The sequence below is a fragment of the Zootoca vivipara genome, chromosome 13 (genome assembly GCF_963506605.1).
Source record: "Zootoca vivipara chromosome 13, rZooViv1.1, whole genome shotgun sequence".
NCBI classification, from domain to species: domain Eukaryota; kingdom Metazoa; phylum Chordata; class Lepidosauria; order Squamata; family Lacertidae; genus Zootoca; species Zootoca vivipara.
Window position 1 is genome coordinate 44,036,038 of NC_083288.1, and position 121,896 is coordinate 44,157,933.

Genomic DNA, 121,896 nt, shown 5'->3' on the forward strand with positions numbered 1-121,896 from the left:
AGTTTTCCCTTTTCTCGCGAGGAAGCCTATTCAGCATAAGGGAATTTCCCTTTAAAAAAGGGAGAACTTGGCAGCTATGTCCCAACAGGATATCAAAAACACAACAAAACATCAAACATTAAAAACTTCCCTAAACAGGGCTGCCTTCAGATGTCTTCTGAAAGTCAGGTAGTTGTTTATTTCTTTGACATCTGATGAGAGGGCATTCCCCAAGGCAGGCGCCACCACCGAGAAGGCCCTCTGCCTGGTTCCCTGTCACTTTACGCAGTGAGGCAACCGCCAGAAGACCCTCGGACCCCGGGCAGAATGATGGGGGCGGAGACACTCCTTCAGGTATACTGGGCCAAGGCCATTTAGGGCTTTAAAGGTCAGCACCAACACTTTGAATTGTGTTCGGAAACATACTGGGAGCCAATGTAGGTATTTCAGGACCAGAGTTATATGGTCTCTGCGGCTGCTCCCAGTCACCAGTCTAGCTGCCACATTCTGGATTAGTTGGCAGTTTCTGGGTCGTAGCCCCACGTAGAGCGCATTGCAGTAGCCCAAGCGGGAGATAACTAGAGCATGCACCGCTCTGGCAAGACAGTTTGCGGGCAGGTAGGGTCTCAGCCGGCGTAACAGATGTAGCTGGTAGACAGCTGCCCTGGACACAGAATCGACCTATGCCTCCATGGGCAGCTGCGAGTCCAAAATGACTCCCAGGCTGCGCACCTGGTCCTTCAGCTCGAACCCAGAGGGGGAAAGGGAGGAAGGCACAAGTCCCTCTACCCACCCCACGAAAAGTGCTCTCACCTCTTTTCCTGGGACAAATGGGTCTTACACGAACTGAACAGGCACCCTCCTCCAATTATCACAAGCAGCGAGGCGCTCCAGCCCAGGTAGAGGGCAGGTCCAATTTCATACCTGCACATTGGAAACCATCCCAAAGGAATCTTGGTTAAAATCCTTTCGTCACATTTTGTTATCCAAAAGGAATCCAGGTTGCAAAAGCAAACATGGGGGGTGGGGGGGCATGTTTGCAAAAAACATGGCATGCCAGTGATGGTGCAGTTGGACTCCCAATCCCATCAGCCCCCCGCAGGCAGCAAAGCCAATGGTCAGGGATGTTGGGAGTTGTAGTCCAACACCATCTGGAGGGCCACAGGCTCCCTGTCCCTGTGTTGAGGTCAACTAAACTACGTAGATAATAAAACTCTTTACCCTTGACTCTTAAGACACTTAAGACTGCAAAAGCAGTCAAGGGCGTGTCCTGTAAAACAAGGGTCAGGAACTGCAGGCCCAGGGTCTTTCAGGCATAGCTGCCAAGTTATCCCTTTTTTTAAAGGGATTTTCCCTTATGCTGAATAGGCTTCCTCGTGAGAAAAGGGAAAACTTGGCAGCTATGCTTTCAGGACCCCGTCCTCTCTAATTGGCCCATGAGACTCTCCCCAGGCCACACCCCCTCCCTGGTCCTGCGAGGCACCCTAAATGTTTTTGCCTGGGTGAAATGCGTCCTTGAAGTTTCCTAGTGCTAGCACTAATTTATTTAAGTATTTTATATTACAGTAAAGTCATTGTAAAGAAAGACCCAGTCTTTAAGACAGCCTAGAAAGAAGCACTTCCTCTCTTCCCCTATTTCATTGTTGTTCAGGGTCCTTTGATCTGACACCCCACCCCCACCCCTCCTGCCCCTTGGCAGACTTACTTTGTGCCGACGAAGAGGGGGTTAAAGAAATCCCGAGTGATATTGAAGGCATACCAGGAGATGGTCACCATCCCACAGATACCTGAACAAGGAGAAAAAGAAAGGTTGTTTAGGACAGGACAAAGCCCTGGCACATCTCTGCGTACTAAAGAGTGACGCTTTTGGTAGCTCAAGCAGACTGTCAACAATCGCCAGTAGAGGAGGACAAGACTTACTTAGGAAAGAACCAGGGGTTAAATGCGGCCCTTAAGATTCTTCAGTCTGGCCCTTGCTCTGCACCCTTCCTTGAATGTTTTTGCAAGGCTGGAATGTGTCCCTGAACTGTGATGATGCCCAGATGGAGAGGTGTGTGTGTGTGTGTGTGTGTGTGTGTGTGTGTGTGTGTCCGTGTGTGTAGAAATTTATGGTGTTTGTGTGGCTGGGCATATGGTCCCCACAACATTGTTTATTAAGGAGACGAGACCCTCAAGCTGAGAAAGGTTCCTCCCCCAGTTTTATTAAATCTCCCGATGTGGCAGGAGATAAAATAATGACAACCTTCCCTGCTTGTTCTTTGTCTCCTATGCCACTGGGAGACCCCAAGCGGGGGGGGGGAGGGACCACTTTCAGATGGAGGGCCAGGTTCTCATCTGTGGGACCTTCCAAGAGACACATGACAATGTCAGGTGGAGCCAGAGGGGGGAAATGGGCATGAGCAGCTGGTGTCAATTTTGCATCTAGCTTTCTACAGTTAGCTAGTTCCTTCACACACCCCTCTGTGAACACAGCACTTCTTTTACCTCTTAGAGCAGCAATTTTAGGGAGAAAAGTTTGTAGGGTTGGTAGTTAAAATGCTTCTGAGGAGCAGACTCTTATGACAGAAGCGTTGGTTTTAATAAATAGTTTAGCTGTGTAATGCATTTTATTCTGTTTTATGTATTTTGTGTGTGTGTGTGTGTGTTTGCAATGGCTTCTGCTACACAAATAAATAATATTTGTACATAATGTTCACACCCTCCCCTTTCTTATTCTCCATCCAAGCAAGCGAGAGGCCTTGTCAGAGTTCAAGGACCCATTGCGGCCAAGCAAAAACACTCTGGGAAGGATATGTAAGTGTCAGGGACTGGGCAAAGGAGGAATGGTGGAGACTGCCTCCCCATCCTGGCCCTTCCGGGGAGGAGGAAGAAGAAGACAGTATAGATTTACAGCAGGGGTTTGAGGGACGTCACAGCTCAGAGGCAGATGGGGAGGAAAGCTGGGGAATCATGGGAGAGCCAGGCTGACATGTTGTTATTAGAAAGCATTCCAGACCCTCCATCGCCCAGAACCTGGCAAGCCTTAAGAGTAGGAGAGCAAAGAGCTCAAAGACAGAGGGCACGTGATAGCAGCACCCATAGAGGAGACAATGAGAATGACGAATGAGGAAGTTGGAGAGATTCATTCAGACAATGCAATTATCCAAGAGGCTGGGTTCTCTGTGAAGATTGAAATCAAAAAGGATGGTAAAAAAACTATTCCTTGTCTTTATACTTTCCTTGGCAACCAACCAGGAGCCACTGACAGTAAGTAGGGCTGCTAAGTGGGTGTGGCCTGGGGAGAGGGGTGTGTCCAGGGGGCAGAATCCCCAGTGCCAGATAAGAGAGGTTCCCCACTCCAACCAAAAGGCTTATGAACCACCTCCAGCTTTGAATCCAGGAACATTGTTCAGCAAGTAATTTCCGTCTTGGTCAACAGTCATGAGGCTCCCTCTTTTCGCTCCACTTACCAGCCAAGATGAACATGCAGCCCGCGAGAGCCGCCATCTTTGCCTTCACATTGGGGTTCCCCTCTGCCACCTTGGTGCACTGCAGACCCAACATGCCGCACAGGACCCCCAAGAAGCCCAGCACCAACGCAGTGATCATGAGGGCTCGGGACGCCTGCAGGTAAGCTGGAGAGGAATAGCGAAAAAGTGGTCAGTGTTGACCCAGGCAGAACTTTCCAACACAATCCTGAAATTTGGGTTAGAGTTTCCCAACTCAGGGGCTGCCACAGAGAACGCACACTCCAGGACCAAGGCCACCATCCGATCTTCTGAGGGTGGTGGAACAAATGAGAAGGTCACAGAATCAGAGATTTGGAAGGGACCGCAGAGTCATCAAGTCCAACCCCCTGTAATGCAGGAATCTTTTGCCCAACGTGGGGCTCGAACCCACAACCCTGAGATTGAAAGCCTCGTGCTCCTCCGATCTTAGGGTCTGTAGGGAAGGAGGTAGTCTCTCAGGTTATTGGGGGCGTGAGTCATTTAGGGCTTTAAACCCTAATGTGAGCACCTTGAATTGGGCCTCACAATTCCTGAAAGTGCAGCTATTTAAAACAGGAATGAGTTCTAAACATGCAAGCCCTAAACACAGTAATCTGGCTGCTGCCCTTTGGAGCAACTGAAGAGCTCTTCAAAGGCGGACCCACGCAGAGCGCATTGCAATAATCCAATCTGGAAGTTACCAGAGTGTGGAGTTCAGTGGCCAAGTCATCTTAGTCCAAAAGGGGCCATCTCCCCACCTCCTGGATGTGAGAATTCGGGTCGCCTAACACCTCTGTCTGTTTGGGATTCAGCATCAGTTTACTGACCCACATCATCACCACCTCCAAGTATCGGTCTAGCTGAGTTTGCAAGTATAAAATCAATTATAAAAATCCATACGTAAATAAAATACGCAATAAAGCAATTCCTTCGGAACACGGGAAAACATCGGTAATTGAAATTTGTAACACAAAAACATGGCAAAACAATCTCGTTATATTTTTCTCCTGCCTCCCCCCACCTCCTGGGCATGGTATTAGTCTCGAGTAGCTTTTGGAGTAAAGCAAAGGTGTCATTTGAAGAGTTTTCCACACCTGTGGGTCTGCCCAGTAGTCTCTCTCTCTCTCTCTCTCTCTCTCTCTCTCTCACACACACACACACACACACACACACACACACACACACTCACACACACACACACACTATACGCACACTGAGGGCTATTGACAAATAAGCAGTGAAACTGAGCTGTGCATGCCAAAACCACAAATCCCTTTACCTTTTCTTTGGGGTGTGTGGGGGGTGACTGTTTGAACCCTGTTGATAACGCTTCCCACAAGCAAATAAGCCAAATCAATGGCTCTTTAAAATGCCATTTTTAACCATTTGACCTTCCGCATATCACTTTTTTGTGTGCGTGTTTTTAAGGTACACAGAGATAGAGGCTGGGTGCGTGAAGTTGTTGCACTGCACTACTGTTTCGTTTTGCTCCATGGTTTAATTACCATTGATCTTCTTGCTTTTTGAATCCTGCCTTTCTTCCATCAGGGAAACGAAGGTGATTTCCCTGTGCGTTTCCTGGGCACAGACTAGACCCAGATTTCAAACAAGGTTTCAAACAAAGTGGACGCTTGATGTCCTCTCAGACCACCACCTAGAGCAGAACTTGGAAAGTTCCTTTTTAAAAAGAACAAACTCAGGTTTATCCAAAAGGAACTAAAGTTCACAGTTTAAGAAGGCAAACATGGACGTAGCCGGGGGGGGGGGAGGCAGCTGCCTCCCCCTCCCCGAAATCAAGTAAATAAATAAAAATACTTAACTAAAAGTAGAAATCGAGGAAGAAACATCATTGATAGAATAATTGCCACACACAAGCAGAACAAAGAGAGAGTTTAAATGCTTCACCTGTAAATCATTTAATGTGTTAATGTGGATGGAAGTAGTTTAAACTGCAGTTGCGGCATAAGGGTTTGTTATTCTGACTGGAGTGTAATGGAAATTTATAAGATTTTGGAATGCAGAAATATAGTAAATCATCAAATCATCAACTCTAGCACGTGGGGGGCACCTAAATTGTATAATTTGGCTTTTGAATGATCAGCATTATTAATGGTATTATAATTTGGCAATGTTAAAATGAGCCTTTTATTGGATTATTGTAATTGAAAATTAATTTAAAAAAATATTTTCAAGAAAAGACAGAAAAACTAAAAGTAGAAATCGTACAAAGATTTTGACAGCTTTTTCTGAGCCCTCGGGTTCAAAAGAAAGTAATTGGAAACAACTGCTGCTGAGACATTTCATTCTGAATCTGCCAGACAGAACTAGACAGGGGGGGCCACAGGAGGGTGTCCCCCCCCCCCGCCCCGCACAACATAAATCCTGGCTACTAAGCCCATGAAGGCAATGGCTTTTAAAAATGTGGGCAATAATTTGCAGCAGACAAGTTCCCCAGGAACAACACAGACTCTCCCTGGTAAGAAAGGAACAGCTAGAGCATGCAGATTCCACTAGCCAAACTGATTTGACACTGAATCCTTGTCCAGCAATGTCACACATCTCACTCTCTCGCTATAGGAGATCTGCACACCTCTTCCCCCAGCACAGTTTCGGCTTCAATTCCAGATCTTTGCTGAAGGGTGGTAGGGGAGGGAGACCGATTGTGCCAGAGGAGGTGTGTCTCAGAGAATAAACAGAGAAGTAAGAAACAGGTTCTGCCATTCCCCGCTCACATCCTTTTTGGCCCAGACTATCCTGTCTGCCGATCTGAAGACAGCTCTGTGGTCATCAGTCCTGCCTCAGTTCATTGTCCAGGTGTTGAAATCTCTTTCTTCCCACCTCCACCCACCCTTCTTTCCTGTGGCAAACATGCTGACTCACACATAGGCCAAGTACCAATGGCTCTCGCAGCTCAATAAACTCCGACTGAGCTGAAGAGGGAAGCCAGACTTTTCATTTGCCCCTCTGTGAATGTTGCAGTGCCGTTCTCCATCCCAGTAATGTGTACAAAATGCACCAGGGTGATGTGTTCATGAAAAAAGGCATGTTGTATTCGTGAAAATAGCACGCAAAAAAAAAATCGTTTATTATTAGTGGAAAGTGCTGGCAAAAATGTATATACAGTGGTACCTTGGTTCTCAAATGCTGAAAACCTGGAAGTAAGCGTTCCGGTTTTCGAATGTTTTTTGGAAGCCAAATATCCGATGCAACTGTCAGCTTTTGTTTCCAGAGCACCTGCACCACCAATCAGAAGTTGCACCTTGGTTTTCAAACATTTTGGAAGTCAAAATTTGGCGCTTTTGTTTTTGCTATTTATTTTGCATTTTTGTTTCTGAGGCTTTTTCAGTTAATTTGTTTCTGTGACTGTGTGGAACCCAGTTCAACTACTGATTGATTGATTGATTGTGTGACTGCAGAAATGGATAAAAGCCCCCCCCCCCAATCCAAACAATGGCTATCATCAATGCAGGTAAGAGGGGGAAAATTTATCATCTACAATACTGCCTTCTTTATTTTATAGTACAATACATTGATTATTGCTTTTATTTTATGGATCAATAGTCTCGTTAGATAGTAAAATTCATGTTAAATTGCTGTTTTAGGGGTTGTTTTTTTACAGTCTGGAATGGATTAATCTGTTTTGCATTACTTTCTATGGGAAAGCACACCTTGGTTTTGGAACAGACTTCCGAAATGGAACAAGTTTGAGAACCAAGGTAATATAAAGGTAAAGGTAAAGGGACCACTGACCATTAGGTCCAGTCGCGGACAACTCTGGGGTTGCAGTGCTCATCTCGCTTTACTGGCCGAGGGAGCCGGCATACAGCTTCCGGGTCATGTTGCCAGCATGACTAAGCCGCTTCTGGCGAACCAGAGCAGCGCATGGAAACACTGTTTACTTTCCCGCCAGAGAGGTACCTATTTATCTACTTGCACTTTGACATGCTTTTGAACTGCTAGGTTGGCAGGAGCAGGGACTGGAATGGACTTCTGGAATGGATCAAGTTTGAGAACCATGTTACTATAGTAGTAGGCAAAACCGCCTACAAAAATGTGTATATTGGGGGGGGGGGGTAATCACTGGTGATTTTTTTCATGAGACCTTTTTTTTAAAATAAAAGTTGGATTGAATTTAAATGTACTGTACTTATTTGTTCGCAGAGCTAAAAATTGCTAACTGATGTCAAAATGTAGAGAGCTGAACTTGAAGACTGGAAAAATGAAACATTAGGAGAGAACAAAATTGACAGATTAGCTGTTCCCTAGCGAGGAGGATGAGAGATAGGTGTGTCGCACTGCCTGTCTTGCACTCCCTAAAAACTGTCCTGCTGTCCTCATGTGCCCTGAAGGATGCTGTCCTCTTGCCAGTGATGAACCAATATTCAGGTACCAGGCTACTCATCATCTTTATGTGACATGGAGGATGTTGGAGGCAGGAGGAGGACCATCTTGTCCTTTGCCCAAGGCAGCAAAATGTCTTCGGCTGAACCTGTTCCTGCTCATGACGGGTGATTGATGACCCGGCAGGAATGGATCCCAGGAGAAGGAGGGACTTCAAAGCCTCCTCCAATTGATTGTCCCCTCCCAATGACCTGCACATAAAAGATGGGAAGGGAAATCTGATCCCACTTGAATTTAGAGGTGTAGCTACCTAATTCACACTTTCAAAAAGAAAAAGCGAACCAAAACACAGCCGTGAGCCATCCTTCAAAATTCACACTTCTGTGAGTTTGGCATTGCTGTTCTTCAGCTTGGCAGTATGTACAAAAATGCAAACACCAGAGTGAAGTGTACACGAGAATTCATTTATAAGTGAAAACAACCTATTCAAATGTATTTGTGAGCCTAACATATACAAATGCATTCTGCTAGGGAGAATTGCTTTGCAAAAACGACAGATTTATTATTATTATTATTATTATTATTATTAGGTACATTAAGCAAAATTGCATGCAAAAAAAGTGTTAGGATAAATTGACACTAAGAATGCTAGTGAATTTTCATAAATTCTTTAAAAATAAATAAACAAACAAATCACAAGCTGGTGTGAATAACTGATTTATTACTACTACTACTACTACTACTACATTTAGACCCTGTCTTTTCCCAAGGAGCTCAGAGTGGTGCAACAGGTCTCCTCCTCTCCACTCTATCATTTACAACAACCCTGTAAGGTAGTTTGAGAGTGAGTGACTGGCTTAAGGTCGCCCAGCCGCAACACTACACTGGCTCTCAGTGTTAAGATTAGAAAAAACAAAAAACGAGATGCTGAGAAAAAGCAGCGTGGTCAGATTCTTCTATCGCTACCCACACAGGATCATCTACTACTGAGAGGGGGCAAAATCGCTTTTATATATTAGTAAAGCACAACAAAGCTGTGCCTGTTGAAACGCTCCTCTTCATGATGCAAGCCAGCCAGCCATGCCCTTTCTTAAACCACTCCATTCCATCCCTCTCTCCTTACTGTCCGTCAGCATTCTGCGGCCACCAGGTTTGCTCGGTTCTTATTGGGCAGAAGCTCTTTTTGGAGGCGGGGAGTTCTCTCCGTTAGTCCCGCCCCCCTCCTAAAGCGTTCTACATATCTGCAAAACTTTAGGGTTCTTCTAAGGCTGCCCGTGATGGATCCCCCCCTTGCGCAGGGAAGTTCCATTTCGGCTACATAACGGACGGCACGGCACTCAAAGCCTGGACATCGGAAACAGAAGGAATGGTCACAGGCAGAGCAATTGAATACACCTACCGTAGCTGACAGCAGCCTGCAGCGGTTTGGAGAGATCACAAGCATCGGTGGCAGTTCGCACATAGTACGCGCCACGCACTGCATCGAGCTACGGTTAAAAGCACAGCTGCGCGAGCAGTTGGCAACCTCGGTTTGCACACAGTCGCCAGCCCCCTTCAGCCACCTGGAAAGGACGCCTTTTGCTTTGTTTTTTTTTCCATGATGTTACCTTCCCCACGTGCCAGCAGATACACAGCTGTTCTGAACGTTTGCAGCTAGCAGAACCATTCTGCAAACAACCTACCAGGATGCAGACTAACACAACAACCCCGTTTGGCGTATGAGGTGACAGTTGCAGCCAAAAGCCAGTTTATTCTCTTGTAACCTATTTTTCCTATCGGAGATCATTTCATTGCTCATCGCTGCCCCCTGCAGGGCCTTAGGAGAAACGCTCACAATCGGCATCTCCCCCCCCCACGCCCTCTAAGACGGAAACGCTTCCCCAAACCCCAGATGTGTAGGGGTGCGGAGAGAGAAAAGCACTCTGCACATGCCCCAGAGCACCACATCAAAATGTCTCACGGTTCAGGACTGTGTTTTGTTTGTTTTTGACACAGAAGTCTGATTCCATCATGGTCAATCGAACAGGTAACGTACCCATATCGCACGCCCCGCCCAACCATAGCTGCCAAGTTATCCCTTTTTTACAGGGATTTTCCCTTATGCTGAATAGGCTTCCTCGCGAGAAAAGGGAAAACTTGGCAGCTATGCGCCCAACAGTGCACAGTTGGGAAAGGGAAAGGGGATGGGGATTACTCTCCCAGATTGTCTCTTCCGCAGAAATTCCACGGGGAAAACTCTTTGTAGCGCTACGTTAGCTCGATGCTGATGGAAGCTACATCTGTTGAATTTCTGCCTGTCGTGCAACTATTCAAGATCCGGGAGCATCTTGGCAGAAAGGTGTAACAGAAGGTTTCAAGCCTGCATCGAGGCCAGATCTAATGGGAAAAGGAGATTGCTCTGCACATGCTCAGAGGAACTTCTGTCATGGCTTTTGCAGGCCCACTGAAAAGGTCCGACTGGCTGTTGGTTATATAAGCTAGCAAAGGGCATGCTGACTTGGCAGTTTATCCCAGGGGTAGAGTTTAAAATTCTGGATCACACTTTCTGGCAGCCTTTCTTCTCTAGATTCACTATACAATATTCAAACTAATAACAAGGCGTCTCTGAGCATGGGTAAAGGACTTAAATATACCCAGCTTTTCCAGAAACGAATGTAAAGGCGAGGCATCCAGCCTGGAGGAAAGGGGTAAAGAGAGGAAGGGCTCTCTTAGGAATTTGCTGCAACAGGTTCAATGAGAAGGGACTCTGCCTGGGTAGGTTTTGCCCAGAAACCCACCTGATGCCTACTAAGAGCTGCCCAGTAGGAAAATAGACTGGAGCCTATGTGTGGGTGGAAGCGGGTAGAAAAGAAACTATTCTGGGATGCCCAAACAGGTACTACAAGGAGCAAATGCAGCTGCCATTCGGAGCCATTCCCATGGCCACTCGGAATCATTCTCCATGGCTACCACCGGCCACCGTGAAAGCTCTTTGTTAAACTAAGGAACTCACTGCCACAGGAGGCAGTGATGTCCACCAACAAGGAGGCTTTAAAAGAGGATTAGACACGAACATGGAGGAGAGGGCTGTCAATGGCTACTAGCCAGGATGGGATGATCTGCCTCCTCTATAGCTGCAGGCCACAAGGCTTCTGAAGGCCAGTCCCTAGAAACCATCGGGGGAAAGAATGCTGTTGTGCTTGAATCCTGCTTGCTGGTTTACCACAGGCATCTGGTTGGCCACTGGGAGAACAGGATGCTGGGCTAGGCAGGCCATTGGCCTGATCCAGCAAGCCAGGCATAGGCAAACTCGGCCCTCCAGATGTTTTGGGACTAAAACTCCCATCATCCCTAGCTAACAGGAGGACCAGTGGTCAGGTATGAGGGGAGTTGTAGTCCCAAAACATCTGGAGGGCCGAGTTTGCCTATGCCTGCAGCAAGCTCTTCTTGTGTTCATATGTCATATAGTGTCATTCCCATGGCCACCTGGTGCCATTCCCATGGGCATTTGCTCTCATTCCCATGGCCACCTGGTGCCATTCCCATGGGCATTCACTGAAATTCCCATGGCCAATTGGTGGCATTCCCATGGCATTCATTGTCATTCCCATGGCCACCTAGTGCCATTCCCATGGGCATTTGCTCTCATTCCCATGGTCACCTAGTGCCATTCCCATGGGCATTCACTGTCATTCCTATGGCCACCTAGTGCCATTCCCATGAGCATTCACTGTCATTCCCATGGCCACCTAGTGCCATTCCCATGAGCATTCACTGTCATTCCTATGGCCACCTAGTGCCATTCCCATGAGCATTCACTGTCATTCCCATGGCCACCTAGTGCCATTCCCATGGGCATTCACTGTCATTCCCATGGCCACCTAGTGCCATTCCCATGAGCATTCACTGTCATTCCCATGGCCACCTAGTGCCATTCCCATGGGCATTCACTGTCATTCCCATGGCCACCTGGTGGCATTCCCATGGCATTCATTGTCATTCCCATGGTCACCTGGTGCCATTCCCATGGGCATTCACTGTCATTCCCATGGCCACCTAGTGCCATTCCCATGGGTATTCACTGTCATTCCCATGGCCACCTAGTGCCATTCCCATGGGCATTCACTGTCATTCCCATGGCCACCTGGTGGCATTCCCATGGCATTCATTGTCATTCCCATGGCCACCTAGTGCCATTCCCATGTGCATTCGCTCTCATTCCCATGGCCAATCCCTTATGCATGGATGCCAACCTGCCTTCCTGTCCTGTGAGATCCGAGGACCCCTCGGCCGCTTCCCCTCCCCTGTCGCTCACCTGGCAGCTCCAGCAGCGACTGGAACTCCCAGCAGTTGTAGACGCCCGTGGAGTCGGTGGCGCAGCTCTGCCACAGGTTCTCGAAGATAGTGGAGGTGGTGATGACGTTGCCGGAGACGGTGGAGACCCTCCAGTAGCTGTTGTAGAGCGTGATCCCCAACATCCCGCAGCCGATGGTCGCCAGGAAAAAACCGACGGTCTCCAGCATCATAGACATGGTGATGGAGAGGAGAAGGAGGAGGACGGCGACGACGGCGACGACGAGAGGAGGATGCCGATGGCAAAGGCAGATTATGGGATGGCGAGAACCGGGAGTGGAGTGGAGGGGTGGGTACTGCTGTGGCAAGCAGGCAGGCAAAAGGGAGAAGCCCCGACGGCGAAGACGCGCTGCTGCAAAAGTGACACCCGTCGACTAGGTTTCGTTTGGACTCCGAAACTGCGCGGGCTGGCAGGTAAAGGCAGAGGTAGCCCCCCCTCCAAGTGACGTCAGAGTCTGGACCAAAGTCCACCCCCCTCTAAGAGGCATGGGGAGGAGGGATCAAGAAGGCAGGTGCTTTGGGGGTAGGAAGAACAGCGGTGTGGGCCATGCGGGGGTGGAGCCGCAGTGAAAGTTTCCCCCTCCCTCCCACACACTTTCTCTCCAGATGTTTGAATGCGCTCGCGGGATGTGCTCGGGCAAGGCTCCCTTTTTTATGTGGGGCGGGAGATATAAGACGCTATGTGTGTGTCACACGCTTGCAGAGGCACCCAAGGACGCCCCCCCCCCGTCTTCTTTGAGGTCCGGGAAAGGCGTGGGAGGGTGATGAAGATCCGGCGCGCGGAGCGGAGCGACCCCTTGACCGCGAAAGTCCCGTTAATATTGGACAGTTCCGCTGCCTATCCTGCTAAATTTAACAACCAGAGAGACGGACATTAGACGGTCCTTTGTTGGTGAGACACTGTGATGAGTGAGTCAACGGTCCTTCGCTCCTGGATCCAAGCAGGATCCGGCCACACGCAGAGTCCGCTGTGCCGGTTGCACAATATATTGGACAATCGAATTGCATCGTATTCCACGGAGCTCCCTCCTTGGCCAGGGCGCGCAGGACTGCGGCACGACGCCATGCATGCTTACTGATAACGCTGAACGCATATTAGAAGTCCTTGGGGCGGGGTTGTTTCCCCAAAGAATTCCCCCTCAAAGAATCCTGGGAATTGTAGATCACGGCCCCCAGATCTGTAGTATTTTTAAGGGTTCTGGGGGCCGTGATCTACAATTCCCAGGATTCTTTGAGGGGGGAGTCATTAAAATCTGGAGTGCATGATCCTCGCACTCCGGTCAAGAGAATGGAGGAGAGATGTTACTACGGTACAAAGGTGACAGTCACGTTTTGCCTCTGGCTCTACCGAATTTTTTTTACCTCTCATCCTGTTCGCCACTGACATGTGTCCCCAGCACGGTTGCACATGTTGCCTCAGGCTGGAAATGGTGACCTGCCCCTGAGATGCAGTAAGACCACGCGACTTACACGCATTTAACATGTGCTCATTCAGCTTTTGACGCTCTTGGCAAAAAAAAAAAAACTAAAACAGTTAAAAGAGGGCAAAAAGAGAGTGGGTGTGTCCAGGAAAAAAGGACTTTGGCAATGAGACCTGCCATTGAACCTAAAGCAGGCATCCCCAAACATCGGCCCTCCAGATGTTTTGTGGTCAGGGGTGATGGGAATTGTAGTCCAAAACTTCTGGAGGGCTGAAGTTTGGGGATGCCTGACCTAAAGTGTTTTCACTATATGTGATTTTGGCTTTCGGTGTGATCCCGGAACATAATCGCTGAATAAGTTGTGGACTTACTGTAGCTGCCTTTGTTCTGATCCAGCAGGACTATTTATTTTATTTTTTAAAATTTGTTTTTATTAAAATATTTTATCGGGGAGCAAAAGTACATACAGCGTCTCTGTTTTCAATTCATAGAATCCTTTCTACAGATCAATTACATTCGATGTGAGATACAGTACTAATGTTATAGACAGTATGAGGTAGGGGGAGAAGAGAGGTAGGGAGAGAGACCAGGGGAGAAAGAAGGGGGGCATAGCCAGGCTTTATGTTAGGGGGGCAGGCTGGATGTTAGGGGAGGCAGAACCTCAGTTAGTTAAGTATTTTTTATTGATTTAAGGAAACAGCTGCCCCCCTCGCCCCCTTTGGCTAAGCCCATGGGGGGATCGTAGAATCTTCGAGTCAGAAGAACCCCAACCCCATAAACTTTCCTTCTTTTACATTGTGTGTGTGTGTGTGTGTATGCAGGGCTTTTGTGTCAGCATCACATGAATAGGCTCTCCATCTCTCCATCCATCCATCTGTCAGTTTTCATTGGCGGTGATAGAGATTGGGGAGCCCACCCGGGCCTGGTCGGTTGCATTGTGTTGACTGCAGTGGGTTTGTTTGAGTGAGAGGGGGGAGAGGTTGTTGGGTCAGATTAGCCATATCGGTTCGTATGCTGTTGGCGGGGTTCTGTTATTGTTGTCTTGTTGGGCTGTGTATGCAATAAAGGGGAGTCACCCTGGAGTGAAGGCATCCTCTTTCGTTTGTCCCCGTGCTAATTTCAACTCAGCAGGGCTCTTTATGAAGTCTTTATCATCTTAACTTTGGCTGGATCGTGGCCCACATTTGCTGTATTGGAATCTCTCTCCCTCCCCACCCCCTCTCATAATAAGCCTGAGCTACACATGTTGTTGGGTTGGGTAACCCTGATGTTCAGAGGCTGTGTGTGTGTGTGTTTGTGTGTGTATGTTACCATCTGCTTCCTAGCTTTCCATCCTGTGTTTGCTTTCCATATGTGCTTCCTAGAACATTTCGCTATATGCCATGTGCTCCCCCCCCCACCTTCCTCCCATTTATTTATTTAAAATGTCAGCTTCCCGGAGTTTGATGTTTTAGAGGCCGGGATCCTGCACCCCATTGAACCATATAATACCAGGATTCCATGGTGCCAACCACAGGGAAGCATCATCAATGGGGTTGTGCCTCCTTGCTCTCCAGGTGCACAATTTGCTGATATCATGCCCCTCCGTACTGGCTGGAAGGCACGGGGTGCTTCTGAGCATGTGCAGAGTGAAATATCCTCTCTGCTAATGCAGGCAGGAACTCTGCTCTGAATCAGAAAGACACATAGGTCCTACAAAACAGATTTCCGACAACAATAAAAGAATTGCATACACTAATTTACATGCATTGATGTATCTGCACTATACATTTAAAGCAATATCCTACTACTTTAAAGAGTCGTGGATTCCCCCCCAAATGATCATGGGAACTGTAGTTTATTGCTTGGTGCTAAGAGTGCTTAGGAGACCATTGATTCAAGTCCCACCTACCTACAAGTAGTTTTTGCTTTCGCTTTGCAGGGCTCCTTTGTGACATGCAATAGTGCTGGGCTTATACTGTACCATCCATGCATCCTTCCGCTCTATTAGTTGTTCTGTGATGCTTCACTGTTCCATCTAGATAGGCACTAATCTGCTGCAGCCCAACGAAAGGGACAAACGCACACACATAAAAACTTGGAGCATTTGTGGCACCTGAAGTTAAAAGGATTTCAGCAGTAAGCTACCAGGCATGCACGGTTGGAAATGAAGCAGGGTGTCCACCCTGCAAAGGTTATTGAAAGCAGGATCATGTATGACAACCCTCATGAGCCCAAATCATAATGAATGCACAATTAAAAAAGGACATCTGGAGGAACCCATCAGGTTATTGAGTGTTCATTCTGATGTGCTTGTGCAAGGTGTTTAGAATGATAAAAGTTGGAAGGGACCATAAGAGTCATCTAGCCCAACCCCTTGAAGTGAAGGAATCTTTTTCTCAATGTGGGGCTCAAACCCACAACCCTGAGATTAAGAGCCTCAGGCTCTACCAACTGAGTCATCTAATTCAACCCAGTTTATACATCTTCCCATTCCTCATTCATTCATTTATTCATTCTTCCCAGGTGGGCAGGGTGATTCCTCCATTGCGGGAGGTTGGACTAGATGAGATCCCTTCCAGTTCTACCATTCTAAGATTCTATGATCCCATACTTTTCAATGCATTTCCCGGTCACTTTCCAAACATCAAACAGTCTGGCGTATTTTCCACTGCTCCCAAGAGCATTTCTTGTGCTAGGCTGGCATAGCCCTTTAATCCACTTTAGACTCATGAACTTAACTGCTGTTGCTGTTTTTGCATTTATATTCCATCTGTCCTCCACGGAGCTCAAGGAGGCGGCGTACTTAGTTCCCCCCCTCCCCAGTTTATCCCCACAACAACCCTGCAAGGGAGATTAGGCTGAGAGAGAGTGGACCTGCCCAAGTTCAGTGAGCTTCTTGGCTGACTAGGGATTTGAGCCCTCTTCTCCCAGATCCTAGCCTGGCCAGTATTGCCACACCAGCTCCCCTAATGCACTTGAATCCCACCTGGAAAATACCGGCAGACTGGAGGTACCCTTGGTGCGTGACAGCAGAGTGGAGATAGGAAAAAGGCATCTTCTGTCATTTCACCTCCACATTTATTTTTTCGGCTGCCTTTGCTAGGCACATGTCCATCTCTCAAGCCCTGAAGATGGGATCGCCTGCCTTTTCAAGTTGGCACCGATCACGCTCTGCAAACACATCATTTCCTGCTGACAATCTACGGGCGGAAGGCTGGATGGCCTCTCGGGATGTGGCAGGTGAACGGTGGGTGCTGATGCCAGACTTCCCCCCAGACATCCGCCTTCTCTGCAGGAGGGCTGGAAGAGCATTGCACAACCTAAAGGGCATTATTAGCAATGTTTATTTTAAGAGAAGAGGAAGAAAGGGCTTGAGGAGGAGGAGGAGGAGGAGGGCCTGGGCAGGAAGTGGGTTTCGAACAATAAGGGAGCTGTTCAAGTGCCACAAGACTTGTATGTTGTCCACGTGTGTGTGCAGTTTCATGTTGTCCCTTAGGAGCACACTGATCACCTTCCTCTGGTTTCACAGTGACCCTGTTCTGGATACAGTCCTATTGGCACTCACCATCTGAGTTTGGTATTAGGACGACTATGAGGCCGAGAGCTGTTAAGACAGCAAGGACAACTTCCCATGGGCTTTTAAGTTTTCTAATATGTAAGTCAATACACAGAGCACAGAGGTTAAATGCATCTCATTCCTGAATGGGGATGGGCAATTCTGTCAGTTTTGGTTTCTCTCCGTTTCTCATTTTTGCAATCTAAGGTTCAGTTCGCCACGTCTGCATATCAGTTTGCTGCTATTTATCATCATCGTCATCATCATAATTTACAAATTTCCCCTAAAATACTGCTTTTGTACAAAGCTTTGTCTAATGCCCGGGGGCCGGATGCGGCCCAATCACCTCAATCCGGCCCACAGATGGTCCAGGAATCAGTGTGTTTTTACATGAGTAGAATGTGCCCTTTTCTTAAAAATGCATCTCTGGGTTATTTGTGGGGGCTGCCTGGTGTTTTTACATGAGTAGAATGTGTGCTTTTATTTAAAATGCATCTCTGGGTTATTTGTGGGGCATAGGAATTTGTTCATTTCCCCCCCGGCCCCAAGCAAGGTCTGAGGGACAGTGGACTGGCCCCCTGTTGAAAAAGTTTGCTGACCCCTGGTCTAATTGACACACTTTTGAATCTCTATTATTGTATGCTTTAGTTGCTGGCTTGTGTCTTTATATGCACACTTTATCCTAGTATATGCATTTTTGTACACATGACTTGGCTGGAGAACTGCACTGCAAGATTCGAGAAAGTGTGGATTTCAAAGGATGGCCTGAGCTTCAGCCTGCATGTTTTCCCACAAAGTAGGAATTAGGTAGGTTCCCCTTTAAAACTGAACTGCATTGAACTCTCTCCCACCCACCCCTTCCTAAAATGCATTTCTGGATACCGTGGAAGCAAAACATTAGCATGCCGCCTGGAGAAGGTTTTCAGAAATTAGGGGTATTTATTTAACTCCTCTGTATATGAGCCCATCTTCATGGTCAGGAGCATGAATAAGGCAAACAGCGGACTCAATGCATTGCATTCATATATAGGAAACAACCTGTTTCATAGAATCATAGAATTGTAGAGTTGGAAAGGGGCCCTGAGGATCATCTAGTCCAACCCTCTGCAATCATTGAAAAATCCGGGATCAGCAGCGCCGCGGCACCGGAAGTCGCTTCTACGCACTTCCGGACATGCGTAGAAGCGACTTCTGGTGCTGCAGACATTTTGGAAATGGGCACAGCGGCATCGGAAGAACATGGCCGCCGGCAGGAGCTCCATAATCTGGGGAAATACGGGGTATTTTGCCATTCGGGACACCTGCGGGAAATGGTAAGAAAATACGGGGGTTTCCCAGGGAAAATGGGGTACTTGGCAGCTATGTCTGCAATATGCAGCTGTCCCATACGGGGATCAAACCTGCAATCTTGGTGTTATCAGCACCATGCTCTAACCAACTGAACTAATGTTGCATCAAATAATTACAACCTGGTGGCTTGTAGATTTCAACAAGTAAGGCCTGCAACAAAATGTTGCAGTACATTCTGACATCCTCCTGCTCAGAGTTTAAGCTACCCAACAATCCATGCATGCCACCCTCCCTCAGGCTATTCTATTCTCCTCCCAGCCATTTTCTTTTCCGAATGCCAGTCAACCTTCCCTTTGGGGGTCTCTCTCTTCAGCACGATACAGCTGCCCAGTCAGCATGAAAGGGGAACTATTTAGGAACTATATGCTCCAACGCCTGTTGTTCTTGTCCATGGAGTTTTCTTGGCAGGGATACTGATGTATGGAAGTGAAAGCTGGACCATAAAGAGGGCTGATTGCCGAAAAATTGATGGTTTTGAATTATGGTGCTGGAGGAGACTCTTGAGAGTCCCATGGACTGCAAGAAGAGCAAACCTATCCATTCTGAAGGAAATCAGCCTTGAGTACTCACTGGAAGGACAGATCCTGAAGCTGAGGCTCCAATACTTTGGCCACCTCATGAGAAGAGAAGACTCCCTGGAAAAGACCCTGATGTTGGGAAAGATGGAGGGCACAAGGAGAAGACGACGAGATGGTTGGAGAATGTTCTCGAAGCTACCAACATGAATTTGACGAAACACTGGGAGGCAGTGGACGACAGGAGTGCCTGGAGTGGTCCGGTCCATGGGGTCACAAAGAGTCAGACACGACTAAATGACTAAACAACAACAGCAACATGCTCCAAAGCTAAGCATTTGGGGACAATGAAAACACAAGGTGCTTCAGTTCCAAGACAACGGAGAGCGAGTTCTGTTGCGTACAATGGAACATCACAGAAGGCACAATTTAAGTCACTCTGAAATGAAATATCAGAGCACTCCAAATCATTTGCCCATGTACACAGAGAGAAAATAGTAGATCTAGCTGAAAGCAAACATGTTGGAGATCTTCGCTGAGTGTTCCAATGCACCCCTAATTATTATTATTCTATCATTATAAGATTACTGTATAATTATATTGTATAATCTCAGGAGGTTATATAATCTAAGGAGGGGCGTGGCTGTGGCTGCCATGAAGGGACCACGTCCTTCTGAATTTTCCCATACACTACTGCCCTAGTTTATGCTGACACATTGTCCCTCAACGACACTCAATGAGTTTTGTGGCTGAGTGGGAATTTGAACCCTAATCTCACAGAGCCTTGTCCAACAATCTAATGACAGCATCCCACTGGCATATATTTTCTTTTGCATCAAAGGAATACTTCCCCCTTCAAAAGGCTGCTTTCTTTGCTTTTTAACATGTTTACTATTGGCAGTGTCGCAATGAAGTTAATGATGGATTGCATTTAATGGCAAAATATCCCAAGGTTAATCAAAAAGAGGACCCAATTTTTCTCTGGTTCTCCTCCCCCTCCCTCCGACACCAGCTCCTGATTCAAGAGGGAAGCAAATGTTGGGAAATGTGCAGGGAAACAAAACTTCAGTGTTCGGAGCAGTTTTGTAAAGTAGGAAAGTTTGAAAAACTGGCTGGATAAACAACAAGACTTTTTATTTCCCCCCAGGTAATAATGCGTTTGATGTTGGCACAGCATGGATTTGGCACATATTACAGGGGAGAAAACTCAGCTAAACATTGTGCGTGCCAACAGTGCCGGATTTACGTATAAGCTAAACAAGCTATAGCTTAGGGCCCCACTCTCTTGGGGGCTCCCAAAAAAATTTAAAGGGGAAAAACCCTGGATGTACATTTCCAAAATATAAGATAAAAAAAACAAATAAAATACAACCTACATACAGCAACAGTGTTTTGTGTTGTGTAGGCTCCTATTAGGTCCATAAATTACCATATAGCATACCGTATATTCAACACAAAAAACAGAGACAATTTGTTGTTGACAAAGCACAGCTGGACAGAAAATGGGCCACATTACCTTCAGTAGTTTAGGGACTCATCAAACCTAAATCCGGCCCTGCGTGCCAGCGTAACCTTTGGGGAAAAGATTTCTTCCAAACCTCTTGAGTAAGCGACTGCTTCACTGGCTGATTCAAAAAGTTGCCAACTGACCGGGGGGGGGCAGGAAGCTGCATTGTGCAGAGCCAGGCCACTGGGTCTATTTTGATCAATCTTCTCTACAGGGGCAGTGACTTTCCAAGGCTTCAGACAGGAGTCCCTCAAACTTGTCTGCACCTGTTCTTTTAACTGGACTTGGGACAAGCAGTACCGCAACCTCAAGTCTGTAGAACAAAACTGCCATTAAAAGCACAGGAGCAGGGTTGGGCAGAAAAAGTTGGCAACCCGTCACAGTTTAGAACATGGCTGTTTCTATTTTAATGCTTTACATTTGTACTTAAAGTTGTTTGCGTGCATCTGGGGGCATGTGCTCTTTAAGCAGGATTTTGGGGCAACACATGACGGGCTCCTCTGTATATAATATCTATACAGCTCTTCTGTCACACAGCTTTCAAAGGCTGTAGCCACGCCTGCCCTTACCTTCCAAGGTATTCCAACTCCTACCGCTGAACTTTTGGGGGTTTTTTAAAGGAAAAAAATGTGCCTGCTTACAGCGTTCTACCCAACCCCTGATTTCTGGTGTTCTGAAGCCAAATACATCAGATAATGGTTTATAGACGTATACACTGTATTTGGTTAATATATAATATCAATACAAGGGCAAAACTTTAAGCCCGTCTGGCTAAATAAACAACAGCAATATTTGGACCGGGGTCTTCCAAGGAACTTGTCTGACATTCTAGCCACTTCCCCACGCTGCCCCTGAAAAAGATTTATCTCTCTCTTCCCAGTGGGTGGTATTCAGCAAGATCAGGACTCCCTACACGCAGACCAAAGGTGTAAATAGGTGAATAAACCATACAGCGGTACCTCGGTTTGCGAACGCAATCCATTCCACCGAGGCGTTCGCTCGCCGAGGCATTCACTCGCCGAAGGCACGCACGTGCTGCGCAGATTGTTTCTGCGCATGCGCGAGCTGTGCAGATCGCTTCTGTGCATCCGAGCACCGCAGAACGCAGATGTAAACACTTCCGGGTCCGCGGCATTCGTAAACGTAGGCGTGCATAAATGGAGGTAGGCGTAAACCGAGGTTCCACTGTATTTCTTAAATCTACAGTAATACCTTTATTGTCATTGTACAACCTGTGTACAATGAAATTAAATGAGTCTCTCCCCCCCCAACACTCAATCTCTTATTGAACAGCACACCACCTCGCAAGTCAATTGTGCTATGTTATTTTCCTTTCAACAGCCTAATGGCCCACGGATAGAAACTATTTTTTTAGCCTGTTGGTACGGCTGATTATACTTCTATATTTCCACCATGTCTCAATTCTCCAAAAGAACACAGACCCTGGGTGAGTGACTGAAACCTCGTGGGCTCTTGCTACCTCTTGGCAGAGAGAGTGGGTGGCACTCAACTTTTGTAACAATATTACTTGTCCTTCAATGGTCCAGGGTGGGTTACAGTTTAAAATCCAGTCTGAAAAACAGTTACAGTCACAGAATAGGGTGGGGTCCTGAAAACACACTGCTCAGGTGTCAAAGGCCAGAGTAAAGAGACGTATCTCTTGATGCCTGAACCTTCCTCAGCACCTGAGGTTGAGGCCCAAGGTTACTCTCACCTGGGTATATGCCCAAAACCTGTTGCTTGGCAACCGCTTGGGATCCGCCGTCAAATGCCCTTCTTGGAGAAGGGATTCCGACAAAGGCTTTCTCTCTGCCCTTGGCGGAAGCAACTAATTATTAACTCTCTAGGCCTTGAGTGACGCAGACATCTTTTCTCACCTGTTGAGTTTTCCAGAAGTCCCCACATACACTCCCTGCAAAGGCAGCAGGAGGATAAACAAAAGGCCCATCCCTCTAATTTCTGTGTTTCTTCTAAAGGACCGTGCGGTGTTACCGTTCGATCACAGTGACTTGGCGTAGCAAAGTCCAGAAGAACTGATGTGACACCCATCTCACAAGGCATTCGATGGCAATAGCTTCCTTATAAAAAAGGAGCAAGACACGGTGTCAGTCAACTCTGTTCCAAGCAGGACCGCCTTTACCCGGGGGTGCAAGGAGTGCAGGGCACCCGGGCGCCAAATTCTGGGGGGGCGCCAGGCACCCGCCGCTGAAGCTGCCAAAGCTCTTAACTATCTACCTGTTATGAAATAATAAATAATTTTGATCAAGCTAGAAAAACAAAATACATATATACCTAGGTATTACCGAAATGTATACCTACTGTTTCACTAAAGGACTTTCGACTCTGTGCGCTCATTTACCAAAGACTGTGCTAGCCATTCACAATGGCGGCATGCATGCAAAATTAGCTTACATCAAAATATTATGTTACATATTGTATTGAGCTGTTATGCGGAAGCGGGGTCAGCGGCACCATTGACATGACTGATGTTTCTCCTAAGTAGGTGCCTAAATAATGCTTATACGTTTAAGTGTGGTGGTGTCGTATACTTAAGTATAAGTGTATTGTAAATAAATGAGCAAATAAAAAAGTTTGTTTCTGTTTCCTCCCTACTTTCGTAAACAGGTGTAAGCTGGTGTCTGATATAAGCATAATAAAAGTTAATTTGGGGGCTAAACTAAATTTGGGGGTGCTGGGCGGATCTTTGCACCCCGGCGGCACATATGCTAAAGACAGCACTGGTTCGAAGACACTGATTTTGAGCTTCCCATGAGATTTCGGGTTGTGGGTTTGCCAAGTGGCTGGAAAGAGATGCTGGGAGGAATAGACACCTGACCAATGCCGGCCAGTCACGACTCTTGGTATTGGAATAGCAGTGCCAATGGCAGCTCGGGGAGGCCCCAGGACGTATATGCTTCTCTGGCGCTGCTCTGACATCGGAGCAGCTAGGCCAATAGCAGCCAGAGTGGGGTGGGGCTCTCATCCCTAGCCGGAGTCCCTGTTACACCAGAGCAATCAGCCTATAAGAGAGAGGGAAGGGGAAATAGAGATATTGTTGAAAACACAGGGAAATTTGACTGCGCTCCTGTGCTACAAGCAGTTACATAAGTGAGGGAAAGCAACTAAAATGAACAGCAAATATTCGCGAGAAATCCTTCCAAGTTGGCAGCAGAACAGAAGAAAGGAAGTGTCTTGTTTCACCCCTCCTATGCTACTTAGAAATTTAATGCCCTTCTAGTATCTGTCCTGATTTCCTGGCTCCTGTTTCAGAGGCCTAATCCAGTGGAGGAGCTGAGCGCTTTCACTACAGTCACAGGCAGAAGCCAGCACCATTCAGCTGGAAAGTTTAGTACCCTGTGAGGCCATTTTTGTCCCCCTCCCCTTGTTCGGGAGCCCTGGCTCTGCAGAAGAGAGCATTTCCTTATTATTTTAAGCTTCTGGTTGACAACTCTTAAACACACAGTGCAAGGGAAAGTGCACAATTTGTGTTTTTCAGCAGAGCTGCTAGACAGGGAGGAAAAGGGAAAGTTTGAGGGTTTAATTGCAAGCCGCTTTGGAGCCCAAAGTGAAGTATAAATAAAGTAAAGCATTTGCTTTATTTTTGTTCTGTTTTGTGTTTGTTCACCCCCAAGAATGGTTAGAATGTTTGGCTGAGCCAAAGGTGAGGATTCAATGCTGGCTGAGCTGGAAATCTGCTGCATCCTAAACTGCCCCCCCCCAGAAAGATCTTGCCATAGGATTCCCTCCTTGGTCTAGTAACTGCACCTGCCATTGATCTCAATGGCTGCCTGGCAATTCCACTGAATTTTCCTTATCTGCCGCATTACCGCTTATCAGTTTTTATAGCACTAACTTGGCAGGATTGCTTTTGTTTTTGTTGCCATTAGTCACCTTGGGGTGAAGGGTGGAGAGAAAGGCAAGATGTGGCTGAATAAACAGATACCTGCATTTTTATTAATTTACATACTTCGCGCAGGTCACATAATCCAGCTTTGCAGTTATTGTGGTTTGGAATTATAGGGTTGGGTCCAGTGTTTTATCAGGTGTGACATACCGTAACGTTAGCTTTAAAGTGGATCGACACACTCAACCTAGTGCAACACTTTAAACAAAAAGGAAAGATGGACACTTTGTGGTTAGGAAAGTGGTGGGAAAATGCACTGCAAAGAATGGGATGGATAAATAATTAACAGGAAGGTGAAGAGTCATCACACGAGCAAATCAGGATAAGCACAGGAGATGCGATCTTTGTTATATAACATCCTCACAGAATAGTTCATTTGGCTAGAGTGTGGTGCTGATAATGCCAAGGTTGCAGGTTTGATCGCCAAATGGAACAGCTGCATATCCATGTATTGATCCTCAGCGTCCCAACTCTACAATTCTATGCTTCTGTGATATCAGCAATTGCATATAGCCTGCATGTGTCGACCACAGCAAACTATGGCAAGTTCTTAAAGAAATGGGAGTTCCTGATCACCTCATCTGTCTCCTGAGAAATCTCTATGTGGGACAAGGAGCTACAGTTAGAACTGGATATGGAACAACTAATTGATTCAAAATTGGGAAAGGAGTACGACAAAGCTGTATATTGTCTCCCTGCTTATTTAACTTATATGCAGAATTTATCATGCGAACGGCTGGACTAGATGGATCCCAAACTAAGATTGGCAGATTAAGATTGCCGGAAGAAATATCAACAACCTCAGTTATGCAGATGATACAACTTTGATGGCAGAAAGTGAGGAGGAATTAAAGAACCTCTTAATGAGGGTGAAAGAGGAGAGCGCAAAATATGGTCTGAAGCTCAACATCAAAAAAATAAGATCATGGCCACTGGTCCCATCACCTCCTGGCAAATAGAAGGGGAAGAAATGGAGGCAGTGAGAGATTTTACTTTATTGGGCTCCATGATCACTGCAGATAGTGACAGCAGTCACGAAAATAAAAGACGCCTGCTTCTTGGGAGAAAAGCGATGACAAACCTTAAAAAGCAGAGACATCACCTTGCCGACAAAGGTCCGTATAGTTAAAGCTATGGTTTTCCCAGTAGTGATGTATGGAAGTGAGAGCTGGACCATAAAGAAGGCTGATCGCCGACGAATTGATGCTTTTGGATTATGGTGCTGGAGGAGACTCTTGAGAGTCCCATGGACTGCTAGAAGATCAAACCTATCCATTCTGAAGGAAATCAGCCCTGAGTGCTCCCTGGAAGGACAGATCGTGAAGCTGAGGCTCCTATACTTTGGCCACCTCATGAGAGGAGAAGACTCCCTGGAAAAGACCCTGATGTTGGGAAAGATGGAGGGCACAAGGAGAAGCAGACGACAGAGGACGAGATGGTTGGACAGTGTTCTCAAAGCCACCAACATGAGTCTGACCAAACTGTGGGAGGCAGTGGACGACAGGAGTGCCTGGAGTGGTCCAGTCCATGGGGTCATGAAGAGTCGGACACGACTAAACACCACCACCATGTATTTATAGCACATTTCCTGCCCCCATAGAATCCTGGGGACTGCAGTTTACCCCTCACAGAGCTACAATCCCAAGCACCCTTAGCAAACTACATTTCCCATGATTCGCAAACGTCTGATGTGGAAACCCAGCCAGATGGGCGAGGTACAAATAATGTTATAGACAGGATAAACCTGTCTATAATTAATAAATGCTAGGATTTTTGTTATTTGCGATATGAAGGGAGGATGCAAGCTGCAAGGGAATTCCTGGGCTAGCTTATGCAAACCAGCTTTCTTAAAGCATGACAGTCTCTGCCGTGTCTTCTGTTCTCTGAACGGGCATAGACCCTGAATGTGCGCCTGTGACCCCATTTGCTCTTGTAACAATCTTATTGTTATTGTGTACACAGCCATAGTTTGACCTCTATGTAAGCTTTGTGCAAGAAAACCCGCATGGGTTGCTTGGAGAAGTCCCAAGTTAGCGGAACGTAGTCTTCATGGACATGACATCAGTGGGACAAGTTCATCATGTTCATGACTTAAGTGTTATTGATTTTGATGGGAACAAAGTGTAACACAAGATCTCTTTGGGCATAGTGATAAAGTGCTAAGCAAACATTGGGGGGGGGACAAGAGCGCTGCCTCTACCACCCCCATTCCCATCACCCTCCAACAGAAGAGTGTCTGTCTCAAGCAGGGAGGGGGGCTTTCTAGACTTGTGGGGAATCCCTGTGTCCATGGGAAAACCCGTTCCTCTTACATTCACCTTAGGGACCAGAGTGACCTGCTGAATTCACCTCTGTTTTTCTTGTGTGTGTGTGTTGAAACTGCACCAATAAATGTCAAAATGCTAAATGGCTTTGCATTGTTCCGGCAGCATGTCGCTCTTCCTGCAAGGACAGAGTTAAATGCTGTCTTTATTCATACCTTCCCCGGTAAAGGAAAGGGGGGGGGGACAGATGCACCACATTGGGAATGTCAGCCCAGCTCACGTAATTTTTTTATTATTATTATTCCTCCTGTTATGTTTGCTCTTTTGTCCCTATATAAGAGGGATGGGATGTTTCGACTTGGCAGCCTCAGATAAACACCATACAATAAGGCCTCTATCTGTGGGGACTGGCTTCCCATCGCGGTGGGCCGCTTACTTCCTTCTTTGTGTCACACGGCTACCGGCAGCCAGCGCGGCCTGTTTTTTTCCACCGCCGAGCAAGCTCCTCTCCCGTTCCCCAAACAGCCTGTGCTCATTTCTCTGGGGTCCTCTTCCCCAAAAGGCCATCCTCCCTGCTCCCCTCGCCCCGTACGGACTTGCACACCCCTCTCTGTGCTGCTCCCTTCCTGTTTTCCAACCTAGCCCTGCATCATTTCTGTTTTGTCTCTCGGCTTCCTCAGAAGAGCCAGGCCGAAGCCATGCCACCCCCTCCTGTTTTGATGCACAATGGGATTCCCCCCCCCCGCCCCATTCCCCTCCATCCACCGCTGAAGGTAATCTCTCTCTGGAGTGCCGTAAATCTATCCACTCTGCCAGTATAAGGTACCAAAGCTGGAAAACATTCTCCCATCCATTGTTCTGCTTGGGCCAAATGGGAATCAGTTGTTGGCCACATTTGTTACATGTTCCTTGTCCGGCAAACACATAGCAGCTTCTCTGGATCAGGGCCACCCTCTCCTAGGACCGTCTGCCAGCAAGATAAGAATTGCTGGAAAGGAGTTGACATTGGTGCCTGAGGATGATGACGCACAGGTTGTCTTCCTTTGGGAAGCTCGGAGCAGCGCAGAACTGCCAACATCAAAAGGCCGCTGTGCAAATCTGTGTTGCGGCCATGCTTTGAATACTGGGCTCAGCGCACCTCTCCTCGAGAAGGATATGGTAGAGCTGGAAATGGCTGGAAGACTCAGGACAGATAAAAGAAAGTACTTAGAAATCCTGGAATCATAGAATTGTAGAGTTGGAAGGGACACCAAGGGTCATCTAGCTCAACCCCCTGCAACGCAGGAACCTTCTTCACACAGCGCATAGTTAGACCATGGAACTCCCTCCCACAAGAGGCAGTGGTGATGACCAACTTCGACAGCTTTTAAAAGGATTGGGCCAGTTCGTGGGGGATATCCATGGCTACTAGCCATGCTTCTGCCTCTAAGGCATACCTGCCAAGTTGCTGTCAGAGAAATAAGGGACCGGGCCGGAAATAGCAGACCGGAAGTAGTGCTGCCGCCATTTTGGAACTGGGCGGAGCATGCTCAGAAGTGACTTTTGATGCTGCTTTGCCCAGTTCCAAAATGGCCGCTGCGCCAGAAGTCGCACTGCAGCTATTTTGGAACTGGGCAGAGCAGCATCAAAAGTCCCTTGTGAGCATGCTCCGCCCAGTTCCAAAATTGCCGCCGTGCCAGAATAAACCGGGGGAAAACAAAAAAATCCGTTTTTTCAGCTAGGAACAGCTGGAAAAACGGGGATTTCCCGGGGGAAACGGGAGACTTGGCAGCTATGGGAGTCGGGGGTCCTGCTTGCAGGTTTCCCTTGGGGGCATCTGGTTGGCCACTGTGAGAACAGGACGCTGGGCCATTGGGCTAAGCCAGCAGGCAATTCTTAAGTTCAGAAAAAGGCAAACAAAAGGATCAAGCGGCTGAACTCTACGAGAAAAAGTTACAATATTTGGAGCTTTATAGAAATCATGCCAGAGGTGTACGCAATTAATCATGGTGGAGAGAAAGCGGATAGGGAGATGTTCTCCTTCTTTCCCATAACACTTCCAGACTGTCGCTATTTTCAGGTGGGATTCAGCCATACACCAGCAAATTCTGGTCGCAATATTATAACTGATTGGGAGGTCTTGAACAACAAACCTGTGTCCCCAAACGATCAGACTTTTGCAATAAGGAAAGCAATGGGGGAAAGTTCACTTGAAAGTGTAGCAGAATGTCGGCTTTTGACCTAACATGATCTAATCTCTCTGCAAACTAACCGCTCATTAAATAGCCACCGTCCTCCAATCAAATCAGGCTGAATGCTCAATAAACAGATTGTCTGAAAGTACCTCCATAATTGAGTGGCAGAATAAGCTACAAGAATATGTGGAAATGGCGCAATTGACCAACAGCTTAAGGGGCAACTCAAGACAAGAATTTGCACAAAAATGGGATAAATACAAGAGATATGTGCAAAAATATACCAGTGGTTTATCATCTATGGCAGCATTTGATAGGCCTTAGATAAAGAAACATATGAGAAATAAGATCAACGGTACAAATTGTTGTAAGAATGTATTAGAGAATATATAAAGAGTAGAGTAATAATGATAGGTACAGTACATTCACTATCACAGGGGTGGCCAACTCCCAAGAGACTGTGATCTACTCACAGAGTTAAAGACTGGCAGTGATCTACCCCCTTTTTGGGCGTTCAGGTCAAAGTTGTTGAGCTTTTTTAGGGAAGGGGGAAGCCCATTTCTTGGATGTTCAGCTCAATTTTTTTGAGCTTCTTTTAGGGAAGGGGGGGGGGCTGAAGAGCCAAAATGTTGAGCTTTTTTTAGGGGAGCCAAAGTTGTTCAGCTTTTTGGGGAGAGCCACTGATCTACCAGTGATCTACCACAGATGTCCAGTGATCTACTGGTACAATCACGATCTACCTGTTGGACGTGCCTGAACTATCAGAATAAAATTATACAACGGGAATTGACAAGAAATCCAAAGTCTTTATGGTATTTTTGGATAATAATCTTTGTTAATAATCACATAAAAAGTAGCATAAATACAGCTGAAGTTTAAGGTTCATAAATAGGTAAGAAAAGATAAGTATATGTTTTGTTTTGTTTTTTGGTGTACAGTGGTGCCTCGCTAGACGAACGCCCTGTAAGACGAATTTTTCACTTAACAAAAGGATTTTTCGAGCGGAGGTTGCCTCGCTAGACGAATTCGTTTTACGAAAATTTCGTCTAGCAAATCGCGGTTTCCCATAGGAATGCATTGAAATTCAATGAATGCGTTCCTATGGGCAAAAAATAAATAAATAAATTCAATGCATTCCTATGGGATTTGCTAGACGAATTTTTCGTTATAAGAATTGACCCGTGAAACGAATTAAATTCGTCTAGCGAGGCACCACTGTATATGATTGGAATTTCAATTTACAATATGTACTACATACTTAATGTAATGTGTTGTAAGACTATTAATAAAGCCTTAAAAATAAATAAATGAAAGTACCTCCATAATAGTGTCATGACAGGCCATGCGCAGACATTGAGGCTGCCGACACAGAATATTTATTCGTAATCACGGGCGGGTCTGACTCAGCCCCATCTGCTCTCCGTCATGGAAGGACTGACTCGGCACCTTGACAGCCTCGAGATGGAATCTGGCTTGGCGTTCGCTCCCTCTCACCCGTCGCTTGGTCACCTAACAGGGCCTGAAACGAAACTTTGGCCCCGAGGGGAGATGGGAGCTGCCTGATAGCAGCCTATTACATAACCCAACAGGGCCTGGGAATCCGAGTCAGGAATGAGATAATGAGTCTGACACTTCTGTGTCACCTATGTAGGTCCAGCACAGAAACCTTGATTACCAAATAGAACGGGAAATGCCCATAAACACACGTACTACATTCAGACCCTGTCTGTTAAGGGCTGAAGTAATTTTGCTAACCTTCCTTTCATTTCCATCCTTTTTATTCTTTACGTGTATTCATTAATTTGGAGGAAAGGTGGCGTAAAGATGTGTGTGTGAGAGAGAGAGAGAGAGAAATGAAAGCAAAAAAAGGAAGGGGGGTCAGTTTTTTGATGGGCCTGAAAACCTATGACCCACGCTACTGCTAAAATCACTGTTCCCTTATTTTTGCTTCATTGAAATTCTTCACACACACACACACACACACACACACACACACACACCTTTTATTCATACTGTAAAACATGCATACCTTCCTCAGCCACTGCTTATGCAAGTTATGTTGTATAAATTGAATTTGCATTTTGCTATTCTGAAAACTAATAAAAATATTTGAAAATGGGGGTGGGGAACGAGAAAAACATCCCCCCCCCTCCAAGGGTTCACTTTGTTTAATCAATATCTTAAATTCCATGTATAAAACATGGTTGCTAGTACTTGCCGCTACTTACCTTTTACTACTGGTAGTAAGCACTACGTACTGTTAATACTGCTAGCAGCCTTAACACTATAGTCTATTTACCATTGCTGATAACTACTGCTAATAGTGGTAAGTAACACTACTGCTGCTTCTCCTGCTCCTGGTTTTTACTTACCTTTTACTACTGGTAGTAAGCACTACGTACTGTTAATACTGCTAGCAGCCTTAACACTATAGTCCAGGCATGTCAAACCTGCGGCCTTCCAGATGTTTTGGCCTACAACTCCCATGATCCCTAGCTAGCAGGACCAGTGGTTGGGGAAGATGGGAATTGTAGTCCAAAACATCTGGAGGGCCACAGGTTTGACATGCCTGCAGTATAGTCTATTTACCATTGCTGATAACTACTGCTAATAGTGGTAAGTAACACTACTGCTGCTTCTCCTGATCCTGGTTTTAAGTGCTGCTGCTACAACTGTTGTAGCAACTACTGCCTCTGCTAGTCCTGCCGTACCTACATCGTTGGAAGGTGTGGGTCATCGGCCCTGCTGGGAACAGAGACGTCGGCAGCAGTTATTTGGGAAAGCCCATGGCAGCAGGACAAAAACAACAGGTGCATGCCTGACCGCCACTGACCTCCTCATCACCTGACAAGAGGTCCATTGTTATCGGCTGAACCAGCTCAGCCGGAACTGTCAGCAGGGACACACACAAGCCACTGGGAAAGTGAGAGGGCAGGGATGGTGTGAGTGGAGGAGGAAATTCCAACACGTGGTGTCAGCATCTGCAATGGTTGGATTTCGCCCGGGCTCTTTTCCCTGCCAAGCTCCATGAGGACTAGAAACTTCAAACCTCCATAAGAATTTTGAGGATGTTGGATTCTAGCTCCCAAGACAGTAGCCAACCCTCCAAGTGTCCCTATTTTCCAAGGACAGTCCTGGATTTACAGAAGCAGTTCCTGTTTCCGATTTGATCCTGTAATGTCCTGCTTTTCCTTAGGACGTCCCAGTACGTTTCCGAGCACAGTTCAAAGTGTTGGTGCTGACCTTTAAAGCCCTAAATGGCCTCAGTGCAGTATACCTGAAGGAGCGTCTCCACCCCCATCGTTCTGCCCGGACACTGAGGTCCAGTACCGAGGGCCTTCTGGCGGTTCCCTCGTTGCGAGAAGCCAAGTTGCAGGGAACCAGGCAGAGGGGCTTCTTGGTAGTGGCGCCTGCCCTGTGGATCGCCCTCCCATCAGATGTCAAAGAGAAAAACAACTACCAGATTTTTAGAAGATATCTGAAGGCAGCCCTGTTTAGGAAGGCTTTTAATGTTTAATAGATTATTTTATTTCATTTTTCTGTTGGAAGCCGCCCAGAGTGGCTGGGGGAACCCAGCCAGATGGGCGGGGTATAAATAATAATTATCATCATTATCATTATTTTTATCAGAGAAATGTTGGAGGGTATGGAGCTATGTGGCCCCTGAGCCAAGGAAATAAGCAACTATGCAACCTTTAGGAGACCTCTGAAGGCAGCCCTATGTAGGGAAGGGTATTTTTAAATGTTTATTATGCTTTTTTATATGTTGGAAGATGCCCAGAGTGGCTGGAGCAACCCAGTCAGATGGGCAGAATATAACAACAACAACAACAACGATGATAATGGAATAGGACGTCCCTATTGTCATCAGAGAAATGTTGGAGGGTATGCACTAGGTGCAGGGCAAGCAACCCCAAGGTCCTTTTGGAGTCATAGACTTGCAGAGCTGGCCCAAACCAGCTCTGTTGGAGGTGAGGAAGTTCATGTTCCGTAAGGCCATCCGTGAAACGGTGAAGATTCCTTCCCTCCCACTCTTGGCAGGCTGGGCAGCTTAACCCACAGGATCAGGTGAAGGGCTGAGCGCCTGGCAAAAGGCCACACAGCTTGGGAACGGGAGCTGCCGGTACCTACCATCTCCCACTGAAGGGGCGTTCCACCAATCAATCAAGCTTTCGGGCAAGAGCATGCAACACATTCCTGAGCTGGTGCCCGAGCCAAGGCCCTGAAGGCAGCCCCAGGGCATAGTCTGAAAGCCCACGGTGCAGGGGCTTTGTGGAAATTAAACAGGAGGTCGGAGGCTGGTTAGTCCTCCTGGAACCCTCTGGGCCTCAAGTTCTGCCTTTCGGTAGCAGAGGGTGGTCCATTAGGGTGGACAAGGCACTGCCCCACCAACCTCTGGGCACCTTCAGCCAGTTCCCACCGACCTGCCTGCAGGCTGGGCCTTCTTGCTTACAACCACTCAGATCACAGGCTCTGCTGATCCCTGGCTCTGGCGCCACCTACTGTCCGCCTCCCTGCCTTCTGGCCTACCAGTCGCAATCAGCACCTGCTTTGCAGGGAGGTCGGGTGAGGCCGCCTCAAAGCAAACTGTTATCCCACACCTCCCGTCGTTCTCCTTATCGCAAAAAAAAAAAAAGCCCCTATCTTTTGGACAAGTGGGTTTGTTGCGCAGGACCTCCTAAACTTTTCTAACCTGAATTTGCCGGAATGCAACTGAATTTGCCGGAATCCACAAGCACACACCCTGCCCCCCAAAACAGCAGAGTCTGGAAGCTCCCCTGGTCTATTATTATTATTATTATTATTAGCATGACCACCCTAATAATGAGCAAGCTGCGACAGGAGGCAGCAGCAGGAAACTAGCCCCTCTGTGAAGAGGGTAGACTCTTACAAAAATACTTACTAGCTGCTTTCCTTTCAATACAGATAAGGAATTAATTGGAAATACCAAGATGTAACAGTCAACAGATTCTTGTTGATTCGCTCAGATTGATGGGAGCTGGGCAGGATGCTGAGTACTGAGTAAACACCCTCTGATTAAGAGCAGGGAAAGTAGTCGGATTTTTTTGGCATTTCTTCCTCCTTCTCCGATCAACAGCTTCCCAAGTGTAACGTTTCACCATTTAGCAAATATGGGCATGCCATGGAGTTTCTGCCTGCAAAGCACATGCTATTCCACTAAGCTACAGCCCTTCCCCTATTTCATTAGCTTATATCATTTTAATTTCTGTAATGATGTACATATATTTTATACACAATTATTTTACTTTAAATAATTTTCTTAAAGCCTAGTTATTTCAGAACTATGGCACATAAAGATAGCTTATTGGATGATGACGTACCACTGCTGCAACCAGACTTAAGGGGTTTAAAGCCCATTAAACGAGGCAGAGCGCCACTGCTCCAAATGGGGCTTCAGGGCCTGCCCTACCATTAGGCAGAATGAGGTGACTGCCTCAGGCAGCTGAGGTAGGGGCTAAAGTGAAAGGAGCTACCGATATGTAGCATAGCCAACACAAACACACAGAGATGCACACCAAAAAGCCACCTCCAGGAGGGGTCAAGGATTCTGTCCCCATCATTAATTGCCAGCCTGCTCAGCTTTTGTAGATGAAAGGAGGGAGCTTTGATAGATGAAACCATATTGGTAAAGGTAAAGGGACCCCTGACTCTGGGGTTGCAGCACTCTCACGTTATTGGCTGAGGGAGCCGGCATACAGCTTCCAGGCAAGCTTACCTTCCCGCTGTAGCGGTACCTATTTATCTACTTGCACTTTGACGTGCTTTCATACTGCTAGGTTGGCAGGAGCTGGGACCGAGCAACGGGAGCTCACCCCATCGCAGGGATTTGAACCGCCGACCTTCTGATCAGCAAGCTCTAGGCTCTGTGGTTTAACCCGCAGTGCCATCAAAAGCATATTGACCTTCACCTCAACCAGCAAAATGCCTCGAGAAACAGCCTTGCTAGGCTGATAGCCATCGTGGCTTCCCAACCCTCAAAAGAGAGACCGTGTGGTAGAGGTATAGCTTCAGGGCGAGCAAAATAAAGTAGCAAGATCTTGCTTCTTAAAATTATACTGCACATACCAGCAACCACTGATAATGCAGAGGAGCTTCAAAACTCTCTCTCTCTCTCTGTGTGTGTGTCCCTCCACAACCTGACACCAAACACAGGAAGGATAGCCCAAGTCAGCTAACCCCATCCTAATGCAAAGCAGATGAACACACTTTAACTGTTTTGATAAGCAGATGGCTTCACTGAAGTCACTATATGTTGGGGTGGGGCGTAATTGGTTCGGGGATCTGAGCCAAGCAAAAGAGATAAGCGCCTGTTACTGTATGTGTTAATGCAGCAGAGCCCAAAAGGCTTGTAGTGCAGGCAAGAGAGGAAGCATGTGACCTGCAATGAATTGTTGATGAGTAAACTGCTGCTATCCTGGACCGTACCTGCTCCATTGGGTCCACATTCCCCACCCCCTCACCCATCAATCAGCATTTCATAGGGCCACTGAGCATGTGCAGTTTTCATTGAGCTGTTCCCACCCCCCAATCAGAGTTCCCTGCAAGGAAGGTTGGTTGTTAAACCCAGTGCTTTTTTCCCCAAGGGGGACGCAGGGGTGCACATACCCCTAAACATTTTGTGAATCTAAGTTTGGCCTTATTGAGGGGCAGTATTCCAATATGAATATGAAAATGAGAGTACCCCTAAACATTTTTTAAAGGGGGGGGGGGAAGCATTGGTTAAACCACTCCGGAAACTGCCGCTCCTAGGAAGGAATGAGGGTTTCCTAACAACTCCCTAACAAACTACAGCTCCCAGAAGTCTTTGGGGGAAGCCATGACCGTTTACAGTGGTACTGCTTACTTGGTTATAGCCGTGGTGCTGATAACAAAGTTGCCGGTTCGATGGGACAGCTGCATATTCCTGCATTGCAGCGGGCTTGGGCTACCGGTAGATCATGGGTAGGCAAGCTAAGGCCCGGCCCATGGACGGTCTGGGAATCAGCATGTTTTTACATTAGTAGAATGTGTCCTTTTATTTAAAACGCATCTCTGGGTTATTTGTGGGGCATAGGAATTCGTTCATTCCCCCCCCCCCCAAAAAAAATAGTCCAGTCCCCCACAAGGTCTGAGGGACAGTGGACCGGCCCCCTGCTGAAAAGGTTTGTTGACCCCTGGGCTAGATGATGCAACCCTACAATTCTACGATTCTGTTTGTTTAGTCGTGTCCGACTCTTCGTGACCCCATGGACCATAGCACGCCAGGCACTCCTGTCTTGCACTGCCTCCTGCAGTTTGGTCAAACTCATGTTCGTAGCTTCGAGAACACTGTCCAACCATCTCGTCCTCTGTCGTCCCCTTCTCCTTGTGCCCTCAATCTTTCCCAACATCAGGGTCTTTTCCAGGGAGTCTTCTCTTCTCATGAGGTGGCCAAAGTATTGGAGCCTCAGCTTCACGATCTGTCCTTCCAGTGAGCACACAGGGCTGATTTCCTTCAGAATGGATAGGTTTGATCTTCTTGCAGTCTATGGGACTCTCAAGAGTCTCCTCCAGCACCATAATTCAAATTCACGATTCTATCATGCTTTAAATGCATGGTGTGAATGTGGCCTTTTAATACAGGCACGTAATACCGGTAGATCACTGGAAGATCACTGCCCTCTCCCCAAAGAAGCTCAACAAGTTTGGCTTCCCTCAAAACAGCTCAACATTTTTTGCCCTGGACCCCTAAAAATGTGGGGTTCCCCCTCCCTAAAAAAAGCTCAACCTGAACCCCCCAAAATGGGCCTTCCTCCTTCCTAACAAAAGCACTGCAGCAGGTCCCAGGGGGTCTTGGCTAACCCTTGGCACCAGCCTGGGGGAGGATAAACAGGGAGGGCAGGCAATTGATTCAATTAGACCAGGCATCCCCAAACTTCGGCCCTCCAGATGTTTTGGACTACAATCCCCATCATCCCTGACCACTGGTCCTGTTAGCTAGGGATCATGGGAGTTGTAGGCCAAAATATCTGGAGGGGCACAGTTTGGGGGTGCCTGAATTAGACCCAATGGACTTTAGGCTTGCTTTTCGTAGGGGAGCAATGAGACCTTGGCAAAGACTTCATGGAAAAGGTGGGTCTGAAGGAGGGGATTTGAAAAGAGGGCAGGCATCCTCAGGAAGTCACTCTTGTGGAGGGTCAGTTACGACTAAACCTGCCCCAACAGTTTTAAACCATTTGTGTGGGTTTCTTTTTGAGGTGGATTAGAAAGTGACCAGCCTTTGAAAGTTGCTCCACTGCCCAACAATCACTGGAACATTCTTCCCCATACCCAACCTAAATCTTTCTTCCTTGCATTTAATCCGATTAGCTGCTGTGATGTAACTTCAGAGAGAGCGATCCGTCTCCGTTCTCATTAAGCAGTCCTTTTAAAATAGGGATGTGTGCAAGATCACGCAAATGCAAGTTAAAGCACCCATTTGACCTGCAGCTTCACCAAAGGCGCCACCTTTAAGCACTGGAAAGAACGGGATACGAAAATAAAACAGTGGCCTAGATTTTCCAAGGACCTGACCCAGAAAAACAGCAGTTTCCTATATACTTGCAACCCTATTCATTCTAAAGCCATTAGATCCATTAACTAAACATGACCAAGTAGTGTACAGAAGTCTGGACCATCAAAAGAAAGTTTCCCTAGATTATGCAACATTAAAAAAAACTCAATGTCAACATGAGATAAGCTAGAAAAACATTTCCAGTATCTAGGAACCATCAATCTCCTTTCCGAAGGAGCTGCAGCCTCTGCTAGCACACCAGTGTTTTCCTCCTCCACATTCAGGAGGTGGAAGCTCTTGCCTGGCTAGAGATCCAGCACTGGCAACAACTTTACCTGGTGAATTTCTGCCTGCTGCACTTAAAAGATGCAGAAAACTCCCTGGGTGGGAAGCAGGGCAAAACACACTCCTCTGGAAGGTGCTATGCATGGATAACCCAACACGGAAGGCCAAGTCTACACAAAGCAAACCAGTCCCCATTGCCAAAAGAAAACTAGAGGCCTGGGCAGGGAAGGGGGGAAACAAAAATAAACGGCCTGGTCCAGTATACCTGAAGGAGCGTCTCCACCCCCACCATTCTACCCGGACACTGAGGTCTAGTGCCGAGGGTCTTCTGGCGGTTCCCTCGCTACGAGAAGCCAAGTTGCAGGGAACCAGGCAGAGGGCCTTCTCGGTAGTGGCACCCACCCTGTGGAATGCCCTCCCACCAGAGGTCAAAGAGAACAATTACCAGACCTTTAGAAGGCATCTCAAGGCAGCCCTATTTAGGGAAGCTTTTAATGTTTGATTTCTGTATTTTAATGTTTTGTTGGAAGCCGCCCAGAGTGGCTGGGGGAACCCGGCCAGATGGGCGGGGTACAAATAATAAATTATTAATTATTATTATTATTATTAGGGAATCAAGTGTTTCCTAGTATGCTGCTGCAGTCTCTCTGCAAGGACAAATGAGCTGGGTAGCTGGCATTTAAATCCTGAGAATATACCATTCCTCAAGCTCTCAACATCCTCAAACATTGCAGTCCCACAACTGGGGACGCAAAGTTGTTGTTGTTTTTTTTAAAAAAAATTTATTAAAGGTTTTCTTGGGTTACAAAAGGAAAGCAGAACAAGATGCTTGGTACCAGCTTGGCTGCAGTTGTTGCTGGAAGGAGGCATTCAAGGAGCCACCCAACTGCCTTAGGGACTCCACTCTGGATTTGTGCAGGGTTTTCTTCTTCCAGATATCCCGCAAGGCAGCAAAGGTTTAGGACCAGAGTTTTCCTTTTCCTAGATGAGCTACCCTCACCTTGTTTAGCTGGCCAGTTGAAGCTGTTCCCAGGGTGGCCGCTGTCACATGCCGACAGCATCTAGGAGCCACAGGTGAGAACTGAGTGGGGGGGAACCAAAGGTGGACAAACTACCCCAGGAGCACAATGTCCGCCCCCCCCTGAAGGTATTATCCCTCCCTTGCCACACCACACACGTCTACCACAACTATTTAAATCACCTTAATTTTGAATTATGGTGCTGGAGGAGACTCTTGAGAGTCCCATGGACTGCAAGAAGATCAAACCTATCCATTCTGAAGGAAATCAGCCCTGAGTGCTCACTGGAAGGGCAAATCGTGAAGCTGAGGCTCCAATACTTTGGCCACCTCATGAGAAGAATCCTTGGAAAAGACCCTGATGTTGGGAAAGATTGAGGGCACTAGGAGAAGGGGATGACAGAGGACGAGATGGTTGGACAGTGTTCTCGAAGCTACCAACATGAGTCTGACCAAACTGCGGGAGGCAGTGCAAAACAGGAGTGCCTGGCGTGCTATGGTCCATGGGGTCACGAAGAGTCGGACATGACTAAACGACTAAACAACAAATTTAAACCCAATCCACTCATTCTGCAGGCTGTCAGAAATGGAGCGCGAGGACTGGAAAGGGACTGTTTCAAGACACAGTGTCCTAGACAGACTGTGGCGCAATGGGACATTCTCAGCTTGCTTCCAAATGCACGTCAGCTGCAGAATGGGAAAGAGGCCCATCGAATCAGGCAATCGCTTTGCTTCCACTTGCTCAGCAACTCTTGTAGCCAGCGGGGTGAGGGGGAACTGCAGTTTGCCAGGCTCAGTCCAAAGGCTACCGTGTAGGCCTCTGCATTCACTAGGTCAAGAGGCATTTGCCAGGATGCTGGCACACAACATCTCCATGCACAGCAGCCAGGTTCCAGCTGTTCCACAATGTGAAATTAGCCATCTTGCTCACTTCTGAAAATCACTTGGGGCTGCCTGGGTGTGAGCTGTCGTACAGCAATTAAGACGCATGGTGCTGCCAAGGATCCAGAGTTCTAGGCAAGCTGTTGGGTGCTCATTATCGAGGGAGACCCTGGCCATAGGGGGAAAGGGCTGGAGCTCCCGTGGTGGAACATCTGCTTTGCATGCAGCTTCAATACCTGCCATCGCCAGGTAGGGCCAGGATAAGGCACCCTGCCTGAAACCTTGGAGATCTGCTGCCAGGCAGCATCAACAATGCCAGCAGCTGATGGGCCAATGATCTAATTGATTCCTAAATGGCCCAAAACACAGAAAATTCAATGGCAGCCTACAGTATAAACAGGATGGATTGGACAACAGCTCACCGCCTTCAGGACATCTGATGCCCAAACTTCGCAAGAGGTGCAAATCAGACAATCAAATCATTCGCATCTGTATTTTTATTTTTATTAACATCCCTGCCTCACACCAGTCAGAGGCTAGAAAACCATATAAAAGCACCTGTTCAGTGAGCAGGGAGATTAAGTTTCCAGAAAGGAGGAGGAGAGAAGTGTTTTCAATGCATTTGTAGTCTCTGAACGGCCACTGGAACGTAAGCCTTGTGCGAAGGAAGCCCCGCCATAGGGTTGGTGTGGGGTCTCCACTCGCCAACCTAAAAAAGGAACCCGCCCCCTGTCAGCTCAGAAGGAGACGCTTTCCAATATAAGTCTGTTTTGAGTGTCCCTTCTTTTCTGCTGTGTTTCCTCTCCATGTCCCAAGAAGCTCGCTCTCTTTATCTGTTGAGAGACGAGAGAGGTGCACCTAATTCTCATGTTGGCAGCCCCCACCAGCTCTACCTAATAAATAAGGGGACAACGGAAGAGAGCTATCTAGGCGGAGGAAGACCCCAAAGAAGAAGTGGGGGCCCCTATGATCCTCCAGTGATGTGGCTGGACTACAATTCCCATCGTCCCTGACCGATGCCCATGCTGTTTGGGGCTGACGGGAGTTCAACAAAAATAGGGGAGGCCCACAGGCTCCTCTAGAGGGAACCCAGTGCTGCTCTGGAGCTAAGAGGGTCAGGGGGCACCATGCAAAGGAAGGAAGAGAGGGAGGCACATCTGTGTGCGTAAGTGTAAGAGAAAACACAGTCTGACAGTGAGGGAAGGGTTCTGTCCCGGAAAGCCTTCTCCTCGACCATCGTTCACAGCAACAAGAAGCCAAGCCGCACACTGCAGGACAAGGGGGGGTTCCCCCCGCCCCACCCAATCCAACTGCAGTCTTCTCAAAATGACGTCCTTTCCTGGCATTTTGTATCTTAAGTCTCAGACGGGAGAAATCTCCAAGCCCCACGACAAGTGAGAGGCAAGCAAAGGCAGGCAGCGAGGAGAAACCCTGAATGCTTTCCTCACGTCAGCATGTGATAGGTGAAGCGTAGGCAAGGAACCTAAAGGAAGTTACACAACAGGGGGCTGGGGTGACTGAGAGCTAGAAGGGCCCCCAGCCATGCGCGCCCATGTTCCTATTTGGCCAGTCTTCTACCGAAAGGGCCACTTTGACCTCACAGAAGGAGGGGAGGGGAAAGTCCGGGAATCAGGGTCGGATTAGTGGCTGCCGAGCATGTTTTTAATCGTCCCTCAATTTCCCTGCAGGGTTAGAGCTGTGAGTTGCCAAGGCCAGGCTGCTCTGGCTGAGTGCGAAAGGGCGCAGGGACCCCACCACCACCCTAACCGAGCCAGTTAAGGTTTCGATTTGGAGATGGCCAAGCCGATGAGACCAGCCAGCCCGGCCGCGCCCAGAGCCATGCCGCCCACGATCGCCATGCCAACCAGGCCATCTGTGGAGAGAGAGAAGAGGGAAGAAAGGCGTCATTCTGGAACGCTAGTTAAGGATTGAGAGGCTCCTCAAGAGATCTTTGGACTGCAGCCTGCGGGAGGGGGGCTGGACCAACCCGGTTGCCATGGGGACCAACTTTTTCCATCACCACCTTTTCAGAGGAGGTGGTGGAGGAATAGCTGCTGCCATCTCCCAGGCCGACGGCCATCACCCTCTCATTGGCCTCTGCCAGTGCAGAAGTGATCCCTGTGCCGTCTTATCCGAGGCACCCGGTCCTCGTCGCTGGTACTTGAGAGCTGTTGAAACACCTTCCAGTCTCCTTGAGAAAGACTAGGAGGCATTTCGTTAAAAGGTGCTCAATGATGGTTGGTTGTTTTAATGCATTCTGCTCTCTGAGCGCATCGGCTTAGTTTACATGTCCAAAGGACGATGGTTTGTTGGGCAAGGAATTAAGAAGAGCGTCCCTGCGCTCCACATGCAGCTGCTGGGTGACCTTGGGCTAGTCACACTTCTTTGAAGTCTCTCAGCCCCACCCACCTCACAGGGTGTTTGTTGTGGGGGAGGAAGGGAAAGGAGAATTTTGGCCGCTTTGAGACTCCTTCGGGTAGTGATAAAGCGGGAAATCAAACATGGGCGTACCCAGGATCAAAACTAGGGGGGGCAAGGGGAGGGGCCACAAAATGGGCGGGAACGGTGAACTCGCGCTCCGCCGGGCTGTGCCCCTCCCTAGAAGCAGGGCTGGTGGGCGGAGGCGGAGCCCAGCCAAGCGGAGCGCGAGTTCAGCGTTCCCGCCCGCCGCGCTGCGCTCTCTGGTTCCCCGCCACGCTTGGCCTTGCCAGAGGGCGCGACGGGGAGCTGGAGGGAGGGTGCGGCGCGGCGCGGCGGGAATGGCGAACTCGCGCTCCGCCGGGCTGTGCTCCGCCTCTGCCCACCAGCCCTGCTTCTAGAGTAGGGCAGCTGCCCTAACTTGCCCCGTGGTGGGTACGCCCTTGATATCAAATCCAAACTCTTCTTCTTCTTCCCCATTCCTACGCACTTAAAAAACAAAAAGCCTCCTCGGTTTGTTAAACCACATTTCTCCCATTGCTTCCAAACTGGGAAACTGTTTTGGGCGATCCCCACAAACCTTGCATGAAGGTTTGGGGTTCAAGACCGGGTATCTCCAGCTATGGCTGGGAAAGATTCCCTTCCTGAAACCCTGGAGAGCTGCTGCCAGTCAGTGCGCTGAGCTAAGCGGACTGACACAGGCCTCAGACGCGGCAGCTTCCTATGTGGAGTCATCACTTGGTTTGGGAGAAATGTCCCAACCGTGGGCTTACCGGGATCAGAGTTATTGTGTTTGAACAGAGCCTTAAAAGGTGGGAGGGAAAGGGTTGCGCTCCCCACTCCTGGCCCCCTAACCTTTCTGCATGGCCCTCTTGATGAGCTTCTCCAGCTCCATGGCTTGCGTGTTGCTTGGCTCCGTCTTCAGCAGCCCCCGGATGTACTTCAGAGCTTTCTCATATTCCTACGAGAAACAGAGAAGAGTGTTAATGCACCTGTGTCTGGGGACATCATGCGCAGGACCCTGTTGCCCACCATAGATGGAGTAAAACGGAGGGAATCAGAAAGTGCTTTGGAAAAAGGAAGTGATGAGCTGGATGGAGGCTTGGGGAGAGTCAGGGAAGGTGGGGAAAGGAGTTATGTACACTTAGAACTAGGGTCACCCAACAATGTGGACCATGGCTGTGGTCAGACTAGACACAGAGCACCTTAGCTAACCTATGTAACGGCTGCTGAAGTGGGTTTCAAAAGTCCCACACACATTCATAGAAAAGAAGTTCGTTAGCCACGGCAGCTCGATAAAACCTGCAACCATCTGATTCTCAAGCTATTCCCAGGTATAAGGCGGTATATAAATTCAATAAATAAAATAAATGCTGGGGCAGTTCAAAAGGGACAGTTCCAAAGTCTCCTGCCTCAGGACATTAAGCTCTCTCATTCCCCCTTTTACCTCAAGGCAAGGAGTTTAACCTACACAGGAGATGGAAACCCCATATGGAGGGGGATGGGAGAGGAGTGGCTGCTTGAGCAACCTTCTGAAGTCCACATGCCAGAGGTGGGTGGAGCAACAAACGCCACCTTTGTAGAGTAGGCTAGTTTCTATATGCACACTTGCAGGAGGCATTATTAAAACACACTTTTCTGCTAGACAAAAAACAATTGGGTGGGGTGTTGATGCAGAGCGAGTAAAGGGCATGGCTAGGGAGCGTCCCAAGGGCCAGGCAGAGAGGCCTGGAGGGCCACACTTGGGCCTAAGGCTCCCTGCCCCTGCCACAAGCTTTGAGAAGAAAAGGATTTGAAGTGCGGGTGTGGGGGGGAATCCAAGGGAGCATCCCTCCAAGGTGTTCTGCTAGTGTATGGCTGTTCAATGGAACTCCCTCTCCCCATGTGCCCCCAACTGCTCTGCAGGATTGGGGGACCCCAGAACAGAATGGAGGGTGCATGAGGAGATTGGGGGGAAATTCTGCTGCACTTTGCTGGATGCTGCCCTGGATTTCTTGGCTGCAAGCCTAACTCTTTCTCGGTAGCATAACCTAGACCCTAGCAATCAACTGCAGCTTGCCATCACTTGCACTGACACTCCCAGGGCTGCAACCCCAGACAGTGTGAGACCCACTACATACAATGGAACTCCCTTGCGCAGGATTGCACAGTTAAGAACGGCTGTGTTTTGCAGCGCTCCTTCCCTTTGAGCCCAAGCTCCTGCTTATCTCGCGCCATTGCCTCCAGGCACACGCCCCATGACTGAAGAGGGTTATGATCTGCTGCTCTTGCAGTCTATAAAAGCCCACAGATAAAAGGCCCAGCTGCGACTGATACATGTGGGCACCACCCTGGTTTTGACAAGGTTTATGGAGTTGGGATTAGCTGCCAGAGATAAAAAAAAAAGGGCCTGAGGTAACGGGAAATGCAGGACTTTCACCCTGGACAGGAGAGCTGACTTCTCCCTCACATGGTGGGAAGCGAGTGCAAAAGATAGGCAAAGTCTCAAACACTGACTGAGGATCTCTCCCCCGCTCGCCGTTTGGCAACCCAAGGAGAAAACACACCTGTTGCCTATCTGCAAAAATCTGCAGGATGCAAAACATTTTAAAGTTTTCTCATCTGTGTAAGGAGGAAGTGGGCGAAAAACAGAAGCTGAGCTTTCCTTAAGTCAGATTTGGGGACAGAGGATGAAACAGGCGAAGACTAAATGCAGCCTCCAGCTTCCTGTTGCCTGATTGAATCCTCTTGAGTGCCAGGTGCTGCTCTTCTCTATTTTGAGTCATCGGAGTACTGAGGATACAAGCAAATGCTATGCAGGGCGTTCTGTGGAGCGAGCCCCCGTGGATGCTGTCCAAGCACAAAAGTGAGGGATCAGCAACTAGCAGCCCTGGGCCAAATCAGTTCCAGTTTGGGAGAAATGGGTAGAAGCTGGGAGAGGTAATGAGGAAGAAGAGCTCATTTGCTTGATGCCACTTTGAAGAAAGGAAGAATGGGTCTGAACCTTCCTTCCCTCTTTGCCTCTGTCCCACTGACTCAGGGCCAGAGCAGAGGTGGAGCACTGGATTGGGCCAGATCATCTCCCCACCCCCTGCACAGAGGCCAAGCTCAACAGGTGGGTGGGTCTATCTGTCAATCACCTGGCACCACAATGACATCAGGAACCTAGGAACCTGTCTATTGGGTCCATCTAGCTTACGGTAGTAGCGCTTGCATCGACTGGCAGCAGCTCTCTTAATGAAAAACTTACCCATTTTTCATCCCTTTTTGCTTACATGGCATGAAATCAAAACATTTATGATTGTTTATTTATTGCATGTATATATCCCACCGTTTCCTCCATGGAATTCAATGGTTCTCCGCCTCCTCCTTTCATAGAATTGTAGACTCGCAAGGGAAACCCAAGGGTCATCTAGTCCAATCCCCTGCAAGGCAATCCCCACAGCAACCACCATGGTCGTAGTATGACACTCTAACCACTACACCACCCTGCTCCTGTGGGCTCTGTAAGTGCCGACAACTGGCTGATCATCAGGGTTCACAAAGCACTGTGCACGAGACTTTTCACAGATCAGTGGGGCCGGCAGACCCCCTTTCAACCTGTTCTTTCCCTGACCTACACCTGACATCACGTACGATATAGGGTGGGTGGGTTCACTGAACAGTCTCACAGCCCAAACAGCCAGGCTTGGTAGGCCTAATAAGGCCTGAGAGCTAGAGAGGAGACCCCACTGCTGCTTTAGAGAAAATTACCTCCCTAAAAAAAGTTAAACTTTTCATGGATTTTAACTATAAGCCTCATCGGGATCTCATCTTGCCTGAACAACAGAGGTACAAATATAAGCGGGTCCAAACCAAAGGAAGCAGGTAGGGGCCACCAGCAGAGACTTACCTTCAGCCGGTAATTGGCCACCGAGAGGTAAAAGACATAATCACGCTGCTCCTCTTTGTTCCCTTTGGGCAGCAGCTCTGAAAATAAAAGGGTCAAGATTGTAACGTTTACCTATATCTGTTTAGGGAAGAGATGGGTCTGAGGGTTTCTCCATTTTACCTGCCTCCAACAGCTCACGAAACATGCAGACACGAAACACAGACATCTGAACTTGTAACTAGAGTAACCCCACCTGGATTCCTGACAACCAAATCCCAAACGACACCCCAGAGCCTGGACTTTGGCAAGACGAAGGTCAAGAGAGTGTACGGGGACATTGTGCCAAGGAGGTCACGCCCGACCGATGAAAAGACAGAAATGGGACAGACACACACACACAAAAAGAAGGGGGAGGATGTGGCAGAGGCGGAAGAACAGGAGGCATCTCACCCGCTGCCACGTACACACAAAAGGTTTTCTCCCCCCACAGTGCAGAAGATCCTTTGATACTCCAAGGGAGGTGGGGGAAAAGTCATAGCAGAGGTTTATGGTGCGGAGAAATGGGTTTTTCTTTCCCCTCCCCAGCTGATGGCAGAATGTGGGAGCTGCTCAATTAATTGACTGGCAACAGATTCAGGGCAAACCACGCAGAAAAGGTACTTATTCACAGAACACATAATTGGCACGTGGACCTCTTTGCCAGTTAATGTGGTGCTGGGTTCAGGTGGCTGTGAAAGAGGGTTGGGCAAATCTCAGCCACGTTTGGTAGATGAACTTCCAGGTTCAGAGACAGTGTGCTGCTGAATACCAGGTGCTGGGGGAGAAGGGCTATTCACGCCCTGCCTGCGGGCTTGCTGGAGGCCATATGATTGGCCGGGGGGGGGGGCAGAATGCTGGACTAGAAACACCTTCGGTCCAATCTAGAAAGGCTCTTCTTATTAGAGCAGGTGCTTGCAGGTGGCAATGTTTCAGTGTTAGAAACTCAGACACAGTGGTACCTCAGTTTAAGAACAGTCCAGTTTAAGAACGATTTGGTTTACAAACTCTGCAAAACCGGAAATAAGTGTCTTGGTTTGAGAACTTCACCTCAGTCTAAGAACGGAATCTGAACGGTGGAAGGGCACTGGTGACAGGAGGCCTCATTAGGGAAAGCGTGCCTCGGTTTAAGAACAGTTTTGGTTTAAGAACGGACTTCTGGTATGGATTAAGTTCATAAACCAAGGTACCACTGTATATAAGCTAGGGGCCAAATGGTTTGTAAACCGAGGTTGCAGATGCCAAAATGGAATGCCTCGTTGCCATTTTGGGGTAAAAGGTAAAGGTAAGTCCAGTGGCAGACAATTTTGGGTTTGTGGTGCTCATCTCGCTTTAAAGGCAGAGGGAGCCAGCGTTTGCCTGCAGACAGTTTATCCGGGTCATGTGGCCAGCATGACTAAGCCGCTTCTGGCGTAACGGAATACCAAAACTAGAGCAGCGCACAGAAATGCCGTTTACCTTCCCGCTGGAGCGGTACCTATTTATCTACTTGCACTTTTTGGCGTGCTAGTTTGGCAGGAGCTGGGACCGAGCTACGGGAACTCACTCTGTTGCGGGGATTTGAATCGCCGACCTTCTGATCTGCAAGCCCAAGAGGCTCAATGGTTTAGACCACAGCGCCATCCGCTTTCTAGGGTAAGACGGCTCTAAAGTCTTCTTTTGCAAATGACAGACTGTGATTGAGTCTCACTGAAACATCAGGCTACAACAATTAACTATTGTTCACTGCTCCTGCTCAGGCTGCACAGAAAAAGCATTTGGGGTTCCTGAAATTGGTTCCAATTGCACAAATAAAATGTAACAGATAGAATGTGGCATCAGTGTGTGAAAACAGTCAAGATCCAAGGATCCCCAGGCATGCACCTCCAGATGGTGGAGATGTCAGGCACCATCCTGGCACTCAGGCTTCTTCACTTGGTGGCAAGCGGTCAATAGCCAGGTGAACAATGTGCTTGGCTAGTTTCAAGCACTGGGATGTTTGCAATAAAAACTACAAAATAACCAACAAGTGTACAAAAAGGGACACACTGCAGAGCTCAAATAAATAAATCAAAATGGAGTGGGTGTTTCAACCACTGCTTTGTGATTATGTGGAAGAGCTAAATGGATGTCTTGCTTCACAAGAGAAATCAAGGAGGTGGCTCGGTGGATGTTCTGGTCTATTGATCTACTGCTCACCTTCCAGGAGTACAACGCCCCTCTTGATGTCCTCGTTGTATTTGCTGCGGACCAGGCACCAGGCGTACTCAAATGTGGTCCCTTTGGAGACACTGCCTGAGCTCACCTCAGCATTGTACTTCTTCTCAAATCTCTGTGGAAAAGAAGAGAGGGATGGGTAAGCTGACACCAGTCTCCCAGGAAAGGCAAAACGTGCCTTTCTGCCCCACCACACCCACCCATTTCACAGGTTTTTCTGAGAACAATACATCAGCAGGGGTCAACCTGACACGATCTTGGCCACAGTAGGCCACCAGGGGGTGGGTAGTGGGCCCCACAGATCATGAAGGAGTGTCAAGGGACTTTGGCCCAGTGTTAGAAACTGAGATATGAAAGCTAGGAGCTAAATGGCACCTTAAACCTAGGTTACGGATGCAACAATGGAATGTCTAGGCACGCTTTTTTTATAGCAAGAATACAAAGCTGAAAATGAACTGCAGCTAGAGTATTAAGTTTATTTTTCACATGGTCTAGTCCTTCCCTTGCCCACTCCCCATATATTCTTAAGAAGGTCTCTTCTCCAGTTTCCAGAGTAGCTGGAAGTGGGGAGGCAGAAAAAGGGTCCTCCTTTCCTTTTACTCGGCAGTTTTAATCTGAAATATTTGGCGCAGTACTGCACCCAGAGCTCAAATTGCTTGCACTAATGCAATTCCCTGTCGCAAAAGGCGCCTAGAACAATGGGAGTTTTGAATGCTGCTCTGGCCTATGGGAGAGCTGCTTCCATTGGGCAACTTGCCCATGGTGGGTGGAGCCAGGAGCAAAAGTGGGTGGAGCCACAGTTATCCCAACAGCCTACATTCCAGCCATGCAAATGTCATGAATTTCACTCTCACTCACTCACACACACACACACCTCTTCATCCAGATGAGCAGGATGCACTGTCTCACAGGGACTTTCCAAGCAATCTCCCATCCATGCACCGAACAGACCAACCCCAGACCTGCTTAGCTTCAGCAACCATGGAATACCCCCCGAAAATGTTGCTGATTCCAACAGAAAACTACTGGCAATGGATGGCAGGGGAATGAGAGGAAGAAAGAAAAGGAGAAGCAGTTCGGAATTTGAAACATTTGGTGCCATTTCTCTGCAGGTCAATAGCGAAAGAGTTGGCAGATCCAAGAGTTTCCTTTTCCAGCTTTTCAAAAGAACCCACCACCCTAAATATTTTTTTGTACTTGTGCGTGGATGGTGCCATCTCGGCTACTCACCACCGTACTTCAGAAATAGAAAGGGACAGGTGCAGAACCAATTATGAAAGAGGAATGATGTACAAGCACATAAATTTTGACAAAGGTCAGAATTCAGCTCTACTAGTTGGGAGATTTATTATTGTTTTAAAGCCACTGAGTACCTAGTAAGGACAGACGATTCCCAGATGAGGAATTGCTCCAACAGGAACCGGTGACCCTAGCTTAGCAGCCGGATCTTCTATGGAGCCTTATGCAAGCATCGAACAAACAAGAAGAGAACAACAAGCACCTCCGAAACCAGACACTGGTCTTTTTGTCTCCCATCAATGGATTTGGTCCGGGCAGGTCGCACCAACTGCCGCCCAAGGCTGCCAGGCTGTTTAGTGCTGGAAAGTCAGAGGGGGCTCTTCGTCCCGCAGGCACACGAACCATTCAAACCCCATTTCATAAAAGGGCTCAGAAGGGAACGATCAGGGGAAAGGGCTGTAGCTTAGTGGCAGAGTGCCCGCTTTGCGGGCTGAAGGTCTTGGGTTCAATTCCCAACATCCCTAGGTAGGGCCGAGACATACTCCCTGTTGGAAAACCTGAAGAGTCGCTGGCAGTCTGTGCAGACAGCACTGAGCTAGGTGGATCAATCTTCCCACTCAGTATAAGGCACAGACACACACCCCATTTAAACAGGGCCATGCAGTTGTTTGCAATTTTATTAGGTAGCCAAATCATTTTAATGATTGTTCCGTACTACTATTAATTGTGGGGTGTTTTTTTTTTTACATTTTCATACTGCTGCACACCACCCTGATACTTTATAATCAGTAAAATTAATATAAAGAAATACAGAAATCATACACTCCCACGATGAAAACAATGTGACCTTTAAGCAGGGCGGTGGTGTTAAAGAGGTTTGCAGTGATGGCTAACATCAGCCAAGGATCTGTCCAAGTAGCTGCGTGACTTCTCAGAAGCCTGCTCAAAAACCCACGTTTACTAAAAACAGCCGCTCAAGGAGGGCACGTCACCTGCCATAAAAGCGCCCTTTTAATTTCGTCGGAAAGGAAACAGAACTGTTTAAACAACACTCTGGTTGCAACACCACTGCTCAAAAGCCTGAAAACACCCAAAGGAGGCCAAGGGAAGACCAGAAAAGCACCTTGTCCTCCTCGGGGTGGGAGCTGGCAGAAAGGAGTCAGCAACTAGCAAACCACCCTTCCACTTGCAAGCCCAGAGGCAATTGGGGGGGGGATGTATGGAACTTGCTGCCAGTTCACTTTAGGGTGGGGAATCTGTAGCCCTCAAGACATTGCTGGAGCCTCCAATTCCCCACTGGGACAAGCTGGCTGGGACTAAGGAGAGATGGGGCTCAGCAGCATCTGGTGAAGGGTCACTGATCCCAACCACCTTGCAGGGTGTGATGGTAGAACCCAGGCCCCCTTGGTAGTATGTGGACTGAATTACAGTGGTACCTGGCAAGACGAATGCCCTGCAAGATGAATTTTTCGCAAGACGAATGCGTCTTGCGATCTGATGGTGACTCGCAAGACGAATTCGTTTTGCGAAAAATCCATCTTGCGAATCACGGTTTCCCATAGGAATGCACTGAAATTTAATTAATGCGTTCCTATGGGCAAAAAAAGAAATTTCAATGGATTCCTATGGGAAACCGCGATTCACAAGACGAATTTTTCGCAAAACGAATTGACTCGCAGAATGAATTAAATTCGTCTTGCGAGGCACCACTGTAAATCCAAGCAGGGTAAAAACCATTGATTTAAACCACCAAGGGGTGGGGGGAGAAAGAGAGAGAGAGAAATAAATCAACTGAAAGGCACACCCCTTTAAGTCATGTTCTCCCCCATTAGGAAACTGATAACTTGAGAAGCCAAAATTTTCACGGAGTCTGCTGTAGTCTCCATGGAGGATCTTGGCAAGAGATAGGATGACAGCGCCTGGAACCCAGCACCAGTGAAGAAGGCATGTTAGTCCCTGCAGGTCAAGGAAGACATCCAAAATAAATATTCTGAGGCTGAGCTAGGAGTTCTCCCACCAGTACCAGCCTCCACCAAATTATTATTGCGCAAGGTTCTGCAGACTGGAGTCCATCTGAAGCATTATCTTTAGTGAGAAGGTTGTGAGGGGGCATTACCCCCAACAGAAGCTTCCTACAAGGAAAAGGATGTACTACCACCTGGGGAGCATTTTAAAAATGTCACCCCTCAACCTTTAGGCATTGCCTATGCCATGGCACTCCTCATAAGGAAGTGATCGCTGCAGACCTGCGGTCATCGCCAACAGCAAGCGTCCCTTGTCAAGGGTAAAATTTAAGGCATGTCCACCTGCCTAGGGTTGCCATACGTCCAGAATTTCCCAGACATAGCTGGCATTCGGCCGTCGGAAAGGGTGTCCGGGAGGAAATCGCTGAAATGTCCAGGAAAATCCGGACATTATGGCAACCCATGCTGGAACTGTAGATTTTGGCAAATTTTATTAAATGTAACTCTCTCCCAGGCCAAATTGCTTCCAGGCCTAATTATCTCACAGGCTACTAGCTCTAGACAAGGCATAGGCAAACTCGGCCCTCCGGATGTTTTGGGACTACAACTCCCATCATCCCTAGCTAACAGGACCAGTGGTAAGGGGTGATGGGAATTGTAGTCTCAAAACATCTGGAGGGCCAAGTTTGCCTATGCCTGCTCTAGACTACTGAGATTGGATTGATACAATAAACATTTCTTTAAAAATGACACCCATCCATCTACAGTCTGAAATTGCACTGCCCACTCCTGCACCTCAAGATTCAGCCACCTCAGTCAGATGCACAAACAGATCAGGCATTAGCGTTTTAAGAGGCAGGCCTCTGTATTAAATGGAGGTTTCCTTTTAAAACTGGGTTATGTTTCGAGGGAAGCACACATGCCCTGGTCACAGCCAACGAAGTCTCTTGGATCCTTCTCCTTCAGCCCTCAGCAGTAACCACGGGAAATAGGCCACACCATAGTGAGTAAATTTCAGGGAGGGGGATTATTTTATTATGAATTATTATTATTATTACTGTATTAAGATGTTTGTTATATTAAGTATTCCCGCAGCTACTCAAATGAATCCATGTTTCCCTGTACTCTTAAACACATCAACACATTTCAGATGTTAAAGCAGGGCTCAGGACCACAAGACTCTTCAGATACCATGGGACACCAAACTGAACTGTGGATTCCTTGACAGTATTGTATGACTTGACAGGCGCGGCTCCCAAGAGTCCAAGCATTGCAATTTTGATGTTCTGTTATATTACCGGTAAGTGTGATGTTCTACTGTAATGTTTATCGCGGTAATTGATTGTATGTAAGCCACTTTGGGCTGCAGGTTAATGGAAACTGGCATGGAAATACAATAATTTGCTCACACACCCCCAAAAGGCAAGGAGCCTAAATATTCACTGTTTGAACAATAAACAACACTAAGGTTTGCTTTCCAAGTCATGGAAGTCTCTGTCCTGTATCCACCAGCTCCTGCTTCTGATTTGGGAAAGTGCCTTACAGATGTAAAAAGTGTGCCAGGAAAAAGTGCTTAATTTCACAATTGCTCCCTTAAATGCAGATAGATTCTGCAACACAAAAGGAAACTAGGGCCCACGAACCAAAGTTTTAGATTGCATTCCTGTGCACTATAGAAAGCTCTGTTGGTACCTCGCCATGCCAGTATTTCTACTCCCAGAACTAGCATAGGTCATTGCAAGCCGATATTGGTCATTATGACAAAACATTAGCATGTATTGTTGTGGAGTAACCATATACGAATGAGAACACCAAAACCACAATTCAAGTCTCCAATTTGAAAAACCAGCCCTTATTCGTGGTCACTTAAAATCCACCCTGATTGATTGTCATTGTGTAAGACATACATGCTGTGCGAATTTCCCATTTCCAGAGGGGTAGCTTGGCTGCAACCAACTAACAAAGCATCTTGTGCCACCTGGAGGGCTAACAAATTTATTATGGCGCAAGCTTTTGTGAGTTATAGTCCATTGCATCAGATGGAAATGTCATCCTAGGTTACAGGTGTACTTAAGGTTTATAGACAGGGCAAGGTATTATCATCACTGTGGTCAGAGAGGAAACACAGAAAAAGTACAAGACTGCATTAATTATGTTATTAAGAGTAGCCATTCGCAACAAACATCCTGGAAATTCCTTATTGTTCCATACCTTTCCTCCTTAGTGACTCAATTGACCCTGAATGCCCAATTCCAACTGCACACAGCCATAGAAACCTATGGTATCTTCTTTCCTAAGTCGGCACATTCAATGTAAATGCAACATGTAGGACCAAAGCACCAATTCTTTAAAGCCAAACTGCTGCTCAGAGACTGCAAAAACAGCAGCTGCATTGGCAGAAAAAATGTCACTGAATCAATGCTTTCCTCTGGAACAAATAAGGCTACAACTCTAAATGTACCTACTGGAAAGAATTCTACACTGAATTCAACAATACCCATGCAGAAGTGTACACATTTAGGCTTTGGCAGTTAAGCGCTCAAAGAGCTATTGGAAGTGATTTGATGCCCCCTAGTGGATTTGCTTTACTTCTTATGCCAGTCACTTCCTCACAAATAAATCACAGAATTGTAGAGTTGGAATGGACCCCAAGGGTCATTTAGTCCTACCCCCTGCCAGTAAAGGAATTTCAACTAAGCTTCCCTGATAGATGTCCCACCCAACCTCTGCTTTAAAACTTCCAAGGAAGGAGAGTCCACGGCCTCCTGAGGGAGTCCGTTCCTCTGTCAAAGAGCCCTTACAGTCAGAAAGTTCTTCCTTATTCTTAGTCGGAATCTCCTATCTTGTGACTTGAATCCTTTGGTTTGGGTCCTACCCTCTGGAGAAGGAGAAAACAAGCTTGCTCCATCTTCCATGTGACAGCCCTGTAGAGATCTGAATCGTTTGATTACAGGCTGTTAACATGCTGCCTTCTATAACCACGAGGCTTCAATTACTATGGAACCTGGTGACACGCCTCCTCACAGGGACAGATTAAAGGGAGGATCCAGTACACATAGCATCTTCACATGCTCCCCGTCATCCTCTGAGCATCGGCTTATGAGGACTTGATCTTACACATCTAAGAAACCACCTCTTCATCTTAATCATGGATGTGGGTGTGTGCATGCATTGCTCCCATCTTTAGCTCCATTGCCAAACACTCTCTGCAACACAGAACTGTGGGGAAAAGCATAGGGCACATTCTAGGATGTGGTATTTCTGTAAGAAGAGGAATGGGAAACCTGTGTTCCGCCAGATGTTGCTGAACTGTGACTCCTGTCAGCCCCAGCCAGCATGACCAGTGGTCAGGAATGATGGGAGCTGTATTTCAGCAACATCTGGAGGACCACATTGTCATGAAATTCTACTCAATATTAATCCAGAGCAGATTCCAATTTATAGTTAGCAGAGTAAAAACTTAAACAAATTGCAAAATTCCAAAAAAACCAGACCAGAGGCAATTGTATTTCATCCAGCAGAGCTTTACTGCTACTGAAGGCAAATGAGCATAATGGTTATAAATCCAATACATTCAGGATTGACACTGTCCATGAGAAATCCAGTTACAGCAGACTTAAACTTACAACAACTTCTAATAAGTCTAAGACCTTAAAACTATACAGTGGTACCTTGGTTCTCGAACAGAATGCGTTCCGCAAGCCGCGCCGGACATTCAGCTTCCGAAAATCATTCAAAAACCGGAACACTCACGTCCGGGTTTCGATCGTTCGGGAGCCGATTTGTTCGGGAGCCAAGGCATTTGATATCCAAGGTACAACTGTGTATAAAACACCACACCAGAAGGATGAGAGATAGAAAGAGAAAGTGAAACCCAGGCTCCTTCTGCCCCTACTTTATAGTCAGCATGACTTGACAGAAGAGATAACAGAATCAGTTTAAGCCAGCTGTTCTCAGCTTCTCTGAAGGAATAACGAACATCATGAACCTTCTGCTTGTTTCTTTCACAGAGAAGCTTGCAGAACCCTCTTGAATTAATTAGAATATGAAAGATCTCTACACATCAGATCAATACTTTCTGGCAATACTCTTCCGAATCGCTACCACGAAATATTTCCGCTGGAGGAGAGGAAGCTCCGGCTCCACCTAATCTTCAGACCGGACATATGACCCACAGCACAAATGTAAAAGGTTGCAGGAAGGTGCATTTTAAAAAAGGAAGAACCACCAAAAATTAGGCCGTCAGAGAGGAGCGCGCGGGGAGGAAGAACGCAGCGACCAGGACGGAGAGCAGAGGGCAGCCATGCTCGGGGGCCAAAGTCCAGAAGGCCCGTCCAAGTCCAGCTGACTCCATAAAGCTCAAAGGCACCGCCCGCACTCAGCAGCCCAAGGTAGACTTCCCCTGGACCTGGAGGCTCCACTTAAATCTCGCGGCTCGCGACCAGAGCCAGGAGAAGAGAGAGATCACCCCCACCCCCCGCGCTCCTCCTCCTCCTGTTAAAGGCTCCGACTAACCTGCAGATCCTCCAGCGCCACCACTTCGCTGAGCACCGACTCCATCGCGCCCAATCCAGGAAGCAGGGCCGGAAGCGAAAAACCCCACTCGGTCGCTCTAGGACGGGAGAGGGAGGTTGTCTCTATGGCGGCCCCTTTTCAACTCTCCCCTAGTTCAGCCACGCCCCCTTACCTCGCGCGCATGCGCACTCTCCCTTCCGCTGAGGGAAATCCCCCAGAGATTTAAAAGCGCCCGCGCGCTTGTTTGTGCGTTGATCCGTTTCCACGGCAGCAGGGAGGGCGTCTTTCCCACCGCCTCCCTCCGTCTTCACGCTCACTGAAGGAAAAAGAAACGCGCTTCCTCGTGTTTCCAAAGCCAAACGCCAATAGGAGGCCGCCATGGCAACCTCGAGAGCAGGAAGCCTCATAGGTTAGGCGCGCTTTCCCATAGAAAGTGTAATGCAAAATGGATTAATCCGTTCCAGACTTTTAAAAAGAACCCCTAAAACAGCAATTTAACCTGAATTTTACTCTTTAACCAGAACATTGATCCATAAAATGAAAGCAGTCACACACATAATCAGAGTAGCTGAACTGGGTTCCACACAGTCACAAAAAAAAGCCGCAAAAACAAAGGCCTGAGGTGGATAAGGGCAATGATGGGGAATCTGTCCTTCCAGATGTTGCTGTAGTATATTCCTACTCGCTGGATCTCGCTTGGCTACTAGTGATCACCAAAGAAGAAGAAGAAGTACCGTGTTTCTCCTAAAATAAGACACGTCTTATATTTATTTTTCCTCCAAAAAAACACACCACGGCTTATTTTCAGGGGATGTCTTATTTTTTTTAAATTAAGTATGGTACAGTGATCTACACTTATTCCATTATAATTGTGTGTTTGTTTATTCCCTAATTGGTAGCAGTCCTAAACATACCTTACTTACTTCAACTAAGACTCACTAAGCTCACAGTAAACATTCATAGGATCCATCTCAATTCTTGTCACCAGAAGCATTTCCCCCTTCCCTCGGCCTTTTGATCGCAAGGAACGTGGACATGAAAGGTTTCGGAAGAGGGAGGGGGGTCCTGCTTCGGTGGAGATAAAAACTCTCTCACGCTCTCTGAATGTGGCAGGCGCGCAAAAACTAAAATAACAGGGGGGACGGAGAGCGCGCTCAGCACCAAACTGCACGGAGAGGGACAGTGCAGCAACACAAACGGTGCGGTGCGGTGGGAGAGACACAACTGGAGCCAGTGGGATGGGAGAGCTGCTTCCCTCCTCAGCCAAACCCGGCTTGCAGAACAGAGCAGGTTTCTGGTCGAGCAAGCTGCCGGCACCCACCGGGCAGCCAACCACGTCCCTGTCTGCACACACACGCTCTCCGGAAGGCGGGCGGCAACTGCTACACCACGGCCGCCACTTCCTCTTGCACTGTTTGCGCTTCACCGTGAGGGACCCAGTAGACGCCGCAGCGAGGAGAGGAGGCGGTGGCAGCACAGGGGGAAGAGGAGGAGGAGGCGATGGCCTCCTCCCTTTGCAAGGCTCCTCGGAAGCCTGGGCATGAGGCAGAACCTCGGGCCCGGGAGTCGCCGGCCGGCACTCACCAAAGGGAAAGGACCCGCGCCCCCCTCGGCGCGCCGGCAACGCGGTTTGCGTGCCTGTCAGCTGCACGGCTGCTGCCCCCATTGCTTGGATTCATTCACGCCACCTCTGCCATGTTCCTGGGGCGCCGCACATGCCCGGCCCGGCCCGGCAGCAGGACTGGGGGCGGCACTGGGGGCTTCCGGTTCCCTCTGCCTTTGCATCCTCCCTTTGCAGCCTTCTGACAAGGGGGCGGAGGGCGCGGGCGGTGGCTCACTCACTGTCTCCGCCGCTACCACCATGCTGCAGATCCAGCTCGGAGGTTTTGGAAGAGGGAGCGGGGGCGGGAGGTCCCGCTTCGGTGGAGATAAAAACTCCCATGCTCTCCGAACGCGGCAGGCGCGCAAAAACTAAACTACCGGTAACTAAACAGAGGGACGAAGAGCTTGCAGGGTGGCAATGGTGGCGGGGGGCACCCTCAGGAGCTCTAGCCAGGGCCGTCTTAAGGGAGGTGCCGCGTCCAGCCTAGCCTCTTCCTTGGCGCCCTCCAAAACTGCGCCTATCAGTATGGCTTATTTTCGGGGTATGTCTTATATTTTATTGCCTCGAGAAAATCGTGCCATGGCTTATTTTATAGGCACGTCTTATTTTAGGAGAAACACGGTATATTGTTAGGAGCCACCCCAAACTCTGCCCAGTGGTGCATTAGATTCCAGGGGGTATTTGCCCTCAATGTAGGACCACATTTTGTCCCATTTTTGCCCTCTTCTCTGATGATACATTTCCTCCTTTGGCACAGGCCAAGTCCACACTATACATTTAAATCATCTCCAAAAAAAAAAGACTCCAGGGAACTATGGTTTGTTACAGGTGCTGGGAATTGTAGCTCTGTGGAGGGGTAAACTACAGTTCCCAGGGTTTTTTTTATGCATGTGGTTGAATGTAAGGTGTTTATGCAGCCATAATGTAACAGGCTGCCAATTGCCAACCAATGGCAGTGGCCATTTCTTTGTGATACTGTTCTTTCCTTAGAAAACACACACTAGCTAGCTAGCAGGCACTTAATTAGGACAGGGAAGTGCAGCTCAAGTGTTCTTCATGTTTGAACCTGCCCTCAATTACATGCACTTATCTGCTATTTTCCTAATGGTAATTGGAATAAAAATAATCCTAACTATTCCCTTGTCACATGCGGTTTACCTGCCCTTGGTGGAGATGAGGGCGTTGCCTGAGCTAGTAATGTGTTGTCTTATTTGGTTAATGAGACAAAATTAGCTTTAGGGCAGGAACTGGTTTAAGTGCATAAAGCAGCTGGGAATAAATCTGCAAACGGGACAACCCACTTGCAGAAGTTTCAAAAGTTTGTCCTCAAGTAGAGCACGTGGAGATTCCTATGCTTTTTACAGCTGGGCAAGGGGCAGAAACCCAACAGGGGCAGAGCTTTCACCACCAATGCATCTCTCAACCTGAAAAAGCTGCACCCATTTAATTTCCATATTCTCTCTGCCCCTGAAAATGTGGCAGTTTAGTAGGGAATGGCTGGGCGATAGATCACTTCCTGCTCCTGATAGTTCACATAGAATCTCTGTGGATTTTTCATTCTGTTAAGAACAGAATAATAATAATAATAATAATAATAATAATAATAATAATAATTTATTATTTATACCCTGCCCATCTGGCTGGGTTTCCCCAGCCACTGGGCGGCTTCCAGAAGGATATTAAAATACAATAATCTAGTAAACATTAAAAGCTTCCCTAAACAGGGCTGCCTTCAGATGTCTTCTAAAAGTCAGATAGTTGTTTATTTCCTTGACATCTGGTGGGAGGGCGTTCCACAGGGCAGGTGGCACTACCGGGAAGGCCCTCTGCCTGGTTCCCTGCAACTTGGCTTCTCGCAGCGAGGGAACCGCCAGAAGGCCCTCGGTGCTGGACCTCAGTGTCCGGGCTGAACGATGGGGGTGGAGACGCTCCTTCAGGTATACTGGACCGAGGCCAAAGGCTCATTTAGTCTGGCCTCCTGTTCTCACAGTGTCCACCCAGATGCCTATAGGAAACCCACAAGCATTGTCTGAGCACAACAGCACACTTCCCACTTGTGATTTCCAGGAACTGGCACTCATCTGACAGTTGAAGGGAAACGTAGCCATTGATAGCCTTATCCTCCATGAATTTGCAAAATCCTCTTTTAAAACTGTCCCAAGTTGGTAGCCATCGCTACATCATTGCACTGTGGGAAAAAGTACTTTCTTTGTCTGTCCCGAATTTTCCAACATTCAGCTTTATTGGTTGCTTACAAGTTCTGGTGTTAATAAGCCGGGGGGGGGGGGGGAATCTCCACTTTCACACCACGCATGTCGTTATGCCTCAGGTCTCCATCTCCCCTTTTCTCTAAGATAAATAGAATAGAATAGAATAGAATAGAATAGAATAGAATAGAATAGAAGACTTTATTGGCCAAGTATCAACCATACTTGGAATTTTGCTTCGACTACATTGCAACGTAAAGAAAAAACGTACCTCATGCAAACAGTATTCCCCTCACAATACAACAGCACAGCGAAAAGACCCCATACCACCAACTGGCCTCCCTTCCACCCACAACTACAGATTCAGCATTTTGATGGCACAAGGAAGAAAGCTATTTCTTTGCCTAGATGTTTTTGTATATAGAGTCCTGTACCAACATCCGGATGGGAGTAAATCAAACAAGTGATGACCAGGATGTGAAGGGTCTACAGTACAGCAATTCTCTCTGCTCTCTTCCTGACTCGAGCGGCATAAAGTGTCTCTGTTGGAGGCAAACTAACACCAATTACCTTCTCTGCAGCTCCTTACTGCTCGTTGGAGCCTCTTCTTATCCAGCTTAGAGGCTGTACCATACCAGACAGTTACAGAGGACAGTTTCAATAGTACCTCTATAAAACTGGACCGATTCTTGGGGCAGATTAAATTTCCTTAGTTGTTGCAAGAAATACAATCTCTGGTATACCTTTTTAATAATAATATTGATGCTATCTGACCAATTCAATTTTTGAGAGATCATAGAGCCCAATAACTTAAAGGACTCTACCACTGCAACCATGTTACCAAGAATGGAGATTGGCAACGAGATGGGAGGGTGCCTTCAAAAACCAATTATCATTTCCACTGTCTTTTGGGCATTTGGCACCAAGTTATTCTTGCTGCACCACGAGACAATATGGTCTACTTCAAGAAATACCCCCAGATACTGTAACTTTGCCTCATGTGGGAGTTGCTCCATCCCCTTAATCATTTTGCTTGCCCTTTTCTGAACCTTAGCCATTGGTTAACACTTCTCACTTGGAACAAAATTAAAAAATTCCTTCAGTAGCACCTTAAAGACCAACTAAGTTTTTATTTTGTTATGAGCTTTCGTGTGCATGCACACTTCTTCAGATACACTGAAACTTCTCACTTGGGTTTCTCACCACTGGTCGGAAGGAAAGGCTTTGTGTTTGCACGGCCCCTAAGATTTCACAGCGTGCTGGCCTCCTTGGCCGTCATGAGGTCTAGAAACCTATTCAAAAGAAAACGGGTGAAGTCCACACCAGACACAAAATCCCACACTAATGTGACGTTGTTGCACATACCCAGAATTCACACATAACATGCAATACAGTCCAGGTATTTACCAGGAGGGACCCAATTCAGGTGACAAAGGAAAAATGAAGCATGTGCCATCTTTCTTCTTTCATCTCCAGGGTGAAAGAATTAGCAATTATTGGATTCTCTGGCCTGACTAGATCATCTGCAGTAACCCCCTAGGAGATAAAAGTTTCAGAGGATGGGGTGGGGGAATAATTTTATGCTATTAGCTGCTGTGAATGCAGATGCCAAAGGCTGCCTTGCTGAGCAACTGGAGTCTCCAGTGTCCTGTCATCCCTCCGGAGAATCCATTTTCAAATGTGCCCTTCCTTTGTGACGAGTGGTGGCCCGTCACTCACATCGCCTTGCTTCCTCGGCTAACCACAATTTCCCATTTGCCAGAAATGCTCCAGGGATGGTAAGAGCCAACAAAATATTAGTTTGCTCTCCGAGTCAATTCAAAAAGGGAGTTTTGGGGTCCTGGAGATTAATTGTGCATTCCGTTTTCATAGCCAAGGGAGTTGCTAGTTTATTTCCCTCTTTCTGGTCCTGCTCGCTAGCTAACACGATGTGAAATATGACTAATATTTGCCGTCAACCAAGAATCGGAGCAAAGAAAGACCTCCGTGTTACAGAGGGCCGCCTTCTTTGGATGTCACATCTATTTTCCGCAAGAGGTCAATACGGAAGGTCTGCTTGCGGATCCATGAACACCCTCTTCCTAGGACTCCCATTTTTCATGCTGGTGGTCCGCACTGATGGGTGCCAGTGTCAGTTGCCAGCCCTCAGGATGGAGGCCTTTGAGAGAAGGGGAGACATCCTCATTGGAGGGCTTTTCCCACTGCATCACCAAACATCAGGCGATGCTGTGGCCATCACCTTCATGATGCCACCTAAGCCCACCTACTGTCACATGTCAATGTGGCACCAACAGCCCCTCCAGAAGGATCTATCTTATACTGCTGGAACTGTCAACGGAAGACGTCCCTCGAGGTAAATCTGGGGTGTCTGAGCTGCTTTGGAGCAGGGTGGGCAGACAATTCTCTTTTTCTCTTCTGCCTAAGGAGGGCTCATTCACCCACACAAGCATGCATGTCACCTGGAGCCTCTCCGACCAAGTCTGTGATGGTGTAGCGGTTAAGTGTGGGACTAGGATCTGGGAGAGGTTTGGGTTCGAATCTGGAGCCTCACCAGACTGGCAATTCATTGGGGGCATGTTCTGTGACATGTTCTTGACCTCATAATAGTGCATTACTGGTGATTTAGCAGCCTTCACCAGACTCTTTTTGGTGACTGTTAAAATTTTACAAGCCTACCCAGATATTTAGAATGCTGGTCTCTCTCTCTCTCTCTCTCTCTCTCTCTCTCTCTCTCTCTCTCTCTCTCTCTCTCTCTCTGTTTTGTAAAACCAGTAAAATCTGGATTTAATTGCTTTTACTAATAACAGAAAACAATAGAAAATTGCTTCAGTTTATTTTTTAATATAATTTTAAATAGAAGGTGTGTGTGCGCGCGCACACGCACGTGTTTATACTCTGCTCACACTCACTGGTATCTGTGTTCGGTAGCTAGTAGCCACCAATCATCAGAACCCATTGAAGACACATTAATTTACCATTCATGTCCATTAGCTATTGACTGAACAACATCTGAGGCAGGTCTATCTCAGTTGGCAGCTGGTGCAATAATCTGTGCAGTCTGAAGACTGCGTTCTTATTGGAACCCCCTGCATTTTCTCCTCCTTTTCCACAGCTTGGTGTTTTGGTTTTACAAGTTCATCCAAACCATGGTCTTTGCCATCGAAGAGATTAACCAGGATTCAAGCCTATTGCCCAACATCACTCTCGGCTTCCAGATCTTCGATTCTTGCCAGATTCTTTCAAGAGCCCTTTTGGGTGCCACACAGTTTATTGCGGGTGGTCAAAACCCCACCCCCAACTTTCACTGCGGCCACACCCCGCCTCAAGCTGGTCTTATAGGAGAGGCAGGCATAACCGAATCCAGGACGATAGCTAGGTGGCTGGATCTCTATAAATACCCCCAGGTAGGAGTGCTGTGGGGTTGTAAGCTCCTCTGAGGCAGGAGCTGTCCTTTTGCACTTTGCAAAATGCCAGAGCCCACAAGGATAAAAGCGATTTCACACCGGATATCTGTGGGTTTCACATAGGTCAAGGTAAAGGGACCCCTGGCCATTAGGTCTAGTCGTGACTGACCCTGGGGTTGCGGCGCTCATCTCGCATTATTGGCCGAGGGAGCCAGCGTACAGCTTCCAGGTCATGTGGTCAGCATGACAAAGCTGCTTCTGGCGAACCAGAGCAGTACATGGAAACACCGTTTACCTTCCCGCTGTAGCAGTACCTATTTATCTACTTGCACTTTGACGTGCTTTCAAACTGCTAGGTTGGCAGGAGCTGGGATTGAGCAACCGTTGCGGGGATTCGAACCGCCGACCATCTGATCGGCAAGCCCTAGGCCCAGTGGTTTAACCCACAGCGCCACCCGCGTCCCATGTTTCACATAAGTTGCGGCAAAGGAGCAAATAGCATTGTGAGACTTTTAAAAGAGTAACCGATTTTTTTTGTGGCGTGTGCTTTTATGGACTTAGATGCAATAGATCAGGCACCCCCAAACTGTAGCCCTCCAGATGTTTTGACCTACAACTCCCATGATCCCTAGCTAACAGGACCCGTGGTCGAGGAAGATGGGAATTGTAATCCAAAACATCTGGAGGGCCGAAGTTTGGGGGTGCCCGCAATAGATGAAGTGGATAACTTAATGCTTTAGACTGGCGTAACCCCTGCAGATGTGAGCCTAATCTGAAATGTGAAAGATTTTCTGAGTTTGTTTCGAAGGCATGTGGATACAAGACTTAACACCTGTACATGTATTTGCTTTGGAAAACAGCACCTTATGTTTGGTAATTGTTTTTTTTTAATTTACAATAATTACAATTTGTTTGTTTGTTTGTTTAAAAAAAAGAAGCAAACGAAATTGATTTGAGCAGTCCATCAAAGTTTTCGCTGTAATAAAACCGGTTAGTCTTTTAAGGGTGTTGCAATTTTGGCAGATGCTTGTAGTTGCATGGAAGGGCCAGTAGAGGGCAATGTGGTTGCATGGATTGAGTGGGAGCATTATTGTACAGTACAGTACCTGTATTTATTAGCCTGTGGCTGGGAGCCGTTTACTGTGAATTTATTATTTCCATGAAAAATGCCTTATATGATAATATAAGGCTAGGCCTTATGCTGTATCTAGGTACACCTACTTGCATTACTGTCTCTCCTTTCACCCTTCCAACAATTTCTGCATCCTAGAGACTTTTCTGTTCTTCCAAGCGATGTCAGTTCCATTTATTTTGAAGTCTAAATGATATAGGTTTATAAGATGCTGTGTTCAGTGATTCTCTGACTGAGCGCAATGTCAGAGAAAATAAAACAGCAACATTAAGAAAGCCATTGCCTCAGATATTCACATACACGCAAGTCCCACAGTTCGGATATCCGAATCAGATGTTTGTGTACCGAGGCGAGGGTGCAAGTCCCTCGTTCAAATAACCGAAGGTTCGTCTGACAAATGTCTGCATATAGGGGGACCCACATGCGTTTTTGTTTAACAGACAGTCGGTTTTCTCCTCTTGCGCCCAGATTAGTTACTTTGCCACGGGCCCGGTGGCTGACGACGGCTCTCAGTTCCGCTCTTTCTTCCGCACCATCCCCAGCAACAGGCTGCAGGCCCTTGGCCTGGCTCGGCTGGTGACCCACTTTGCCTGGACGTGGGTTGGCCTGCTCACGACGGACTCCGAATACGGGAAGCAAGGCATCGAGATTGCGGGAGGAGATTGTCCGGAACGGGGCGTGCGTTGCCTTTTCGGAGCTGCTCGACAAACCACCGGGCGTGGGCAACGTCGAGAGAGTCGCCAGAGAGGTTGCAGGATCCAAGAGCCAGGTCATTGTCACCTTCTGCGGGTCCGAGGCCCAGCCTCTGCTGCTCCTGCTGCACAGCCAGGGGGTGACGGAGAAGGTGTGGCTCTGCTCCGAAGCCATGAGCCACATCACCTTCTACAGGAACCAGCAGGCCTTGCTGATGCTCAGCGGCTCGCTGGCCATGTCCGCTCGCAAGCAGCCAGTCCCCGGCCTGAGGGACTTCATAGTCCGGCTCCACCCTTCCACTTCGCCAGAAGACATCTTCATCCAGGAGTTCTGGGGCGAAGTCTTCCATTGCTGGTGGGACACGAGCTCTGAGGAAGGAGGAAACAATACCAGTCACTCCTGCACAGGGAAGGAGAACTTGGGGGACGGCAAGAACGCCTTTGTCAGCATGATGGGGTTCGGCTTGACCTTCAACATTCACAACGCGGTCTATGCCATCGCCCACGCCCTGCACGACATGGCGCAAGAGGAGCCAAGGGGCCTGAAGAGGACCAAAGGAGGAGTTCCTGAGATCGAGCCCTGGAAGGTAATATCTGACTCCAATCGTACGTTGACTTTTAAAAAGGATTGGACAAATTCGTGTTGGAGAAGGCTATGGAGGTGGAAATGCTTCTGAATACCAGCTGAAAGAAACTCACAGGAGGAATGCTCTTGTGCTCAGGTCCCGGCTTGAGAGTTTGCAGCAGGATCTAGCTTGCCACTGTGAGAACAGGATGCTGAAATAGATGGGCCATTGGCCTGATCCATCAAGCTCTTCTTAATGTTCTTACATTGAAATGCTTTGGGGGGGGGAGTTACTAGAATGGGTGCAGCCTAAGATGGCTACCTCCAGATGTTGTTCTTCTTTATCAGATTCTCCCCCCCCAAAAAAGAGCAGAGAGGGTTAATAGCTGAAAAAGCAGCTCAGAATCCAGCATATGTTCTCCTTTTACAGAAGAGACACGGCAAGTCCTTCCTTCGTCCTCTTATGGGTTTTCAGCAACACCGTATATCCTTCCCGAGCACAAACCGGGCAAGATGGAACACACGGTGTGAAATCTCCTCATAACACTGAAGACAATCGTGGTAGAATAGATAGATAGAGGCCAGTCAATATCACCCAGCAAACTTAACGGTTTAGTGAGGATTTGAACCTGGCTGTTGAGCACTCTTAACCACTGCTGGGGCTACAGTTCCCAGTCAGCACAACCAACAGTGATAAATTATGGGATCTGTAGTCCAACAGCACCTGGAGGGTATCTCACTTGCTACCGCTGTTTTAGGAGATTCACACTGGTGCTGGTTCAGAGGATACTAAGGTACAGTGGTTCTCAAACTTAATCCGTTCCGGAAGTCTGTTCCAAAACCAAAGCGTTCCAGAACCAAGGCGTGCTTTACCATAGAAAGTAACGCAAAACGGATTACTCCATTCCAGACTTTTAAAAACAACCCTTAAAACAGCAATTTAACATGAATTTTACTGTCTAACGAGACCATTGCTCCATAAAATGAAAGCAATAAACAATGTACTGCAGTCACACAATCAATCGATCAATCAGTAGCTGAACTGGGTTCCACACAGTCACAAAAACAAAAAAAAGAGCCGCAAAAACAAAAAAACCACAAACTAAATAGCAAAAACAGACAGACCTCAGCGTCACACTCAAAACGGAAGTGTGGCACTCAAATCGGAAGCAAAACGCTCAAAACGGAGCACATTCGGCTTCCGAAAAATGTTCGCAAAATGGAACACTTACTTCTGGGTTTGCAGTGTTTGGGTTCCAAGTTGTTCAAGTACCAAGGCGTTTGAGAACCAAGGTACCACTGTATTTCGTTGCCAGTAACTAACCACACGACTTGTTAACCAGTCTAGGGCAGCATGTACATTCCCTTTAAAACTCAGGCGCCTGGAACCTTTGGCCTTCCAGGTGTTGCTGTACTACAACTCCCATCTGGCCCAGCAAGTCTGGGGCGATAGGAGCTGCAGTTCAGCAACATCTGGAGGTCCACTGGTTCCTTGCATGCCCTTAACTCATACGATGTGTATTTACATAGAGCACAAAACTGATGCCTGCCCCTTTCCTCCCTGCCTTGCTTCCAGTTGCTTCACTACTTGAGGAAAGTCCGTTTCAAGAACAAGGTGGGCGAGGAAGTCTCCTTTGACCAGCACGGTGACCCCCCTGCCCTCTTTGATGTCCTCAACACGCGCTTCCCTTCCATGAAGCAATTCCAAGCTGTGCCAGTGGGGCAGATTGCGTTCAGCCCCTCACAAGGCGAGGAACTGAAGGTGGATGACAGCGCCATCATGTGGACAGGAGGGAATACGCAGGTAGGACAGATTTTATCCTCCAAGGCAGGGGCGGGGGGGCGGGGGACACTTGGCCCTCTAGATCAGGGGTCAGCAAACTTTTTCAGCAGGGGGCCGGTCCACTGTCCCTCAGACCTTGTGGGGGGCCGGACTATATTTTTTTGGGGGAAATGAATGAATTCCTATGCCCCACAAATAACCCAGAGATGCATTTTAAATAAAAGGACACGTTCTACTCATGTAAAAACACCAGGCAGTCCCCACAAATAACCCAGAGATGCATTTTAAATAAAAGGACACATTCTACTCATGTAAAAACATGCTGATTCTCGGATCGTCCATGGGCTGGATTTAGAAGGCGATTGGGCCGCATCCGGCCCCTGGGCCTTAGTTTGGGGAACCCTGCTCTAGATGCTGCTAACTTCCTGGCCATTGGGCATGCTTCCTAAGGCTGGTGAGAGTTGTAGTTCAACAGCATCTGGAGGAAGGACCAAATGCTCACCACTGTGAAATAACACTTGCAATGTGAAAGGAACTGTGGATGTAAACAGAATTTTATGGACAAATAGAGGACAATATGATATGCAGTGGAAAGCAGTTATCGGTGGACTCCATGGAGGCGGGGAAGGAAGTCCGAGAATTCAGAGAATTCTACACTTTTGGGGGATTCCAATGTATGTGTGAATATAAAATTAAATTGCAAAACCAATACAAATTTATTTTTTAAAAAAATGTTCACCGTTGTTCCTCAAAGGGCACATATCTATCCTGCATATGTAGATACGCAGAGGAAGAGGTGGTTGTTGTTTTAAGCCGCTTATTCACTCTTCCCCAGGGGAGAGTTCCTGTGTGAGGACTGGATGTGGCAAGGCACATGAGGGACAGGCCGTGGCTTAGTTGCAGAGCATCTGCTTTGCGTGCAGAAGTTCCCAGGTTCAATTCCCGGCATCTCCAGATAGGCCTGTCCAAAACCCAGAAGAGACACTGTCAGTCAGTATAGACAATACCTGTACTGAACTAGGTGGGCATATTGTTTGGCTTAGGAAAGGCAGCTTCCTGTGTTTGTGTGCCCTGAGGTACATCTTGTGGTCAAGCCTGTCCAGGAGATTTCTTTAGAATGCAGCTCCTAGGAAACTGAGGTCTTTGCTACAGCTGTCCTGTGGAGTACAGTGTATCCTGCTCTTAAAAAACTAAAAGCAGGAAACAAAGAGAAAAATAATAAACCAGAGAGGGTTGAGGAGGGTCCTGAGTTTTCTCACTCAGGGCCTCTGGGCAGCATCCTGAGCAAGTTTGCAGACGACACCAAATTGGGAGGGGTGGCTAATACCCCAGAGGACAGGATCATACTTCGAAATGACAACAGATTAGACAACTGGGCCATAGCAAACAAGATGAATTTTAACAGGGAGAAATGTAAAGTACTAAACTTGGGGGGAAAAATATGAAAGGCACAAATACAGGATGGGTGACACCTGGCTTGAGAGCACTACATGTGAAAAGGATCTAGGAGCCTTGGTAGACCACAAACTTGACATGAGTCAACAGTGTGATGCAGCAGCTAAAAAAGCCAATGCAATTCTGGGCTGTATCAATAGGAGTGTAGCATCTAGATCAAGGCAAGTAATAGTACCACTGTATTCTGCTCTGGTCAGACCTCACCTGGATACTGTGTCCAGTTCTGGGCACCACAGTTCAAGAAGGATACTGACAAGCTGGAATGTGTTCAGAGGAGGGCATCCAAAATGGTCAAAGGCCTGGAAACTATGCCTTATGAGGAACGGCTTAGGGAGCTGGGTATGTTTAGCCTGGAGAAGAGAAGGTTTAGGGGTGATATGATAGCCATGTTCAAATATATAAAAGGATATCATATAGAGGAGGGAGAAAGGTTGTTTTCTGCTGCTCTAGAGAAGCGGACACAGAGCAATGGATTCAAGCTACAAGAAAGAAGATTCCACCTAAACATTAGGAAGAACTTCCTGACAGTAAGAGCTGTTAGGCAGTGGAATTTGCTGCCAAGGAGTGTGGTGGAGTCTCCTTCTTTGGAGGTCTTTAAGTGGAGGCTTGATGGCCACCTGTCAGGAATGCTTTGATGGTGTTTCCTGCTTGGCAGGGGATTGGACTGGATGGCCCTTGTGGTCTCTTCCAACTCTATGATTCTATGATCCCGATTTTGATCTGCAGGATGCTGGAGGGTATGTATTTGGCTCCTTCACCAAACGTTATCCACACCTGCCCTCTTTCAGTGGGCAGGAGCACCAGCCATAGGCCCAGTTCCCACCTGGAGGCAACTGCAGACCCTCCAAGTGTCCCTTTTTTCCAGGGACGTCCCTGATTTAGAGAAGCCATCTCAGTTTCTGATTTGCTCCCAGAATATCTCACTTTTCCTTAGGTCATTGGTTGGCAAACTAAGGCCCATGGGCCGAATCAGGCCCAATTGCCTTCTAGATTCGGCCCACAGATGGTCCAGGAATCCAGGTAGCCGGCATAGCGCACGTGTGATGGTTTTTGCTACTCAGCCAGGCTTGAGGGTCAGTGAGGCGGGCGGCTGCTCGAGACAAACCCCTTCTCCGTCTGTCGTGCATGCGCAGCAATCTTTTCTTCCAGGGTGGCGGGTGGGCAAGAGGGGAAAGGAGCCACAGTTCGGATTTCTACCATGGAGCTGCCGGCCACTGGCCTCAGGAAGGGCAGTTGGAGCCGCAGGGGCTCGGAGGTGCCTCAGGAACAATGCCCGCCGGTGTCTGTGGGGACGGTGCTCCCCACCATAGGAAGCGGGGAGCGCCTGGACGGCTGCACTCCAAAGCAGTTCTGCGCTCTACTGGGGAGGCCGTTCGTTAGCTACATGGTGTGAGCCATGGAAAGGTAAATAGCCGCCGCCGCCTCGTCTTCCCTCACGTGGGGAAAAGAACATCTTCGCTTGAGTGGCACCAGCCTGACTTAGCGTGGCCAACGGCTTTTCCCTTCACCCACGCATGCACACATGCTCTCCAGGGCTGACAGGAATAGTGCGCTCACCTCAGCCCCCCCACCCCCACCATACCTTATGAGAGGAATAATAACTGCCAACGTGTAAAACGCAAAGGAAGCAACGTGGATATATGACGGAAAATACCCACCCCAAATCACATTTGGGCAACATTGGGGTTGGTCCCAATAAGGTTTTTTCCCCCCAAAAAATGTGTGTCATAATCATAATTACTTACTTATTTGCTTATTATTTGATTTGAAAATCTGTAAGTTATATGATTTGTAATTTTATGTGTATTGATTTGAATTTCAATGAAGTTTAATTATTTTTTTAAAAAAATCATGGTAACATGTAGTCCGCTGCCCCCGCCCCCCACAAGGTCTGATTGACAGTGGACCGGCCCCCTGCTGAAAAAGTTTGCTGACCCCCGCCTTAGGATGTCCCTATTTTCATTGGAGAAATGTTGGTGGGTATGGAAATCCTGCATAGTGAAGTTCTTTTAATGTTTTGTTGTATTTTTATATATGTTGGAAGCTGCCCAGAGTGGCTGGGGCAACCCAGTAAGATGCGTGCGGTATAAATAGCAAGATAAAAAATAATGGAACGAGCCGTCCCTATTTTCATCGGAGAAATGTTGGAGGGTTATTATGAGCCTTTTCCCTATAGACGTGGTATTTTAAAACAGAGTGTGCTTTGCCATTCATGATCATTTTAATTGGCACAATGCAGGTAAGCATTGGCATTGCGATGAGAAATATTAAGTCAGGCAAATCTTCCTCTCCTCTCTTATTTAGGTCCCTGTCTCAGTCTGTACACCGAGTTGCCCCATGGGCCACCACAAAACCCAGCGCTCAGATATGGCTACTTGTTGCTTTGAATGTGTGCCGTGTGCAAGCGGGGAAATTTCAAACCAGACCGGTGCGTGGAATGCCCACTAAACTCACAAAATACTCTTTTAAAGCCATCTTGGCATCACATCACATGTTGGAAGGAAGGAAGGAAGGAAGGAAGGAAGGAAGGAAGGAAGGAAGGAAGGAAGGAAGGAAGGAAGGAAGGAAGGAAGGAAGGTTGACATAACATATAGCTTGGCCCTAAACTAGGGGCTGTTCCCATATCTTGTAGCTGAGAATTCCCAAAATTAATGACATGTTCCATCCCATAAATAAGTCTTTCTCTTTTGTCTGTGTTGACTCTTCTGCCAATCAATTGTTCGGGGTCAACCCAAGTTTAGTATTTTGGGGAGGGGGATATATTTCTAACCCATTTGCCCTACACCACAGTTCCAGACGCACTTGAATTACGCTTTGAGCCTGTACCAGTGATATACGCTGTGTACACCCAGAGACTCCCTTGTTTAGTGTAGCTTTAGGGTTTTCATAGTGTTAGACACAGGCTGCAGGGCAAAAGCTAGTGAGGTCAAATAGAAGCTAAACCAAGGATTATGAAGGGCACCTCTGAAAGCTTTACTGCCTTTCTTTTGCGGGGGAAGGGAAGGGAATTGCTTGCTGCAGTACAGTGATGAGATGCTCTCCGAATCCCTCTCTGCTTCTAGATTCTTCCGCCTGCTCAAGGTGCCCCGAAGACCAGTGGCCTGATGCAGGGCAGACACAATGTGTACCCAAGAGGGAGCTTTTTCTCCATTTCCACGAGCCTCTGGGGGCCGGTCTGGCCAGTGCCTCCATCTGCGGCTCCCTCTTGCCCGTCTTGATCCTCGGACTCTTCGTCATTCACCGGGGGACCCCTCTGGTCCGGGCCAACAGCCGGGAGCTCAGCTACCTCCTGCTGGCGGGGCTGGTGCTCAGTTTCCTCTGCTGCCTGCCGTTCCTCGGGCGGCCCACGCCTCGGTCCTGCTTGTGGCGCCAAGCTGCCTTTGGGCTGACCTTTGCCCTCTGCCTCTCCTGCATCCTGGCCAAGACGGCGATGGTGGTGGCAGCCTTCCGGGCCACCAGCCCCGGCGGCCCCGCGAAGCTGTGGCTCGCTTCCAGGACGCCCCGTGCCGTGGTCCTGCTGGGCTGCCTGCCCCAGCTTCTGCTGTGCGCCACGTGGCTGGCCACCTCGCCTCCCTCCCCTGGGAGAGATGCTCACTCCATCCCTCGCGCCATATCCCTCTTCTGCGACGAAGGCTCTCCCAGTGCATTCTGGGGCATGCTGGCTTACCTGAGCCTGCTGGCGGCGCTTAGCTTAGCCGGGGCCTTCCTGGCGCGGAATCTCCCTGATGCCTTCAATGAGGCCTGGCTCATCTGTTTCAGCTTGTTGGGGTGCCTTGGGGTGTGGCTGGCCTTCGTCCCCGCTTACCTCACTTCAAGAGCATGGTACACAGCTGCCACAGAGGCCTTCGCCATCCTAGCCTCCAGCTCAGCCTTGCTCTGCGGGATGTTTTTCCCCAAGTGCCGCATCTTGTTGTGGCACCCCGAGCTGAACACCAGGAGGTTCCTCATGAGAAGGGAAACGCACGCCAGCGCCTAACGTGACCTTAAGCGCGAGCGGGAAAAGACTCTAGGGATGCCGAGTTTTGCCCGCGAATGTTTCTCCCTCATTCTCAAGATTCACCTGTTGGTATCTGAAGAGGTCGGTGAAACAAGTCCGGCTCGAGAAGATGCAAGCTGGATTAATCAAACACTCAGTTTTCCCATTCTGGAAAATGGGGGTAGAAGTGATCTTCTTCACGGTGTTACTGCAAGGATGAAGTTCACAGCAAATGATAATAAAAAAAAGATGCATAAAAGATGAGCTGTGGGAGACATCCCCAGAAATCTACATTTAATATTTAATATTTTCATTTGGGGAGATGGGGTTGGAGCATGGGTAGGCAAACTAAGGCCCGGGTGCCGGATTTGGCCAAATCACCTTCTAAATCCGACCTGCGGATGATCCAGGAATCAGTGTGTTTTTACATGAGTAGAATGTGTCCTTTTATTTAAAATGCATCTCTGGGTTATTTGTGGGGGCTGCCTAGTGTTTTTACATAGGTAGGATGTATCTGAAGTGTGTATCTGAAGAAGTGTGCATGCACATGAAAGCTCATACCAAAATATAAACTTAGTTGGTCTTTAAGGTGCTACTGAAGGAATTTTCTTATAGGTAGGATGTGTCCTTTTATTTAAAATGCATCTCTGGGTTATTTGTGGGGCATAGGAATTCGTTTTCCAAAATATAGTCCGGCCCCCCCACAAGGTCTGAGGAACAGTGGACCGGCCCCCTGCTGAAAAAGTTTGCTGACCCCTGGGTTGGAGGGAGCTCAAACTTGTCATAAAACAAGTAAAACTATAATTCAAAGCCTACCTTTCTCCCTTATAAATGGGTTCATGTCGAGATTGCCTTCAGGGACTGGGGAACAGTCCTGAGGAACACGACATCGCTGTGGTCTACCCCTATCTGTGGGAGATATTTCGCTAGTTCTGTCCTCTAGCACCTAAATGCCTGACTTTTGCAACAGATACAAATATTTATTTTTTGTGTTTTAACATTTTGTATTGTCTGATCGTTACTGTTGTGATTATCAAGTTTGTGGGGAGTTTAATCTGGATTTCATTTTGTTGGTTGTGATGTCATAGTTTTGCGTGATAAAAAATTACTGTGCTTTTTAATTATTTTGGTTAGCCCCCTCAGACTTTTTTTTTTTAAAGTACGAGAGATAAATTTAATAAAACAGTCAAGCCGTTCAGCCGTGCCCTCTTTTTAATATTTGCTCCAAATCATTTCAGAAAACATGCACGTACATTATCGGTCCATCCTGCAAATGAGAAATAAATAGTGTAGCTGCTTCCCATATAATTTCCTGGATTTCCCCTTGTTCCATCGACAGATCATGGAACATTCTCACAAACAGTATTCAAAAGAGGCACACAGTACACTCATTGCTGGACTGTTTCACTTCAGAATGCAAGTGGGGCAACACATTTCTGAAGGCTCCTTACAAGTCAAAAATTCTCTACGGGTCAGAAGCATTTTCCTAACTCTGTGAAACTCAAAAGTTCACTATTCGGTTGGCTATGATCTGAGACACCCATCTGCTCCAGAACAATTTCAGCTACCGGAATAATAGTCGCTAAGCAAAGGCACACAATAGCTTCTTAAAACCAAATGCAATTCTCCTTTATCTCTGGGGCGCATCCTCAATACAGAAGGTATTTGCAGACGTACATGTGTCGAGAACTCTTAGGTGCAGCGATCCAGTAGATACCTAAAAGAAAGGTGAGGCAGCTGAAAAGGGGGACCAAGAAATCTGAGTGGCAGCATATATGACATCAGGTGTGGGGCAGGTGTACACAGTTGGGGGAAATGACCTCCTTGGGTCAAGTTTGACCTGTGGGCCAGAGGTTATCCAAACCTGATTTCCATTATCTCAGTGGCTGAGCATCTTCTCTGCATGCACAAGGCCCCGGGTGCAATCCTTAGCATCTCCAGATGGGGCTGGGAAACACTCCTGCCTGGAGCCCTAGAGAGTCGCTGCCAGTCAGTGCGGAGCCCCACTCATAATAATAATAATTTTATTAATTATACCCTGCCCATCTGGTTGGGTTTCCCCAGCCACTCTGGGCGGATCCCAACAGAAACTAAAAACAGAATAAAACTTCAAACATTAAAAACGTCCCTAAACAGGGCTGCCTTCAGATGTCTTCTAAAAGTCAGATAGTTGTTCATTTCCTTGGCATCTGGTGGGAGCGTGTTCCACAGGGCGAGCGAAACTACCGAGAAGGCCCTCTGCCTGGTTCCCTGTAACCTCACTTCTCGCACGGAGGAAACTGCCAGAAGGCCCTCAGAGCTGGACCTCAGTGTCCGGGCTGAACAATGGGGATGGAGACGCTCCTTCAGGTATACTGGGCCCGAGGCCGGTTAGGACTTTAAAGGTCAGCACCAACACTTTGAACTGTGCTCGGAAATGTATTTAAACTTAAACTCAGTTTAAGGCAGCTTCCTAGGTTCATTTCAGTGGTGCACTGTGTTGCATTTTATTTTGTGGTACATCACCTAGACAGCATCTTAAAAAGCAGAGACATCACCTTGCCTACAAAGGTCCGTATAGTTAAAGCTATGGTTTTCCCAGCAGTGATGTATGGAAGTGAGAGCTGGACCATAAAGAAGGCTGATCGCCGAAGAATTGATGCTTTTGAATTATGGTGCTGGAGGAGACTCTTGAGAGTCCCATGGACTGCAAGAAGATCAAACCTATCCATTCTTAAGGAAATCAGCCCTGAGTGCTCACTAGAAGGACAGATCGTGAAGCTGAGGCTCCAGTACTTTGGCCACCTCATGAGAAGAGAAGAATCCTTGGGAAAGACCCTGATGTTGGGAAGGAGAAGGGGACAACAGAGGATAAGATGGTTGGACAGTGTTCTCGAAGCTACCAACATGAGTCTGACCAAACTGCAGGAGGCAGTTCAAGACAGGAGTGCCTGGCGTGCTCTGGTCCATGGGGTCACGAAGAGTCGGACACGACTAAATGACTAAACAACAACAACAACACCCTGCAACTCTTGTGTTGAGGGGCAGCATAAAGACTGCTATAAATACATAATACAAGAATCGTACAGTGGCAAACCTCACCCCTGTTTTGCTTTCAAAGGTCAATCTTTCTTTCCACCACCAAATTCCATTATTTCCTTGCAACAGTGGAAGTTGGTTGTCTGATATGGGCTGAGTGAACTCAAGGTGTGCACCTGGCTATGCCTACCCCTGCCCCCAAACCTTTATCTTTTGATCTGTCAACTGCCAGTGCCATGGATATCCGAGGGTTGCTCGATCCTAAAGGCTGCCCAAATTTCTCATACTGCCACGTTGCGTTATCGGTCCATCTCCAGGGCACTGCTGGATCCTACGGAACAAACAGTGAAAAGAAGGAGAGAATTAGCATTAAGAACCAGGAGAGGCTACTGCTTGAGAAACTCTTGAAACACTCCTACACCTACAGAGGTAAGACCCGTTGAGTTAAATCGAACTTACTCCCAGGTAATTGGGCCTCACACGTCAGTCCTTCACCCCTTTTCCTGGCAGTAAGTCCCATCGAACTCAGTTGGAATTACTCTAGATTATGTGGGATGTAAACAGGTGCAGTCAAGTCACAACAGTTCCTAGAGTGTCCAAATGGAGGACCACATGGAGGAACACCTGACCAGGTCAGTTTCCTGTTCCTCCACACATGCAAATGAGATGGGAAAAGTGCCAGATAAATTCACTGGCCAGTAGCCATTTTTTTCCTCTCTTGGACCACACACTTCGAGCAAGCAACATCTTAGTGAGGAGACTCGAGAGGAAATGGAGTCTCACTTCATATAAGTGAACTTCACATGTATATACTACTTTTATCTAAGCTAGTCTACCTCTTGAGTTGTGCTGTATCTCAAGAAGCTTGTAAGTAAACTCCTTTTATACTTTTAAAAGAGCACTGTCGTGTCTTTTCTTTTAAGAGGGATAAAGGGGAAAATCCAGGAAATATTCTTTATTCTAGAGGTTTAAGCAAACCTGTGTAACCGTTTTCTGCTGTGCATTGAAAGGGAATGTTACTCTGCTAAGTTTGGAGCTTGTTAACACAAGCTGGGAGAGGATATATTTAATAATATTTCCTCATCCACATTCCTGAACATTCCCACAGATTAGAATATGTGACTGCAGCGGCAAGAATGTTAATTTCCCATAAATGGAAAGAAGAAGTCCTGGAAGAAGAATGGATACAAAAATGTACAGAATATGCAGATATGGCGAAACTTACTGGAAAAGGAAATCAAGATAGCAAACTCTTTTATAAAAGAATGGAAATGGTTTATTGAATATTTACAAATAAACTGTAAACAGCCAAGAACATTGGCAGGACTATTTTAAGAACCTGCAGTTTTATAAGAGTATACATTTAAAGCAGATGAATAAATGATTAAGTTAATTTGGACTATGCAGAAAATATAAAAAAAATTAATTTAAGGAACGGCAGAAAGAGGGGGAAGTAAGTCAAGTTTTGAAATGATTGTAAAATTATTGAGATGTATAAAAATGAAAAACATAAATAACTTTTTAAAGAAAGAAAAATTACTCTAGAATAGACACGTGGAATATTGGTGTTATGTACTGAGCTGAATCCTAGAACAATAGGATCCAGAATCAGCAGTCTGATTGGTCCGCAGGAGCCACCCAATCCAACTCCAGGTGGAAGTGAATCAGCAACCTGATTGGCCTGCAGGAGCAGCCAATCAGGCTGCTGGCAGAAGTCAACCCACAACCTGATTGGCCCACAGGTGTAGCCCCGAAGTAGCCAATCATGCAAGGCCCATTGTGTAAATAATGTATATAAGCAGATGTTTTGGGGAAAAGAGCTATTCTTCTCTTCTTCTCCTTTGATGACTATGAGCTGAATAAAGAGCATGAAATTCACTCTTGACTCTGAGTATATTTCAACTGGACTCTTTAAAGTCACAAGAAGTGAGGTGGGAACATCAGGGTCATATACAGGAAGTTATCTATATATGCCTTTCCGAATAGCTTTTAAAATTTTCCCGCTCATCTGCCCCTAGTATACGACTCACCTGAAGAAAACCTTTGATGCGTTTTCTCACTCCCAATCAGGTGCCCTCCAGAACACCCTTCACCTACCACCACCACCCAGATGTGTTGGCCAAAGTCAAAATGGAGTTCCCTCAATATCTATCAAAGGGCCAGAAATGCTGAGGCAGGTAAGTCTGCCACCAGCACTTCCCGTGGTGTAATAAACTGTGGATCCTGCCCACTCTCTTGTTCTTACATCAGTTCCCTCTGCGCCAATCCAGTAACGCGTTCGTTGCCCCATCAAGTGAAAGATGAAGCGTTGCTCATCGTCGCTATGAACAGAGGCTAGATGGGTACCGAATCTTTCACAGTTCTCCTGGTTTGAAATAAGAAGAGTAGCATTGGTGGGACTGCAGTCTCTTTCCAGAGCATGAAAAGCTTTTAAAAAAATCACAGTTTTCTAATCTTGTGATGTGGTTTCTCTAACCAAATAATCTGTACAAAGGTCCATATGTATTATCTTTGTGTGGTAATATTTGTTGTTTGTAATGTTTAATGGAAATAATGGGGGTGAAATCCACAAATTAGGAGAAAGCATGCCTAATAATGCATCTGTTGGTGAAAAATAACATAAAACGCATTAGATGTGGGGAAATACCTAACAAAAATGTATTTTTCAGGCAAAATTGCATACAAAAAGGTGGTTTTATATTTTGTTTTTGTACTGTTGATTTTGTTCCGCCCTGAGACCTCCAGGTATAGGGAGGTATATAAATTCACCAAATAATTAAATTAAATAAATATTAGGAGAAATTTGCACCACGGTGCTGATGAATTTTCACGAGGATTTAAATTTTCGTGAGTTTTCATGAATTTAAAAAAGTAACACAAATTGATACAGACTGTGCCTGGGAAAATGATAAACTTATAGAAAGTGAAACTGACAGGTTTGCTAATCCATTATTATTATTTATCATCATCATCATCAACAACAACAACAACAACTTATTAGTTTTCTTGCAAATGCAAACATTAAAATAATCACAAAACAAAGCATAGAAAAATCTAAAACATGTCCACATTTTTAAAAGGCAGGATGATTATTATTATTATTATTATTATTATTATTATTATTATTATTATTATTAAAATATCCCATCCACAAAAAATTAGGATCACATATGTTTGGATCTAATCTATCCACAGGTGTTTGAAGATTCTTACACACACACACACACACACACACACACACACACACACACACACACACTGTACCTTAACTGTACTCCAGTCGTGAGTTTCGCCTGTGACTGGTAGGTAACAAGCATCTTTGTATTGAAACCAGGCATTGGCACAGCATCCCTGAGTGCAAGGACAAAAGAGTCCTGGAAAGGAAGCAAGCAGTTTTCTATGAGAGGACAGGACAAGGGCAGAGCATCTGCTTTGCATACAGAAAGTCCCAGCTTCAGTCCCCGGCATCTCCAGGTAGGGATGGGAATTTCCCCTGTCTGAAAGCCCTGGAGAGCTACTGCCAGTCAGTGCAGACAGCACTGAGCTAGATAGACCCGTGGGCTGACTCAGCAAGACTCATTTCAAGGGGTGAAACTTGATTTATGCAAATTTCTTCCTTGAGGGGGGGACCCAGGTGGCGCTGTGGTTAAACCACTGAGCCTAGGGCTTGCTGATCAGAAGGTCGGCGGTTCGAATCCCTGTGACAGGGTGAGCTCCCGTTGCTTGGTACCAGCTCCTGCCAACCTAGCAGTTCGAAAGCACGTCAAAATGCAAGTAGATAAATAGGAACCACTACAGCGGGAAGGTAAACGGCGTTTCCATGTGCTGCTCTGGTTTGCCAGAAGCGGCTTTGTCATGCTGGCCACATTACCTGGAAGCTATACGCCGGCTCCCTCGGCCAATAATGCAAGATGAGCGCGCAACCCCAGAATCGGTCACGACTGGACCTAGTGGTCAGGGGTCCCTTTACCTTTACCTTCCTTGAGGGATCTTTTAAAAGGGTGGGAGAGAGAGAGAGAGAGAGAGTGAGACTTGGCAAAAGACTGTTGACAGCTGACATCTTTCTGGTGGTGCGTCTCCCTCCATGGGAACTAAGAAAGTGAGGCAATGAGCAGATTAATTTATTCCTCCAGGGTACAGTGGAACCTTGGTTTTCAAACATTTCGGCTCCCAAACGCCGAAAATCCGGAAGTAAGTGTTCCAGTTTTCGAACACTTTTCGGAAGCCGAACGTCCAGTGCAGTTGTCGGCTATTGTTTCCGGGGTACCTGAGCCAAATGGAAGCCGTGCCTTGGTTTTTGAATGTTGCGGAAGTCGAACGGCCTTCCGGAATGGATTACGTTCGAGATCCAAAGTACCATTGTATATGGATCCTGGGCAGATGCATGAACACACTAACCCTCGATTCTGGCCCTAACAACTTATTGACTCACAGCAAAATGATACACACAGACCTGGCCTCTCTGTAGATCTGCCGTCGTCTTCATCACTGCTTTCAACTCTTTCCAGGGAGCCTCCAGAACCTTAGCAGAAAACATCTATTTTCTTTTTTTTGTTATAGTAATTTTTAAAAAAATCATGCAGAAAAAAGAAGAGTAACATACTGTATTGGGTTGTATCTACTGTTCGCCCTATTCAGAGAAGCCCCACTGGGTGGCATGCAATACTAGTGCTACTCAGAGTTGACCCACTGAAGTTAACGGACATGACTAACTTAGATTTTCTATGGGTCTCCTCTGAGTCAGACTTAATTGAATACAACCCATTAAAACTGGTGGGCATGGCTGTCGGGTGCATGAATTTTGGTGCTCGACTCCAAGTGGGACTTAGTTGGATACAACCCACAGCCATTAACCCACAAGGATAAAGAAGAGATTTAACTCTCGTTTTAAAGTATGCAATATGGTACCTCGTCATCACCAAACTTCTTATTTCATCATCATTATTCTTATTTTATTATTATTATCATTAATAATAATATGAGGCAAGCTCACCAAGGACTAGCAACTGAGGAGTGGGGCACAACAGAAGATGCTTTGCCTACCATCCCGGAAAACAGCCCCGGAGCCATCTCTGCTTGTCCTTTCCTGATAGCCTTACCTGCCACCATGGTGCCTGCAATCACCAGAGCAATGGGCAGGAGAACTTGGGCAGACCAAGGCACCATCTCTGATGAGGAGGATTTGGGAACGTGGAAGCTCTGCTATGGAGGCAAACGGTGCTGAAAAAGACGAAACTACTGTACTTCCAAACAAACCCCAACCTCTATCATTTAAAGCACCCCCTGCCCCCAAAATACCGGGCGGGGTGCTGGGAGTTGTAGCTCTGCGAGGAGCAAACTGCAGTCCCGGAATTCTTTGGGGAAAGCCGTGACTGTAAAAGTGGTATAAATGTCTGATAATGTATGGTGTAGATGGTGACCTGAGGCTCCAATACTTTGGCCACCTTATGAGAAGAGAAGACTCCCTGGAAAAGACCCTGATGTTGGGAAAGGTTGAGGGTACTAGGAGAAGGGGACGACAGAGGACGAGATGGTTGGACAGTGTTCTCGAAGCTACAAACATGAGTTTGACCAAGCTGCAGGAGGCAGTGGAAGACAGAAGTGCCTGGCGTGCTCTGGTCCATGGGGTCACGAAGAGTCAGACACGACTAAATGACTAAACAACAAGAAGATTGTGACCTAAGTTGAGGTGAGGTCTCCTGCAGGGTCCTCCAGCTGAGAAAACTCCCTTTCCCTCCTTTTATGCCACCATAAGAGCTAGTGCTAGTATGAATGGTTTTTGTTTTGTTTTTAAGTGTGACTGGGCTGATCTGCCTTGAAGAACTGTGTGATAATAAGCGGGAACCCATTGCTTATTTATTTCATTTAACAACAACAACTCTGCTCTTCCTTGAAGGAGCTGGGGACAGGGAACCTGTCGACCTCTTCACAACAACCTTATGTGGTCACTTCAGATGGAAAAGAAAAGGATGGGTAAGTGGCCCAAGGCCCTTTGCGGTTCAGAAAGGATTTGAAGCAAGTCTTCCTAAACCTAGCCTGACACTCGCGGTACATCACACCCAACTGAAGAATGCTTCACCTGCTGAATTTCTGCCCTGGGGCACAGCTGTTAATAGAGCCCCGGCAGAATGATTAAGAATCTGGTGCAGTTCTGAGCCAAGGCTTTCGCCCAGAATTACATTTCCACGCTGCGGAAGGATTTCGCCTGTTTAGCAAACCCTCCAACATTTCACAGAGAATATTAGGGACACCCCAGTTTCAGGACCTCACAGAGCTACAATTCTCATAGTGGTTTAATCTATCCCTTTTTCCGGGGAATTCTGAAAACTGTAGGCGGGAAGGGGGCATAGCTGCCAAGTTATCCCTTTTTTAAAGGGATTTTCCCTTATGCTGAATAGGCTTCCTCGCGAGAAAAGGGAAAACTTGGCAGCTAGGGAAGGGGGTTCTCCTAGCAACTCTCAGCACCCTTAATAAACTACAGTTCCCAGGATGCTTTGGGGGAAGCCATGACTGTGTCATAATGCTTTAAATGTATAGCTTGGATGTGGCCACTAGTCACCCACCATATGAATTTGCCCAAATGTATCTATAAGTATCAATTAGCACATTACATGCAAATTAAAATTAGCACCTGCAGTTTTGTGTCATGGCCCTGCGTCCCAAGACCTTTAAAGAGGTACAAAAGCTCATGGCACCCCACCCCGAGACGCATGCCGTATACGGTACCTTCCACTCGGTAGCTGGATGGTTTTCCAGGGAACAGCCTCTCTGCTGAGTTGCATTTATACACTAGGAGCAGCTGTGTTTGCTATGCCACTGATACAGAACAGCAGCATTAAAAGAAATGGGAAATTGAGCACTGCCCAATTTCAGGGGCCCTTTGTTGTTGCTTTTCCACCCAGTATCAGGTAACACGGCGGATAAACTAGTTGAATGGATTGTGGACATCAAGCATGAAGCATGTTCTGTAAATACATTTACGACCTTCTCCTTCCCGACGGACCCACTCAGGTGTTAAGATTGGCAGAAGATAGCAGACCCTCAAAGTGGACCGAAAGTTTAAGATAATCACATTTTCTTATTTTATGTAAACAGCAAGTAGGAAATCAGAAGTTCCTCTTTTGTATTGTTTGCTAATGTTTGTTTGTTTTTTCTTTGCTTTCTTTCTTTTATTTTTATTTCCCCTCACTTTATTTTTCTTGTCCCTTTCTTTTCTCCTTTGTTTTGTACTTTTGTAGATGCAATTTTACTGAATTATGGGAAAATCTCGATTAAAACATCTTATTAAAAAAGAAAGTGGTTATTATTGTAATTCATAAATGGAACGAAATAGATAAATAAACATAGCAAATGCATAATAGATATAAATTGGCCCAAGTCCGCCTTCCCTGATCTCAATGTTGTGAAAAGCCGGGGTGGGGGGGCTAATAATAATAATAATAATAATAATAATAATAATAATTTATTTATTTATTTATACCCTGCCAATCTGTCTGGGTTTCCCCAGCCACTCTGAGCTGCTTCCAACAGAGCATGAAAAACACAATAAAACATCAAACATTAAAAACTTCCCTGTACAGCGCTGCCTTCAGATGTCTTCTAAAAGTCAGATAGTTGTTTATTTCTTTGACATCTGATGGGAGGGCGTTCCACAGAGCAGGTGCCACTACCGAGAAGGCCCTCTGCCTAGTTCCTTGTAACCTCACTTCTCACAGTGAGGGAACCGCCAGAAGGCCCTCGGAGCTGGACCTCAGTGTTAGGATAGAGGACAGGGCGAGGTGAGGACAGACTGAGGTTGATGGGGCAGTGCCCAATTTCCCCACCTCCACTAAGGAGGACCTCTGATTGGGTGTGTGAGAAACCTATGGCCCGCTAGATGTTCCTGAGCCACAACTCCCCTCATCCCAGGCCATTGGCCATGCTTGCTGGGGCTGATGGGAGTTGTAGTTCGGCAGCACCTGTCGAGCCAAAGGTGTCCCCACACCTGCCTTTGATGAAAGGTTTTGGCAAAGGGAAGTCTCTCTTGGTTGAAAACAGCTTGGAAATCTGACCCTGACCTGACCTGATCTGATGGAAGATTACATAAAACACTAAGCAAATAATGAAATCTGCTAATGGAAAAAAATGTTGTTTGTGATCAGGCTTTGTTCCTGCGTTCTAGACCTTGTAATTGGAAGCAGGGGCAGAGCAGGAGAAATTATTTATGGGACGTCAGGGAGTGGCAAGGAACCACCTTTCTTTCTCCTGTCCGAGGGTGGGGCAAGCATGAAAGTCAGGCATGGGTTGGGAGGTGAGGCAGAATCACAATTACAAGACAAGTTTCTACATGAGAACTAGCCCTTTTGAATTTATATTCAGTGAAACGTTAAGAAGCAGAATAAGATTGTACCCCCTCAGTGTGTTTATCTACAGATGAAACTCGGAATATTAGAATATCGTGGAAAAGTGTATTGATTTCAGTAATGCAACTTATTATTTATTATTTTTCTTTTAATTTTTACAAATGCTTTCTTTTGGAAATTCCACAGTAATAAAACAAATAGTTACAATAATACAAAAATAAACACCGCTATTACATTTCATTAATTACATTCCATTTATAATTGACCCGCCTAACGACAAATAATTACAATTACAACAAATAAAGGCTTGGCATATCTTGCTTTGCATGTCATGCATCTATCTCCTATATCGGTTTCACCTTTTAAGTTGCATTACTGAAATAAATCACTTTTCGACAATATTCTAATTTTCCGAGTTTTACCTGTACCTAACAAAACCCCCCTAGAAGAACCGTTTATAATATCTATAACAAGCGAGAAAGGAAAGTTTGGAATTTTTGACATCTGTTGATATAATATGGCTTTGGCGATACAGTTGTTTGTATAAACTGTGTGGAAATGAAAATGCAATATAATTTAGACCAGGGGTCCCCAAACTAAGGCCCACGGGCCAGATACGGCCCGAAGGCCTCTTTTATCTGGCCCGCGATGACCACGACGACCCCCACCGCCCGCTGCCGTTCTTACTGGTGCGGCAGTGCACTTCCGGGTCAGAAAAAAGCGCTGAAAATCGCTTGTGCACCAGAAGTGCACTGGAAATGCCGCTTGCGCAAACGTCATTATAATTTTGATATAAATTACCGTGTTTCTCCAAAAATAAGACACCGTCTTATATTTTATTTTTCCTAAAAAACAACAACACTATGGCTTATTTTCAGGGGATGTCTTATTTTTTCCTCCTCCTCCTCCTGCCGCATTGCTACTGTGCCTATCACTATGTCTTATTTTGGGGGTATGGCTTATATTCCTTGAATGCTTAAAAATCCTGATATGGCTTATTTTATGGCTATGTCTTATTTTCGGAGAAACAGAGTATATCAAAAAGGAAAGGAAGATGAAAATGAAATGGACAGATATTTAAGGAATCATACCCAAAGAGAATTTCAAAAGAACAAAGCAATCATTTAAATGCTCCAATAACATCAAATGAATTACAATTGGCGATAAAAAGATTAAAATTAGAAAAAGCCCCAGGACCAGATGGTCTATCTGCAAAATATTATAAGGAATTAGCAGACCAATTGTCACCAGTGTTAGTAAAGGTTATGAATGATATTTTTGTAAAAGGACAGATACCAAATTCATGGAAATACGCATATATCACCTTAATACCTACTGGTAAACAAGATACAGGATTTCTTGAATGTAAAGAATTACCGACCGATTTCACTCTTAAACATCTATACTGTATATATAAAAATGTAAACTGGGCATGTGGGTTAGTCTCCACTTTTCTCTGAAACAGCTTGACTGATTGCGTTCAAATTTGGACACAACGTCACATGCCAATATGTGAGTGTTTGTATGCACTTTGTGTGGCCAGAAGACACACCTATGGCAGGTAAAGCAGGTAAAACTCACTGCTCCCAAACACAAAACGGACATGCTGGGAGCACAAGAGAGGTTGCAAAACAGCGCCCTCTAGCAACGGCTACACTGGTACTGCAGCTAGGAAAGCCTCCCTCTCCACAGCCTCTCAGTTCACCTTTACAGACTGGGCTGAGGGGGTGGGATAGCTCATGGGTCGGGACAGAGTGGGGCCAATCACAGGAATGAGCCGGGGTGTGGGGAGGAGGGGGCGGGATAGGTCATGGGATGGGACAGGGTGTGGCCAGTCACAGGGATGAACCAGGGGGGGTGGGGGGGAGAGGACAGAATAGGTCATGGGTCGGGACAGAGTTGGGGGAGTCACAGGGATGAGCCACAGCAATGCATGGCCGGGCCAGCTAGTTGATTACGGTATAAACTTTTCGTGGATATTATGGCAAGTAGATTGAAAATGGCGTTAAATGAGACAATCCATAAAGACCAAGCTGGATTTTTACCTGGTCGGCAGATGAGGGATAATGTAGAGAAACTGTGGTTGACATAATTGAATATCTAGAGACCAGAATAGATAAGAAAGCGGCGTTGATATTTGTGGACGCTGAAAAAGCCTTCAACAACATATCATGGAAATTTATGGAAAAGATTTTAGACATAATGGGAATAGGAGAGAGACTCTTAAGAGGTATTGGTGTAATCCAGGAGTGGCCAACTCCCAAGAGACTGCGATCTACTCACAGAGTTAAAAACTGGCAGTGATCTACCCCCATTTTTGGGGTTCAGGTTGAGCTTATTAGGGAGGAGGAGAGCCCCGTTTTGGGGGGGTTCAGGTAAAAGTTGAAAGTTGTTAAGCTTCTTTGGGGGAGCCAGTGATCTACCCATGATCTACCACAGACATCCAGTGATCTACTGGTAGATCACGATCTACCTGTTGGACATGCCTGGTGTAATCTATTCAGAACAGAAGGCAAAACTGATTGTAAATAATGTATTATCGAAAGGTTTTAACATAACTCGTGTTCCTTAACACATCCAGGGGGGTGGGAAAGGTCTTCTGATTTGAATGAGCGGCCTTCGATTGCGTCAACAAAACGCTCCTTTGGGCTGTCTGCACTACTGCCTTCCAGCTTCGCTGAGCATTGCAACCTGGTGCCATAATTTGTGCTGCCTGTTCTTCCGCGGCTCAGGAGACACCCGGTCACCCCCTTGCCCATTCAGATGGAAGCTCCCCTCTCAAGGACACTTGCCAAGCCGTAAGCGCAGCACCCCCTGGGCGTACATGTGTAGATATTGGGAAAACTCTCTTGGCATCTCGTGAACCCCCTGCTTGGGCAGCCTGTTGTCGTAGTAATGGTGAAGAATGGGCTGGTTCTCCAGGTCGTGTTGGAAAGGCCAGAATCCGTAAAGAGTGATGCTCTCACACAACTCCAGAGCCATACTGGTGAACATGAAGCCGGAGGAGAGGCGTTTGGGCCCTAAGCCCCTCAACTTCCAGTACCTACCCAGGGGGGACAGGTAATGGGGGTTCAGGAAGAGAGCTCGCTGAGCGAAACCAAAGTCTTCCATGGTGTACAGAGCACGGTAGCTGACATCAGTGTTTCCCAGGAAGGAGAAGGCAGGAATGAGGAAGAAAGCGTCCCCATAAAGGCGCAGGGAATCGGCAAAAGGCTTCCGGCGGTCCGACAGTCTTTTGAATCTGCAGGAGAAGGGGGAAGGAACAAAACGATCAAGCCACGCTCTTCTAAGTGTGGAGGAGCAATTTCATCCTATCTGCAGTTTCTAAGCCAGCTGATCTCATCAGCACCTCCCGAAATGCAACACGGATTGGAGCTGTGGGGGCAGCCGCACCAAACATTTAAAGAATCCTGGGAACGGTAGTTTGTGATGGGTACTGTGAACTGTAGCTGTGCGAGAGGGATAGTACAATTCCCAGAGTTCTTTGGGGGAAGTCATGGGCTTTAAATGTGCACTTGATGTGCTTTAAACATACAGGTGAAACTCGGAAAATTAGAATATTGTCGAAAAGTGCATTTATTTCAGTAATGCATCTTAAAAGGTGAAACCAATATATGAGATAGATGCATGACATGCAAAGCAAGATATGCCAAGCCTTTATTTGTTGTAATTGTAATTATTTGCCGTTAGGCGGGTCAATTATAAATGGAATGTAATTAATGAAATGTAATAGCGGTGTTTATTTTTGTATTATTGTAACTATTTGTTTTATTACTGTGGAATTTCCAAAAGAAAGCATTTGTAAAAATTAAAAGAAAAATAATAAGTTGCATTACTGAAATCAATGCACTTTTCAACGATATTCTAATTTTCCGAGTTTCACCTGTATGGGGTGGATCTGCCCTAAGGCACATTCAAAGCATACAGCCTCTCACACAGCACAATTCCCAGCACCATTCATTCATTCATTCATTCATACTTTTCAAGTATATACATTTCACTAATTTTACAATCATTTTGCCATTTCAAAACTTGACTTCCTTCCCCCTCTTTCTATGGTTCCTTGAATTTATTTTTAATATCTTCTGTATATCCAAATTAACTCAATTTGTTCATTTATTGGTCTTCTTTAAATATATACTCTTATCAAACTGCAGGTTATTACAATGATCCTGCCAATGTTTTTATCTGTTTATAGTTTATCTGTAAATACGCAATAAGCCATTTCCATTCTTTTGTAAAAGATTTGTTATCTTGATTTCTTATTCTTCCAGTAAGTTTCACCATTTCTGCATATTCCATAAGTTCCTGTATCCATTCTACAATTCCTAGCACCCTTAGCAAACTACAGCTCCCAGGATTCTTTGCGGGGAGCGGTGTGTTTTTCATGTGTGGTGTGTGGGCATGGCCATAATTATCCTTTGGGTTTTATGAAGTATTTGAAATGTTTACACTAAGATAAAACATGTTTTTGTACGCCTACATGGAGATAAATTACGCATTTAACGATGAATCTTAAATACACAGGAGGACCGAGTCAAACCATTGGCCTCTCTAGCTTAGTAGTGCCTGCACTGACTGGCAGGTGCTCCCCAGGTTTTTAGGGAGGAGCCCCTGCCAGCCCTACTTGGAGACGCCAGGGATTGAACCCGGGACCTGCTGTATGCAGAGCAGGAGGCACAGGCCGCTGGGTAGAGCATCCTTACTGCTTCCTACAACCACTTATCAAGGGTCAGCAAACTTTTTCAGCAGGGGGCTGGTCCACTGTCCCTCAGACCTTGTGGGGGGCCGGACTATATTTTAGCGTGGGGGGGGGGGAGAATGAATGAATTCCTATCCTATGCCCCACAAATAACCCAGAGATGCATTTTAAGTAAAAGCACACATTCTACTCGTGTAAAAACACCAGGCAGGCCCCACAAATAACCCAGAGATGCATTTTAAATAAAAGGACACATTCTACTCATGTAAAAACATGCTGATTCCCAGACCGTCTGCGGGCCGGATTGAGAAGGCGATTGGGCTGAATCTGGCCCCCGGGCCTTAGTTTGCCTACCCATGGCTTAAATTATGACACAGCCAGCACATTCTCGGATCTTTTCCTTACTTTTCATGAAGGATGCTGGGGTTTAAAGTCACCAGGTCTGACTTGGTTCCCACGTCTTCAGAGAAATTCATGGGAGGCAGGTTGAACCTGGATCGGAGGGAGAAAGTGGAAAAACAGAATCAGCTCTTGTGTAACTGTTGGGGAACTTTCATTCAGACAGGCATCATGGAGAATCCAGGCAACGAAACGGCCAACACATCACATTCCAGAGCTCTTCATGCTATCTCTGCATCTTTTTTCCAGGCTTGATTTGTGAAGGTTTCTTTTTTCCCTTTTTTAATTTTTATTTATACTTTTCAAATTTATACATTTCACTAATTTTACAGTCATTTTGACATTTCAAAACTTGACTTCCTTCCCCCGCTTTCTGTAGTTCCTGAAATATTTTTTTAAATATCTTCTGCATATCCAAATTAACTCAATTTGTTCATTTAGTCATCTTCTTTAAATATACATACTCTTATGAAACTGCAGGTTATTACAATGACCCTGCCAATGTTTTTATCTGTTTACAATTCATCTGTAAATATTGAATAAACCATTTCCATTCTTTTATATAAAAAAGTTTGCTATCTTGATTTCTTATTCTTCCAGTAAGTTTCGCCATTTCTGCATATTCCATAAGTTTTTGTATCCATTCTTCCTTTGCTGGGGTTTCTTCTTTCCATTTTTGGGCAAGTAACATTCTTGCCGCTGTAGTCACATACCTGAATAAATTTCTATACAATTTAGGTTGTTCTGTCCCTATAATTCCCAAGAGAAAAGCTTTTGGTTTTCTTTACGAACGTTATTTTAAATTTCCTTTTCATTTCATTAGATATCTTTTTCCTCCTTTTCTTAAAACCCAACAACAGTGTCAGGCCATCCAGTGTGAACTCACCCAGTAGTATTTATGCTTTCCCAATCTACCATTTCTTTAATAGCTTCCCCCTTTTAATGGAGCTTCTACCTTTGTATTTAGTTGCTTCCTGTTCACTGACTGCAGCATTCCTAAATCAGCTGCTAAACTGGCGGTTCTGTTCTCTGAGCTCCGTTTCTCTCTCTCTCTCTCTCTCTCTCTCTCTCTCTCTGCTTAACTCTTTGCAGCGAATTGCTCCTTTGTTGTCTCCTTTTTAAGTGTATTTAAATGAGCAATTGCTCTGGCGGGAAAGAAGAAGCCAATAATGAAAGGTTCAGCTCCTGCAAGAGACACGACTAACTAATGATGGGTGAATTTTGGAATGCAAAGACCGGAAGTAATCATAATCATAATCATTTATTATTTGTACCCCGCCCATCTGGCTGAGTCTCCACTGCCACTCTGGGCGGCTCCCAATCAATACAGCATTAAATATCAAAAAATTCCCTAAACAGGGCTGTCTTCAGATGTCTTTTAAAAGTAGGATAGCTGCTTATTTCCTTGACATCTATTGGAAGACCGTTCCACAGGGTGGGTGCCACTACTGAGAAGGCCCTCTGTCTGGTCCCCTGTAACATCACCAGGGCCGTCCCTAGGCTTGGGCTGGGTGGTGCAAGGCGCCAGGGCGCCTGGCCATCAGGGGCGTGGAAGGGGCGCCGAATTCTGGTGCCTGCCTCCGCGTGCCTCTGCTGTTGAGCAGCTTCAGGCAGCTCTCCAGAGGCGCGCGGGGAGCGTGAGCCTGGGGCCGCCTCTGCCGCGCCTCTGTCTCAGCTGTTGAGCGGCTTCAGGCCACTCTCCAGAGGCGCGCGGGGAGCGCTGGCCTCGGGCCACCTGAACAGCTGAGAGGTGCAGCGCGGCGGCCCCAGGCTCGTGCTCCCCGCACGCCTCCAGAGCTTCGCGCAGCGAGCAGGAGCCTGGGGCCGCCTCCTCTGCGCCTCTCAGTTTTTGAGCGGCTTCAGGCCGCTCTCCGGAGGCGCGCAGGGAGCGCGAGCCTGGGGCTGCCTCCTCCGCGCCTCTCAGCTCCCTGTGCGCCCCTCCTGCCCGCCTCACTCACGGGGTGCGCCGGAGGGATCTTGGCACCAGAGCGCCAGATATGGTTAAGATGGCCCTGAACCTCACTTACAAGTTAACAGGAACAAGAAGATACAAGGAGCAGAATTCTGCCCAAGACCTTGGAGGTGCGCTGCTGGTCAATGTTGATGACACTGGCTACATACATGGGCTCGGCATTAGGGTGCTTCCTATATTAGAAACATAGGGAGCCCCATTAAACAAGGGCCAACCACCTGTCTATCTAGCTCAATATTGTCTACTCTGACTGGCAGCAGCTTTCCACAATCTCAGGCATGGGTGGATCTTTCCCATTGCCTTTAAAACTGAAAAAAGCAGGGGCTGAACCTGGGACATTCCATATGCAAAGCATGAATTTTACCACTCGGCCCAAATGCTCTTTTAAAATAATGGGGAAACTGCCAGTTAAATGTTACTTACTTCTGAGTAAAACAAAACAAAAAAACCAAGTCCACCGGGGAGTGAACACTGTAAAAGGACCCTGTATTATCTGTGATTCCCACCTGTTTCCCTCGAAAAGGAAGAAATACGTTACCTGATTACTAGATCTGCCCGGTCTATCTCCTGACCACAGCTGCTGTTTCGTAGAATTCCGCCATTGCCCACTACAGCACAGTGCCTATACCGGGAGTCTGAGAAGGGTGACCTCTAGATTTTTGGGAGTGCAGGAGAGAAATAATCTTAATAAAAAACATACTGGCTTAGATCACCAGGATTCTGTTACCCTTTAACTCAGGAGTGGGGAATTATTTTCATGTACTGTATAAAATTTTTGATATCATGCTGTGTCATAAAAATATATCACAGCGTTTTACAATATAAAAGCATAAAGCCAAGCACTAATGTTATAAAAAGTTAAAACTAAAAGCAAACCTCCATAAACCATTATGGGTGGATGTACTCTGAATTGCCTACAAAGGCCTGGCAGAACAGAAAAGTTTCCAGCAGGCATTTAAAAGTTGACACATAATTCACTTGGTGAATCTCTCGTGGCAGAGAGTTCCACAGGACTTGATGATGCTAAAGGCTCCATTCCAAAGCCAAGCCAAACCCAGATTGTAGCATACCTGCCAAGCGCCCCCAGGGGGGGAAACGGACAGCCCATTTTTCCACGCAAGATCGCAGCAGCCATTTTGGGTGCAAACGCGCGCCCCCCCCCATCAAAAAAGGACTTTTTCAGGGTGAGAGTGAGGCACAGGTCACGTAACTCACTCCCGGAAGACGCACACCCCAGTTTTGGGTCTCCAAAAGTTGGACAAATTTGTTGTAGTGCATCTTCCCAAGATGCCAGCTCCACAACCACCGTTGCCAAGAAAGGGATATTGGCAACTGGTTTATGGGTGTTACCCTCCATTGGGTCTAGGGTGGGCTTTTTGAGGAACAGATTCACCATGGCCTCAACAACAACAACAGTTTTATTATTTGTACACAACACATCTGGCTGGGTGACAGGTGCCATTCCCTCATGCAAGGATATGTTGACCATGCCTTTGACCCCTTTAGTCACCCCGCCCTGGCTAGCTCCAATAAGCTAATAAGCTTTAATAAGGATGATGGGGTGATGATGATTGTATTTTATTTATACTGAGGTCCAGCGCCGACGGCCTTCTGGCGGTTCCCTCGCTACGAGAAGCCAAGTTACAAGGAACCAGGCAGAGGGCCTTCTCGGTAGTGGCACCCGCCCTGTGGAATGCCCTCCCACCAGAGGTCAAAGACAACAACAATTACCAGACCTTTAGAAGGCATCTTAAGGCAGCCCTGCTTAGGGAAGCTTTTAATGTTTGATGGGTTTCTGTATTTTAATGTTTTGTTGGAAGCCGCCCAGAGTGGCTGGGGGAACCCGGCCAGATGGGCGGGGTATAAATAATAAATTATTATTATTACTAGTGTCATTCAGCCTGTTAAGTAAACGGGTGCTAGCCGGGCAGGAATGGAGGGGAAGCCCTGAGACCACGCAGGCCTCCACCGGCAGGGATGTGCATCGAGGGCCCCAGGCTCCCCCTGGGTGGTTTGCTGTGGCGGCGGGCGGTTTTTGCGTGTGCGCGCGCGCGAGAGAGAGAAGCGAGCGGGGCTTCTCCGGGATGCGCTGCCTGCGTAAGCTAAGGGGAAAAGAAGCAGCCGTGAGAGAGGGAAATTGCGGCTGCGCTTCCCTCCAGTCGAGCAGGGAGTGGCGGCCAGAGCTTGAAGGGCAAGAGGGCGAGGGAGGGAAGGAGGCAGGCAGGAGGTCCGACATGGGGCAACTTCCCCTTGCCCTCACGGTCGGACTCTCCCCCCACCCAAACCGTCGCCAATTTCCCTCACAATTTTGTCTCCTTTCCTCTTCGGACACTACCCCCTTCTCATAACTCCACCTTTCTTTCCTTTTTTCCCAATGGTGCCTTCCATTATGTCCTCTCAACACCGTTCAGGGGGGTTGGGAGAGTGTGCGCGCGTGTACGTCCAGTCTCTGCGTCCAATCCCTGTGTCCGTGGGGCACATGCGCAGTAGTGCAAACCCAGGGACACAGGGACTGGACGCAGAGACACTTCCACTTTATTATATAGGATAATTATTATTATACCCCGCCGATCTGGCTGGGGTCTAATGAGCAGGTGGTTGAGTGCATCACTGCAAGAATCCTTTGCACATCCCCAGAAATGATCCCACAAAAACAGGGCTCATAGGTGGCATCAGGTATAGGGCAGGATGGTGTGGACCACAAAGGGGAGGCCAGGCAGGCCAGGGGAGACCTGTGAGCCAAAGGTTCCTCTGCCCACCCCCACCCCAAATACCCCTCCCCCACCTCCGGCAGCAAGTCCACCAGCTCAGCGCTCGCCGGAAACGCCATTCCTTTCATTCCGTCAAAGGTGATGCTGGATCCCAGCGGCGTGTTTTCCTTGGTTAAGACTATTGAGAAGGAAGCATTGCAACGTTGGCCCAGTTCTGCCCTGCAAATGGGAGGAGAGGTGGATTAGGGTGACGCTGTGAAGGAAATAACTTATGCTCCCCCTAAGCCCTTTGGGGCAGGGGGTTGCGGGGGGGGGGCACCTCTGAACACTAGTTACCGAGAATCACAATAGGATGAGGGTGCTGTTCCACTCAGATCCTGCTTGCAGACCCCCTACAGGCATTGGGTTGGCCACTCTGAGAACAGGAACCTGGATTAGATGAGTCTTTGGCCTGATCTCTTCTGATGGTTTTATGTTAAGTGACCTCAGCGACTAGGTGTGACACTTTTACCAGCTGCCCATGGAGGCGCAGGTCAATTTTGTGTCCAAGGCAGCTGACTACCATCTCCATCTGGTATGCAGGCTGAGACCCTACCTGCCCGCGGACTGTCTTGCCAGAGTGGTGCATGATCTGGTTATCTCCCGCTTGGACTACTGCAACGCGCTCTACGTGGTGACCGGAAACTACAACTAATCCAGAATGCGGTGGCTAGACTGGTGACTGGGAGTGGCTGCCAAGACCACATAACACCAGTCTTGAAAAACCTACATTGGCTCCCAGTACGTTTCCAAGCACAATTCAAAGTGTTGGTGCTGACCTTTAAAGCCCTAAACGGCCTCAGCCCAGTATCCCTGAAGGAGCGTCTCCACCCATCATTCTGCCCGGACACTGAGGTCCAGCTCCAAGAGCCTTCTGGCGTTTCCCTTACTGCGAGAAGTGAAGTTATAGGGAATCAGGCAGAGGGCTTCTTGGTAGTGGCACCTGCCCTATAGGAACTCCCTTCCAACAGATGTCAAGGAAATAAGCAGCTATCTGACTTTTAGAAGACATCTGAAGGCAGCCCTGTTTAGGGAAGTTTTTAATGTTTGATGTTTTATTGCATTATGTTGTTGTTGTTGTTGTTGTTGTGATCCGCCCAGAGTGGCTGGGGAAACCCAGCCAGATGGGTGGGGTATAAATAATAAAATATTTGTTGTTGTTGTTACCAGCTTTGTCCATTCTTGGACAGAGAGATAGCTTGTCTACAGTAGTCTAGGCACTTGTTGTAATACAGTTACTGCCTCACACTTCCGTGCATGGAGTTTACCTGAGGTCAGGTAGCCAGTGGGGGTAGAGCTTAGCAGGCTCCCTGCAGCCCTTTGTTTCTTCCCTCCCATTCTTGCCTTTTCTCTTCATGCTTTATAGAATAAGCAAAGAAGGAGCCGTGTGGCTAAGGCCCCCAACAGCAAAAGACAACAACAACCCCAGTGAACTGAATCTCCCCGAAAGGGAGATTTTACAGCCTGCATCTTCTAACCTAAAGATTGCCCGATACTTTTTGTGTGGAAACAAAGTGGTTTTCTTTTAAAGTCTTTCAGAACCTTTTTCATCTTTGTTTTACCGCCAACAGACTTGTTTAATGTAGCTTCTAGAAATGCTTTGATTAAACTATGTGATTTATTCTAGCCTAAGTATTTTCATGCAGAATGTTTGTTTAAAGGTGTAAGGGGGGGGCAGGTGCAAAATCTAACCAAGTTTGAATGTGCTTGGAGCAATCACCATTGTGCCTAATTCTGCTACGAGAGAGTAAGGATCTCTCTCCCAAACCTCTCTCTAGATCACTGGTAACCTATGAGACTGGATTACTGTAACATGCTCCATGTGGGGCTATGTGGGGTTGGTCTGGGAGCTGCTGCTAATGCAGAATGCAGCAGCCAGGCTTCTGGCTGGAGGAGTCTAACAACAGCATATACAACCATTGCTGTCTGTCTTTCCAGGTGTCTCTCTGAACAGGTGAGTGAATGGCTTTACCTGTATTGGGCCATTGCTGCAGGATTGGGTTTCCAAGGGCACTCCTGAGTGAGTAGCACATGCTCCAGAATGCCCTTATCTTTTTGAGGAAGTTTCCACGTTTTGACAACACGAATCCTCTCCTCATCGCTGGCTGTCATGCTGAATTGAGCACTGCCAGAGAGAGAGAGAGAGAGAGAGAGAGAGAGAGATTACTAATGACTACTTTCAGAGTTCATCCCTCTTTCCATATGAACCTAACGGTTCCTAACCGGACCCAGAGATCATCTTCTGAGGCCCTTCTTCTTTGATTGCCTCCTCCACAAGAGGTCCGGGGGGCTGGAAGTCATGGAGGGATGATGCTTCTTCAGGGAAGTAAAGAAATTTGGCAATAACAGATCGCACAATGTAGAGGTGCCAGGTCGCCCCCAAGATTGTGTAGGCCCAGAGTGTGTTGGGCTCACGTGATGTCTCAAGCAAATATAGAGACGGGCCAGGTGCCTTTTGTCGTGGAATTCTACTCAAAATGATCCAGAGCAGAACTCTGACGTACACGGTAGTTAGCAGAGTAAAAACTTAAACACATCGCAGGATTCTCCCCCAAAATAGACCAGAAGCAATTGTATTTCATCCAGCAGAGCTTTGCTGCTACTGAAGGCAAGTGAGCATAATGGTCACAAATGCAATACATTCAGGACTGGAACTGTCCATAAGAAATCCAGTTGCAACAGATTTAACTTAAACTTACAACAATGTGTAATACCAGTATGTCTAAACGTTAACACTAAGCCAGGCATCCCCAAACTTCAGCCTTCCAGATGTTTTGGACTACAATTCCCATCATCCCTGACCACTGGTCCTTTTAGCTAGGGATCATGGGAGTTGTAGGCCAAAACATCTGGAGGGCCGCAGTTTGGGGATGCCTGCACTAAGCATACTATGTACAGAATACCACACCAGAAGGAAAAGAGATAGAAAGAGAAAGTGAAGCCCAGGCTCCTTTTGGCCTTACTATTATAGTCAGCATGACCGTGACAGAAGAGATAAGAGAACCAGTTTAAGCCAGCTTCTCTGAAGGAATTTCCCAAACATCATGAACCTTCTGCTTGTTTCTTTCATATAGATAAGCTTCCAGAGCCCTCTTGAATTAAGCAGAATATCCACACATCTGATCAATACTTTCTGTACTAAGAAATGCAAACTGGCACCTTTGACCCCCTCGAGTTGGCGCACCTCAAGTTGACGCGCCAGACACAACTAAAGATTTGCCAGGCTAACCAGAAAGACTCACCTCTGGGAGAATTCCCTTACTTCAAATAACCGATTCAATTCCCGGCACTTTTGTCTTAACATAGTCTTCTCTCTGCAGGGGGAAAGAACCACACACGGCGCTGGGATTAATTTCAGAGCTCATCGTTGCAACAGACTCTGCTGAAGCCCATTTGCACTTCCCCTTGTTAAAACAACTCAAGTTTTTAAAGAAGGCTCTCGGAGCTCCATGTGGTCTACAGGTTTTCCTCTTGTTATGAGAATTATAAGGTCTAAGATATAATATAAATGTTCATAAATGTACAAGGCAAACACCTACATAAGTATATAAACCACATGTCTCAATAAGTACAGGAGAACAATCCTGAAGCCATTTTGACTCTCCCAAATTGACCTCAAATATTTCTCTGCAAGGAGGTAGGAAATGGGAAAAGCTTTCAAATTGTCTTTGGACTGTAGGAGCTTACACCTCCCTGTAAATGCAGTCTGGTAAGTATCTGTTAAACTGAGCACACTATCAATATGCATAAGAGATTCAGGAACCAAGTATTTACCACCACAAAAGAATGGCCAGGATGCCCAGGTAAAAGCAATCAGTGACCATTATCAGGTATCCTGGCAGACAGGTTTTCTGCTGTAGACCTCACCCCCTTTGTGGCGTCAAGATCAGGGTTACCCCGTTAAAGGGGTCTTGGGGGGGGGGAGGCATTGGCCATACACTGAGTGGTTGTCATTGCTCTCCCCCTCCAGCGGCGCCGAACAGGGGCACTCTCTCTGCTTGAACATATGTTCTCCAGAGCCAGCCCAACCCCCATACATTCTGGATAACCCTGAAGTCCCCCAGATCCCCGGCTGGGGACTGGGAAGGGTAAACGCCCAATGCCTGAGCCGAGGTCTCCCTACATGTGACTCTTAATAAAGTTGTGGCCAATTTTAATCCCATAACACGTTGTCTTGAGTCATTATTTCACCCGGGGGTTGCCTGGGGTCCGGGGACTCCGCCTGTCTGTGCATAAGAATAGCCAGGATGCCCAGGTAAAAGCAGTCAGTGACCATTATTAGGTATCCTGGCAGACAGGTTTTCTGCTGTAGCCCTCCCCTTCGGTAATGTACGTATGATGTATTGCAGGGCGGCCTTGAGCTACAGGGTGGCAATTTCAAAAGTCTATATAAGCGCTTGCATACCAATGTTCTGGGTTCCTTCTCCCTCCTGCATAGGAGTGGGGGGTGGGGTGAGCACCCTGTTGCAACAGCTTAATAAAGATCAGGCACACACGCACGCGCGCGCACACACACACACACACACACACATGGGGGTGCTTGCCTCAGTGGGCATCTCAGGCAGTCTGGCTATCTCTGATACTGTTTGACATTTCAAAAAAGCGCTCACATCTATGCCGTTCCCAGCCCAATTCCCACAGACCCCAGATAACTCACCTGGCTACCCTCTGTAGCATCGAAAGAGTGAGACTAACAAGGAAAACCACGCAGACGGTCAGCGCTACGTTCTGCTTCCGAAGCCGTAAATTGAAGGACATGTTATGGAAAGTCAGAGTTGAGACCCGAACCGTCCGTCGCCCGGGTTCATCTGGAGTCTGCTGTTTCGCCAGGTGTGCCCCGAACAGCTGCTGCAGAGGTTGGCATCAAAACACATCAGGATGAGGAACAAGAAAAACGAGAACCCCTAAAGTGAATTGTCCTTTTTACATAATTTATATGTTCATTTTGCCAGTTCTGCATAGCTCATCGGTTTTCCTTGCCATTGTTCTTTTGTTGGGGACTTCTTCCATTCTTCCATCCTTGTGCTAACAAAACTCTTGTAGCATACATGAATAAGTTCTTTGTTTTCCTTGCAGGTCTTGTCCTAAAATTCCTAACAAGAATCCTTCTGTTTTTTTTAATAAATGTCCTTTTAAACATTTTTTTCAGTTCATTATATATCATCTCCCAATTTTTTTTGACTTCTCTAAATTCCCACCACATATGATAAAAGCTCCCTTCTTTTTCTTTACATTTCCAACATTTATTTAACCCAGTTTTGTACATTTTTGCCATTTTTACTGGTGTAATATACCATCTATACATCATTTTCATGCAGTTTTCCTTCAAAAGAGAACAATCTGTAAATTTTAAATCTACTTTCCACAATTTTTGCTACCCTGCCAGATATCACTCTGTCATGTCAAGTTGTATTTCAAAGTTGCTCTACTGAAGAACAACTGAATGTAATTGCGTCCAATATGTATCCAAAAGAAGGGAAGTCTCTTATTTTTCAATTGGTCTCCATTAGTTGCTAGTTAGCAGAGTAAAAACTTAAACATGTTACAAGATTCTCCCCCAAAATAGACCAGAAGCAATTGTATTTCATTCAGCAGAGCTTTACTGCTACTGAAGGCAAATGAGCATAATGGTCACAAATCCAATACATTCAGGACTGGAACTGTCCATAAGAAATCCAGTTGCAGCAGACCTGAAGGAGCATCTCCACCCCCATCGCTTTGTCCGGACACTGAGGTCCAGTGCCGAGGGCCTTCTGGCGGTTCCCTCGCTACAAGAAGCCAAGTTACAGGGAACCAGGCAGAGGGCCTTCTCGGTAGTGGCACCCGTCCTGTGGAACGCCCAGGGCCGTCTTAAGCACATCCAGCGCCCCTCCCTTTCCCAAAATTTAGCCTGGGGCAGAGGGTGCCGTTGGGGTTGCCTCACTACAGCCCGCTGCTGGTGGTGCTCTCGCTGCTGGAAACCCGCAGCCACTGTTACAGAACAGTGTAATCCTCCGCATACTGTCTTGGGAGGTATCCTCCATTGAATTCAAACTTGCAGCCAGATCCCATGCTTGTTGAGTCTCAAGTCACAACGGGTTCAATGGGGTTGCTCTAGAGCAGCTCCCTCACAATATGGTTGCACGCGGGGGAAGGAGGCTCTTAGCTGCAAAACCCTTTGAAAATTACTGGACACAGCGCGCACGACAGAGAGAGGGGGTCTCTTCCAAGCCGATGCTTCCATCCCCCGCAACCGGAATCTCGGTGGAAAACGGAGAGGGGAGCTTGCTTGCAGGGCCAGCTGTGGCTGAGGGGTCCTCGCCTGCCCCACACCCAATGCAGGGCTTCCCAGGGTGGCTGGTCAAGGAGGGTCCTGCAAGTGGGAGAAGCGGTCCCCCTCTCCAGCCCTTCTCTGCAAACTGAGAGAGAGGCACCTCCTCCCTGTGTGGCGCCGTGAGCTTGCCAGCTGCGCTGGCCCCTCGGTGGCGTCTGCTCCAGCCTCTCCTCGCCCAGCGTCCCGGCTTGCCCGCCTGTGTGCCCACCTGGCGCTTCTCTGCCCGCCCCAGCAGGCCACTCGGGGCCGGCACAGGCAGGCAGGTAGGCGAGGGAACGGGGCGGCGGAGCCATAGGGCTTAGTGGCTCGTTGCACCCCGCCAATGCTGGGGCGCCCCTGAGAGGCCGGCGCCCTGGCGCAACGAGCCACTAGCCCTTATGGGAAGGACGCCTCTGGTCCGAATGCCCTCTGTAACATATTGGCACGGTTTTGAAATATTTATTCCTACCTGGTGGGAAAAGAGTTAGTCCACCTCTAGCCTGACTGACATAGCATTCTGGTGGGGGCGGGACTGTTCCCAGTTTAAAAGGAGGGAGCAGCAGTTTTGTCAGTTGAGGAGAGGGAGTGGGAGTGGGTAGGTGTGAAGAAGAAAGTTGAGAGGCTAGGATAGCGGGGACCTAGATGAAGTTCAGGAAGGCTCGATGTTAAATGTTTGACAGAGATTATCTACAACCGAAACGTAGCTTATAAACACATGAAACATTAAAGAAACAACTATGTCCTAAGGTTAATAAAATTCTTCTCTTTTGTGCCAAGAAGTATCGTCATTATTTTTCCAGCAAGGTATCGGGACTCACAGAAGTGGTAACTCATTAGAGGACAAAACTTACCTCAGGAAAAGAGGCGAAAGTTGGTGTCTTAGAGTAACACTGAGGAGGTTTAGAAAGATAACCTGGGGTGTCCACAAGTTGCCAGCGTGGAAAGGGCAAGCTTTTACAGGAGGAATCAAGGCGAGTGAGACCCTTTACTGGTAGCAGGAGGTTATTCTATCAAACAGCCTGGAGTTTTGGTTTCGATACCCGGCCACGTGAGCCAGAAGGAGAGTCTCTTTACTTATAAACCCACAAGAATAAAAGGGGTTTATTTGGAGGAGGCGAGAAGAGTGTATATGGCTTCACCTCTGGATTCCTGTGTCGCTTTTTAGTAATAGAGAGGGAGTCATTCGTCGCACACACACCCCCCAGAAGTCAAAGAGAACAATAATTACCAGACCTTTAGAAGGCATCTTAAGGCAGCCCTGTTTAGGGAAGCTTTTAATGTTTGATGGATTTCTGTATTTTAATGTTTTGTTGGAAGCTGCCCAGAGTAGCTGGGGGAACCCAGCCAGATGGGCGGGGTATAAATAATAAATTATTATTATTATTATTATTATTATTATTATTATTATTATTAACATAAACTTACAACAATGTGTAATAAGTCTAAACCTTAACACTAAGCATACTATTTACATAACACCGCACCAGAAGGAAAAGAGATAGAAAGAGAAATTGAAGCCCAGGCTCCTTCTGCATGGGGGCGGGGGGGGGGGGTGAGCACCCTGTTGCAACAGCTTAATAAAGATAAGGCTTACTAGCTGCTTTACTTCTCAATATTCTCTGCTTGGCCTCTGTTGTGTTCTCCTACCGATAGGGAACCTACATAAGGACTCTATACATATACATATATATATATATATGGGGGTGCTTGCTCAGTGGACATCTCAGGCAGTCTGGCTATCTCTGAAACTGTCTGACATTTCAAAAAAGCACTCACAACTATGCCGTTCCCAGCCCAATTCCCACAGACCCAAGATAACTCACCTGGTTGCCCTCTGTAGTAGCAAAAGAGTGAGACTAACAAGGAAAACCACGCAGACGGTCAGCACAAAGTTCTGCTTCCGAAGCCGTACATTGAAGGACATGTTACGGAAAGTCAGAGTCGAGTCCCGAACCGTCCGTCGCCCGGGTTCATCTGGAGTCTGCTGTTTCGTCAGGTGTGCCCCAAACAGCTGCTGCAGAGGTTGGCATCAAAACGCATCAGGATGAGGAACAAGGAAAATGAGAAACCCCTGAAAAGAATGCAAAGGCAATAAAAAAAGAATATAAAAACAGTATTGTATTCTACTCAGCATATACATACCTAAGATAAGCTACGTCAGTGTTGATGTGTTAAGAAAATTAAACAAAAGGATAATATAAACCAGAAGACAGGATGGTAGATAAATATCTGCTTAACTAGCTCAGTTAAACCAAAGTTTCTCATGTCTGAATGGGCTCAAGAAATCTCTTTCAATAAGCAGCCCCACCTTTATTGTTCAGCCATCCTATAACTGTGGATTCGCCCTCAGGAAATATCACACATTTCAGAGTGCGCACAATGGTCACCACAACTTTTCTTGGTACTGTATAAGGAGTAGACAGTGTCAGATTTACATGTGGGCTGAGTGTGTTGTAGCCCAGCGCCTCATAATTTAGGGGAGACTCAGCCTCTTGCCATTAAAAAACAAACAAACAGGCAGATTTTACTGTTTAGAATCATGGAACTATAGAGGTGGATGGGTCCAAAGGGTCATCTAGTCCAACCCCATGCAATGCAGGAATCACAGCTAAAGAATCCCTCATCCAACCCGTTGAGAGCCCACCACCTTCCGAGGGAGTACATTCTGCTTTTGAATGGCTCTTGCTGCCAGAAAATTCTTCCTCATATTTCCTAGGAAGCTGCCTTAACCCATCTGGGTCCATGTAGCCCAGTATTGCTGCTTCTGGCTGGCAGCTGCTCTCTCAGGTCTCAAGCAAAGTGAGAAAGATCTCTCCCACCCCCTGTCACCTAAGTCTGCTGTGTTGGGCTGAACCCGGGGACCTTCTTCCTGCAAATCAAGAGGGCTATGCTCACTGAGTTTTCATCCCCTTCCCCGTTTCTTCCCCCAGGCATCCCCTCCTGCAATTCTGCAGCACCTGGGTAACGTGCGGCACACACAGAGCATTTTTTGTCCTTCACAAAGTGGTCCATGATGGCCTTCCAATTGCTGTAGATGCGGTAAAAGGAGGCTGACTCACTGGGCAGCTGCCTGCGAATGTCTTCTCCCAAGAAGACATCAAACCCCTAGCAATGCAGGAATCTCCACTAAAGCATCCATGACAGATGCCCATCTGAACTCTGCTTAAAAACCTCCAAGGAAGGAGAGTCCACAACCTCCCGAGGGAGACCGTTCCACTGTCAAACAGCTCTTACTGTCATAAAGTTCTTTCTGATGTTTAGTCAGAATCTCCTTTCTTGCAAGTTGATGGCAGCTATCATATTGAGATTGAATCCTGACAAGACAGAAGTACTGTTTGTTGGGGACAGGAGGCGGGCAGGTGTGGAGGACTCCCTGGTCCTAAACGGGGTAACTGTGCCCCTGAAAGACCAGGTGCGCAACCTGGGAGTAATTTTGGACTCACAGCTGTCCATGGAGGTGCAGGTCAATTCTGTGTCCAAGGCAGCTGTCTATCAGCTCCATCTGGTATGCAGGCTGAGACTCTACCTGCCTGCGGACTGCCTTGCCAGAGTGGTGCATGCTCTGGTTATCTCTCGCTTGGATTACTGCAATACGCTCTATGTGGGGCTACCTTTGAAGGTGACCCGGAAACTACAACTAATCCAGAATGCGGCAGCTAGACTGGTGACTGGGAGCGGCTGCCGAGACCACATAACATTGGTCTTGAAAGACCTACATTGGCTCCCAGTACGTTTCCGAGCACAATTCAAAGTGTTGGTGCTGACCTTTAAAGCCCTGAATGGCCTCGGTCCAGTGTACCTGAAGGAGTGTCTCCACCCCCATTGTTCTGCCCGGACACGGAGGTCCAACGCCGAGGGCCTTCTGGCGGTTCCCTCACTGCGAGAAGCAAAGCTACAGGGAACCAGGCAGAGGGCCTTCTCGGTAGTGGCACCCGCCCTGTGGAACACCCTCCCATCAGAGGTCAGAGAGATAAACAACTTCCTGGCATTTAGAAAATACCTAAAGGCAGCCCTGTTTAGGGAAGTTTTTAATCTGTGATATTTGATGTATTTTAATGTTTATTGGAAGCTGCCCAGAGTGGCAGGGGAAGCCCAGCCAGATGCGCGGGGTATAAATAAATAAATAATTATTATTATTATTATTGAAGTTGCCTCGGGCCAGTTGCTTAGTAACATTAAAAACATGACGCATAAGTCTATGGCTCTACGATAAGGTTACCAGATGTCCCTGTTTCCCGGGGAGAGTCCCTGGATTTACAAATCAGTCCCCTGACTAAATCCATCCCCTTCAACTGAAGTTGAAAAGTGTCCCCGGATTCATTGAAAAAAATCTGGTAACTTTACTCTATGACAGATACACAAGTGTGTACTTACTGTTTAGTAAAGCTTTGAAGCTACTCAGAATCAAATGATAAAGTCAGCTGTTCAGATCACCGTCTATCATTCTAGTGTGTGTTTTGAGAACAAGTGAGACTTCTTGTACATCACTGTGAATCACAATAATATTTCGCTTTGACTTTTTGCAAAAATAGCAATGAGTAAGCAATATGAAAGTGGTGCTAGTAAACGAAAGCGACAAAAAGAACAGAAGGAAATACAGTGGTACCTTGATTTACGAACTTAATCCATTCCGCAAGTCCATTCTTAAACCAAAGCGTTCTTAAACCAAGGTGTGCTTTCCCATAGCAGCGGGGGATTCAATTTACAAATGGAACACACTCAACAGGAAGCGGAACGTGTTCTGCTTCCAAGGCAAAGTTCACAAACCAAAACACCTCCTTCTGGGTTGACAGCGTTCTTAATCCAGGCTGTTCATAAACTAAGCTGTTCTTAAACCAAGGTACCACTGTACAGTACTCAAAATGTTTAGATGGCTTTGCACAGCAGGCAGAAACAGCCCTCAGATACAGAACGATTGTATTTACAAGCAGAAGAAAATCAAATAGACTATACTTAGCAGCCATACAGACTGAAGAAAAAAAGCAATTTATATACAGAATGCAGCCTCCCAAAATTTTCAAGGAGCACTGTTGTCAGTAACTACCACTACAAGTACAAACTCCTCTGGAGAAACTGACGGTGATGTGGCAGGACCCACCGGCAAATAATTAACGCAAGGCATGAAGGAACATGCCACAGGATAGTTGCAGCAAAAGAAGCAGTTCAAACTCATTACCATCTTAAAGAATTGGGGGGGGGGGGAACAGAAAACGATCTCTGCGAAAACTATAGCATCGCAGTCATAAAAATACCAGTTGTTCATGCTACTAGTTATTCTGGATTGAGAAAGGTCCTTCAGAATTAAATGTTCATAACAGTATATATAAAGCACATGTCTTAAATGGTACAGGAAGGCAGTCCTGAAACCATTTTGACTCTCCCAAACTGACCTCAGATAATTCTCTGCAAGGAGGAAGGAAATGGGAAAATGTTTCCAATTTTCTTTGGACTGTAAATACAGTCTGGCAAGGATCTGTTAAGCTGAGCACACTATCAAAATGCTATCAATATGCATAAGAGATTCAGCAACTATGTATTTACCATCTCAAAGGGATGGCCAGTCTACCAGGAAGGGTAAGCAAGAGAAGGCATTATCAGATAACTTGGCAGACTGGATAAACAAGGTACTCAGATTTCTGGTGGATACCACCTCTCTCTGTGATGTATGTGTGATGTATTGGGGGGTTGGTCCTGGGCTACCCCCCTTCTGTGATGTATTGATGACGCTTCTGGGGCCGGTCTTGAGTTGGAGGTGGGCAATTTCAAAAGTCTATATAGGGGCAGACACAACTTTGGGAAGGGATCCTTCTCTTCTCTTGTGAGATAGAGAACACCCTGTTGCAACAGTCAATAAAGACCAAGCTTAATCGCTGCTTTGCTTCTCAATATTCTCTGGTTGGCCTCTGTTATTTTCTCCTACCGATGGAGAACCTAAAAGGACTCTTATAAGGGCAAATTTTGTTTATAACACCCGGCTCTGCTCAAAGAATTTATTCCATTCCATCAAAGTAACTGGAGAAACCTACCCTCAAGAATGGCTTGTGTATTCTCCCGCAAAAGGAAAAATCTACGGTTTTGTGTGCAAGCTTTTCTCTGACCAGACTACTACAACTACAGCTTTAGCTTCTAGGGGAGTCGACAATCAGTATCACACTGATTCAAACCTACAGAAACTCTAAAAATCATATGAACGCTATGCTAACATACTTAACAAGAAAGGGGGGTCAGGGGCGTAGGAAGATAGGGGCGGTGGGGGCGGTGCGCCCCGAGCAACGCGATCCCAGGGGCACCACCGCCGCTGCCTGCCCCGCCCCCAAAACGCGCGCCACAGCACTGCGCACAGCACTCCCTGCCCCCAAAATGTGCGCCACGTCACTGCGCACGGCATGCCCTGCCCCCAAAACGTCCGCCCCGCCCCGCCCCAAGAATGTGCGCCACGTCACTGGGGGCAGCACGCCTGCTCTCCGCCCCCCAGTGGCGGAGCATGAAGCTCTGCCACTGGGGGGGGGGCGGTCAAATGCTCACATCAACACAAAAATAGCAGAGCAGCTATACTGCTGCAAATAAAATGTTTTGAGAAGCCACACTCACCAGCCCCACACCTGCAGGGCCGGTGCTAGGATTTTTTGCGCCCTAGGCGAGATCTCCTTCTGGCGCCCCCCCCCCCAATCATATTTTAAACACAGATGTATTTCACATCCAACCTGTTTCTTGTAACCATGTTCTCTGCTACGTCCCTCCTTACGTGTCTGATCATACACCTATTTTAAGCGTTTCACTCCAGACTTTCCCATGCCTTACCTCTTGCCCAGTTCTTCCCTACCCATCATTTGTGTCCTAGAATTCCTGTCCATGAATTTGTCTAATTTGTTTTACCCTGTTCCCTTCCTTTCCTAGAATGACTCTCTTAACTCGTTTCTCCCACATCTGTATTCCACCCTGCCCTGTATTGCATCTCTGTCATCATTTTCCATTTCATTTTCCATTCCTTTCTTCTAATTATCACTTGCTGACATCTGTCAGTGACTAGACGCAGGGGTGTCAAACTCAAATTCATCGGGGGCCGCATCAGCAGTTTGGTCACCCTCAAAGGGCCGGTTGTATCTTTAGGACTATGTGTCCACTCTTTATTATCATAAATTATTGTCACTGCATTCAATTATTACTGTTTTTGTAATAATGTAAGTAATAACTAACATAGTCAGAATAATGGCAAGTAGATATTCAAATGTACAATTATTGTACAATTTATTGAAAAATGATTTTTGGTAACTGCACTGGGTGGTGGAGGCTTGCTAGGGTTTCATGCAGGAGCTTTGCAGAGCTACTGGTACCTGGAGATGCTGGGGTCCTTCTGCATGCAGGACAGATGTTCTGCCAGTGAGCCACCACCCTTCACCAAAGGGACTGGCTGAGGTTGACTCACTGGAGCTGTTCTCCTGGTTCCAGGGTTTAAGGGCCAGAAGTATAAAGCAGCATCCTATGTTTCTGAGGAGAGGGAGGGATGAAGGAAGAAAAGAGGGAGTGGGAGGGAGAGAGGAAGGAAAGAGGGGAGAGAAAGAAGAGTAGGAAATAAGGAAGGGAATAAAGAAGGAAAGAAAAAGAAAGAGGGAGAGAAGACAGATAAAGAAGGAAGGAAGGAGAGGGAAAGAAAGAATAAGAATGAGGGAGAGGAAGAAAGATGGGAAGGACGGAAGGAAGGAAGGAAGAAAAGAGGGAGCAGGAGGGAGAGAGGAAGGAAAGAGGGGACAGAAAGACGAGTAGGCAATAAGGAAGGGAATAAAGAAGGAAAGAAAAAGAAAGAGGGAAAGAAGACAGAGATAAAGAAGGAAGGAAGGAGAGGGAAAGAAAGAATAAGAATGAGGGAGAGGAAGAAAGATGGGAAGGACGGAAGGAAGGAAGGAAGGAAGGAAGGAAGGAAGGAAGGAAGGAAGGAAGGAAGGAAGAAAAGAGGGAGCAGGAGGGAGAGAGGAAGGAAAGAGGGGAGAGAAAGAAGAGTAGGAAATAAGGAAGGGAATAAAGAAGGAAAGAAAAAGAAAGAGGGAGAGAAGACAGAGATAAAGAAGGAAGGAAGGAGAGGGAAAGAAAGAATAAGAATGAGGGAGAGGAAGAAAGATGGGAAGGACGGAAGGACGGAAGGACGGAAGGAAGGAAGGAAGGAAGGAAGGAAGGAAGGAAGGAAGGAAGGAAGGAAGAAAAGAGGGAGCAGGAGGGAGAGAGGAAGGAAAGAGGGGAGAGAAAGAAGAGTAGGAAATAAGGAAGGGAATAAAGAAGGAAAGAAAAAGAAAGAGGGAGGGAAGACAGAGATAAAGAAGGAAGGAAGGAGAGGGAAAGAAAGAATAAGAACGAGAGAGAGGAAGAAAGAAAGGGAAGGGGGGGTCGCCGCCTTGATTCAGCGCCAGAAAAGAGCGCGAAGGGACCCAGGGGCAAAAAGCATTTCCTGTGCAGTGTGAGGCAGCGGGTGTCCGTTTTGGAGACGTGCGTAAAGCCTCAGAGTTGCATGTTCGTGAGGCTGAGCCGCTGCTGAGCTCACGTTCATGAGGCTGAGCTGTGGAGGAGGAGGAGGAGGTGAGGCAAGAGGAGGAGGAGGCGGCGGCTTGCCGGGGCGGTGCCCGGCAGCGCCGTACGGAGAGTCCTGAGCTCTGTAGCACTTTGAATCCTCCTCCTCCTCCACGCGGCGCTGCTGGGTGCTTTGTCTGTGCTTCAGCAGCAGCAGCAGCAGCCGTTTCCAGGCTCCGAGGTGTGGCAGGAGGAGGAGGATTCAAAGTGCTACAGAGCACTGCTGCGTCGCAGAGGCTCGGGACTCTCTGTGCGGCGCTGCTGGGCGCTGACCCGGCAAGCTGCCTCCTCCTTCTCCTGCTGTGGCTCGGGGTGCTCCACGCAGCGCTGCTCCGGCCGCCTTTCTACCCCCTCCCCAGGCCCCAGCTGTTTGTCGGCGCTTTGTCGGTGCGGCGCTTCAGCAGCAAGGTCCCGCTGCTGGGTCCCGCTGGCTGGGGCGCTCGGCGGGCCACATGACGAGGTCTGGCGGGCCGGATTTGGCCCCCGGGCCTTGTGTTTGACACCCGTGGACTAGAGGAAAGTTTTATCCCTCCCCTCATAACACTAGAACTCATGGATGCCCAGTGAAGCTGGATGTTGGGAAATTCAGGACAGGCAAAAGAAAGTACTTCTTTATGCAGTACATAGTTACGCTATGGAGTTCCCTCCCCCAGGAGGCTGTGATGGCCACCGACTTGGATGGCTTTAAAAGAGGATTAGACCACTTCATGGAGGATAATGCTATCAGTGGCACTATTTATGACGGTTTATGCCTTGCCTCCATGATCAGAGACACTAATGCTTCTGAATGCTAGTTGCTGGAAACCACAGGAAGAGGGTAGTGGCGCTCTTGCGCTCAGGTCCTTTCTTGCTGACGTCTGTTTGCCCACCATGAGAACATGATGCTGGACTAGATGGGCCATTGGCCTGATCCAGCAGGGTTTTTCTTATGTTCAGTTTCCCTTTTCGTTCTCCTAATACCTTCTTTATGTAACTGTTCTTTAAACCTTGTCCACTGCTTCCCTATCCACCATTTCCCCTGTGGGCTTGAGCAGACACCAGTAACTCCAACAGACTTGCGTAGTGCTGAACTTGAAATGGAGAGGGGGGGGGAGTCAGGGGCACCAACTCTCTTTTGTACTGGGGGAACATGCATGTGCTGATCCTGTGGGTTGTCCCAGTTTAGTAAGAAATCAGCACGTGGACTAATATTTGTGTATTGTTGATGACCTGACCTTACTACGCCTCTGGTTATTGCCCCCTGCATCACGGGAGTCCTGTGTCATGCCACCCTGCGTCATGCCACCCTGCAAGCCAAAAGGCCGACAGCTCTGGGAAATGGGGGGGGCGGGGGGATCTTTGCACCACAGCGCCAGATATGCTTAAGACGGCCCTGAGAGGGGGGGCGCCAGAAGGTGATCTCGCCTAGGGCACAAAAAACCCTAGCACCGGCCCTGCTATATGGACGCGCCGGCCCTGCACACCTGAGATCATACAAGAGGGTAGAAGTTCTGGCTGTTCCTTAGATCCAGCTCTGGTCCACTCATTAACCAGTGCAGATTGTAACACACCTTCAGACCAAACACACCACTCGTTTCTCTTTCAATTCTTGGAGGCTTGAAAGAGAAACATCTGTGTGTGTCCTAGGTGGAGAAATTGAAGCCTCTTTCCGCCCTCTTTAAATCAAGCTTTGATGGGAAAGGGACAGGCTGTTTTGAAGACCTTTGTAAAGATCCCTGGGCAGGGAATAGTCACCAAGTCTCTAACCTCCTAGAAACCACAAGGAGAATCAAAAGTTAGAATGTACCTTAAAGGTCAGCAGATATAGCTTGCAGTTGGCAGTCTCCTTTGGCTTCTCAAGTGAAGCTTGTTGAAGCCCATTTGTTCATTAAAATCCAGCATTAGATTATTAAGGGCTAGTTTGTCCCCTCACCTCTCTTCTGCACAGACCACCTATTCAGAACCCAAGGTGAACCCACCCAAATTCAGACACATCTCCTTAGAATCATAGAGTTGGAAGAGACCACAAGGGCCATCCAGTCCAACCCCCTGCCAAGCAGGAAACACCATCAAAGCATTCCTGACAGATGGCTGTCAAGCCTCTGCTTAAAGACCTCCAAAGAAGGAGACTCCACCACACTCCTTGGCAGCAAATTCCACTGCCGAACAGCTCTTACTGTCAGGAAGTTCTTCCTAATGTTTAGGTGGAATCTTCTTTCTTGTAGTTTGAATCCATTGTTCTGTCTCCGCTTCTCTGGAGCAGCAGAAAACAACCTTATTCAGACTTTGGATGTGTCAGGTTAATAATTTACAAATTGGACAAAATTGGAAGGGAAATTTAAGCTCCATCCACTAAATAGTGCCGCAATGCAAAGTACACACTATACAATACAAAGTACACACAACAGCCATCCCAAAATGACTCTGTCCAGCTTCCTGTTCTCACACTGGCCAACCAGATGACAGCGAGAAGCTTGCAAGCACTAGTCTCTCTTCCTGAGGTTTCCAACAAGTAGCATTCAGAGGCAGCTGGTTCTGGGGTGGCTCAAGGACTTCATGGCCGCCATGACAACCATGGGGCTGTCCCAACATGTCACCGGCCCAACGCACATGGCAGGCCACACTCTGGACCTTGTTTTCTCGACTGGGCAGGAAGAGGGTGATCTGAAGGTGGGGGACATTGACATCAATCCCTTGTCATGGCCAGATCACTTCCTGCTGACATTTAGGATGTCAGCAACTTTCCCCCTCCACAGAGGCGGGGAACCAATTAGGAAGGTCCACCCTCAGAGGCTGATGGATCTAGTGGCTTGGGGGTACTCCTGGATCCTTTGCTGTCGCTCGAGGCTCAGGTGGCCTGGAGTGCCTTCCATCAGCTTCGGCTGGTGCCCCAGCTACGCCCCTATCTGGACAGAGGTAGCCTAACTACTGTTTTCTATGCTCTGGTAACCTCAAGGTTAGATTACTGCAATGCATTATATGTAGGGCTGTCTCTGAAGACGGTTTGGAAACTTCAGCTGGTGCAGAATTCAGAGGCCAGGTTGCTCACCGGAGCAAGGCGGTTTGAGAATATTATACCGATCCTGGTCCGACTGCACTGGATACCAATTAGTTTCCAGGCCCAATTCAAAGTGCTGGTTTTGACCTATAAAGCCTTAAACGGCTCAAGACCTCAAGGACCGCTTCTTTCCATATGAAACTACCTGGACCCCGAGATCATATCCTGAGGTCCTTCTTCGTGTCCCCCCTCCTCAAGAGGTCTGGAAGGTGGCAACACGAGAACAGGGGCTTCTCTGCAGTGGCTCCCCATCTGTGGAATGCTCTCCCAAGGGAAACTGGCCTGGCGCCTTCATTATACACCTTTAGGCACCAGGCAAAAATGTTCCTTTTTACCCGGGCCTTTGGCTGACCTAATCAACATCCTATACCCTTTAAAATGTGGCTCTTTTGGGGGGGCATTGGATTATTGTTTTTATTTTGATTTTATATATTGGGCTTTTTTTGCGAACCGCCCTGAGACCTCCAGGTATAGGGCAGTATATAAATTCAATAAATGAATGAAATGAATGAATTGCCTCCAGCAGTGGTGGTAGAACACAACAATTGCGGTTAGTAGCCACCGATCGCCTTATTGAAGTTGTCCAATCCTTTTTTAAAGCCTTCCAAATTTGTGGCCATGGCTACTGCTTGGGGGAGGGGCTTTCGTAGTAGTTTAATTATGAGCTGTGTGGGAAAAGCACTTTCTTTTGTCTGTCCTGAATCTTTCCAACATTCAGATTCACTATTGCAATCACCGGCTGTACACCCATTGAACGTAATGTGTGAACAGCTCTCTGGCTCCGAGCAGAACTAGACAAAGCTGCAGCACATCTGTTGATGATTTTTAAATATGCTTCATAGACCGAGAGCGATTTCCCGGCGTTTCATATGTGGTGAGCCACCTTGTTGCATTTTGTGAAATAGCGGATTGGAAATTTCCAAATACAAATATATAAATCTGCAAGACAAATAGTCCCAGGCGGCTCAAAAGAAGCGATCCAAGCCGCAAGGCTACAGCACAGATACTTTTTAATGACTTGAAACACTAGTGACAGATGATGGTGCAAGGCAAAGCAGCCTTCCTCTCTGTCTCTGAGAAACCTGGTTTTCTGTCCTTCAACCTCGAAGCGAGGAAAAGCTCCAGGCCCAATCCATTCAAAGGCAACAGGTATGCCACACAAATGCTCCTTCCACAGGCAGCACAGGGCAGTTCTTCAGAACACATTTCAGACGGTCCACTTCAGACACCTTCAGGTAAGAGAGAGAGAGAGAGAGCAGGAGTTTCGGAAGAAAGCCTAACAAGGCATTTTCAGCTCTCTTTAATGGATGTTTATTGCTGTAATGGTCTTTTATGAATCTATTTGTGAGAGTCACCTGAAAAGCTATATAAAACCCACTTAATTCTTTTAAAAAACTCACACACAACAACTGCAGGCATAGGCAAACTCGGCCCTCCAGATGTTTTGGGACTACAACTCCCATCATCCCTGACCACTGGTCCTGTTAGGTAGAGATGATGGGAGTTGTAGTCCCAAAACATATGGAGGGCTGAGTTTGCCTATGCCTGAAGTAGGGGCTCTGCACCTGCTCACCCACTTTGCATCCTGCCCCCATTAACTTCTGTCACTGTTTAAACCATGGGTAGGGAAAACAAAGGCCGGGGCCCAGATCCGGCCCAATCGCCTTCTAAATCCAGCCCGTGGATGGTCTGGGAATCAGCGTGTTTTTACATAAGTAGAATGTGTGCTTTTATTTAAAATGCATCTCTGGGTTATTTGTGGGGCATAGGAATTCGTTCATTTATTTATTTTTTCCAAAATATATAGTCTGGCCCCCCCACAAGGTCTGAGGGACAGTGGACAGTTTGCTGACCCCTGGTTTAAACCTTCACTTCCCCCCTCTTCTGTCTTGCATGCAATGGCCACTGCAGTTGTGCAACCTGCCTTTACTTGTGCTCCTCTGCCCCACTATGCAAAACCAGGATTGTGAGGAGGCACTCGAAATCCTCCAATGGGGGATGAGTGACGACATCCTTACATTTTCATTGTAAAGAGAGAAACGTTCAGGCTCTGAGTACTACACAATGACATTCCTATGTTTCAATTAAATACTGTAGAGCAGGTACCGTATGTCCAACAGGTAGATCATGATCCACCGGTAGATCACTGGACATCTGTGGTAGATCACCGGCTCCCCCCAAAGAAGCTCAACAACTTCGGCTCCCCTAAACAAAGCTCAACATCTTTGTCCTGCACCTCAAAAAAACGGGGCTTTCCTCCTTCCTAAAAATGCTCAACAACTTTGACCTGCACCCCCAAAAATGGGGGTAGATCACTGCCAGTTTTTAACTCTGAGTAGATCGCAGTCTCTTGGGAGTTGGCCACCCCTGTTGTAGAGGGAAAAGGGCAGGCTATGAATACTGCTGCACAACCAATCAGATGTTGCTGGACTACGACTCCCATCATCCTTGGCTACTGGCCAGGGGTTGATGGGAGTTGGAGGCCAACAGCACCTGCAGGGCACTACATCAGCTACTTGCTGACCAAACAGTTCAGTGTTACTATTCTTTTAAAATCCAGTAGTTATGGTTTTGGGGTCAGGAAATGCAATAGCAGTCCATGCTGGTGGCGACCAGGGCAAGCTGCTGTTTGCAAGCCTGTCTCACCGAGTTTCTTGGTGCGTCCCCAGACACTTGACACAGCAGTACCGGGTTCCGCACGATACACACGTGTAGTTCGATGGGAAGCCACAGACGGTGCAGAAGTGGCGCTGGGGCAGGTTGGAAGGGGGGGCACACGCTGTCAGGTAGTTGGGTCCTTCGCTCACGTTCAGGTTCTGTTGGAGCGTCCAGAGGGGAGAAAAAGACTATGAACTCAAGCTTCACGCCATGCGGTGGCATTATATAAGGAAGACTGAAACTAGGCAACTTTAAGTTTCATTTTCTCCTCCGTCTAATCCTGCCTCTTCATTTTTTGCCCTGGACCTGGACCCACCTCTCTTGTTTCTAGGCATCAAGCCCTTTCAACCTCAGGCAGAGCGGCGCTGATCTGACAGCATAAAATGAATGGGGGGAAAACCTTCAGGTTTCCTCCAGGAGCAGGAAGTAGCTTCCATTTAAACCACTTTCTGCACACGGAAGAGGGCTCTCTGAAGGAGCGCTGGGAGTGTGGCTTCAAAGTGCAGCCAGCGTGGTGTAGGGGTTGGACTAAGACAGGCATCGGCAACCTCCAGCCCATGAGCCAGATACGGCCCATAGAGGCTGTTTATCCGGCCCACGGGCCGCCTGTGAACCGAGCCGCCCGCTCGGCAAGTACCTCGCACGCTGCGGTAAACCGGCACAGCGCGGCGACTTGCCGAACAGCACCGGAAATCGTGTCTACGCAGCCGCAGAAGCGATTTCTGGCGCTGTGGACATTTTGGAAATGGGCAGCCAGCACCAGAAATCACTTCTGTGCAGCCACGGACATGTGCAGAAGCCATTTCTGGTGTTTGGGACATGGGCAGCGCGGCAACGGAAATCGCTTCTGCGCCTGTGCGGCCCATGTCCGGCCCACAGATGATAGTCCGTGGGAATCCCCCGGCCCACGGGCAGAAAACGTTGCCGACGCCTGTAGTGACTAACACCTGGGTTCACTCAGCCATGGAGCTCACTGGGCAACCTTGGGCCAGTCGCTCGCTCTCAGCCTAGCCTACCTCACACGAGGAAATGTGAAGCAAATGCCCTAACCTCAAACAGAAAAGAGGCCTCATCACCTACCGACACGGAGGTGCCAGGTGACTGACAGATAAGCAGCCCTGCCTCTAGGTTTGGAGCCTGCCTGGAACCCTTAGCAAGTCTCCACTTCGAATCTCAACCCTGCAATAAACTTGACCCCCCAATTCAATCCGCAACATTTATTACAAGCCTATCGCTCTCGTAAGGATCATTTGCGGCGTTATGGTGAGTGAGCTTTCTGACTAAATCGTCTCCACACACAGCACAGCCTCCAGGCCGCAAATCCAATGACATGCAGATGTTTCGCGCAAAACTAACAAAGCACTTTTATGCTTGCAATGGCTTGGCTATAATGTCTGCATTTGTTCAAACATTTATCTTTAAACAGCGCTGTTAAATCCAGCATGGGGTGGGAAATAAGACCATAAGGGAGGAGTACATAAGAGAAGCAACTGTTAAAGAATATTCATGCCTCACCCACGTCCCACAAAGGGAAGAGGGAGAGCCAAGAGACACCTGTTCTTCCAGCAAGGCTTGGAAGTTCTTGCGGAAACGCAGCTTGAAATGGTCCCCCCGTGTTTTCTTCTTCTTCTTCCCTGTAAAAACAAAACCCAGTGAACGCAAAGTATGGTTTTATCTGGATTCGATAGTATTCCTTGTTGCTGACCACTCTGCCGTGCTTCCATGTTCTTATTATTATTCATGCTGTTGTTACAATCTCTCTCCAATAATCATTTCTCTACTCTGCATTTGTTTCTTTCTTTTTCAAATTGAGGGCCATACGACGTCAAACAGGCAAGCCGCGGTTGGTTTCTGCATCTCTCAAACATTTGCATTATTATATCCAATAAAATAAAATAATTAAAACGTGGGGGGTGGGGGTTAAATGTTACTGTCCCCACTTCCAGTGCCAATAACAATCCATTATTTTCAGGGATTGTGAACGAAATGACCCACATGAGCTTTTTGAAATATTAAAAAAAGTTTTAGCTGCTGTCTATAATAAATTTTACTGAGGAAAAATATATATAAATTTATTATTTGTACAGTGTGATGGAACAGTGATAGGTATATCTATATCTGGGGTGTTCCATTAGTGCAGTGATACGAATACCTGGGTTGTTGTTGGTTGTTGTTGTTTTTGAGATGCTGTTGGACTCCAAATCCCATCAACCCCAAGCAGCATGGCCAACAGTCAAGATTGATGGGAGTTGGAGTCCAGCAATTTCTAAAAAGCTACAGGCCTCCCACCCCTGAGCTAACACATCCATCATGATGAAACCATTATCAGTGGGGCTTCTGCCAAATCCTGAAGCCCCTCAGCTAGTGGATCTTGAGTGCATGATTGCACCTTTGTCTCCCACCATTTCTCGTTTTCTTGACATCATCTCTACTCAACTCCATCCAGCTTGGCCAACCCTCAAAGGTGAATTTGTGACCTTCCCACAAAGGAAGAAAGGCTTTTAAAAGTAATGGACTACTTGGAAAAGGCAAAGCTGACAGCAAGATTAAGAGATTGAAATGATTAACTGTTTACAGAAGAATGGAGGCCTTTAAAAAAAAAAACTAATTACCAGACCTTTAGAAGGCATCTCAAGACAGCCCTGTTTAGGGAAGCTTTTAATGTTTGATGGATTTCTGTATTTTAATATTTTGTTGGAAGCCGCCCAGAGTGGCTGGGGGAACCCAGCCAGATGGGCTGGGTATAAATAATAAATTAATAATAATAATAAAAGTACTATAGGGAAATGAAATCGCAGGCAGGATTTGAGATAGCAGCAGCAGAAGAAGGAAAACGGTAAAGTAATTGTATTGGAGGGATTTATGTAACAGATAAGAGTCCAATATATAATGCAGTAGAAAAGAGTTTGAACGAAAACACTGTGGAGGTAGGGATGGGAAGCCAATGTATGAAACAGTGTAACTATTAGATTTGAATTTAATATGTAAAAATTCAGAAATTCAATAAAAAATTATATTACAAAAATAGAGATGAATTTGTGACCCACCTCCAGAAGCGAAGCGGTGCAAGTTAATGGAGTGAGCACCAAGAGGAAAGGAAGACTGTAGAAGTCAACAGATGCAAACAATGAACAAACCCTCACCTGTTTCAGCGTCGTCGTCAAACTGGGGCAATCGCTTCACAAGCTGGGGCATGTTGGCGTGAGGGTCATCCTGGAAGTTGTCATTCTCGAGTGCCTCTAACTGGCGGTTCAGGCGCCGCTGCCGGGTGGCCCGGTCTAAAATGCGCCTCTGGCTGGGGTCCTGAGACCGTGCTGAGCGGGAAAAAGAGAAAGGGCTGCGTCTGATGCCAAGCAATCCACAGTCTGCCAGAGGAGACTGCCCCTTGCGCCTTCCGCAATGCCCCTGAACATCTGAGTTGCCTCCACCGAAGCTCAGGTGGCCTTGTGCTCAGGAGAGCTTGGTGGCAAGGACTGCCTTCCATCAGCTTCAGCTGGTGGCCCAGCTATGCCCCCTAAATGGACATGGATAGCCTAACTACTGTTGTCTACGCTCTGGTGCTTTTATTCATTAGTTAAAACAACTGAAAGGTGAGAGCAGACTAGTTTCTCCCCAAAACGAAGGAGCAGAATAGTGCCTGCACACCTGGCCTCGTATCTGACGTTCTAAAAATGCTGGAATTTTTTTTACTCTTTTTTGGAAAAAGAAAGCTGGGAATCTGGAGATTATTTTTCATTTGGGGTGGGGGAGGAACTGCCTTATTGCCTCCCACCATCACAAAGCACCCTTGAGGTCTAACAGACACATTACTTTATTTTCCCCCCCCCACCCATGGGGACCGCACTACCACATACATTTAGCTCAAGAATATGTTCTACTAATGCACCATCCTGTGGGATGAAGAGGTAGCTGCTATGCCAGAGCACAGGAGGAATTTGTATTGCATTTTTATCTGCATTTTTGTTGTTGTTGTTCATAAGAATATTTTGTTTTTCTGTTTAAGCATGCTGCTCTAAATGTGAATCTTTATTGCGTTGGATTTGCATCTGTAATATATTAATTTGGTATTTTGAAAGGTTCTGCTCTTTTGTTTTAAGATACAGTCGTACTTCGGGTTACGAACACCTCGGGTTACAAACTCCGCAAACCCGGAAGTATTTTCGCCGTGCGAAGCAGTGCACGCGGTTTGCGCATGCGCAAAATGGCGCTTCGGGTTACGACCATTGCGGGTTACGAACTGCGTCCCGGAACGGATCGTGTTCGTAACCCTAGGTACCACTGTAGCTTGTAAACCACTTAAAGATTTGTTAAGAAAAATAATGCGGTATAAAAAATTATTTAAAAGAATAAATCCTCTCCTACAGATTCAGGTTTTAAGAGGCAGCCTGATGCCAGCTTCTTCCAAATAGGAAACACTGTCCCTTATTTTCCAGATTGTTGAGAGAGGCTGACATTCAGTGGCAAGCCAAAAGGCACTCTGTTCAAGCTCAGATACCCTCCCATGGGGTAAGCTCACGTAATTCCATCCTGCCTGACCCCTGACCATCCTGGCTATGGCTGATGGAAGCTGGAGTTCAGCAATTTCTGAAGAGCACCCCCATCGGCTACCCATGAAAGGGATACTGTGTTTGTAGCAGGAATTGGGAACCCACCACCCTCCAAATGCTGCTGGACTCCAACTCCATGATCAGCCCCAGCCAGCATGACCAATGGTCAAGCATGGTAGGAGCTGGAGTCCTGCAATATCTGGAAGGCCACAGATTCCACACTAAGGTCCTTTTTCTCTAAACTAGCATCAACATAAATTGCAGGTTTTCCCATTAAATCAGGCATCCCCAAACTTCGGCCCTCCAGATGTTTTGGACTACAATTCCCAACTTCCCCGACCACTGGTCCTGTTAGCTAGGGATCATGGGAGTTGTAGGCCAAAACATCTGGAGGGCCGCAGTTTGGGGATGCCTGCATTAAATGCTAGTTCAAAATTAAGCCCGTGTCACATCAAAAACTTCTAAGACTTCTGCGATTGTAAGTTGTTTCAAATATTGTGTTTTAATGGCTGCAACCCACACTGGGACCTTCGAGCGAAGGGCAGATTAATGTTTAGGGCTATGGTGAACACAATGAAACCTTAACAAGAGCGTCCTTCCGAACATGTTCAGAGTTCCTAAGGAGTTCCTAAGGAGTAAACTCTCCACCAACGATGGTGATGATAATAGTTATGCAGGTGGGAAGCCGAATTACTTTGGGGTTCCCAGAATATCCTTTGTTTTGCAAAGGGCTGCTCCTGATCACAAAACAGCACAATGCAAAACATGCATTCCTTGTTTCCCATTATTTTCTTGGCAATTGCTATTTAAATTGAAGAACACCGAAGAACCCCTTCGCGCCCAGCAGCCCTCCCATTCCCACTCCGAAGTACCTGAGATTTTCTTCTCCACCATCCTGTAAGCAAGCAAAGAGGCACAACCTCCCGCAGACACTCCTTCGTAACACTTCCGGTATCGAACCGCGCTAGCTTCCCAACTCTGGTTCTCTTAACTTAGCGTGCATAAGATAGGGCTTTCCAACCATAGAGAGCGGGAAAAGAGAGAGCGGTTCTACTCCTGCATCCCGCTCAGTTAAGAGCTTTCGCTTTAATACCGGAAGTTTAGGCTGTATCTCCCCGGGCGCCATGTTACCAGGGGCAAATCGCGCTTCCGCCTGTGCTCCCAGGTCGCATTCCTCGGGGAAAGTCGCGCCCGCGTTTCTAGCGAGCGACTTCGCGGGGTCCTAAACTCCGCCCGTGTTTGGCTCAACGCCTTTCTAATTTTTTTTTTTTTTTGTGAGAAGGGAGAGGCAGTGATTTATGGTTGGTGGCGATTGGGAGGGAAGGCAAGGGAGCCCAACTGCAGGGTGCGCCAGAGCCCCACTTGCCCCGAGGAGCTAAGTTTGAAACGGAGATGACAGAGTCCCACTTCCCCAGCCTCGGAAATTGTGTCCACTTCCAATGTTTAGGGCTATGATGAGCACAATAAAACCTCAACGGGAGCGTTCTTCTGAAAATGTGCAGAGTGCCCGCGGAAAAAAACCCTCCAACAAGCACAATGAAATGTAGGGGTGGGGGATAGAAAAAGTTGGGAAATAACAATTGGCAAGTTGAAAGGCAGTACAGTCATACATCGGTTTAAGTATGCTTCGGTTTGAATACTTTCAGTTTAAGTACTCCGCGGACCCGGAATTACTTCCGGGTTCCGCCGCGTGCACATGCGCAGAAGCGATCTGTGCGTTTTGTGCAAGCGCAGAAGCACTCTATTGGCGCTTCGTGCATGCACGCTATTGCCGTTCGGATTAAGTACTTTTCGGGGCGCGAATGGCACCCCGGAACCAATTAAGTACTTAGCCTGAGGTACTACTGTTACAGGGCCAAAGTATATACAGTGGTACCTCGGTTTATGAACACCTCGGTTTATGAATTTTCGGTTTACGAACGCCGCGGACCCATCTGGAACGGATTAATTCACTTTCCATTACTTTCAATGGGAAAGTTCACTTCAGTTTATGAACGCTTCAGTTTATGAACAGACTTCCGGAACCAATTACACCCATGCTTCGGGTTAAGTACGCTTCAGGTTGAGTACTCCGTGGACCCGTCTGGAACGGATTAATTCACTTTCCATTACTTTCAATGGGGAAGTTCGCTTCAGTTTATGAACAGACTTCCGGAACCAATTGTGTTCATAAACCGAGGTACCACTGTACTAGGTCTGTGTAAATGTTAATTTTTTTCATCTAAAATACTGTCTTATTTTATAGTACACTACATTGATTATTGCCTTCATTTTATGGATCAATGGTTTCATTTAAAATTCGTGTTAAATTGCTGTTTTAGGGGGTGTTTTTCATCGTCTGGAACGGATTAATCCACTTTCCATTACTTTCAATGGGAAAGTTTGCTTCAGGTTAAGTACGCTTCAGGTTAAGTATGGACTTCCCAAACCAATTAAGTACTCAACCTGAGGTACCACTGTATTGAGCCTCATAACATCAGGGGATGTAGCTCAGTGGTAGAGCGCATGCTTTGCATGTATGAGGTCCTGGGTTCGATCCCCAGCATCTCCACTTTTTACTCCTTGTTCTGCCAACAAGTTGACACGCAGGCAGTGCTGTAGGTAGGTTATCCAGTTAGGGCTATCCCTGTCTGCTGAAGCCTGAGAGGGCAAATGAAGGTCAAGCACGAAAAATTCACGGAGCTGTTTACAGTTACCGGTACGTGTATCCCACTGCCCACATCTTCAGAGGCAGTATAGTATAATGGTTAGAATGTCAGACCAGGGAGACCAGGGTTCAAGTCCCCCACACAGCCATGAAGCTCACTAGGTGACTTTACCCTCAAAGATTGCTGAGCACTGTCCTTTGTTGCGGATAAAATCAAACTTAGAAAACGAAGCAGAGGGAACATTTGTCAAAGCATAGATAAAAATCGGCAGTTTTAAAACAAAGCAACCCAAACAAAATTACACGCCTGGGTAAGCTGCTGCTGGCCTGAGCAAAATGAAGTTTTGAGCAGGCACGGAAAGCAATACAAGGCATGTGAAATTAATGTTTCATATTCTAGCGCTAAACAGACGCGCGATATGTATTTA

The 121,896-nt window shown here is 47.2% G+C and overlaps 6 protein-coding genes and 1 non-coding gene across 9 annotated transcripts in view; 2 read left to right on the forward strand and 5 right to left on the reverse strand.

Moving 5' to 3' along the window:
* Nucleotides 1-12,545, reverse strand: part of CLDN15 (claudin 15) — a 17,721-nt gene extending 5,176 nt beyond the window's left edge. Inside the window, exons 1-4 of the mRNA XM_035135413.2 lie at nucleotides 12,082-12,545; nucleotides 3,429-3,593; nucleotides 1,685-1,766; nucleotides 793-903 (exon numbers count right to left, since the gene is read on the reverse strand). Of these exons, the coding sequence (XP_034991304.1) occupies nucleotides 793-903; nucleotides 1,685-1,766; nucleotides 3,429-3,593; nucleotides 12,082-12,298 (575 nt within the window). The 5' untranslated portion in view covers nucleotides 12,299-12,545. The remainder of the gene's footprint in view (nucleotides 1-792; nucleotides 904-1,684; nucleotides 1,767-3,428; nucleotides 3,594-12,081) is intronic.
* Nucleotides 12,546-40,000: 27,455 nt separating this feature from the next.
* Nucleotides 40,001-55,886, reverse strand: FIS1 (fission, mitochondrial 1). The gene is made up of 5 exons (XM_035136373.2): nucleotides 55,729-55,886; nucleotides 47,993-48,125; nucleotides 45,800-45,876; nucleotides 42,784-42,889; nucleotides 40,001-41,383 (listed from the first exon to the last, which is right to left on the reverse strand). Exons 1-5 carry the CDS (start codon nucleotides 55,771-55,773, stop codon nucleotides 41,286-41,288), a joined length of 459 nt encoding a protein of 152 aa, XP_034992264.2. The 5' UTR covers nucleotides 55,774-55,886; the 3' UTR covers nucleotides 40,001-41,285.
* A 5,718-nt stretch (nucleotides 55,887-61,604) lies between these two features.
* Nucleotides 61,605-72,545, forward strand: LOC118095587 (extracellular calcium-sensing receptor-like). Its single transcript, XM_060281329.1, has 7 exons — nucleotides 61,605-61,891; nucleotides 62,651-62,942; nucleotides 64,543-64,674; nucleotides 64,772-65,353; nucleotides 66,908-67,135; nucleotides 70,874-70,997; nucleotides 71,632-72,545. Exons 1-7 carry the CDS (start codon nucleotides 61,605-61,607, stop codon nucleotides 72,543-72,545), a joined length of 2,559 nt encoding a protein of 852 aa, XP_060137312.1.
* A 3,433-nt stretch (nucleotides 72,546-75,978) lies between these two features.
* Nucleotides 75,979-80,781, reverse strand: LOC118095588 (lactose-binding lectin l-2-like). The gene is made up of 4 exons (XM_060281331.1): nucleotides 80,663-80,781; nucleotides 78,828-78,937; nucleotides 77,809-77,928; nucleotides 75,979-75,984 (listed from the first exon to the last, which is right to left on the reverse strand). The coding sequence occupies exons 1-4, from the start codon at nucleotides 80,727-80,729 to the stop codon at nucleotides 75,979-75,981; spliced, it is 303 nt and encodes a 100-aa protein (XP_060137314.1). The 5' UTR covers nucleotides 80,730-80,781.
* Nucleotides 80,782-83,051: 2,270 nt separating this feature from the next.
* LOC118095396 (alpha-2,8-sialyltransferase 8F-like) lies at nucleotides 83,052-112,483 on the reverse strand. Of its 2 annotated transcripts, none has more exons than XM_035136624.2 (9): nucleotides 110,736-112,483; nucleotides 101,844-102,091; nucleotides 98,386-98,576; nucleotides 96,971-97,042; nucleotides 95,701-95,853; nucleotides 93,764-93,908; nucleotides 91,517-91,629; nucleotides 89,013-89,099; nucleotides 83,052-87,146 (listed from the first exon to the last, which is right to left on the reverse strand). In XM_035136624.2, the coding sequence occupies exons 3-9, from the start codon at nucleotides 98,484-98,486 to the stop codon at nucleotides 86,684-86,686; spliced, it is 1,134 nt and encodes a 377-aa protein (XP_034992515.2). In that variant the 5' UTR covers nucleotides 98,487-98,576; nucleotides 101,844-102,091; nucleotides 110,736-112,483; the 3' UTR covers nucleotides 83,052-86,683. The 2 variants fall into 2 exon arrangements, with proteins under 2 accessions (XP_034992515.2, XP_034992513.2); XM_035136622.2 differs by lacking the exon at nucleotides 110,736-112,483 and adding an exon at nucleotides 104,395-105,847.
* A 126-nt stretch (nucleotides 112,484-112,609) lies between these two features.
* ZNHIT1 (zinc finger HIT-type containing 1) lies at nucleotides 112,610-119,867 on the reverse strand. Of its 2 annotated transcripts, none has more exons than XM_035137080.2 (5): nucleotides 119,694-119,867; nucleotides 117,418-117,588; nucleotides 115,790-115,908; nucleotides 114,263-114,432; nucleotides 112,610-112,845 (listed from the first exon to the last, which is right to left on the reverse strand). In XM_035137080.2, the coding sequence occupies exons 1-5, from the start codon at nucleotides 119,713-119,715 to the stop codon at nucleotides 112,824-112,826; spliced, it is 504 nt and encodes a 167-aa protein (XP_034992971.1). In that variant the 5' UTR covers nucleotides 119,716-119,867; the 3' UTR covers nucleotides 112,610-112,823. The 2 variants fall into 2 exon arrangements, with proteins under 2 accessions (XP_034992971.1, XP_034992972.1); XM_035137081.2 differs by having other exon boundaries at nucleotides 115,829-115,908; nucleotides 119,694-119,864.
* A 1,433-nt stretch (nucleotides 119,868-121,300) lies between these two features.
* Nucleotides 121,301-121,372, forward strand: TRNAA-UGC (transfer RNA alanine (anticodon UGC)). Its single transcript has one exon. It is a non-coding gene; the product is annotated as a tRNA-Ala (tRNA).
* The last annotated feature ends 524 nt before the right edge of the window (nucleotides 121,373-121,896 follow it).

Excerpts from the sequence above, each read along its gene's own strand:
- ZNHIT1 (XM_035137080.2), bottom strand. The coding sequence starts at position 119,715 with ATGGTGGAGAAGAAAATCTCAG. Across the intron at positions 114,433-115,789 it reads CTTCCCTTTGTGGGACGTGG|AACCTGAACGTGAGCGAAGG; the intron begins GTGAGGCATGAA and ends ACGCTCCAACAG. Across the intron at positions 112,846-114,262 it reads GGGACGCACCAAGAAACTCG|GTGTCTGAAGTGGACCGTCT; the intron begins GTGAGACAGGCT and ends TCTTACCTGAAG.
- FIS1 (XM_035136373.2), bottom strand. The coding sequence starts at position 55,773 with ATGGAGTCGGTGCTCAGCGAAGTGGTGGCGCTGGAGGATCTGCAG. Across the intron at positions 48,126-55,728 it reads TGGCGCTGGAGGATCTGCAG|AGATTTGAGAAGAAGTACAA; the intron begins GTTAGTCGGAGC and ends TCTTTTCCACAG. Across the intron at positions 41,384-42,783 it reads CAAGAGGGCCATGCAGAAAG|ATGGCCTGGTTGGCATGGCG; the intron begins GTTAGGGGGCCA and ends CTCTCTCCACAG.
- LOC118095588 (XM_060281331.1), bottom strand. The coding sequence starts at position 80,729 with ATGGTGCCTTGGTCTGCCCAAGTTCTCCTGCCCATTGCTCTGGTGATT. Across the intron at positions 78,938-80,662 it reads TGCAGGCACCATGGTGGCAG|GACTCTTTTGTCCTTGCACT; the intron begins GTAAGGCTATCA and ends CTTCCTTTCCAG. Across the intron at positions 77,929-78,827 it reads ACGACTGGAGTACAGTTAAG|GAGAACTGTGAAAGATTCGG; the intron begins GTACAGTGTGTG and ends ATTTCAAACCAG.
- LOC118095587 (XM_060281329.1), top strand. The coding sequence starts at position 61,605 with ATGAACACCCTCTTCCTAGGACTCCCATTTTTCATGCTGGTGGTCCGC. Across the intron at positions 62,943-64,542 it reads ATCTCTATAAATACCCCCAG|ATTAGTTACTTTGCCACGGG; the intron begins GTAGGAGTGCTG and ends TCTTGCGCCCAG. Across the intron at positions 67,136-70,873 it reads GGACAGGAGGGAATACGCAG|GTCCCTGTCTCAGTCTGTAC; the intron begins GTAGGACAGATT and ends TCTCTTATTTAG.
- LOC118095396 (XM_035136624.2), bottom strand. The coding sequence starts at position 98,486 with ATGTCCTTCAATTTACGGCTTCGGAAGCAGAACGTAGCGCTGACCGTC. Across the intron at positions 95,854-96,970 it reads GTAAGGGAATTCTCCCAGAG|TGCTCAATTCAGCATGACAG; the intron begins GTGAGTCTTTCT and ends TCTCTCTGGCAG. Across the intron at positions 93,909-95,700 it reads GCAGCAATGGCCCAATACAG|GGCAGAACTGGGCCAACGTT; the intron begins GTAAAGCCATTC and ends TCCCATTTGCAG.